Raw genomic sequence first — 117,233 nt, forward strand, 5'->3', positions numbered from 1 at the left:
GGAGGAGGCCAGGGTTAGGACATATGAAGAGAGGAGGGAGGGAGGAGGCCAGGGTTAGGACATATGAAGAGAGGAGGGAGGGAGGAGGCCAGGGTTAGGACATGAAGAGAGGAGAGAGGGAGGAGGCCAGGGTTAGGACATATGAAGAGAGGAGGGGGGAGGAGGCCAGGGTTAGGACATATGAAGAGAGAAGGGAGGGGAGAGGGAGGGAGGGAGGGAGGAGGCCAGGATTAGGACATATGAAGAGAGGAGGGAGGGAGGAGGCCAGGGTTAGGACATATGAATAGAGGAGGGAGGGAGGGAGGGGGGGGGCAGGGTTAGGACATATGAAGAGAGGAGGGAGGGAGGGGGGGGGGCAGGGTTAGGACATATGAAGAGAGGAGGGAGGGAGGGAGGGGGGGCCAGGGTTAGGACATATGAAGAGAGGAGGGAGGGAGGAGGCCAGGGTTAGGACATATGAAGAAAGGAGGGAGGGAGGAGGCCAGAGTTAGGACATATGAAGAGAGGAGGGAGGGAGGAGGCCAGGGTTAGGACATGAAGAGAGGAGGGAGGGAGGAGGCCAGGGTTAGGACATATGAAGAGAGGAGGGAGGGGAGAGGGAGGGAGGGAGGAGGCCAGAGTTAGGACATATGAAGAGAGGAGGGAGGGAGGAGGCCAGGGTTAGGACATATGAAGAGAGGAGGGAGGGAGGGAGGGAGGGAGGGAGGGAGGGAGGGAGGGAGGGAGGGAGGGAGGGAGGGAGGCCAGGGTTAGGACATATGAAGAGAGGAGGGAGGGAGGAGGCCAGGGTTAGGACATATGAAGAGAGGAGGGAGGGAGGAGGCCAGGGTTAGGACATATGAAGAGAGGAGGGAGGGAGGGAGGAGGCCAGGGTTAGGACATATGAAGAGAGGAGGGAGGGGGGAGGCCAGGGTTAGGACATATGAAGAGAGGAGGGAGGGGGGAGGCCAGGGTTAGGACATATGAAGAGAGGAGGGAGGGGGAGGGGGGGGCCAAGGTTAGGACATATGAAGAGATGGAGGAGGGAGGAGGCCAGGGTTAGGACATATGAAGGGTTGGAGGAGGGAGGAGGCCAGGGTTAGGACATATGAAGGGTTGGAGGAGGGAGGAGACCAGGGTTAGGACATATGAAGGGTTGGAGGAGGGAGGAGGCCAGGGTTAGGACATATGAAGGGTTGGAGGAGGGAGAGAGGAGGGAGGCCAGAGTTAGGACATATGAAGGGTTGGAGGAGGGAGGAGGCCAGGGTTAGGACATATGAGGAGATGGGGGGGGGGGGACGGAGGAGGCCAGGGTTAGGACATATGAAGAGATGGAGGAGGGAGGGAGGGAGGAGGCCAGGGTTAGGACATATGAAGGGTTGGAGGAGGGAGGCCAGGGTTAGGACATATGAAGAGATGGAGGAGGGAGGGAGGGAGGAGGCCAGGGTTAGGACATATGAAGAGATGGAGGAGGGAGGGAGGGAGGAGGCCAGGGTTAGGACATATGAAGAGAGGAGGGAGGGAAGAGCCCAGGGCTAGGACATATGAGGAGATGGAGGGGGGGGGGGGACGGAGGAGGCCAGGGTTAGGACATATGAAGAGATGGAGGATCCCAGGGTTAGGACATATGAAGAGAGGAGGGAGGGAGGAGGCCAGGGCTAGGACATATGAGGAGATGGAGGGGGGGGGACGGAGGAGGCCAGGGTTAGGACATATGAAGAGATGGAGGAGGGAGGGAGGGAGGAGGCCAGGGTTAGGACATATGAAGAGAGGAGGGAGGGAGGAGGCCAGGGTTAGGACATATGAAGAGATGGAGGAGGGAGGAGGCCAGGGTTAGGACATATGAAGGGTTGGAGGAGGGAGGCCAGGGTTAGGACATATGAAGAGAGAAAGATGGAGGGAGGAGGGAGGCCAGACACAAAGATAGAGGGAGAGTATGACAGGCTAGAGATGAGGGTAAAAGGAGTGAAAGAGAGGAGAGAAATAGATGGGGGGTGTAACTGTAATCCCGGAGCTATAATCCCATTCAATCTAATCCAGTTCAGCGGACTCTCTCTCACACACACACACACACACACACACACAGCCTTAGTGACATTGGATAACTGACATTGCCCTCCCCAATATGGCTGTTGTGGGAGGTGCCGATTCTCTCAGCCACCATTCAAACTGGAAAACTTCATTCCTCAGACGAGACACAGAGACTACTGAAGAGAGAATGGGAGAGAAGAGGGAGAGGAAAGAGAGAATGAAAATAGCCTTAAACCAGTAGTTTTGTGAGACAGTTATCATGTGTGATTGATTGTGTGTAACTTTCATTTTGACTGAGTGTAACATAGGCACGCTTATGACATGTCTCTGATTTGCAGACAACAGACACCTACCTACCTGGTGGTCTATATGATATATGAATCTATATGATATGCCATCTAGTGGTGAACTGCTGAACTACACAATCTGTATGATATGCCATCTAGTGGTGAACTGCTGAATACACAATCTATATGATATGCCATCTAGTGGTTAGCTGCTGAACTACAGTTTATATGATATGCCATCTAGTGGTTAGCTGCTGAACTACAATCTATATGATATGCCATCTAGTGGTTAGCTGCTGAACTACAGTTTATATGATATGCCATCTAGTGGTTAGCTGCTGAACTACAGTTTATATGATATGCCATCTAGTGGTTAGCTGCTGAACTACAGTTTATATGATATGCCATCTAGTGGTGAACTGCTGAACTCTCAACCAAATAATCACACAAACAAAGACTGCAAACTAACAGACAGACATATAGATCTAATTATTTATTAAAATGTGAAACTTTATTTCTCAATCATAACAAATAATTTAGGGCACTTTGTACAAAGCTTGATAAAAGCATGTCAGATGGACAGACACACTTTGCTAACATGGGACCAGAACACTAGAAAACAATAACAAAATATACCAATAAAAACACCAGATTTAAGTTGCAACATTTGGGCCTCAGTCTGAAGCAGTAGTTTAAAACATGATGATAAAATACATGTTTCTGACAGACCTCTGAAGACCAAGGTCGTGTTGGTTTCTGAAATATAAAACTATACAACATTACCTTCAAGACAACCGCATAGACACAGATCATGTAGAACAGACAGCACATAGAAACAGATCATGTAGAACAGACAGTGCCGATCTACTCATGATATTATAGAACTACGTCTTGTGGAGTGTTTTTCAGATCTATTGATTAGAGTTTCTATCATGTAGAACAGCTCAGATGATCTATTCATGGTATTTCTATCAGAAAGTTCAGTTCTCTCTCTTAGGAGAGTGTCAATCATCTTTTCTCCACTCACAGGGAGAGGCTGGTTACTATAGCAACGCTGTAACATGACACCCACATCAGCCTGCCGTTACATCAAACACTTAAATTAACACACACACACCAAACACACACAGCTAGCTACAGAGGTCAGGGGTCGAAGAAAAATGAGGAAGCATATTGAGAAAGAAATCCACTGACTATGTGAGCTATCTGAAGATGAATGTCCTGACTATGACTGGTCCACCTAGCTATCTGAAGATGAATGTCCTGACTATGACTGGTCCACCTAGCTATCTGAAGATGAATGTACTGACTATGACTGGTCCACCTAGCTATCTGAAGATGAATGTACTGACTATGACTGGTCCACCTAGCTATCTGAAGATGAATGTCCTGACTATGACTGGTCCACCTAGCTATCTGAAGGTGAATGTACTGACTGTAAGTCTCTCTGGATAAGAACATCTACTAAATGACTAACATGTACATTTCAAAGGCAGCATGGTGAGGTTTCATCAAACTGACCTCTCTGCAGCTGATTGGCCTGATCCGATCATGATTCAAGTCGCTCAACTGGTTGCTATGAAACTCAGTGGTTTGTGTTACTACGGCAATGAGAAGACCCATCTGCTATGTGACTGACTGACTGACTGACTGACACACACACACACACACACGCACACGCACGCACACACACACACGCACACACGCCACCAGTGTCTATGGGTCTATGAAGGATGCCATAATGTATCTAGTCACCTGGGTGGTGTGTTCAGGGGTTAGAGGTCAGGGTTTAGGGGTCAACAAAGGAAACCATGATGTATCTAGTCCCGCTGGTTGTAGGCAGGCCCTCGTGGTAGTGAGTCAGTCTGCCTGGGTGCATGAAAGACCATCCTTTACGAGGTGCTTCCACATTACAGTCATAACGAAGGAACCGGCACCCTCCACCCTGAAACACAAGTTACATACACAGTTTGTGTGTGTGTGTGTGAGAGAGAGAGAGAGAGAGAGAGAGAGAGACAGAGAGAGGAGAGACAGAGACAGAGAGACAGAGAGAGAGAGACAGAGAGAGAGAGACAGAGAGAGAGAGAGACAGAGAGAGAGAGAGACAGAGAGAGAGAGAGACAGAGAGAGAGACAGAGAGAGAGAGAGACAGAGAGAGAGACAGAGACAGAGACAGAGACAGAGAGAGAGAGAGAGAGAGAGAGACAGAGAGAGAGAGAGAGAGACAGAGAGAGAGACAGAGAGAGAGACAGAGAGAGAGACAGAGAGAGAGAGACAGAGAGACAGAGACAGAGAGAGAGAGAGAGAGAGAGAGAGAGGAGACAGAGAGAGCACCCTCCACCATGAAACACGTTACAGTTTGTGTGTGTATGAGAGAGAGAGAGAGAGAGAGAGAGAGAGAGAGAGAGAGAGAGAGAGACAGAGAGGAGAGACAGAGACAGAGAGAGACACAGAGAGAGAGAGAGAGAGAGAGAGAGAGAGAGAGATAGATAGAGAGACAGACACAAAGAGAGACAGACACAGAGAGAGACAGACACAGAGAGAGACAGACACAGAGAGAGAGAGAGAGACAGAGAGACAGACACAGAGAGACAGACACAGAGAGACAGAGAGAGAGAGAGAGAGAGATAGATAGAGAGACAGACACAGAGAGAGACAGACACAGAGAGAGAGAGAGAGAGAGAGAGACAGACACAGAGAGACAGACACAGAGAGACAGACACAGAGAGACAGAGAGAGAGAGACAGAGAGAGAGAGAGAGAGACAGAGAGAGAGAGTGTAACAGAGAGACAGAGAGAGACAGACACAGAGAGACAGAGAGAGAGAGAGAGAGAGAGAGAGAGAGAGACAGAGAGAGAGAGAGAGAGACAGAGAGAGAGAGTGTAACAGAGAGACAGAGAGAGACAGACACAGAGAGAGAGTGTAACAGAGAGACAGAGAGAGAGACAGACACAGAGAGTGTAACAGAGAGACAGAGAGAGAGACAGACACAGAGAGACAGACACAGAGAGACAGAGAGAGAGAGTGTAACAGAGAGACAGAGAGAGACAGACACAGAGAGAGAGTGTAACAGAGAGACAGAGAGAGAGACAGACACAGAGAGTGTAACAGAGAGACAGAGAGAGAGACAGACACAGAGAGAGAGAGAGACAGAGAGACAGAGAGAGAGAGAGAGAGACAGAGAGAGAGAGAGAGAGAGAGACAGAGAGAGAGAGAGACAGAGAGAGAGACAGAGAGAGACAGACACAGAGAGACAGACACAGAGAGACAGACACAGAGAGACAGACACAGAGAGTGTAACAGAGCTGGGCTGACTATAGTTCTAACTACGCTTTGTGAAAAGTAACTATTTTTTTCCCAGGGAACAGTTACTTTAGAGGATGAGATAACTACGACTATTACTACTACTGAATACAGATCCCAGAAAATAACTACTTTAAAACTATTGGATTGGCTGTCTGCTACTAATGACAGGGCTGTATCTACATGGATTGGCTGTCTGCTACTAATGACAGGGCTGTATCTACATGGATTGGCTGTCTGCTACTAATGAGAGGGCTGTATCTACATGGATTGGCTGTCTGCTACTAATGACAGGGCTGTATCTACATGGATTGGCTGTCTACTACTAATGACAGGGCTGTATCTACATGGATTGGCTGTCTACTACTAATGACAGGGCTGTATCTACATGGATTGGCTGTCTGCTACTAATGACAGGGCTGTATCTACATGGATTGGCTGTCTGCTACTAATGACAGGGCTGTATCTACATGGATTGGCTGTCTGCTACTAATGACAGGGCTGTATCTACATGGATTGGCTGTCTGCTACTAATGACAGGGCTGTATCTACATGGATTGGCTGTCTGCTACTAATGACAGGGCTGTATCTACATGGATTGGCTGTCTACTACTAATGACAGGGCTGTATCTACATGGATTGGCTGTCTGCTACTAATGACAGGGCTGTATCTACATGGATTGGCTGTCTACTACTAATGAGAGGGCTGTATCTACATGGATTGGCTGTCTACTACTAATGACAGGGCTGTATCTACATGGATTGGCTGTCTGCTACTAATGACAGGGCTGTATCTACATGGATTGGCTGTCTACTACTAATGACAGGGCTGTATCTACATGGATTGGCTGTCTACTACTAATGAGAGGGCTGTATCTACATGGATTGGCTGTCTACTACTAATGAGAGGGCTGTATCTACATGGATTGGCTGTCTGCTACTAATGAGAGGGCTGTATCTACATGGATTGGCTGTCTACTACTAATGAGAGGGCTGTATCTACATGGATTGGCTGTCTGCTACTAATGAGAGGGCTGTATCTACATGGATTGGCTGTCTACTACTAATGAGAGGGCTGTATCTACATGGATTGGCTGTCTGCTACTAATGAGAAGGCTGTATCTACATGGATTGGCTGTCTACTACTAATGACAGGGCTGTATCTACATGGATTGGCTGTCTACTACTAATGAGAGGGCTGTATCTACATGGATTGGCTGTCTACTACTAATGACAGGGCTGTATCTACATGGATTGGCTGTCTACTACTAATGAGAGGGCTGTATCTACATGGATTGGCTGTCTGCTACTAATGAGAGGGCTGTATCTACATGGATTGGCTGTCTGCTACTAATGACAGGGCTGTATCTACATGGATTGGCTGTCTGCTACTAATGACAGGGCTGTATCTACATGGATTGGCTGTCTACTACTAATGACAGGGCTGTATCTACATGGATTGGCTGTCTACTACTAATGAGAAGGCTGTATCTACATGGATTGGCTGTCTACTACTAATGACAGGGCTGTATCTACATGGATTGGCTGTCTGCTACTAATGACAGGGCTGTATCTACATGGATTGGCTGTCTGCTACTAATGACAGGGCTGTATCTACATGGATTGGCTGTCTACTACTAATGACAGGGCTGTATCTACATGGATTGGCTGTCTACTACTAATGAGAGGGCTGTATCTACATGGATTGGCTGTCTGCTACTAATGAGAGGGCTGTATCTACATGGATTGGCTGTCTGCTACTAATGACAGGGCTGTATCTACATGGATTGGCTGTCTGCTACTAATGACAGGGCTGTATCTACATGGATTGGCTGTCTGCTACTAATGACAGGGCTGTATCTACATGGATTGGCTGTCTGCTACTAATGACAGGGCTGTATCTACATGGATTGGCTGTCTGCTACTAATGACAGGGCTGTATCTACATGGATTGGCTGTCTGCTACTAATGAAAGGGCTGTATCTACATGGATTGGCTGTCTGCTACTAATGACAGGGCTGTATCTACATGGATTGGCTGTCTGCTACTAATGACAGGGCTGTATCTACATGGATTGGCTGTCTGCTACTAATGACAGGGCTGTATCTACATGGATTGGCTGTCTGCTACTAATGACAGGGCTGTATCTACATGGATTGGCTGTCTGCTACTAATGAGAGGGCTGTATCTACATGGATTGGCTGTCTGCTACTAATGACAGGGCTGTATCTACATGGATTGGCTGTCTGCTACTAATGACAGGGCTGTATCTACATGTTGGATTGGCTGTCTGCTACTAATGACAGGGCTGTATCTACATGTTGGATTGGCTGTCTGCTACTAATGACAGGGCTGTATCTACATGTTGGATTGGCTGTCTGCTACTAATGACAGGGCTGTATCTACATGTATTGGCTGTCTACTACTAATGACAGGGCTGTATCTACATGTATTGGCAGTCTGCTACTAATGGCAGGGCTGTATCTACATGTATTGGCAGTCTGCTACTAATGACAGGGCTGTATCTACATGTTGGATTGGCTGTCTGCTACTAATGACAGGGCTGTATCTAGACCTGCATGTTAAAGATAGAATGAATAACAAACACAATGTCCTATACTATTCCAATCTATCTGATAGAAATGTATTGTGTAGATCAAATATGACTTTCTAAACCTTCTGTAAATGTCCATTCTCCTGAATGTCTGTTGCCCCAAGTGTCAAGTCAAACCAATTAACCAATGATATTTGGTACAGAGAAGTATAAATACATTGTACGACTCTTTAAAACGTGCCATTCATTTTATGATACCGGAAAATACTGCAGAGTAATTCAAAGCCATTTGCACACAGCAAGTTGGATGCTTAGTAAAAACAACTTTGTCCATCTGAGGGTAAGTGTTCAAACACACACTAGACCATCTTTAAAGGGATAGATCACTCAGAATGCAAACTAACAGGATGTTCCACGTACCCTGGCTGTTATTCTTTCAAGAAGGCAGTTTTGGGATACTTTGTTTCATTAGATACTTAATAGCCATGTGTTGCTACTGTTCCCGAGTAATACACTTTAACATTAACTTCATTGGGATAGGGGGCAGCATTTTCACTTTTGGATGAAAAGCATGCCCAAAGTAAACTGCCTGCTACTCAGTCCCAGATGCTAATATATGCATATTATAAGTAGTATTGGATAGAAAACACTGAAGTTTCTAAAACTGTTTGAATTATGTCTGTGAGTATAACAGGACTCATATGGCAGGCAAAAACCTGAGAAAGAATCCAACCAGGAAGTGGGAAATCTGATGTTGGTCGTTTTTCAACTCAGCCCCAATTGAAGCCCCAATTGAAGATATAGCGGGATATTGGTCATCTTGCACTTCCCAAGGCTTCCACTAGATATCAACAGTCTTTAGAAAGTTGTTTCAGGTTTCTACTGTGAAGGAGGGACTGAATGAGAGAGGAATTTATTCATTTATTGGGATTCCTGGGAGTGCATTCTGATGAAGATCATCAAAGGTAAGTGAATATTTATAATGCTATTTCTGACTAATGTTGACTCCACAACATGGCGGATATTTCTTTGGCTGGTTTGGGCTCTGCGCGCCGTACTCAGATTATTGCATGGTGTGCTTTTTCCGTAAAGTTTATTTGAAATCTGACACAGCGGTTGCATTAAGGAGAAGTTTATCTAAAGTTCCATGTATAATAGTTGTATCTATTATCAATGTTTATTATGAGTATTTCTGGGAATTGATGTGGCTCTCTGCAAAATCACTGCATGTTTTAGAACTACTGAACATAACATGCCAATGTAAAATGAGATTTTTGGATATAAATATCGAACTTTATCGAACAAAACATACATGTATTGTGTAACATGAAGTCCTATGAGTGTCACCTGATGAAGATCATCAAAGGTTAGTGATTCATTTTATCTCTATTTGTGCTTTTTGTGACTCCTCTCTTTGGCTGGAAAAATGGGTGTGTTTTTCTGTGACTTGGTGGTGACCTAACAATCTTTTTGGAGCTTTCGCTGTAAACGCTTTTTTAAATCAGACACTGTGGCTGGATTAACGAGAATGTTATTTAAAATGGTGCTTAATACTTGTATGTTTGACAAATTTGATTTATGAGATTCCTGTTTGAATTTGACACCCTGCAATTTCACTGGCTGTTGGCGAGGGGTTCCGCTAGCAGAACTAGCGGAACCCCGTTCCCAGACAGGTTAACCTGTTCCTGAGTAATCCACTTTAACCTGTTCCTGAGTAATCCACTTTAACATTAACCTGTTCCTGAGTAATCCACTTTAACATTAACCTGTTCCCGAGTAATCCACTTTAACATTAACCTGTTCCCGAGTAATCCACTTTAACATTAACCTGTTCCTGAGTAATCCACTTTAACCTTAACCTGTTCCTGAGTAATCCACTTTAACATTAACCTGTTCCTGAGTAATCCACTTTAACATTAACCTGTTCCTGAGTAATCCACTTTAACATTAACCTGTTCCTGAGTAATCCACTTTAACATTAACCTGTTCCTGAGTAATCCACTTTAACATTAACCTGTTCCTGAGTAATCCACTTTAACATTAACCTGTTCCTGAGTAATCCACTTTAACATTAACCTGTTCCTGAGTAATCCACTTTAACATTAACCTGTTCCCGAGTAATCCACTTTAACATTAACCTGTTCCTGAGTAATCCACTTTAACCTTAACCTGTTCCTGAGTAATCCACTTTAACATTAACCTGTTCCTGAGTAATCCACTTTAACATTAACCTGTTCCTGAGTAATCCACTTTAACATTAACCTGTTCCTGAGTAATCCACTTTAACATTAACCTGTTCCTGAGTAATCCACTTTAACATGAACCTGTTCCTGAGTAATCCACTTTAACATGAACCTGTTCCTGAGTAATATACTTTTATTAGTATGCTGTTACATAATACTTTGGTAATTGCATCTTAATTGCATAGCAATGAGCTGAGAGTTGTGTAACTAGTGTACAAGAGGAATAGTGACTTCCTCATTCCACTAATGTAATAACTACATTATTATGCCATGAAGACATTTCAAAGTCCTATGTATCAACTATGTTGCTATGGTAATAGTGAAGTGACGAGACATGTAAAGGAAAGAGTTGTCATGTAAAGCTGTTCTTAATGGGTTGTTTACTCAGTGTATATTTAGACTAATTCAACTGTTTTAGTTTTTTCATCAAATATTTGGCAGCCATCAAATAAATATATATTTGTTTTGAAATAACTTGCATACCTTCAAAACACTTTCAAATATGATTCGTTTCTCTGAGACCTGTATTCGATATCAATAGAAACGAGTTGCCTTTAAGTGTAAACTCTATTAGATTACTTGAGTATTTGAAAATGTGGTATTTACAAATAAACACCAAACTACAACAATTCCCAGTCCAGGCCTGGTGTGTACCTGGTAATCCATTCCCTTGCTGTTGAGTGCTACGTTGATGGTGAAGGTGGAGGAGTCGTGATGCGGACGGAGAGACGGCTGTTCATCTGGACGATACCGGACTACAAAATTCATCACCGCCTGGGCCTGTGGGGGGGGGGGGGGGGGGGGGGGGGTGTTATTCATACAAGAACCTGTACATACATGACAGTCTCGAAGGAAGCTGGTTAAATGTATTTGTGATATTTCAAAATGTTGGTAACCTGTTCGCCCTTGTCATGAACATTCTGGTGAAGTCAGCTGCGGTGGAATGCAGAGGCCCGCTGACCCAGTCTGGTGTGCGACAACCTCCTATCAGAGCCTTCATGGACAACCTGACTGTGACAACATCCGTCCCAGGGAGTAGGTGGACTCAGAAGGGGTTGGAGAAGCTTGCAACCTGGGCACGGATGAGCTTCAAGCCAGCGAAGTCTAAAGCTGAAGATGGGGAAGACTGTGGACAAGTTCCGCTTCGCCATTTGAGACACACAGATCCCATCCGTCGCAGAGAAACAGCTGAAGAGTCTGTTTGACAGCAGCCGAGGGATACAGCATTCATCAAGACAATCAACCAAGAGCTGGTGGTGTGGTCGGCTGCAGTGGACAAGGCAAGTTCAAGGTCTGGATGACACCAACACTCCCACTGATTCTCTGGATCCTTGTCTACGAGGCCCTGATCTCTACAGTCCAGAGACAACAGCTACCTCAGAAAATGGCTGGGAAAACCTCAAAGCAGCATCGCCCTGTTCTGTCAGAAGAACAAACTGAAGATACCCATCAGCTGCCTGAATGATGAATTCATGGTAAGCCGTAAAAAAAGAAAGTCTCCTAGGCCGGGATAGAGGGGAGGACAGGAAGCACGTGGAGCAGGCTGAGTCACGGTTACGGCACAGCGTGTTGGTGGGCATTACAACGCCACGCTACGACAAGGTCCAAGGGAAAGACCGACGGAAGCTGGTACAGGAGGAAGTGCCAGCAGCAGTCGAGGAGGAGCAAGCCGGCAGGATGGTCGGAATGAGGCAACAAGGAGCCTGGATAAGATGGGAGCAAGCGGTGGAGCGTAAGGTCATATGGACCGAGCTTTGGAAAGCCTCAGCGCATACATGTTCTACCAAGCCCATCTAACCTGTTCTGCTGGGGCAAGGTCGATTCACCATCATGCCCTCTGTGCCTGAAGAGAGGAACCCTTGAGCACAGCCCCAGGTGAGAGTCGCTACCGCTGGTGCCACGACCAGGTGACTAAAGCCATTGTGGAAACAGCAAATCAAAGCGGGCAATCGTCAGAGCCAGGGGACAGGGGCCAGGGGACAGGGGACAGGGGCCAGGGGACAGGGGCCAGGGGACAGGGGCCAGGGGACAGGGGATAGCCAATACCACCTACCAGAACCTCCACAAGTCTTCTCACAACAGCTGAAGACTGGGAGCTGAAAGTCAACCTGGGAAAGTAGCACATTGAGGAGGCCACCGAAAGGAAGAGGGCGAAGTACGAGGAGCCACAGGAGATCAAGGTACGAGTCATTACTGACGATATGTCTCAGGGCATCGCATGACTTCCTTTTTTAAAGGAAAAACAAGTCCTCTTTACTGTTATGTGATTTGTGGATTCAGATAAAGTATTTAACATGTCTGTGATTGCGTACCTTGGGGAAGTAGCCTGGGTAGAGTTTCTCAGTAACAGGGCTGATGTATTCTTTTAGGAACTTGAGCCACTCCTTCTCAAAGCCAATCTGGTTCATATGAATATCTACAGTAGGGACGTTCTCATAGCCCCCTGCGAGACGCTCATCCTGGAAAACACACAGAAGAAAACAGTTGACCAAAGAGACATAGTAGTCACAGATGCTCTCTCTCCCTCTCATAGGTCCTCCTCCTCCGTACCGTATGTCTTCCTCCACTCCATTCTCCAAAGTCTTCCATGGTTTCCACCAGATCATCACACATCCTGTCTGTAAAGGATGGGAACCAGTACACATCAGGACACGGCTGCTCCACGATGGTCTGGTTGTCTTCAAAGATCTTAGAGTAGTTTTCATGGATATACTTCTCCTTCCAGTCCTAAAACACATATATAACATATATTACCATGGTTATACTTCTCCTTCCAGTCCTATAACATATATTACCATGGTGTGTGTGATGTGTGTGTGTGTGTGTGTGTGTGTGGGATGTTGTGTGTGTGTGATGTGTGATGTTGTGTGTGTGTGTGTGTGTGTGATGGTGTGTGTGTGTGTGTGTGTGTGTGTGTGTGTGTGTGTGTGTGTGTGATGGTGTGTGTGTGTGTGTGTGTGATGGTGTGTGTGTGTGTGTGTGTGATGTGTGTGTGTGTGTGTGTGGGATGTTGTGTGTGTGTGTGTGTGTGTGTGTGTGATGGTGTGATGTTGTGTGTGTGTGTGTGTGTGTGTGATGTTGTGTGTGTGTGTGTGTGTGATGTTGTGTGTGTGTGTGTGTGTGTGTGTGTGTGTGATGTTGTGTGGGTGTGTGTGTGTGATGTTGTGTGGGTGTGTGTGTGATGTTGTGTGTGTGTGTGATGTTGTGTGTGTGATGTTGTGTGTGTGTGTGGGATGTTGTGTGTGTGTGTGTGTGTGTGTGTGTGTGTGTGTGTGTGTGTGTGTGTGTGTGGGATGTTGTGTGTGTGGGTGTGTGTGTGTTCTCACCAGAGGGTTGTCAAAGATCTGCCACATGTCCGGGTGAAGTCTGCTGGTGTTGTAGTTGGAGGAGGAGACCAGACGACCAAACTCATCACGATTAGACACAAACATAAACACTCCCTGTAAGACAACATAGGAAATATAGACTTTCATATATACAGTGTATATATATATATATATATATATATATATATAAAAGACTCTCAGCTCCTAGAGACCCAGTGAGACTCTCAGCTCCTAGAGACCCAGTGAGACTCTCAGCTCATAGAGACCCAGTGAGACTCTCAGCTCTTAGAGACCCAGTGAGAATCTCAGCTCTTAGAGACCCAGTGAGACTCTCAGCTCTTAGAGACCCAGTGAGACTCTCAGCTCTTAGAGACCCAGTGAGACTCTCAGCTCCTAGAGACCCAGTGAGACTCCCAGCTCTTAGAGACCCAGTGAGACTCCCAGCTCTTAGAGACCCAGTGAGACTCCCAGCTCTTAGAGACCCAGTGAGACTCCCAGCTCTTAGAGACCCAGTGAGACTCTCAGCTCCTAGAGACCCAGTGAGACTCTCAGCTCCTAGAGACCCAGTGAGAATCTCAGCTCTTAGAGACCCAGTGAGAATCTCAGCTCTTAGAGACCCAGTGAGACTCTCAGCTCTTAGAGACCCAGTGAGACTCTCAGCTCTTAGAGACCCAGTGAGACTCTCAGCTCTTAGAGACCCAGTGAGAATCTCAGCTCTTAGAGACCCAGTGAGAATCTCAGCTCTTAGAGACCCAGTGAGACTCTCAGCTCTTAGAGACCCAGTGAGACTCCCAGCTCTTAGAGACCCAGTGAGACTCTCAGCTCCTAGAGACCCAGTGAGACTCTCAGCTCTTAGAGACCCAGTGAGACTCTCAGCTCTTAGAGACCCAGTGAGACTCTCAGCTCTTAGAGACCCAGTGAGACTCTCAGCTCTTAGAGACCCAGTGAGACTCTCAGCTCTTAGAGACCCAGTGAGACTCTCAGCTCTTAGAGACCCAGTGAGACTCTCAGCTCTTAGAGACCCAGTGAGACTCTCAGCTCTTAGAGACCCAGTGAGACTCTCAGCTCTTAGAGACCCAGTGAGAATCTCAGCTCCTAGAGACCCAGTGAGACTCTCAGCTCTTAGAGACCCAGTGAGACTCTCAGCTCTTAGAGACCCAGTGAGACTCTCAGCTCATAGAGACCCAGTGAGACTCTCAGCTCTTAGAGACCCAGTGAGACTCTCAGCTCTTAGAGACCCAGTGAGACTCCCAGCTCTTAGAGACCCAGTGAGACTCCCAGCTCTTAGAGACCCAGTGAGACTCTCAGCTCCTAGAGACCCAGTGAGACTCTCAGCTCCTAGAGACCCAGTGAGACTCCCAGCTCTTAGAGACCCAGTGAGACTCCCAGCTCTTAGAGACCCAGTGAGACTCTCAGCTCCTAGAGACCCAGTGAGACTCTCAGCTCTTAGAGACCCAGTGAGACTCTCAGCTCTTAGAGACCCAGTGAGACTCCCAGCTCTTAGAGACCCAGTGAGACTCTCAGCTCCTAGAGACCCAGTGAGACTCTCAGCTCCTAGAGACCCAGTGAGACTCTCAGCTCCTAGAGACCCAGTGAGACTCTCAGCTCCTAGAGACCCAGTGAGACTCTCAGCTCCTAGAGACCCAGTGAGACTCTCAGCTCTTAGAGACCCAGTGAGAATCTCAGCTCCTAGAGACCCAGTGAGACTCTCAGCTCCTAGAGACCCAGTGAGACTCTCAGCTCCTAGAGACCCAGTGAGACTCTCATCTCTTAGAGACCCAGTGAGACTCTCAGCTCTTAGAGACCCAGTGAGACTCTCAGCTCTTAGAGACCCAGTGAGACTCTCAGCTCCTAGAGACCCAGTGAGACTCAAGAGTAGAAGTGTAGCTGCTGCCTATTCATTTTTATTCATTGGGAAAAATGTCAAAATACATAATTCCACAGGCCTGATCAACTTTATGCGAAGGAGATGTGTCACACTGCATGAGGCAAATGGTGGTCACACCAGATACTGACTGGTTCTCTGATCCAAACCCCTAAGATACCCCTTTAAGGTATCTGTGACCAACAGATTAATATCTGTATTCCCAGTCATGTGAAATCCATAGATTAGGGACTTTATTTCACTGATTTCCGTATATGAACTGTAACTCATTAAAACCTTTGACATGAATGCGTTTATATTGTTGTTCAGTATGTACAGTACCAGTCAAAAGTTTGGACACACCTACTCATTCCAGGGTTTTTCTTTATTTATACTATTTTCTACATTGTAGAATAATAGTGAAGACATCAAAACGATGAAATAACACATATGGAATCATGTAGTAACCAAACAAAAGTGTTAAACAAATCAACATATATTTTATATTTAAGATTTTTCAAAAGTAGCCACACCTTTCCCTTGATGACAGCTTTGCACACTCTTGGCATTCTCTCAACCAGCTTCATGAGTTAGTCACCTGGAATGCATTTAATTTACCCATCTACCAGTATGTGACATTCTTTGCGAGACATTATATATTATATATATTTTTACCTTTATTTAACTAGGCAAGTCAGTTAAGAACCAATTCTATTTTCAATGACGGCCTAGGAACAGTGGGTTAGATTTTTACCTTGTCAGCTTGGGAATTCGATCTTGCAACCTTTCTGTTACTAAGTGTGCAAAGCTGTCATCAAGGCAAAGGGTGGCTACTTTGAAGAATCTAAAATCTACAATGATTTGTTCAACACTTTTTTGGTTACTACATGATTCCATATGTGTTATTTCAAAGCTTTAATGTTTTCACTTTTTTTTTAACAATGTTGAAAACAGTTAAAATAAAGAAATAACAGAACATGAGTGCCCAAACTTTTGACTGGTGCTGTATATATAAACAAATGGTATCTCCCAGCAGACACCATATCAGGGTCCATATCATAATATAGCATATATAACATTACATATATAATATATACCTGGTCTCGTACGGCCCTGCAGACACCATATCAGGGTCCATATCATAATATAGCATATATAACATTACATATATAATATATACCTGGTCTCGTACGGCCCTGCAGACACCATATCAGGGTCCATATCATAATATAGCATATATAACATTACATATATAATATATACCTGGTCTCGTACGGCCCTGCAGACACCATATCAGGGTCCATATCATAATATAGCATATATAACATTACATATATAATATATACCTGGTCTCGTACGGCCCTGCAGACACCATATCAGGGTCCATATCATAATATAGCATATATAACATTACATATATAATATATACCTGGTCTCGTACGGCCCTGCAGAACACCATATCCGGGTCCATCCCCTCCTGACTGTACAGACTGACCTGAGACAGTCTACCTCTCAAGACTGACCCCTTTATCATGTAGACCTGAGTTATATAGGGAACGTTCCATAGACCACTACAGAGATAGAGAACATATAGAATATATAGGGTTATATAGAGAACATACATAATATATAGGGTTATACAGAGAACATATAGAATATATAGGGTTATATAGATAACATATAGAATATATAGGGTTATATAGAGAACATACATAATATATAGGGTTATACAGAGAACATATAGAATATATAGGGTTATATAGATAACATATAGAATATATAGGGTTATATAGAGAACATACATAATATATAGGGTTATACAGAGAACATATAGAATATATAGGGTTATATAGAGAACATACATAATATATAGGGTTATATAGAGAACATACATAATATATAGGGTTATACAGAGAACATATAGAATATATAGGGTTATATAGAGAACATATAGAATATATAGGGTTATACAGAGAACATATAGAATATATAGGGTTATATAGAGAACATACATAATATATAGGGTTATACAGAGAACATATAGAATATATAGGGTTATATAGAGAACATACATAATATATAGGGTTATACAGAGAACATATAGAATATATAGGGTTATATAGATAACATATAGAATATATAGGGTTATATAGAGAACATATAGAATATATAGGGTTACATAGAGAACACACATAATATATAGGGTTATACAGAGAACATATAGAATATATAGGGTTATATAGAGAACACACATAATATATAGGGTTATACAGAGAACATATAGAATATATAGGGTTATATAGATAACGTATAGAATATATAGGGTTATACAGAGAACATATAGAACATAAAGGGGTTATACAGAGAACATATATAATATATAGGGTTATATTGGGTTAACATAATATATAGGGTTATATAGAAAACATATATAATATATAGGGTTAGATAGAGAACATATAGAATATATAGGGTTAACATATATAATATATAGGGTTAACATACATAATATATGGGGTTATATAGAGAACATATATAATATATAGGGTTATATAGAGAACACACATAATATATAGGGTTATACAGAGAACATATAGAATATATAGGGTTATATAGATAACGTATAGAATATATAGGGTTATACAGAGAACATATAGAATATAAAGGGGTCATACAGAGAACATATATAATATATAGGGTTATATAGGGTTAACATAATATATAGGGTTATATAGAGAACATATATAATATACAGGGTTATACAGAGAACATATAGAATATATAGGGGTTATACAGAGAACATATATAATATATAGGGTTATATAGAGAACATATGGGTTATATAGAGAACATATAGAATATATAGGGTTATATAGATAACATATATAATATATAGGGTTAACATATAGAATATATGGGGTTATATAGAGAACATATATAATATATAGGGTTATATGGGGTTAACATATAAAATATATAGGGTTATATAGATAACATATATAATATATAGGGTTAACATAATATATTGGGTTATATAGCGTTAACATATATAATATATAGGGTTATATAGATAACATATATATAATATATAGGGTTAACATATATAATATATAGGGTTATATAGATAACATATAGAATATATAGGGTTATATAGAGAACATATATAATATATAGGGTTATATAGAGAACATATAGAATATATAGGGTTATATAGAGAACATATAGAATATATAGGGTTATATAGAGAACATATATAATATATAGGGTTATATAGAGAACACACATAATATATAGGGTTATATAGAGAACATATATAATATATAGGGTTATATAGAGAACATACATAATATATAGGGTTATATAGATAACATATATAATATATAGGGTTATATAGAGAACATATATAATATATAGGGTTATATAGAGAACATATATAACATCCTAGTAATCCTAGCACAAATTCCCTGTTTTAGGTCAGTTAGGATCACCACTTTATTTTAAGAATGTGAAATGTCAGAATAATAGTAGAGAGAATGATTTCTTTCAGCTTGTATTTCTTTCGTCACATTCCCAGTGGGTCAGAAGTTTACAAACACTCAATTAGTATTTGGTAGCATTGCCTTTAAATTGTTTAACTTGGGTCAAACGTTTCGGGTAGCCTTCCACAAGCTGCCCACAATTAGTTGGGCGAATTTTGGTCCATTCCTCCTGAGAGAGCTGATGTAACTGAGTCAGGTTTGTAGGCCTCCTTGCTCACACACGCTTTTTCAGTTCTGCCCACACATTTTCTATAGAATTGAGGTGGCCACTCCAATACCTTGACTGTTGTCCTTAAGCAATTTTGCCACAACTTTGGAAGTATGCTTGGGGTCATTGTTCATTTGGAAGACCCTTTTGCGACCAAGCTTTAACTTCCTGACTGATGTCTTGAGATATTGCTTCAATATATCCACACAATTTCCCTTCCTCATGAAGCCATCTATTTTGTGAAGTGCACCAGTCCCTCCTGCAGCAAAGCACCCCCACAACATGATGCTGTCACCCCCGTGCTTCACGGTTGGGATGGTGCTCTTCGGCTTGCAAGCACCCCCCTTATCCTCCAAACATAACGATGGTCATTATGGCCAAACAGTTCTATTTTTGTTTCATCAGACCAAAAGACATTTCTCCAAAAAGTACCATCTTTGTCCCCATGTGCAGTTGCAAACCGTAGTCTGGATTTTTTATGGCGGTTTTGGAGCAGTGGCTTCTTCCTTGCTGAGCGGCCTTTCAGGTTATGTCGATATAGGACTCGTTTTACTGTGGATATAGATACTTTTGTTCCTGTTTCCTCCAGCATCTTCACAAGGTCCTTTGCTGTTGTCCTGGGATTGATTTGCACTTTTCGCACCAAAGTATGATCATCTCTAGGAGACAGAACGCGTCTCCTTCCTGAGCTGTATGACGGCTGCATGGTCCCATGGTGTTTATACTTGCGTAAAATTGTTTGTACAGATGAACGTGGTACCTTCAGGCTTTTGGAAATTGCTCCCAAGGATGAACCAGACTTGTGGAGGTCTACAATTTTCTTCTGAGGTCTTAGCTGATTTCTTTTGATTTTCCCATGATGTCAAGCAAAGAGGCACTGAGTTTGAAGGTCGGCCTTGAAATACATCCACAGGTACACCTCTGATAGGCTAATTGACATAATTTGAGTCAATCAGAAGCTTCTAAAACCATGACATCGTTTTCTGGAATTTTCCAAGTTGTTTAAAGGCACAGTCAACTTAGTGTATGTAAACTTCTGACTCACAGGAATTGTGATAAAGTGAATTATAAGTGAAATAATCTGTCTGTAAACAATTGTTGGAAAAATTACTTAGGACATCTACTGTGTGCATGACACAACAGACTTGCCAAAACTGCTGTTAGTTAACAAGACATTTGTGGAGTGGTTGAAAAAACGAGTTTTAATGGCTCCAACCTAAGTGTATGTAAAGTTCCTACTTTAACTATATATAGGGTTATATAGTGTGTGTGTGCGTGTGTTTGTGTACTCACGCTCTCTTGCCCTGTACAATATCGATGTAGTCTTCAGATCGAGAGTAGAACCCCTCAGGACTCAGAGCTCCCCAGAAATTAGACCACAGTTTGCCATGTCTGGACAACATGGGGGCTATCACTGACCTGGAGACAGACAGAACATGTTTAGGGTGTAGTGTGTTAGACCACACTATCCCTGACCTGTGGATAAGGAGAGGGCTAGGATATTGGGTTCAGTATTTTAGATTTAATCAGGTAATTGTTTATATTACCTTTCTTTAACTAGGAAAGTCAGTTAAGAACAAATTCGTTTTTAATGACGAAGGCCTAAGAACAGTGGGTTAACTGCCTGACGGCAAAAACTACAGACCTGTATCCCATCTTCCTATAAAACTACAGACCTGTATCCCTTCTTCCTATAAAACTACAGACCTGTATCCCTTCTTCCTATAAAACTACAGACCTGTATTCCTTCTTCCTATAAAACTACAGACCTGTATCCCTTCTTCCTATAAAACTACAGACCTGTATCCCTTCTTCCTATAAAACTACAGACCTGTATCCCTTCTCCCTATAAAACTACAGACCTGTATCCCTTCTTCCTATAAAACTACAGACCTGTATCCCTTCTTCCTATAAAACTACAGACCTGTATCCCTTCTTCCTATAAAACTACAGACCTGTATCCCATCTTCCTATAAAACTACAGACCTGTATCCCTTCTTCCTATAAAACTACAGACCTGTATCCCTTCTTCCTATAAAACTACAGACCTGTATCCCTTCTTCCTATAAAACTACAGACCTGTATCCCTTCTCTCTATAAAACTACAGACCTGTATCCCTTCTTCCTATAAAACTACAGACCTGTATCCCATCTTCCTATAAAACTACAGACCTGTATCCCTTCTTCCTATAAAACTACAGACCTGTATCCCTTCTTCCTATAAAACTACAGACCTGTATCCCTTCTTCCTATAAAACTACAGACCTGTATCCCATCTTCCTATAAAACTACAGACCTGTATCCCTTCTTCCTATAAAACTACAGACCTGTATCCCTTCTTCCTATAAAACTACAGACCTGTATCCCTTCTTCCTATAAAACTACAGACCTGTATCCCCTCGTCCTATAAAACTACAGACCCAGTATCCCTTCGCTCTATAAAACTACAGACCCAGTATCCCTTCGCTCTATAAAACTACAGACCTGTATCCCTTCTCCCTATAAAACTACAGACCTGTATCCCTTCTTCCTATAAAACTACAGACCCAGTATCCCCTCTTCCTATAAAACTACAGACCCAGTATCCCTTCGCTCTATAAAACTACAGACCTGTATCCCTTCTCCCTATAAAACTACAGACCTGTATCCCTTCTCCCTATAAAACTACAGACCTGTATCCCTTCTTCCTATAAAACTACAGACCTGTATCCCTTCTCCCTATAAAACTACAGACCTGTATCCCATCTTCCTATAAAACTACAGACCCTGTATCCCATCTTCCTATAAAACTACAGACCTGTATCCCTTCTTCCTATAAAACTATAGACCTGTATCCCATCTCCCTATAAAACTACAGACCTGTATCCCTTCTTCCTATAAAACTACAGACCTGTATCCCTTCTTCCTATAAAACTACAGACCTGTATCCCATCTTCCTATAAAACTACAGACCTGTATCCCATCTTCCTATAAAACTATAGACCTGTATCCCTTCTTCCTATAAAACTACAGACCGTGTACCTTCTTCCTATAAAACTACAGACCGTGTACCTTCTTCCTATAAAACCATGGTGCTTAGGCTACATACAGTAGTGAGGCTATCTACAGTAGCTAGGAAATATACAGTAGAGAGGCTTTATACAGCAGAGAGGCTATATACAGTAGTGAGGCTATATACAGTAGCGAGGCTATATACAGTAGCGAGGCTATCTACAGTAGCGAGGCTATATACAGTAGCTAGGAAATATACAGTAGAGAGGCTTTATACAGCAGAGAGGCTATATACAGTAGTGAGGCTATATACAGTAGAGAGTATATCTACAGTAGAGAGGCTATATACAGTAGCTAGGCTATATACAGTAGAGAGAGAGGCTTTATACAGCAGAGAGGCTATATACAGTAGCGAGGCTATATACAGTAGAGAGTATATCTACAGTAGAGAGGCTATATACAGTAGCTAGGCTATATACAGTAGAGAGCCTATATACAGTAGCGAGGCTATATACAGTAGAGAGGCTATATACAGTAGAGAGGCTATATACAGTAGCGAGGCTATATACAGTAGCGAGGCTATATACAGTAGAGAGGCTATATACAGGCACCGGTTAGTCAGGCTGATTGAGGTAGCATGTACATGTAGATATGGTTAAAGTGACTATGCATATATGATGAACAGAGAGTAGCAGTAGCGGATGGCGGGTTGGTGGGTGGCGGGACACAATGCAGATCGTCGGGTAGCCATTTGGTTACCTATTCAGGAATCTTATTTCTTGGGGGTAAAAACTGTTGAGAAGCCTTTCTGTCCTAGACTTGGCACTCCGGTACCGTTTGCCATGCGGTAGTAGAGAGAACAGTCTATGACTGAGGTGGCTGGGGTCTTTGACAATACTATGACTGTGATATGTGGTTGTCCCACCTAGCTATCTGAAGGTGAATGTCCTGACTATGACTGGTCCACCTAGCTATCTGAAGGTGAATGTACTGACTATGACTGGTCCACCTAGCTATCTGAAGATGAATGTACTGACTATGACTGGTCCACCTAGCTATCTGAAGATGAATGTACTGACTATGACTGGTCCACCTAGCTATCTGAAGATGAATGTACTGACTATGACTGGTCCACCTAGCTATTTGAAGATGAATGTACTGACTATGACTGGTCCACATAGCTATCTGAAGATGAATGTCCTGACTATGACTGGTCCACCTAGCTATCTGAAGATGAATGTACTGACTATGACTGGTCCACCTAGCTATCTGAAGATGAATGTACTGACTATGACTGGTCCACCTAGCTATCTGAAGATGAATGTCCTGACTATGACTGGTCCACCTAGCTATCTGGAGATGAATGTACTGACTATGACCGCACCAACAGATCCACAGATAGTGCAATCTCTATTCACTCCACACTGCCCTTTCCCACCTGGACAAAAGGAACACCTATGTGAGAATGCTATTCATTGACTACAGCTCAGCATTCAACACCATATTGCCCTCAAAGCTCATAACTAAGCTAAGGACCCTGGGACTAAACACCTCCCTCCTCAACTGGATCCTGGACTTCCTGAAATGCCGCCCACAGGTGGTAAGGTTAGGTAACAACACATCTGCTACGCTGATCCTCAACACAGGGGCCCTCAGGGGTGCGTGCTCAGTCCCCTCCTGTACTCCCTGTTCACCCATGACTGCACGGCCAAGCACGACTCCAACACCATCATTAAGTTTGCCGATGACACAACAGTGGTAGGCCTGATCACCGATAAGACAGCCTATAGGGAGGAGGTCAGAGATCTGGTCATGTGGCGCCAGGACAACAAACTCTCCCTCAACGTGACGAAGACAAAGGAGATGATTATGGACTACAGCAAAAGGAGGACCGAGCACACCCCCATTCTCATCAACGGGGCTGCCAGTGGAGCAGGTTGAAAGCTTCAAGTTCCTTGGTGTCCACATCACCAACAAACTATCATGGTCCAAAAACACTAAGACAGTTGAGAAGAGGGCACAACAACGCCTGTTCTCCCTCAGGAGAGAAAATATTTGGCATGGGTCCTCAGATCCTCAAAAGGTTCTACAGCTGCACCATCAATAGCATTGCATCACTGCCTGGTACGGAAACTGCTCGGCCTCCGACCGCAAGGCACTACAGAGGATACTGCAAACAGCCCAGTACATCAGTGGGGCCTAGCTTCATGCCATCCAGGACCTCTATATAAGGAAAAATCAGATAAAGGGACTACAAATTGCCAAAGACTCCGGCCACACCAGTCATAGACTGTTCTCTCTGCTTCTTAACAGCTTCTACCCCCAAGCCATAAGACTCTTGAACAGCTAATCAAAGTCACTTTAACTCTACCTACATGTACATATTACCTCAACTAACCGGTGCCAATGCACATTGTCTCTGAACCGTAACACCCTGTATATAGCCTCCACATTGACTCTGTACCAGTACCCCCTGTATATAGCCTCCACATTGACTCTGTACCGTAATACCCTGTATATAGCCTCCACAATGACTCTGTACCGTAACACCCTGTATATAGCCTCCACATTGACTCCGTACCGTAATACCCTGTATATAGCCTCCACATTGACTCTGTACCGGTACCCCCTGTATATAGCAACACCCTGTATATAGCCTGCACATTGACTCTGTACCGTAATACCCTGTATATAGCCTCCACATTGACTCTGTACCGTAACACCCTGTATATAGCCTCCACATTGACTCTGTACCGGTACCCCCTGTATATAGCAACACCCTGTATATAGCCTCCACATTGACTCTGTACCGTAATACCCTGTATATAGCCTCCACATTGACTCTGTACCGTAACACCCTGTATATAGCCTCCACATTGACTCTGTACCGTAATACCCTGTATATAGCCTCCACATTGACTCTGTACCGTAACACCCTGTATATAGCCTCCACATTGACTCTGTACCATAACACCCTGTATATAGCCTCCACATTGACTCTGTACCGGTACCCACTGTATATAGCCTCCACAATGACTCTGTACCATAACACCCTGTATATAGCCTCCACATTGACTCTGTACCATAACACCCTGTATATAGCCTCCACATTGACTCTGTACCGGTACCCACTGTATATAGCCTCCACAATGACTCTGTACCATAACACCCTGTATATAGCCTCCACATTGACTCTGTACCGGTACCCCCTGTATATAGCCTCCACAATGACTCTGTACCATAACACCCTGTATATAGCCTCCACATTGACTCTGTACCGTAATACCCTGTATATAGCCTCCACATTGACTCTGTACCGTAACACCCTGTATATAGCCTCCACATTGACTCTGTACCGTAATACCCTGTATATAGCCTCCACATTGACTCTGTACCGTAACACCCTGTATATAGCCTCCACATTGACTCTGTACCGGTACCCCCTGTATATAGCCTCCACATTGATTCTGTACCGTAATACCCTGTATATAGCCTCCACATTGACTCTGTACCGGTACCCCCTGTATATAGCCTCCACATTGACTCTGTACCGTAACACCCTGTATATAGCCTCCACATTGACTCTGTACCAGTATCCCCTGTATATAGCCTCCACATTGACTCTGTACCGTAACACCCTGTATATAGCCTCCACATTGACTCTGTATCGTAACACCCTGTATATAGCCTCCACATTGACTCTGTACCGTAATATCCTGTATATAGCCTCCACATTGACTCTGTACCGTAACACCCTGTATATAGCCTCCACATTGACTCTGTACCGGTACCCCCTGTATATAGCCTCCACAATGACTCTGTACCGTAACACCCTGTATATAGCCTCCACATTGACTCTGTACCGGTACCCCCTGTATATAGCAACACCCTGTATATAGCCTCCACATTGACTCTGTACCGTAATACCCTGTATATAGCCTCCACATTGACTCTGTACCGTAACACCCTGTATATAGCCTCCACATTGACTCTGTACCGTAACACCCTGTATATAGCCTCCACATTGACTCTGTACCGTAATACCCTGTATATAGCCTCCACATTGACTCTGTACCGTAACACCCTGTATATAGCCTCCACATTGACTCTGTACCGGTACCCCCTGTATATAGCAACACCCTGTATATAGCCTGCACATTGACTCTGTACCGTAATACCCTGTATATAGCCTCCACATTGACTCTGTACCGTAACACCCTGTATATAGCCTCCACATTGACTCTGTACCGGTACCCCCTGTATATAGCAACACCCTGTATATAGCCTCCACATTGACTCTGTACCGTAATACCCTGTATATAGCCTCCACATTGACTCTGTACCGTAACACCCTGTATATAGCCTTCACATTGACTCTGTACCGTAATACCCTGTATATAGCCTCCACATTGACTCTGTACCGTAACACCCTGTATATAGCCTCCACATTGACTCTGTACCGGTACCCACTGTATATAGCAACACCCTGTATATAGCCTCCACATTGACTCTGTACCGTAATACCCTGTATATAGCCTCCACATTGACTCTGTACCGTAACACCCTGTATATAGCCTCCACATTGACTCTGTACCGTAATACCCTGTATATAGCCTCCACATTGACTCTGTACCGTAACACCCTGTATATAGCCTCCACATTGACTCTGTACCGGTACCCCCTGTATATAGCCTCCACATTGACTCTGTACCGTAATACCCTGTATATAGCCTCCACATTGACTCTGTACCGGTACCCCCTGTATATAGCAACACCCTGTATATAGCCTCCACATTGACTCTGTACCGTAATACCCTGTATATAGCCTCCACATTGACTCTGTACCGTAACACCCTGTATATAGCCTTCACATTGACTCTGTACCGTAATACCCTGTATATAGCCTCCACATTGACTCTGTACCGTAACACCCTGTATATAGCCTCCACATTGACTCTGTACCGGTACCCACTGTATATAGCAACACCCTGTATATAGCCTCCACATTGACTCTGTACCGTAATACCCTGTATATAGCCTCCACATTGACTCTGTACCGTAACACCCTGTATATAGCCTCCACATTGACTCTGTACCGTAATACCCTGTATATAGCCTCCACATTGACTCTGTACCGTAACACCCTGTATATAGCCTCCACATTGACTCTGTACCGGTACCCCCTGTATATAGCCTCCACATTGACTCTGTACCGTAATACCCTGTATATAGCCTCCACATTGACTCTGTACCGGTACCCCCTGTATATAGCCTCCACATTGACTCTGTACCGTAACACCCTGTATATAGCCTCCACATTGACTCTGTACCAGTATCCCCTGTATATAGCCTCCACATTGACTCTGTACCGTAACACCCTGTATATAGCCTCCACATTGACTCTGTACCAGTATCCCCTGTATATAGCCTCCACATTGACTCTGTACCGTAATACCCTGTATATAGCCTCCACATTGACTCTGTACCGTAACACCCTGTATATAGCCTCCACATTGACTCTGTACCGGTACCCCCTGTATATAGCCTCCACAATGACTCTGTACCGTAACACCCTGTATATAGCCTCCACATTGACTCTGTACCGGTACCCCCTGTATATAGCAACACCCTGTATATAGCCTCCACATTGACTCTGTACCGTAATACCCTGTATATAGCCTCCACATTGACTCTGTACCGTAACACCCTGTATATAGCCTCCACATTGACTCTGTACCGTAACACCCTGTATATAGCCTCCACATTGACTCTGTACCGTAATACCCTGTATATAGCCTCCACATTGACTCTGTACCATAACACCCTGTATATAGCCTCCACATTGACTCTGTACCGTAATACCCTGTATATAGCCTCCACATTTGACTCTGTACCGGTACCCCCTGTATATAGCCTCCACATTGACTCTGTACCGTAACACCCTGTATATAGCCTCCACATTGACTCTGTACAGGTACCCCCTGTATATAGCCTCCACATTGACTCTGTACCAGTACCCCCTGTATATAGCCTCCACACTGACTCTGTACCAGTACACCCTGTATATAGCCTCTACATTGACTCTGTACCGGTACCCCCTGTATATAGCCTCCACATTGACTCTGTACCGTAACCCCTGCTATTGTTATTTTACTGCTGCTGTTTAATTATTTGTTACTTTTATTTTCTACTTATCTATTTTTTACCTAACACTTATTTTTTTCTTAACTTCTTAATTGTTGGTTAAGGGCTGTTGTATTCGGCAGACGTGACAAATAAAATGAGATTTAATTTGATTTGAAAGACATCCTTCCTAACTCAGTTGCCGGAGAGGACAGAAACCGCTCAGGGATTTCACCATGAGACCAATGGTAACTTTAAAACAGTTACAGAGTTTAATGGCTGTCGTAGGAGAAAACTGAGGATGGATCCAGAACATTGTAGTTACTCCACAATACTAACCTAAATGACAGAGTGAAAAGAAGGAAGCCTGTACAGAATACAAATACTCCAAAACACGCATCCTGTAACAAGGCACTAAAGTAATACTGCAACAAAACATGTAGCAAAGCAATTCACTTTGTGTCCTGAATACAAAGTGTTATGTTTGGAGAAGATACAACACATCACTGAGTACCACTCTTCATATTTTTAAGCATAGTAGTGGCTGCATCAAGCTTGTCATCGTTAAGCTTGTCATCGTTAAGGACTGGGGAGCTTTTCAGGATGAAAGACACTGGGAGATGAATTCACCTTTCAGCAGGACAATAGCCTAAAACACAAGGCCAAATAAACACTGGAGTTGCTTACCAAGATGACAGTGAACGTTCCTGAATAGCCAAATTACAGTTTTGACTTAAATCTACTTTAAAATCTATGGCAATACCTGAAAAAGGATGTCTTGCAATGATCAACAACCAATTTGACAGAGCTTAAAGAATTTTGAAAAAAATAATGGGCAAATGTTGTACAATCCAGGTGTGGCAAGCTCTTAGAGACCCAGGTGCTGCGAAAGGTGCCTGTACAATGTACTGACTCAGGGGTGTGCATTCTTATGTAAATTAGATATTTCGGTGTTTAATTTTCACAACATTTCTGAAAACATGTTTCCACTTGGTCATTATGGGGTATTGTATATAAATGAGTGAGAAATCTATTTAATATCTATTAAAATCTATTTGAATTCAGGCTGGAACAACATGTGGAATAAGTCAAGGGGTAAGAATTAATTCTGCTGGGTGTTGGGCGTAGTCTGTAGTGCGTAGGGTGTAGTGTGTGGGCGTAGTGCGTAGTCTGTAGGGTTTAGGGTGTAGTGTGTGAGCATAGTGCGTAGTCTGTAGGGTTTAGGGTGTAGTGTGTGGCCGTAGTGCATAGTCTGTAGGGTTTAGGGTGTAGTGTGTGGCCGTAGTGCGTAGTCTGTAGGGTTTAGGGTGTAGTGTGTGGGCGTAGTCTGTAGGGTTTAGGGTGTAGTGTGTGGCCGTAGTGCGTAGTCTGTAGGGTTTAGGGTGTAGTGTGTGGGCGTAGTGCGTAGTGCGTAGTCTGTAGGGTTTAGGGTGTAGTGTGTGGGCGTAGTGCGTAGTCTGTAGGGTTTAGGGTGTAGTGTGTGGCCGTAGTGCGTAGTCTGTAGGGTTTAGGGTGTAGTGTGTGGGCGTAGTGCGTAGTCTGTAGGGTTTAGGGTGTAGTGTGTGGGCGTAGTGCGTAGTCTGTACGGTTTAGGGTGTAGTGTGTGGGCGTAGTGCGTAGGGTGTAGTGTGTGGGCGTAGTGCGTAGTCTGTAGGGTTTAGGGTGTAGTGTGTGGCCGTAGTGCGTAGTCTGTAGGGTTTAGGGTGTAGTGTGTGGGCGTAGTGCGTAGTCTGTAGGGCTTAGGGTGTAGTGTGTGGCCGTAGTGCGTAGTCTGTAGGGTTTAGGGTGTAGTGTGTGGGCGTAGTGCGTAGTCTGTAGGGTTTAGGGTGTGGAATAAGTCAAGGGGTATGAATACTTTAGGAAGGCAAGATGACAACATCAAGGTTAGTATGTAGGGTGTAGTGTGTAGTCTGTACGGTTTAATCTGTAGGGTGTAGTCTGTAGGGTGTAGTTTGTAGGGTGTAGTCTGTACGGTGTAGTCTGTAGGGTGTATTCTGTAGGGTGTAGTCTGTAGGGTGTAGTCTGTACGGTGTAGTCTGTACGGTGTAGGGTGTAGTCTGTACGGTGTAATCTGTAGGGTGTAGTCTGTAGGGTGTAGTCTGTACGGTGTAGTCTGTAGGGTGTAGGGTGTAGTCTGTACGGTGTAGGTTGTAGTGTGTGGTGTGTAGTCTGTAGGGTGTATTCTGTACGGTGTAGGGTGTACGGTGTAATCTGTAGGGTGTAGGGTGTCATCTGTAGGGTGTAGTCTGTAGGGTGTAGTGTGTAGTCTGTAGGGTGAAGGATTCTTACTTGTTCTCTTCTATAAGGATACGGAGAACATCAGGGTTGACGATGACAACATCAGCATCGATACTGAAGTAGTAATCACACTGACTGTCCTTCTTACACGCCTCCCTACACACACACACACACACAACACAGACACAACACACACACACAAGACACAACACAGACACAACACAGACACAACACACACACACACACACACACACAACACAGACACAACACAGACACAACACAGACACAACACAGACACAACACAGACACAACACAGACACAACACAGACACAACACACACACACACACACACACAGACAACACAGACACAACACAGACACAACACAGACACAACACAGACACAACACAGACACAACACAGACACAACACAGACACAACACAGACACAACACACAACACAGACAGAACACAGACAGAACACAGACACCACAGACACAACACAGACACAACACACAACACAGACACAACACAGACACAACACACAACACAGACACAACACAGACACAACACACAACACAGACACAACACAGACACAACACACAACACAGACACAACACAGACAACACAGACACAACACAGAAACAACACAGACACAACACAGACACAACACAGACACAACACACACACACAACACACAACACAGACAACACAGACACAACACAGACACAACACAGACACAACACAGACACAACACAGACACAACACAGGTTACATGAATGGTTATGCAGGTTTCTAAGCAGCTCATTGTAACAATAACAGTGTTAGGGTTCCCCCCTCATGTTCTAAGCAGCTCATTGTTACAATAACAGTGTTAGGGTTCCCTCATGTTCTAAGCAGCTCATTCTAACAATAACAGTGTTCAGGGTTCCCCCCTCATGTTCTAAGGAATAGTTCTAGGTGTAATCCTCACACAGCCATGGTTCTAGCCTGGTCCTGTTGTAGGTTCTCCTCCGGTCCGACCAGCCTGGCGTCAGGGAACAGAACACGATGCCTCTCCCAGAAGCGCTGAATGTTCTGCTCATGATACACCACCTAACACGCACAGCATCACACAGCATTAAACACAATCTCATAGCATTAAACACAATCTCACAGCATTAAACACAATCTCACAGCATTAAACACAATCTCACAGCATTAAACACAATCTCACAGCATTAAACACAATCTCACAGCATTAAACACAATCTCACAGCATTAAACACAATCTCACACCATTACACACCATTACACACAATCTCACAGCATTAAACACAATCTCACAGCATTAAACAATCTCACAGCATTAAACACAATCTCACAGCATTAAACAATCTCACAGCATTAAACACAATCTCACAGCATTAAACAATCTCACACAATCTCACAGCATTAAACAATCTCACACAATCTCACACCATTACACACAATCTCACAGCATTAAACACAATCTCACACCATTACACACAATCTCACACAATCTCACAGCATTAAACACAATCTCACACCATTACACACAATCTCACAGCATTAAACACAATCTCACACCATTACACACAATCTCACAGCATCACACAGCATTAAACACAATCTCACAGCATCACACAGCATTAAACACAATCTCACACAATCTCACAGCATTAAACACAATCTCACACCATTACACACAATCTCACAGCATCACACACAATCTCACAGCATCACACAGCATCAAACACAATCTCACACAATCTCACAGCATTAAACACAATCTCACACCATTAAACACAATCTCACACCATTACACACAATCTCACACAATCTCACACCATTACACACAATCTCACAGCATCACACAGCATTAAACACAATCTCACACAATCTCACAGCATTAAACACAATCTCACACCATCTCACACCATCTCCCACGGTTAAAACCTTTAAAAGTGGGGGGGGGGTGCTAAACTGACAGGTGTAATTGAAGAAGGTCACAGATCATTTAGCAATGTGATGTTGAATTGTAAGACCCCTTTAGGTATCGACAAACTATTTCACTTCATGATTTGATAACATATTGAATTTGGTCACTTTTGAATGCTGGTGGTGCTTTCACTCTAGTGGTAGCATGAGACGGAGTCTACAACCCACACAAGTGGCTCAGGTAGTGCAGCTCATCCAGGATGGTACATCAATGCGAGCTGTGGCAAGAAGGTTTGCTGTGTCTGTCAGCGTAGTGTCCAGAGCATGGAGGCGCTACCAGGATACAGGCCAGTACATCAGGAGACATGGAGGAGGCAGTAGGAGGGCAACAACCCAGCAGCAGGACCGCTACATCCACCTTTGTGCAAGGAGGAGCAGGAGGAGCACTGCCAGAGCCCTGGAAAATGACCTCCAGCAGGCCACAAATGTACATGTGTCTGCTCAAACGGTCAGAAACAGACTCCATGAGGGTGGTATGAGGGACCGACATCCACAGGTGGGGTTTGTGCTTACAGCCCAACACCGTGCAGGACGTTTGGCATTTGCCAGAGAACACCAAGATTGGCAAATTCGCTACTGGCGCCCTGTGCTCTTCACAGATGAAAGCAGGATCACACTGAGCACATGTGACAGACGTGACAGAGTCTGGAGACACCGTGGAGAACGTTCTGCTGCCTGCAACATCCGCCAGCATGACCGGTTTGGCGGTGGGTCAGTCATGGTGTGGGGTGGCATTTATTTGGGGGGCCGCACAGGCCTCCATGTGCTCGCCAGAGGTTGCCTGACTGCCATTAGATACCGAGATGAGATCCTCAGACCCCTTGTGAGACCATATGCTGGTGCGGTTGGCCCTGTGTTCCTGCTAATGCAAGACAATGCTAGACCTCATATGGCTGGAGTGTGTCAGCAGTTCCTGCAAGGGGAAGGCATTGCTGCTATGGTCTGGCCCGCCCGTTCCCCAGACCTGAATCCAATTGAGCACATCTGGGACATCATGTCTCTCTCCATCCACCAATCCCACGTTGCACCACAGACTATCCAGGAGTTGGCGGATGCTTTAGTCCAGGTCTGGGAGGAGATCCCTCAGGAGACCATCCGCCTCCTCATCAGGAGCATGCCCAGGTGTTGTAGGGAGGTCATACAGGCACGTGGAGGCCCCACACACTACTGAGCCTCATTTTGACTTGTTTTAAGGACATTACATCAAAGTTGGATCAGCCTGTAGTGTGGTTTTCCACTTTAATTTTGAGTGTGACTCCAAATCCAGACCTCCATGGGTTCCATTGATCATTTTTGTGTGATTTTGTTGTCAGCACATTCAACTATGTAAAGAAAAAAGTATTTAATAAGAATATTTCATTCATTCAGATCTAGGATGTGTTATTTTAGTGTTCCCTTAATTTTTTTGAGCAGTGTATATCTCCATACTACCATTCATTTGTATGGGTTACCTTCAGACGAGTCCTGTGAAACTTGTAGGATGGTGTGATGTGTGTGTACCTACGTTGTTGTGTATAAACAGTCTGATGCGGCTGGTTGGGTAGTTGAGGGTGGTCAGTCTCTCTAGAAACTCTTCCAGGAAGGGAGTCGGCTGAACGATGAACACAGACACATACACCAGGGGCATGTCTTCATCCTACACAGAGACAGAGAGACATGAACACAGAGAAACACCAGGGGCATGTCTTCATCCTACACAGAGACAGAGAGACATGAACACAGAGAAACACCAGGGGCATGTCTTCATCCTACACAGAGACAGAGAGACATGAACACAGAGACACATACACCAGGGGCATGTCTTCATCCTACACAGAGACAGAGAGACATGAACACAGAGACAGACACACACCAGGGGCATGTCTTCATCCTACACAGAGACAGAGAGACATGAACACAGAGAAACACCAGGGGCATGTCTTCATCCTACACAGAGACAGAGAGACATGAACACAGAGACACACCAGGGGCATGTCTTCATCCTACACAGAGACAGAGAGACATGAACACAGACACACAACAGGGGCATGTCTTCAGCTTACACAGAGACAGAGACACAGAGACACACACCAGGGGCATGTCTTCATCCTACACAAAGACAGAGACACACCAGGGGCATGTCTTCATCCTACACAGAGACAGAGATACACACCAGGGGCATGTCTTCATCCTACACAGAGACAGAGACACACACCAGGGGCATGTCTTCATCCTACACAGAGACAGAGACACACACCAGGGGCATGTCTTCATCCTACACAGAGACAGAGACACACACCAGGGGCATGTCTTCATCCTTCACAGAGACAGAGACACACACCAGGGGCATGTCTTCATCCTACACAGAGACAGAGACACACCAGGGGCATGTCTTCATCCTACACAGAGACAGAGACACACACCAGGGGCATGTCTTCATCTTTCACAGAGACACAGACACACCAGGGACATGTCTTCATCCTTCACAGAGACACAGACACACCAGGGACATGTCTTCATCCTTCACAGAGACACATACACACAGGTACATACAGGCGTGTCGTTGAGGTATATCAGGTCGTCGTCACAGATCCCACAGCCGGTCTCGTGAGTCCAGGCAGTCGGGACATAGTTACCCAGGTAGTTCAACTGGAGCTGGGGGGGGTGGGGGGGGGGGGGGTTGGATAATAAATGGAAATGAGCACAAAGTGTCAAAATAATAGTAATATAACCCCTCCTCTCAGTCTCTGACCCTAATATAACCCCTCCTCTCAGTCTGTCTCTGACCCTAATATAACCCCTCCTCTCAGTCTCTGACCCTAATATAACCCATTCCTCTCAGTCTCTGACCATAATATAACCCCTCCTCTCTGTCTGTCTCTGACCCTAATATAACCCTCTTTTACACAGGTAATGACCCTACATACTACATATATAGTCCACTATCCAACCCTACATATATAGTCCACTACCCAACCCTACATATATAGTCCACTATCCAACCCTACACATATAGTCCACTATCCAACCCTACATATATATAGTCCACTATCCAACCCTACACATATAGTCCACTATCCAACCCTACATATATAGTCCACTACCCAACCCTACATATATAGTCCACTACCCAACCCTACATATATAGTCCACTACCCAACCCTACATATATAGTCCACTATCCAACCCTACATATATAGTCCACTATCCAACCCTACATATATATAGTCCACTATCCAACCCTACATATATAGTCCACTATCCAACCCTACATATATAGTCCACTATCCAACCCTACATATATATAGTCCACTATCCAACCCTACATATATAGTCCACTATCCAACCCTACATATATAGTCCACTATCCAACCCTACATATATAGTCCACTATCCAACCCTACATATATAGTCCACTATCCAACCCTACATATATAGTCCACTATCCAACCCTACATATATAGTCCACTATCCAACCCTACATATATAGTCCACTATCCAACCCTACATATATAGTCCACTATCCAACCCTACATATATAGTCCACTATCCAACCCTACATATATAGTCCACTACCCAACCCTACATATATAGTCCACTATCCAACCCTACACATATAGTCCACTATCCAACCCTACATATATAGTCCACTACCCAACCCTACATATATAGTCCACTATCCAACCCTACATATATAGTCCACTACCCAACCCTACATATATAGTCCACTACCCAACCCTACATATATAGTCCACTACCCAACCCTACATATATAGTCCACTATCCAACCCTACATATATAGTCCACTACCCAACCCTACATATATAGTCCACTATCCAACCCTACATATATATAGTCCACTATCCAACCCTACATATATAGTCCACTACCCAACCCTACATATATAGTCCACTACCCAACCCTACATATATAGTCCACTATCCAACCCTACATATATAGTCCACTATCCAACCCTACATATATATAGTCCACTATCCAACCCTACATATATAGTCCACTACCCAACCCTACATATATAGTCCACTACCCAACCCTACATATATAGTCCACTACCCAACCCTACATATATAGTCCACTATCCAACCCTACATATATAGTCCACTATCCAACCCTACATATATAGTCCACTATCCAACCCTACATATATAGTCCACTATCCAACCCTACATATATAGTCCACTACCCAACCCTACATATAGTCCACTATCCAACCCTACATATATAGTCCACTATCCAACCCTACATATATAGTCCACTATCCAACCCTACATATATAGTCCACTACCCAACCCTACATATAGTCCACTATCCAACCCTACATATATAGTCCACTATCCAACCCTACATATATAGTCCACTATCCAACCCTACATATATAGTCCACTATCCAACCCTACATATATATAGTCCACTATCCAACCCTACATATATAGTCCACTATCCAACCCTACATATATAGTCCACTATCCAACCCTACATATATAGTCCACTATCCAACCCTACATATATAGTCCACTATCCAACCCTACATATATAGTCCACTATCCAACCCTACATATATAGTCCACTATCCAACCCTACATATATAGTCCACTACCCAACCCTACATATATAGTCCACTACCCAACCCTACATATATAGTCCACTACCCAACCCTACATATATAGTCCACTATCCAACCCTACATATATAGTCCACTATCCAACCCTACATATATATAGTCCACTATCCAACCCTACATATATAGTCCACTATCCAACCCTGCATATATAGTCCACTATCCAACCCTACATATATATAGTCCACTATCCAACCCTACATATATAGTCCACTATCCAACCCTACATATATAGTCCACTATCCAACCCTACATATATAGTCCACTATCCAACCCTACATATATAGTCCACTATCCAACCCTACATATATAGTCCACTATCCAACCCTACATATATAGTCCACTATCCAACCCTACATATATAGTCCACTATCCAACCCTACATATATAGTCCACTATCCAACCCTACATATATAGTCCACTATCCAACCCTACATATATAGTCCACTATCCAACCCTACATATATAGTCCACTACCCAACCCTACATATATAGTCCACTATCCAACCCTACACATATAGTCCACTATCCAACCCTACATATATAGTCCACTACCCAACCCTACATATATAGTCCACTATCCAACCCTACATATATAGTCCACTACCCAACCCTACATATATAGTCCACTACCCAACCCTACATATATAGTCCACTACCCAACCCTACATATATAGTCCACTATCCAACCCTACATATATAGTCCACTATCCAACCCTACATATATAGTCCACTATCCAACCCTACATATATAGTCCACTATCCAACCCTACATATATAGTCCACTACCCAACCCTACATATAGTCCACTATCCAACCCTACATATATAGTCCACTATCCAACCCTACATATATAGTCCACTATCCAACCCTACATATATAGTCCACTACCCAACCCTACATATAGTCCACTATCCAACCCTACATATATAGTCCACTATCCAACCCTACATATATAGTCCACTATCCAACCCTACATATATAGTCCACTATCCAACCCTACATATATAGTCCACTATCCAACCCTACATATATAGTCCACTATCCAACCCTACATATATAGTCCACTATCCAACCCTACATATATAGTCCACTACCCAACCCTACATATATAGTCCACTATCCAACCCTACATATATAGTCCACTATCCAACCCTACATATATAGTTCACTATCCAACCCTACATATAAAGTTCACTACCCAACCCTACATATATAGTCCACTATCCAACCCTACATATAAAGTTCACTACCCAACCCTACATATATAGTCCACTATCCAACCCTACATATATAGTCCACTACCCAACCCTACATATATAGTCCACTATCCAACCCTACATATATAGTCCACTATCCAACCCTACATATATAGTCCACTATCCAACCCTACATATATAGTCCACTATCCAACCCTACATATATAGTCCACTATCCAACCCTACATATATAGTCCACTACCCAACCCTACATATATAGTCCACTATCCAACCCTACATATATAGTTCACTATCCAACCCTACATATAAAGTTCACTACCCAACCCTACATATATAGTCCACTATCCAACCCTACATATAAAGTTCACTACCCAACCCTACATATATAGTCCACTATCCAACCCTACATATATAGTCCACTACCCAACCCTACATATATAGTCCACTATCCAACCCTCCATATACAGTGGGGCAAAAAAGTATTTAGTCAGCCCCCAATTGTGCAAGTTCTCCCACTTAAAAAGATGAGAGAGGCCTATAATTTTCATCATAGGTACACTTCAACTATGACAGACAAAAATGAGAAAAAAAATCCAGAAAATCACATTCTAGGATTTTAATGAATTTATTTGCAAATTATGGTGGAAAATAAGTATTTGGTCACCTACAAACAAGCAAGATGTCTGGCTCTCACAGACCTGTAACTTCTTCTTTAAGAGGCTCCTCTGTCCTCCACTCGTTACCTGTATTAATGGCACCTGTTTGAACTTGTTATCAGTATAAAAGACACCTGTCCACAACCTCAAACAGTCACACTCCAAACTACACTATGGCCAAGACCAAAGAGCTGTCAAAGGACACCAGAAACAAAATTGTAGACCTGCACCAGGCTGGGAAGACTGAATCTGCAATAGGTAAGCAGCTTGGTTTGAATAAATCAACTGTGGGAGCAATTATTAGGAAATGGAAGACATACAAGACCACTGATAGTCTCCCTCGATCTGGGGCTCCACGCAAGATCTCACCCCGTGGGGTCAAAATGATCACAAGAACGGTGAGCAAAAATCCCAGAACCACACAGGGGGACCTAGTGAATGACTTGCAGAGAGCTGGGACCAAAGTAACAAAGCCTACCATCAGTAACACACTATGCTGCCAGGGACTCAAATCCTGCAGTGCCAGACGTGTCCCCCTGCTTAAGCCAGTACATGTCCAGGCCCGTCTGAAGTTTGCTAAAGAGCATTTGGATGATCCAGAAGAAGATTGGGAGAATGTCATATGGTCAGATGAAACCAAAATATAACTTTTTGGTAAAAACTCAACTCATGTGTTTGGAGGACAAAGAATGTTGCATCCAAAGAACACCATACCTACTGTGAAGCATGGGGGTGGAAACGTCAAGCTTTGGGGCTGTTTTTCTGCAAAGGGACCAGGACGACTGATCCGTGTAAAGGAAAGAATGAATGGGGCCATGTATCGTGAGATTTTGAGTAAAACCTTCCTTCCATCAGCAAGGGCATTGAAGATGAAACATGGCTGGGTCTTTCTGCATGACAATGATCCCAAACACACCGCCCGGGCAACGAAGGAGTGGCTTCGTAAGAAGCATTTCATGGTCCTGGAGTGGCCTAGCCAGTCTCCAGATCTCAACCCCATAGAAAATCTTTGGAGGGAGTTGAAAGTCCTTGTTGCCCAGCAACAGCACCAAAACATCACTGCTCTAGAGGAGATCTGCATGGAGGAATGGGCCAAAATACCAGCAACAGTGTGTGAAAACCTTGTGAAGACTTACAGAAAACATTTGACCTCTGTCATTGCCAACAAAGGGTATATAACAAAGTATTGAGATAAACGTTTGTTATTGACCAAATACTTATTTTCCACCATAATTTGGAAATAAATTCATTAAAAATCCTGTGATTTTCTGGATGTTTTTTCTCACTTTCTCTGTCATAGTTGAAGTGTACCTATGATGAAAATTACAGGCCTCTCATATTTTTAAGTGGGAGAACTTACACAATTGGTGGCTGACTAAATACTTTTTGCCCCACTGTATATAGTACACTACCCAGATTGACCCAAAGTTCTGATGCTGTGCCGGGATTGGTTACCTTGGTGGGTCCGTTGCCATGGATAATAACAGGAAGTGTGTCATAGGCCACGTTCCTCGCACGGACACGAGCCTTCTCAAACTTCAGCACCACCTCCTCTGTGTGTGTGTATGTTTAGGTGTGTGTGTGTGTGTGTGTGTGTGTGTGTGTGTGTGTGTGTGTGTGTGTGTGTGTGTATGTGTGTGTAGGGAGAAAATAACATGTAGGTTAGTTAAACACACTTCAGACAACACAGAGAAGATGGAGGCAGAATTGGGGTTCTAAGCAGTGGGAGTACTAGATGTGTGTGTATGTATCTCACCGATGGCTCCGTTGAGGTTCTGGAAGATTCTAGAGCGATGGTCCAGAGTCATGTTGTACTTGGTCTGAAAGATAACATTACCACGTTACCACAACAACATTACAAGTTTACTACAACGTTGTTGTATGAGAACTTGTTCCCAACTAGCCTACCTGGTTAAATAAATAAATAAAAACGTTAGTCTACTATACGCCACCAAAGCAAAGGTTACAGGTCAGGAGTTAAATGTCAGGGGTTAGAGGCCAGGGGTCAGAAGGTTACTGTATCTCTCATGGACAGATCTATGTAAACACAAGTGGTAGCGTAGAATCTGTCTGGAAGGTGGAGCTCCTCATTCCAGTCCCACTATTTGTCCTAGCAGGGTGGAGCTCCTCACTCCAGTCCCACTATTTGTCCTAGCAGGGTGGAGCTCCTCATTCCGGTCCCACTATTTGTCCTAGCAGGGTGGAGCTCCTCATTCCAGTCCCACTATTTGTCCTAGCAGGGTGGAGCTCCTCACTCCAGTCCCACTATTTGTCCTAGCAGGGTGGAGCTCCTCATTCCGGTCCCACTATTTGTCCTAGCAGGGTGGAGCTCCTCATTCCGGTCCCACTATTTGTCCTAGCAGGGTGGAGCTCCTCATTCCGGTCCCACTATTTGTCCTAGCAGGGTGGAGCTCCTCATTCCGGTCCCACTATTTGTCCTAGCAGGGTGGAGCTCCTCATTCCGGTCCCACTATTTGTCCTAGCAGGGTGGAGCTCCTCATTCCGGTCCCACTATTTGTCCTAGCAGGGTGGAGCTCCTCATTCCGGTCCCACTATTTGTCCTAGCAGGGTGGAGCTCCTCATTCCGGTCCCACTATTTGTCCTAGCAGGGTGGAGCTCCTCATTCCGGTCCCACTATTTGTCCTAGCAGGGTGGAGCTCCTCATTCCGGTCCCACTATTTGTCCTAACAGGGTGGAGCTCCTCATTCCGGTCCCACTATTAGTTTTAGCATCTTCTCTTAACACATATTCACCCAATTGCATGAGACTTTAGTTCTCACGGAGCTCCCGAGTGGCGCAGCGGTCTGAGGCACTGCATCTCACGCGATCTGAGGCACTGCATCTCACGCGATCTGAGGCACTGCATCTCACACGATCTGAGGCACTGCATCTCACACGATCTGAGGCACTGCATCTCACGCGATCTGAGGCACTGCATCTCACGCGATCTGAGGCACTGCATCTCACGCGATCTGAGGCACTGCATCTCACGCGATCTGAGGCACTGCATCTCAATGCTATAGGAGTCACTACAGACTCTGGTTCGATCCAGGGCTGTATCACAACAGGCTGTGATCGGGAGTCCCATAGGGCAGCACACAATTGGCCCAGTGTCGTCCGGGTTTGGGGAGGGTAGGCCGTCATTGTAAATAAGAACTTGTCCTTAACTGACTAGTTAAAGAAAGGTTCAATAAAAAAAATACAAATTGAGATTAAACATTACTAACCAGTTGTACTTTGTCCAGATAAACACTACATGACCAAAAGTATGTGGACACCTGCTCCTCAAACAGCTCATTCTAAAATCATGGGCATTTAAAAAAAGATATATTATTACACCTTTATTTAACCAGGTAGGCCAGTTGAGAACAAGTTCTCATTTACAACTGCGAACTGGCCAAGATAAAGCAAAGCAGTGCAACACAAACAACAACAGAGGTACACATGGAATAAACAAATATACAGTCGATAACACAATAGAAAGGTCTATATACAGTGTGTGCAAATGGTGTGAGGAGTTGAGGCAATAAATAGGCCATAGTAGCGAAGTAATGACAATTTAGCAGATTAACACTGGAGTGATAGATGAGCAGATGATGGTGTGTAAGTAGAGATACTGGTGTGCAAAAGAGCAGAAGTTGGGTCAGAAGTTTACATACACTAAGTTGACTGTGCCTTTAAACAGCTTGGAAAATTCCCAAAAATGATGTCATGGCTTTTGAACCTTCTGATAGGCTAATTGACATAATTTGAGTCAATTGGAGTTGTACCTGTGGATGTATTTCAAGGCCTACCGTCAAACTCAGTGCCTTTTTGCTTGCCCTCATGAGAAAATCAAAAGAAATCAGCTAAGACCTCAGAAAAGAATTGTAGACCTCCACAAGTCTGGTTCATCCTTGGGAGCAATTTCCAAATGACTGAAGGTACCACGTTCATCTGTACAAACAAGAGTACGCAAGTATAAACACCATGGGACCACGCAGCCGTCATACTGCTCAGGAAGGAGACGCGTTCTGTCTTCTAAAGATGAATGTACTTTGGTGCGAAAAGTGCAAATCAATCACAGGACAACAGCAAAGGACCTTGTGAAGATGCTGGAGGAAACAGGAACAAAAGTATCTATATCAATAAACGAGTCCTATATCGACATAACCTGAAAGGCCGCTCAGCAAGGAAGAAGCCACTGCTCCAAAACCGCCATAAAAAAGCCGGACTACAGTTTGCAACTGCACATGGGGACAAAGATGGTACTTTTTGGAGAAATGTCCTCTGGTTTGATGAAACAAAAATGGAACAGTTTGGCCTTAATGACCATCGTTATGAAAGGAGGAAAAAGGGGGAAGCTTGCAAGACGAAGAACACCATCCCAACCGTGAAGCACAGGGGTGGCAGCATCATGTTGTGGTGGTGCTTTGCTGCAGGAGGGACTGGTGCACTTCACAAAATAGATGGCATCATGAGGAAGGAAAATTATGTGGATATGTTGAAGCAACATCTCAAGACATCAGTCAGGAAGTTAAAGGGGCGGCAGGGTAGCCTAGTGGTTAGAGCGTTGGACTAGTTACCGAAAGGTTGCAAGTTCAAACCCCCAAGCTGACAAGGTACAAATCTGTCGTTCTGCCCCTGAACAGGCAGTTAACCCACTGTTCCTAGACCAGTTAACCCACTGTTCCTAGACCAGTTAACCCACTGTTCCTAGGCCGTCATTGAAAATAAGAATCTGTTCTTAACTGACTTGCCTAGTTAAATAAAGAAGGTAAAAAAGATTTAAAAAAGCTTGGTTGTAAAAGGGTTTTCCAAATGGAGAATGACCCCAAGCATATTCCAAAGTTGTGGCAAAATGGCTTAAGGACAACAAAGTCAAGGTATTGGAGTGGCCATCACAAAGCCCTGACCTCAATCCTATAGAAAATGTGTGGGCAGAACTGAAAAAGCGTGTGTGAGCAAGGAGGCCTACAAACCTGACTCAGTTACACCAGCTCTCTCAGGAGGAATGGACCAAAATTCACCCAACTTATTGTGGGAAGGCTACCTGGAAGGCTACCTGAAACTTTTGACCCAAGTTAAACAATTTAAAAGGCAATGCTACCAAATACTAATTGAGTTGAGAAACTTCTGACCCACTGGGAATGTGATGAAAGAAATAAAAGCTGAAATAAATAATTCTCTCTACTATTATTCTGACATTTCACATTCTTAAAATAAAGTAAAATTTTTACTAGGATTAAATGTCAAGAATAGTTAAATAGTGAGTTTAAATGTATTTGGCTAGGGTGTATGTAAACTTCATACTTCAACTGTATATCTTATTGTAAAAGGTTAGAGGTCATACTAACCCGTTGTACTTTGTCCAGGTAGATCTTAGTGTAGAAGAGTTGGTCATCATCGTTGTCTTTATGTTTCCACTGTTGAACAATCTCACTGAGCTCTGGAGCATACCCTATAAACCCTTCACACAAAGACAGACACACTCCAAGGTTAACACACTACAGCATACCCTAAAACTGATACACCTGACTGATAAACCTAATGACGTGTCTGACTGGCTAATGTCTTACTGATAAACCTAATGATGTGTCTGATAAACCTAATGGTAACTGGTCCGGCAACAAATTTTCCTAAAGGAAACCATGGGTAGTGGTGTGTAGTGGTGTGATAGTATGTAGTAGTGTAAATTGGGGCCGCATTAGTTGGCGCGTTGGACTAGTAACTGAAAGGTTGCTAGATGGAATCACCCGAGCTGACAAGGTAAAAATCTGTCATTCTGCCCCTGAACAAGGAACCCACTGTTCCGAGGCCAGTTAACCCACTGTTCCGAGGCCAGTTAACCCACTGTTCCGAGGCCAGTTAACCCACTGTTCCGAGGCCAGTTAACCCACTGTTCCGAGGCCAGTTAACCCACTGTTCCGAGGCCAGTTAACCCACTGTTCCGAGGCCAGTTAACCCACTGTTCCGAGGCCAGTTAACCCACTGTTCCGAGGCCAGTTAACCTACTGTTCCGAGACCAGTTAACCCACTGTTCCGAGGCCAGTTAACCCACTGTTCCGAGGCCAGTTAACCCACTGTTCCGAGGCCAGTTAACCCACTGTTCCGAGGCCAGTTAACCCACTGTTCCGAGGCCAGTTAACCCACTGTTCCGAGGCCAGTTAACCCACTGTTCCGAGGCCAGTTAACCCACTGTTCCGAGACCAGTTAACCCACTGTTCCGAGGCCAGTTAACCCACTGTTCCGAGGCCAGTTAACCCACTGTTCCGAGGCCAGTTAACCCACTGTTCCTAGGCCAGTTAACCCACTGTTCCTAGGCCAGTTAACCCACTGTTCCGAGGCCAGTTAACCCACTGTTCCGAGGCCGTCATTGAAAATAAGAATTTGTTCCTTTTTTTACCCCCTTTTTTCTCCCTCAATTTCGCGGTATCAAATTGGTAGTTAGTCTTGTCTCATTGCAGCAAGTCCCGTACGGACTCAGGAGAGGCCAAGGTGAGAGCCATGCGTCCCACGAAACACAACCCAACCGCACTCCTTCTTGACACAACGCACATTCAACCCGGAAGCCAGCCGCACCAATGTGACGACTCTAGGCCAATTGTGCGTCGCCCCATTGACCTCACAGCTAGCACTGTGCCACCCGGGAGGCCCAGAATTTGTTGTTAAATTATTGTAAAATAAATAAAATATATATTTTTTTAAAGGGTGTGTATAGTAGTATAATTGTGTCTGTGTGTGTGTGTTTTACCTCCAGAGTTGAGGTATCTCTTCCCGGTGTGTAGTAGTGTAATTGTGTGCGTGTGTGTGTGTGTGTCTGTGTGTGTGTGTTTTACCTCCAGAGTTGAGGTATCTCTTCCCGGTGTGTAGTAGTGTAATTGTGTGCGTGTGTGTGTGTGTATGTGTGTTTTACCTCCAGAGTTGAGGTATCTCTTCCCGGTGTGGACAGGGGGGTATTTGGGGGCTAGTTTCTGGTCAGGCCAACAGAAGCCCTCGGCAGAGAACACCAGCCGATGACCCAGTCTGGAAAACTTCCACAGCAACTCTTCTGGACCACTGGCTAGGATTACATCATAACTACAGAGGAAGAGGAGGGAGCCTTCATCATCACCATCGTCATTCCAGGGCCCACCAGCCCACGTCATATTAGATCAAGCAGAGAGGGTGGGGCAACACGCAAACACAAACAGCTGATCAAACAGCCCCCCCTCCCCACAAAAACACAGAGAGAGAGAGAGAGAGATAGCAGAGGTCTCAGGAGTGTGTGTGTTGGTAGAACAAAGAATTGTTTCAATAGGGAGCGAGTGGAAGTAGGGAAGGCCAGAGGACAGGAAGAGGGGGAAGGACAGGAAGAGGAGGGAAGACCAGGAAGAGGAGGGAAGGACAGAGGACCGGAAGAGGAGGGAAGGCAAGGAAGAGAGGGAAGGCCAGGAAGAGAAGGAAGGCCAGGAAGAGGGGGGAGGACAGGAAGAGGGGGAAGAACAGGAAAGACAGAGGACAGGAAGAGGAGGGAAGGACAGGAACAGAGGGAAGGACAGGAACAGAGGGAAGGACAGGAACATAAGGAAGGACAGGAACAGAAGGAAGGACAGGAACAGAGGGAAGGCCAGGAAGAGAGGGAAGGCCAGGAAGAGAGGGAAGGCCAGGAAGAGGGGGGAGGACTGGAAGAGGGGGGAGGACTGGAAGAGGGGGAAGAACAGGAAAGACAGAGGACAGGAAGAGGAGGGAAGGACAGGAAGAGAGGGAAGGACAGGAAGAGAGGGAAGCCCAGGAAGAGAGGGAAGGCCAGGAAGAGAGGGAAGGCCAGGAAGAGGGGGAAGGCCAGGAAGCGGGGGAAGGCCAGGAACAGAGGGAAGGACAGGAACAGAGGGAAGGACAGGAACAGAGGGAAGGACATGAACAGAGGGAAGGACAGGAACAGAAGGAAGGCCAGGAAGAGAGGGAAGGCCAGGAAGAGAGGGAAGGCCAGGAAGAGAGGGAAGGACAGAGGACCGGAAGAGGAGGGAAGGACAGAGGACCGGAAGAGGAGGGAATGACAGAGGACAGGAAGAGAGGGAAGGACAGGAAGAGGGGGAAGGACAGAGGACCGGAAGAGGAGGGAAGGACAGGAAAAGAGGGAAGGACAGGAAGAGGGGGAAGGACAGAGGACCGGAAGAGGAGGGAAGGACAGGAAGAGAGGGAAGGACAGGAAGAGGGGAAAGGACAGGAAGAGGGGGAAGGACAGGAAGAGGGGGAAGGACAGGAAGAGGGGGAATGACAGAGGACAGGAAGAGGGGGAAAGACAGAGGACAGGAGTGCAGACGCCAGACGTGCTAGTGTAGACAACACAAGCTAGTGTAGACGTGCTAGTGTAGACAACACAAGCTAGTGTAGACGTGCTAGAGTAGACAACACAAGCTAATGTAGACAACACAAGCTAGTGTAGACGTGCTAGTGTAGACAACACAAGCTAGTGTAGACAACACAGTGTAGACAACACAAGCTAGTGTAGACGTGCTAGTGTAGACAACACAAGCTAGTGTAGACGTGCTAATGTAGACGTGCTAGTGTAGACAACACAAGCTAGTTTAGACGTGCTAGTGTAGACAACACAAGCTAGTGTAGACAACACAAGCTAGTGTAGACAACACAAGCTAGTGTAGACGTGCTAGTGTAGACAACACAAGCTAGTGTAGACGTGCTAGTGTAGACAACACAAGCTAGTGTAGACGTGCTAGTGTAGACAACACAAGCTAGTGTAGACGTGCTAGTGTAGACGTGCTAGTGTAGACAACACAAGCTAGTGTAGACAACACAGTGTAGACAACACAAGCTAGTGTAGACAACACAAGCTAGTGTAGACAACACAAGCTAGTGTAGACAACACAAGCTAGTGTAGACGTGCTAGTGTAGACAACACAAGCTATTGTAGACAACACAAGCTAGTGTAGACAACACAAGCTAGTGTAGACGTGCTAGTGTAGACAACACAAGCTCGTGTAGACGTGCTAGTGTAGACAACACAAGCTAGTGTAGACGTGCTAGTGTAGACAACACAAGCTAGTGTAGACAACACAAGCTAGTGTAGACAACACAAGCTAGTGTAGACAACACAAGCTAGTGTAGACGTGCTAGTGTAGACGTGCTAGTGTAGACAACACAAGCTAGTGTAGACAACACAAGCTAGTGGAGACGTGCTAGTGTAGACAACACAAGCTAGTGTAGACAACAGTGTAGACAACACAAGCTAGTGTAGACGTGCTAGTGTAGACAACACAAGCTAGTGGAGACGTGCTAGTGGAGACGACACAAGCCAGTGTAGACAACACAGGCTAGTGGAGACGTGCTAGTGTAGACAACACAAGCTAGTGTAGACAACAGTGTAGACAACACAAGCTAGTGTAGACGTGCTAGTGTAGACAACACAAGCTAGTGTAGACAACAGTGTAGACAACACAAGCTAGTGTAGACGTGCTAGTGTAGACAACACAGGCTAGTGGAGACGTGCTAGTGTAGACAACACGAGCTAGTGTAGACAACAGTGTAGACAACACAAGCTAGTGTAGACGTGCTAGTGTAGACAACACAAGCTAGTGTAGACGTGCTAGTGTAGACAACACAAGCTAGTGTAGACGTGCTAGTGTAGACAACACAAGCTAGTGTAGACGTCTACACTAGCACGTCTACACTAGCACGTCTACACTAGCACGTCTACACTAGCTTGTGTTGTCTACACTAGCACGTCTAAACTAGCTTGTGTTGTCTACACTAGCTTGTGTTGTCTACACTAGCACGTCTACACTAGCTTGTGTTGTCTACACTAGCACGTCTACACTAGCTTGTGTTGTCTACACTAGCACGTCTACACTAGCTTGTGTTGTCTACACTAGCTTGTGTTGTCTACACTAGCACGTCTACACTAGCACAACACAAGCTAGTGGAGACGACACAAGCCAGTGGAGACGTGCTAGTGGAGACGTGCTAGTGGAGACGTGCTAGTGGAGACGTGCTAGTGGAGACGTGCTAGTGGAGACAACACAAGCTAGTTTAGACAACACAAGCTAGTTTAGACAACACAAGCTAGTTTAGACGTGCTAGTGTAGACAACACAAGCTAGTGTAGACGTGCTAGTGTAGACAACACAAGCTAGTGTAGACGTGCTAGTGTAGACGTGCTAGTGTAGACAACACAAGCTAGTGGAGACAACACAAGCTAGTGGAGACGACACAAGCTAGTTTAGACGTGCTAGTGTAGACAACGCAAGCTAGTGTAGACATGCTAGTGTAGACAACACAAGCTAGTGTAGACGTGCTAGTGGAGACGTGCTAGTGTAGACAACATGTGTTGCAGTAGACCCACCTGTCCACAAACATAATGACCATGTCCTTCTTGGCAGAGTGTTTGAGGAGTTCTGTCTTCAGCCAGCGAACTTTCTGACCTCCTCCTACAGTACGAGCAACATCTCCTCCCTTCCACTGTTCACCTAGACCCAGCACCTACACACACACACCCCGTATCACACACACACATATTTTCCAGTGAATGTGTGTGTGTGTGTGTGTTTGTGTGTGTGTGTGTGGGTGGGTGAGTGGGAGTGTGTGTGTGTGGGGGAGTGTGTGTGTGTGTGTGTGTAGGTGTGCAGAGAGACAGTGTGTCTGTGTGTGTAGGTGTGTGTGTAGGTGTGGGAGTGTGTGTAGGTGTGGGAGGCTGTGTAGGTGTGGGAGTGTGTGTAGGTGTGGGAGGCTGTGTAGGTGTGGGAGTGTGTGTGGGAGTGTGTGGGAGTGTGTCTAGGTGTGGGAGTGTGTCTAGGTGTGGGAGTGTGTCTAGGGGCGGCAGGGTAGCCTAGTGGTTAGAGTGTTGGACTAGTAACCGGAAGGTTGCAAGTTCAAACCCCCCGAGCTGACAAGGTACAAATCTGTCGTTCTGCCACTGTTAACCCACTGTTCCTAGACCAGTTAACCCACTGTTCCTAGACCAGTTAACCCACTGTTCCTAGACCAGTTAACTCACTGTAGGTGTGTGTAGGTGTGTGTGATGGTGTGTGTAGGTGTGTGTGATGGTGTGTGTGATGGTGTGTGTGGAGGTGTGTGTAGGTGTGTAGGTGTGTAGGTGTACCTTATACCTTAACAGTATAGTTGAACTCTTTGCTGGTTCTCATAAAGCGGGTGAAGCCATCAGTGTCCTCTGTAGCTACTGTTATTACCAACAGATTCTCTATAGGAGAGGGAGGGAGAGAGGGAGGGGGAGAGGGAGGGGGAGGGGGAGAGGGAGGGGGAGGGGGAGAGGGAGAGGGAGGGGGAGAGGGAGGGAGAGGGGGAGAGGGAGGGAAAAGCAACACAATTAGACCCAACCTAATCATGAGAAAACAGTAAGATAATTACTTGAAACATTCGAAAGAATTGAACAAAAAACAGAAAACTAGAATGCTATTTGGCCCTAAACAGAGAGTACACAGTGGCAGAATAACTGACCACTGTGACTGACCCAAACTTAAGAAAAGCTTTGACTATGTACAGACTCAGTGAGCATAGCCTTGCTATTGAGAAAGGCAGACATGGCTCTCAAGAGAAGACAGGTTATGTGCTCACTGCCCACAAAATGAGGTGGAAACTGAGCTGCACTTCCTAACCTCCTGTCCAATGTATGACCATATTAGAGACACATATTTCCCTCAGATTACACAGATCCACAAAGAATTAGAAAACAAACCCGATCTTGATAAACTCCCATATCTACTGGATTAAATTCCAGTGTTCCATCACAGCAGCAATATTTGTGACCTGTTGCCACAAGAAAAGGGCAACCAGTGAAGAACAAACACCATTGTAAATACAACCCATATTTATGTTTATTTATTTTCCCTTTTGTACTTTAACTATTAGTACATCGTTACAACACTGTATACAGACATAATATGACATTTGTCTTTATTCTTTTGGAACTTCTGTGCGAGTAATGTTTACTGTTAATTTTTAAACCAGGTGAGTGCAGAGGACTAGACAAAACTAACCCCCCCGATGACTAGACGAAACTAAACCCCCATTGACTAGACGACACTAACCCCCCCAGACGACTAGGCTAACCCCCCCCCCTCCCCAGAAGACTAGGCTAACCCTCCCCAGACGACTAGGCTAACCCCCCCCAGACAACTAGGCTAACCCCCTCAGACGACTAGGCTAACTCCCCCCACCCAGACGACTAGGCTAACCCCCCCTCAGACGACTAGGCTAACCCCCCCTCAGACGACTAGGCTAACCCCCCCTCAGACGACTTGGCTAACCCCCCTCAGACGACTTGGCTAACCCCCCTCAGACGACTTGGCTAACCCCCCTCAGACGACTAGGCTAACCCCCCTCAGACGACTAGGCTAACTCCCCCCACCCAGACGACTAGGCTAACCCCCCTCAGACGACTAGGCTAACTCCCCCCACCCAGACGACTAGGCTAACCACCCTCAGACGACTAGGCTAAACCCCCCCCCCCACCCAGACGACTAGGCTAACCCCCCCTCAGACGACTAGGCTAACCCCCCCCACCCAGACGACTAGGCTAACCCCCCCTCAGACGACTAGGCTAACCCCCCTCAGACGACTTGGCTAACCCCCCTCAGACGACTTGGCTAACCCCCCTCAGACGACTAGGCTAACCCCCCTCAGACGACTAGGCTAACTCCCCCCACCCAGACGACTAGGCTAACCCCCCTCAGACGACTAGACTAACTCCCCCCACCCAGACGACTAGGCTAACCACCCTCAGACGACAAGGCTAACCCCCCCCCCCCCCCCCCCCCACCCAGACGACTAGGCTAACCCCCCCTCAGACGACTAGGCTAACCCCCCTCAGACGACTAGGCTAACCCCCCTCAGACGACTAGGCTAACCCCCCTCAGACGACTAGGCTATCACCCCTCAGACGACTAGGCTAACTCCCCCCACCCAGACGACTAGGCTAACCCCCCCCCCCCCTCAGAAGACTTGGCTAACCCCCCTCAGACGACTAGGCTAACCCCCCTCAGACGACTAGGCTAACTCCCCCCACCCAGACGACTAGGCTAACCCCCCTCAGACGACTAGGCTAACCCCCCCCCCCCCTCAGACGACTAGGCTAACTCCCCCCACCCAGACGACTAGGCTAACCCCCCCCCCCCCTCAGACGACTTGGCTAACCCCCCTCAGACGACTAGGCTAACCCCCCCCCCAGACGACTAGGCTAACCCCCCTCAGACGACTAGGCTAACCCCCCCCCCTCAGACGACTAGGCTAACTCCCCCCACCCAGACGACTAGGCTAACCCCCCCCCCTCAGACGACTTGGCTAACCCCCCCCTCAGACGACTAGGCTAACCCCCCTCAGACGACTAGGCTAACCCCCCCCCCCCTCAGACGACTAGGCTAACCCCCCCACCCCACCCAGACGACTAGGCTAACCCCCCCCAGACGACTAGGCTAACCCCCCTCAGACGACTAGGCTAACTCCCCCCACCCAGACGACAAGGCTAACCCCCCCTCAGACGACTAGGCTAACCCCCCTCAAACGACTAGGCTAACCCCCATCAGACGACTAGGCTAACCCCCCTCAGACGACTAGGCTAACTCCCCCCACCCAGACGACTAGGCTAACCCCCCTCAGACGACTAGACTAACTCCCCCCACCCAGACGACTAGGCTAACCACCCTCAGACGACTAGGCTAACCCCCCCCCCCCCCCCACCCAGACGACTAGGCTAACCCCCCCTCAGACGACTAGGCTAACCCCCCTCAGACGACTAGGCTAACTCCCCCCACCCAGACGACTAGGCTAACCCCCCCCAGACGACTAGGCTAACCCCCCCAGACGACTAGGCTAACCCCCCTCAGACGACTAGGCTAACTCCCCCCCTCAGACGACTAGGCTAACTCCCCCCCTCAGACGACTAGGCTAACCCCCCCCTCAGACGACTAGGCTAACCCCCCTCAGACGACTTGGCTAACCCCCCTCAGACGACTTGGCTAACCCCCCTCAGACGACTTGGCTAACCCCCCTCAGACGACTAGGCTAACCCCCCTCAGACGACTAGGCTAACTCCCCCCACCCAGACGACTAGGCTAACCCCCCTCAGACGACTAGGCTAACCCCCCTCAGACGACTAGGCTAACTCCCCCCACCCAGACGACTAGGCTAACCCCCCCCCCCCCCTCAGAAGACTTGGCTAACCCCCCTCAGACAACTAGGCTAACCCCCCTCAGACGACTAGGCTAACTCCCCCCACCCAGACGACTAGGCTAACCCCCCTCAGACGACTAGGCTAACCCCCCCCACCCAGACGACTAGGCTAACCCCCCTCAGACGACTAGGCTAACCCCCCCCCAGACGACTAGGCTAACCCCCCTCAGACGACTAGGCTAACCCCCCCCCCCCTCAGACGACTAGGCTAACTCCCCCCACCCAGACGACTAGGCTAACCCCCCCCCCCCTCAGACGACTTGGCTAACCCCCCTCAGACGACTAGGCTAACCCCCCCCCCCAGACGACTAGGCTAACCCCCCTCAGACGACTAGGCTAAACCCCCCCCCTCAGACGACTAGGCTAACTCCCCCCACCCAGACGACTAGGCTAACCCCCCCCCTCAGACGACTTGGCTAACCCCCCCCTCAGACGACTAGGCTAACCCCCCTCAGACGACTAGGCTAACCCCCCCCCCCCCTCAGATGACTAGGCTAACCCCCCCACCCCACCCAGACGACTAGGCTAACCCCCCCCAGACGACTAGGCTAACCCCCCTCAGACGACTAGGCTAACTCCCCCCACCCAGACGACTAGGCTAACCCCCCCTCAGACGACTAGGCTAACCCCCCTCAGACGACTAGGCTAACCCCCATCAGACGACTAGGCTAACCCCCCTCAGACGACTATGCTAACCCCCCCCCCCCCCCCCCCTCAGACGACTAGGCTAACTCCCCCCACCCAGACGACTAGGCTAACACCTCTCAGACGACTAGGCTAACCCCCTCAGACGACTAGGCTAACTCCCCCACCCAGACGACTAGGCTAACACCCCCCAGACGACTAGGCTAACCACCCTCAGACAACTAGGCTAACCCCCCTCAGACGACTAGGCTAACCCCCCCCCCCCCCCCACCCAGACGACTAGGCTAACCCCCCTCAGACGACTAGGCTAACCCCCCTCAGACGACTAGGCTAACCCTCCTCAGACGACTAGGCTAACCCCCCTCAGACGACTAGGCTAACCCCCCTCAGACGACTAGGCTAACCCCCCTCAGACGACTAGGCTAACCCCCCTCAGACGACTAGGCTAACCCCCCTCAGACAACTAGGCTAACCCCCCTCAGACAACTAGGCTAACCCCCCTCAGACGACTAGGCTAACTCCCCCCACCCAGACGACTAGAATAACCCCCCCTCAGAAGACTTGGCTAACCCCCCTCAGACGACTAGGCTAACCCCCCTCAGACGACTAGGCTAACTCCCCCCACCCAGACGACTAGGCTAACCACCCTCAGACGACTAGGCTAAACCCCCCCCCCACCCAGACGACTAGGCTAACCCCCCCTCAGACGACTAGGCTAACCCCCCCTCAGACGACTAGGCTAACCCCCCCTCAGACGACTAGGCTAACCCCCCCTCAGACGACTAGGCTAACCCCCCCTCAGACGACTAGGCTAACCCCCCCTCAGACGACTAGGCTAACCCCCCCTCAGACGACTAGGCTAACCCCCCCTCAGACGACTAGGCTAACCCCCCCTCAGACGACTAGGCTAACCCCCCCTCAGACGACTAGGCTAACCCCCCTCAGACGACTAGGCTAACCCCCCTCAGACGACTAGGCTAACCCCCCTCAGACGACTAGGCTAACCCCCCTCAGACGACTAGGCTAACTCCCCCCACCCAGACGACTAGGCTAACCCCCCTCAGACGACTAGGCTAACCCCCCTCAGACGACTAGGCTAACTCCCCCCACCCAGACGACTAGGCTAACTCCCCCCACCCAGACGACTAGGCTAACCCCCCCCCCACCCAGACGACTAGGCTAACCCCCCTCAGACGACTAGGCTAACCCCCCCCCCCCCCCCCCCAGACGACTAGGCTAACCCCCCTCAGACGACTAGGCTAACCCCCCCCCTCAGACGACTAGGCTAACCCCCCCACCCCACCGACTAGGCTAACCCCCCTCAGGCGACTAGGCTAACCCCCCTCAGGCAACTAGGCTAACCCCCCCTCAGGCGACTAGGCTAACCCCCCCTCAGGCGACTAGGCTAACCCCCCCTCAGGCGACTAGGCTAACCCCCCTCAGACGACTAGGCTAACCCCCCCTCAGACGACTAGGCTAACCCCCCCTCAGACGACTAGGCTAACCCCCCCCTCAGACGACTAGGCTAACCCCCCCCTCAGACGACTAGGCTAACCCTCCCCCTCAGACGACTAGGCTAACCCCCCCACCCCACCCAGACGACTAGGCTAACCCCCCTCAGGCGACTAGGCTAAACCCCCCCTCAGGCGAACTAGGCTAACCCCCCCTCAGGCGACTAGGCTAACCCCCCCTCAGGCGACTAGGCTAACCCCCCCTCAGGCGACTAGGCTAACCCCCCTCAGGCGACTAGGCTAACCCCCCTCAGGCGACTAGGCTAACCCCCCTCAGGCGACCCCCCTAGGCGACTAACCCCCCTCAGGCGACTAGGCTAACCCCCCCGGCTCCACAGAAGATCCAGCTGTTGACTAAGGCTGACTGACTCTTTCCATCCAGAGCCATAATACTCTTTCTAGGACTGGGAATCTGGGAATGGATTTCCCCTGCATTTCCTCAGGGAGGAAAAGAGGGGGAGAGGGGGAGGAAAGGGGTGAGAGAGGGGGGGTGAAGGGGAGAGAGGAGGAGGAAAGGGGATAAGAAGGGGGAGAGGAGAGAGGAGGAAAGGGGTGAGAGAGAGGGGGGGTGAAGGGGAGAGAGGAGGAGGAAAGGGGATAAGAAGGGGGAGAGGAGAGAGGAGGAAAGGGGTGAGAGAGGGGGGGGGGTGAAGGGGAGAGAGGAGGAGGAAAGGGGATAAGAAGGGGGAGAGGAGAGAGGAGGAGGAAAGGGGATAAGAAGGGGGAGAGGAGGAAAGGGGATAAGAAGGGGGAGAGGAGAGAGGAGGAGGAGGAGGAAAGGGGATAAGAAGGGGGAGAGGAGAGAGGAGGAGGAGGAAAGGGGATAAGAAGGGGGAGAGGAGAGAGGAGGAGGAAAGGGGATAAGAAGGGGGAGAGGAGGAGGAAAGGGGATAAGAAGGGGGAGAGGAGGAGGAAAGGGGATAAGAAGGGGGAGAGGAGAGAGGGCAGGAAGGTGGGAATCACAAACGCTCCCTTGTCTCTCCAGCCGGCTGGTCAGAGGATATTCCACACGTAGCCTGTATGCTGCTGTATGTGCTAAGAGACATGGAGTAGTGTGTGTGTGTGTGTGTGGGGGGGGGGGGGGGGGGGGGGGGGGGGGGGTGTTAGGGGGTGCAGAAGGTTCTTTAACACCTCTCTCTCCACATCAGCTGAGTTGTCTCCTAGTGATGATTGACTCTCAGTAACATGCGAAGTAACACAGTTACATCAAACAGACCCAGTTTCAAACTGGAACACTTTGTACTAATGTTAGCTGGTTACATGTAAATATTATGGTATCATCAGGACAGTTTACAAAGAGTAGTTTATGTTAACAACACAGCACCAATACTATAATACAGCACATAGCTACTAGCTTCTAATTTCAAGAGCTCCTAGCTCCTAGCTTCTAATTTCAAGAGCTCCTAGCTTCTAATTTCAAGAGCACCTAGCTTCTAATTTCAAGAGCTCCTAGCTTCTAATTTCAAGAGCTCCTAGCTTCTAATTGCAAGAGCTCCTAGCTCCTAGCTTCTAATTTCAAGAGCTCCTAGCTTCTAATTTCAAGAGCTCCTAGCTTCTAATTTCAAGAGCTTCTAGCTCCTAGCTACTAGCTTCTAATTTCAAGAGCTTCTAGCTCCTAGCTTCTGCTCTAGCTTCTAGCTCCTAGCTACTAATTTCAAGAGCTTCTAGCTCCTAGCTTCTGCTCCTAGCTTCTAGCTCCTAGCACCCATCTACACTACTGTTCAAGTTTGGGGTCACTTAGAAATGTCCTTGTTTTTTAAAGAAAAACACATTTTTGTGGTCCATTAAAATAACATAAAATTGATCAGAAATACAGTGTAGACATTGTTAATGTTGTAAATGACTGTTGCTGCTGGAAATGGCTGATTTTTAATGGAATATCTACATAGGCTTACATAGGCCCATTATCAGCAAACATCACTCCTGTGTTCCAATGGAACATTGTGTTAACTAATCCAAGTTTATAATTTTAAAAGGCTAATTGATCATTAGAAAACACTTTTGCAATTATGTTAGCACAGCTGAAAACTGTTGTCCTGATTAAAGAAGCAATAAAACTGGCCTCCTTTAGACTAGTTGAGTATCTGGAGCATCAGCATTTGTGGGTTCGATTACAGGCTCAAAATGGCCAGAAACAAAGACCTTTCTTCCGAAATGCATCAGTCTATTCTTGTTCTGAGAAATGAAGGCTATGCCATGCGAGAAATTGCCAAGACAGTCAAGATCTTGTACAACGATGTATACTACTCCCTTCACAGAACAACGCAAACTGTCTCTAACCAGAATAGAAAGAGGAGTGGGAGGCCCCGATGCACAACTGAGCAAGTGGATAAGTACATTAGAGTGTCTAGTTTGAGAAACAGACGCCTCACAAGTCCTCAACTGGCAGCTTCATTAAATAGTACCCGCAACGTCAACAGTGAAGAGGTGAGTCCAGGATGGTCCAGTGTCTGTGTTCTTTTGCTCATCTTAATCGTTTATTTTTATTGGCCAGTCTGAGATATGGCGTTTTCTTGGCAACTCTGCCTAGAAGGGCAGCATCCCGGAGTCACAAGGACATTTCTAAGTGACCCCAAACTTTTGAACGGTAGTGTATCTCTATCCTCGGCCCAGTAAAACAGCTGCATCTTTGGTTGTGTCAACACATCCAGCTGCCGAAGGCCTCCTTGGACCAAACATCACACATCAAATCTTATTAGTCACATGCGCTGAATACAACAGAATACGACCTTACCATGAAATGCTTACTGACAAGCCCACAACCAACAATGCAGTTCAAGAAATAGAGTGAAGAAAATATTTACGAAATAAACTAAAGTTAAAAACAAACAAAAGTGACACAATAAAATAACAATAATGAGGCTGTATACAGGGGATACCGGTACTTCTGTAACTAGAGGCAGAGCCTCCTCCCAGAGCAAAACGTATTGTCATGAAACAGCAGGGAGCAGGTCTCGAACCTTCGACCTTCTAGCCCGAAGTCCGGTGCGCTATCGACTATGCCGAGTCGTTACAATATTATATTTTACTAACATCAGTGCCACTCAATTTAGGACATTACTTTAGGTTACATTTAGACCCGTCTGGTATGATATATTACGTCCAATAAGACAGTAGGTTACATTTTGAACCGTCTGGTATGATATATTACGTCCAATAAGACAGTAGGTTACATTTAGACCCGTCTGGTATGATATATTACGTCCAATAAGACAGTAGGTTACATTTTGACCCGTTTAGTATGATATATTACGTCCAATAAGACAGTAGGTTACATTTTGACCCGTTTAGTATGATATATTACGTCCAATAAGACAGTAGGTTACATTTAGACCCGTTTAGTATGATATATTACGTCCAATAAGACAGTAGGTTACATTTAGACCCGTTTAGTATGATATATTACATCCAATAAGACAGTAGGTTACATTTTGACCCGTCGGGTATGATATATTACGTCCAATAAGACAGTAGGTTACATTTAGACCCGTTTAGTATGATATATTACGTCCAATAAGACAGTAGGTTACATTTAGACCCGTCGAGTATGATATATTACGTCCAATAAGACAGTAGGTTACATTTTGACCCGTCGGGTATGATATATTATGTCCAATAAGACAGTAGGTTACATTTTGACCCGTCTGGTATGATATATTACGTCCAATAAGACAGTAGGTTACATTTTGACCCGTTTAGTATGATATATTACATCCAATAAGACAGTAGGTTACATTTTGACCCGTCGGGTATGATATATTACGTCCAATAAGACAGTAGGTTACATTTTGACCCGTCGGGTATGATATATTACGTCCAATAAGACAGTAGGTTACATTTTGACCCGTTTAGTATGATATAATACGTCCAATAAGACAGTAGGTTACATTTTGACCCGTTTAGTATGATATATTACGTCCAATAAGACAGTAGGTTACATTTAGACCCGTTTAGTATGATATATTACGTCCAATAAGACAGTAGGTTACATTTAGACCCGTCTGGTATGATATATTACGTCCAATAAGACAGTAGGTTACATTTTGACCCGTCTGGTATGATATATTACGTCCAATAAGACAGTAGGTTACATTTAGACCCGTCTGGTATGATATATTACGTCCAATAAGACAGTAGGTTACATTTAGACCCGTCTGGTATGATATATTACGTCCAATAAGACAGTAGGTTACATTTAGACCCGTCTGGTATGATATATTACATCCAATAAGACAGTAGGTTACATTTAGACCCGTCTGGTATGATATATTACGTCCAATAAGACAGTAGGTTACATTTAGACCCGTCTGGTATGATATATTACGTCCAATAAGACAGTAGGTTACATTTTGACCCGTCTGGTATGATATATTACGTCCAATAAGACAGTAGGTTACATTTAGACCCGTCGGGTATGATATATTACGTCCAATAAGACAGTAGGTTACTGCAAACCCGAAAGGAGGGTGGTTGGTGTGGAGAATAACTCTAACGTCTAGCAACCCCAAAGGTAGCGTGTTTTCATCTCATCTACTTTTAGCTACTTAGCATGTTAGCTAACCCTTCCTCTAACCTTAACTGTTTAACCTAACCCTTAACCCTTAACCTAGGGCCTAGCCACCTAGCTAACATTAGCCACAACACATTGAAATCAATCATATATTATACGTATTGCAAATTAGTTTCATATTGTACCAATTGCAATTCCTAGCATACTATAAATGGCGACCCCTATTCCTACCACCACGACGTTACCCTGAAGTTGCCCCGCTATCTGCCGCTACTACATAGCTGGCCCTCCTAACCCCGGTCCCTGCCTACCCGGCGGGCCCTGCTAACCCCGGTCCCTGCCTACCCGGTTGGCCCTCCTAACCCCGGTCCCTGCCTACCCGGCTGGCCCTCCTAACCCCGGTCCCTGCCTACCCGGCTGGCCCTCCAAACCCGGTACCTGCCTACCCGGCTGGCCCTCCTAACCCCGGTCCCTGCCTACCCGGCTGGCCCTCCTAACCACGGTCCCTGCCTACGCGGCTGGCCCTCCTAACCCCGGTCCCTGCCTACGCGGCTGGCCCTCCTAACCCCGGTCCCTGCCTACCCGGCTGGCCCTCCAAACCCGGTCCCTGCCTACGCGGCTGGCCCTCCTAACCCCGGTCCCTGTCTACCCGGCTGGCCCTCCTAACCCCGGTCCCTGTCTACCCGGCTGGCCCTCCTAACCCCGGTCCCTGTCTACCCGGCTGGCCCTCCTAACCCCGGTCCCTGTCTACCCGGCTGGCCCTCCTAACTCCGGTCCCTGCCTACCCGGCTGGTTAGAGTTATACATGCAGGGTCTGATACATGGTCCCGCTACTTGCTGACCCGATTCCCCACCGTCACTATCAGATAAAGTCAATATTACTGGATCGATACATTTAGCTAACGGAGTTCCAGCTAGCGGTGTGAGTGGGCTGTGTTGGACGGAAACGGGTTTACCTGGAGGGATGACCCGCTGCTCCGCTCCGAGGCTGCTCTGCATCAAACCGAGTAGGAGCACACAGACCACGGCGATCCAACTCGACTCCATGGCCTTGGTGGTGAGACTTTCCGGGTGTAATTTGGCTACTGTAGACTACAGTATATAATATGTCTCCCTCTCTCGCTCTCTTTCAGTAACGAAGATGATTCGCCCTGCGCAGTAGGAATATTCTGTCAACATACCGTTACCCCGCCCCTTTCAACCGGGTTCGAGCAATGAGAAGCAGCAGAGGAGTGATCGATGGGATGACACCCAATCAGAGCACCAGACGGACCGAGTGTGGACCAATGGGAGCAGGACAGATGGAAGTTAGAAGCGGGGATTTTCCTGCCTTGCGGCCACAGAAAGTTCTTGAAAAGAAGTGAAATGTGAATCTCTCTGCCACGTCGTTGGAATTCCTGGCCCAGACAGAAGAGGGGGAGGAGAGGATGGGAGAGACTCTCTCTCGACACCCCCCAGTAACGATGTTAGTTTATAGCTCATGTTTAGTTAGTTAGTAGATGGTATATAGTATTTAGTTAGGAGCTCTATGTAGAAGCTTTAATGTGTCGTATTATAATCTACTGTAACATACTCTACTCGGTTCCATTGATAGGAACGAATTCAATCACATTTATTAACAATTGATACAGACAAATTAATCATCTTAAAAGGGCAATTCCACCACTTTTCAACCTCATTTTCATTATCCCCAGCACAATGCCAGTGTCTGTCGGTAATCATCAATATGAGGTTTAAAAGTGGCAGAATATGTAAGATAATCTTTACAGAACAGTTATTATTTCACGTTATAAATAATAATGATACTATTATTCATATTATTAGGTATAGTTAATGGTGTGTTCTAGATGAGTAGCATTAAGGGTTCTTCAACAACAGGAGACCTGACTGATCTCAGGGAGAGAGACATCTCCCTAAAGCTGGTCTCTCACACGTGTCCTAATGTTGGTTTTACTGTTAGCTATCTTAAGATAAATGCACTAACCGTAAGTCTCTCTGGATAAGAGTGTCTGCTAAATGACTAACATGTAAATGTAAAAAGTCTATTTTTTGGTGGAAACCCGCTGCCCAGAACCTTTGGAGTAACCCAACTCAAAGTATGTCAGTGTTCAGTACCGATGTCAGTGGTCAGTACTGATGTCAGTGTTCAGTACTGATGTCAGTGTTCAGTACTGATGTCAGTGTTCAGTACTGATGTCAGTGTTCAGTACTGATGTCAGTGGTCAGTACTTAATTAAGTGACATTTCCATCTCTTTAAGGTCTAAATACTGAACTGTTTTGTGTTTTAAGAACTAAATTGCTTTATATATTCTGAACAACATAAAAATGTAAGGTCCCTTTTACTTAAATGATAAAATTATTAACTTTTATTATAATTTTTTGTCAAGTGTAAGTAGTTCTTATTAGTGATTTCCATTCGTGCCTTAATGTTTAACATTGTTTCATGTGTTTTTACTATTTGTCATTTGAACCACATTATCAGGCTAATTTGAGTCCCTCTATTCTCACCTACACTGTTTGATATTTTATTAGGATTATTAGCTCCATTAGCTGTTGCAAAAGCAGCAGCTACTCTTCCTGGGGTCCACACAAAACATGACATAACACAGAACATTAATAGACACTGGGATTCTCTGCCTCTAACCCTGTTACAGAGGCTGAGCCACTGGCTTACTGGTGCTCTTCCTTGCCGTCCCTAGGAGGGGTGCGTCACTTGAGTGGGTTGAGTCACTGACGTGATCTTCCCCCCCTTGGGTTGTGCCGTGGCAGAGATCTTTGTGGGCTATAATCGGCCTTGTAAGTTGGTGGTTGAAGATATCCCTCTAGTGGTGTGGGGGCTGTGCTTTGGTAAAGTAGGTGGGGTTATATCCTGCCTGTTTGGCCCTGTCCGGGGGTATCGTCAGACGGGGCCACAGTGTACCCCGATCCCTCCTGTCTCTGCCTCCAGTATTTATGCTGCAGTAGTTTATGTGTCGGTGGCTAGGGTCAGTCTGTTATATCTGGAGTACTTCTCCTGTCTTATCCAGTGTCCTGTGTGAATTTAAGTATGCTCTCTCTAATTCTCTCTTTCTCTATTTCTTTCTCTCTCTCGGAGGACCTGAGCCCTAGGACCATGCCTCAGGACAATCTGGCCTGATGACTCCTTGCTGTCCCCAGTCCACCTGGTTGTGCTGCTGCTCCAGTTTCAACTGTTCTGCCTGCAGCTATGGAACCCTGACCTGTTCACCGGACGTGCTACCTGTCCCAGACCTGCTGTTTTCAACTATCTAGAGACAGCAGGAGCGGTAGAGATACTTTGAATGATCGGCTATGAAAAGCCAACTGACATTTACTCCTGAGGTGCTGACCTGTTGCACCCTATACAACCACTGTGATTATTATTATTTGACCCTGCTGGTCATCTAAGAACATTTGAACATCTTGGCCATGTTATGTTATAATCTCCACCCGGCACAGCTAGAAGAGGACTGGCCACCCCTCATAGCCTGGTTCCTCTCTAGGTTTCTTCCTAGGTTTTGGCCTTTCTAGGGAGTTTTTCCTAGCCACTGTGCTTCTACACCTGCATTGCTTGCTGTTTGGGGGTTTTAGGCTGGGTTTCTGTACATAACTTTGAAATATCAGCTGATGTAAGAAGGGCTTTATAAATACATTTGAAGAACAGAACTACATTGTTGTTTTAAAGGCACACCGTAGCCTACATTAAATATTGAAGATGGGGCCAGAGAGGATGGCTGCAGTTTTGTTGGTTCTTAACCAACCGTGCTATTGTGTTTGTTTTTTCACGTTGTTTGTAACTTATTGTGTACATAATGTTGCTGCTACCATCTCTTATGACCGAAAAGAGCTTCTGGACAATCAGAACAGCGATTACTCACCTTGAAATGGACGAATAATTTTTCTTTAATGAGTCGGGCGAGAGGGATTTACTCCAGACACCCGACAAGGACCTCATCCCAATAATTCGCAGGAGAAAGAGACAGAGATACCGCGGAAGGAGATTGGGGTGCCTGATAAGTAGCTGGCAACGAGTGGCTAATCTGCCTTTGCCATCGGTACTATTGGCCAACATACAATCACTGGATAATAAAGTGGACAAACTACAAGCACGTATATCCTACCAACGGGACATTAAAAACTGTAATATCTTATGTTTCACCGAGTCTCCTGGGTGTTCAACCACGGGGCAGGGGTTATTCCAGTACCTCGTTGATTGGGAGGGTTACGGCTTGGAGGAGAGGTGCTGGGTTCCCGCTAGAGACATCCTGGTTCCAGCCCTCATCGCCGACACCCCGGGCAACCAGGTAGTGTCCCTAGAGGGGGAGGGGTACTGTCACACCCTGATCAGTTTCACCTGTCCTCGTTATTGTCTCCACCCCCTCCAGGTGTCGCTTGTTTTCCCCAGTCTATTTATCCCTGTGTTTCCTGTCTCTCTGTACCAGTGTACTTATCCCTGTGTTTCCTGTCTCTCTGTCCCAGTGTATTTAGCCCTGTGTTTCCTGTCTCTCTGTACCAGTGTATTTATCCCTGTGTTTCCTGTCTCTCTGGGCCAGTGTATTTATCCCTGTGTTTCCTGTCTCTCTGTACCAGTGTATTTATCCCTGTGTTTCCTGTCTCTCTGTACCAGTGTATTTATCCCTGTGTTTCCTGTCTCTCTGTACCAGTGTATTTATCCCTGTGTTTCCTGTCTCTCTGTACTAGTGTATTTATCCCTGTGTTTCCTGTCTCTCTGTACCAGTGTATTTATCCCTGTGTTTCCTGTCTCTCAGTGCCAGTGTATGTATCCCTGTTTTTCCTGTCTCTCTGTACCAGTGTATTTATCCCTGTGTTTCCTGTCTCTCTGTACCAGTGTATTTATCCGTGTTTCCTGTCTCTCTGTGCCAGTGTATTTATCCCTGTGTTTCCTGTCTCTCTGTACCAGTGTATTTATCCCTGTGTTTCCTGTCGCTCTGTACCAGTGTATTTATCCCTGTGTTTCCTGTCTCTCTGTACCAGTGTATTTATCCCTGTGTTTCCTGTCTCTCTGTACCAGTGTATTTATCCCTGTGTTTCCTGTCTCTCTGTACCAGTGTATTTATCCCTGTGTTTCCTGTCTCTCTGTACCAGTGTATTTATCCCTGTGTTTCATGTCTCTCTGTCCCAGTGTATTTATCCCTGTGTTTCCTGTCTCTCTGTGCCAGTGTATTAATCCCTGTGTTTCCTGTCTCTCTGTACCAGTGTATTTATCCCTGTGTTTCCTGTCTCTCTGTACCAGTGTATTTAGCCCTGTGTTTCCTGTCTCTCTGTGCCAGTTCATCTTGTATGTCAGTCAAGTCAACCAACGTGTTTTTCCCCATTCTCCTTTTGATAGTCTTCCTGGTATTGACTCCTGCCTGACTCTGGACTACTTTCCCGCCTGCCTGATCAGCCTGCCTGCCCTGACCTTGAATCTGCCTGCTTTTCGGTACCTATTGGACTCTGGTTTTGACCTTTTGCCTGTACACGACCATTCTCTTGCCTAACCCCCTTTTTGGATGAATAAACATGGTAAGACTCCAACCATCTGCCTCCTGTGTCTGCATCTGGGTCTCACCTTGTGCCTTGATACAAACACTGTTTTTTCCAACCGTTTGCTAAGAGCTGGCAGCAAGCTGATAGCAAGCTGATAGGTCTGCTGTTAGATCCAGTAAAGGCCACTTTACCACTATCGGGTAGCGGAATGACTTTGGCTTCCCTCCAGGCCTGAGGACAAAAACTTTCCTCTAGGCTCAGATTAAAGATATGACAGATAGGAATAGAATAGTGGAGGCTGTTATAGCAGCAAAGGGGGACCATCTCCATGTTAATACCCATGATTTTTGAATGAGATGAGCAGGTGTCCACATACTTTCGGTCATGTAGTGTAGTACTGTTCATTAACCCTACTAGATAACAGTGGTGGAAAAATAACAATTGTCATACTTGAGTTAAAGTAAAGATAGCTTAATAGAAAATGACTAAAGTCAAAGTCACCCAGTTAAAACTTACTTGAGTAAAAGTCTAAAAGTATTTGCTTTGAAATATACGTAAGTATCAAAAGCAAATGTAATTGCAAAAATATACTTAAGTATCACAGTGTCCCCTGTGAATCATTTGGTAGAGCATGGCACTTTGGGTTCAGTTGGTAGAGCATGGCACTTTGGGTTCAGTTGGGAGAGCATGGCACTTTGGGTTCAGTTGGGAGAGCATGGCACTTTGGGTTCAGTTGGGAGAGCATGGCACTTTGGGTTCAGTTGGGAGAGCATGGCACTTTGGGTTCAGTTGGGAGAGCATGGCACTTTGGGTTCAGTTGGGAGAGCATGGCACTTTGGGTTCAGTTGGGAGAGCATGGCACTTTGGGTTCAGTTGGGAGAGCATGGCACTTTGGGTTCAGTTGGGAGAGCATGGCACTTTGGGTTCAGTTGGGAGAGCATGGCACTTTGGGTTCAGTTGGGAGAGCATGGCACTTTGGGTTCAGTTGGGAGAGCATGGCACTTTGGGTTCAGTTGGGAGAGCATGGCACTTTGGGTTCAGTTGGGAGAGCATGGCACTTTGGGTTCAGTTGGGAGAGCATGGCACTTTGGGTTCAGTTGGGAGAGCATGGCACTTTGGGTTCAGTTGGTAGAGCATGGCACTTTGGGTTCAGTTGGTAGAGCATTGAACTTTGGGTTCAGTTGGTAGAGCATGGCACTTGTTAATAACCCTACTGTTTATTAACCCTGTTAATAACTCTACTGTTTATTAACCCTGTTAATAACCCTACTATTTATTAACCCTGTTAATAACCCTACTACATAGTACTGTTAATAACCCTACTGTTTATTAACCCTGTTAGTAACTCTACTACATAGTACTGTTTATTAACCCTGTTATTAACCCTACTGTTTATTAACCCTGTTAATAACCCTACTACATAGTACTGTTTATTAACCCTGTTATTAACCCTGTTAATAACCCTAATGTTTATTAACCCTGTTAATAACCCTACTACATAGTACTGTATATTAAACCTGTTAATAACCCTACTGTTTATTAAACCTGTTAAGAACCCTGTTTATTTAACCCTGTTAGGAACCCTACTGTTCATTAACCCTGTTAGTAACCCTGCTGTTTATTGACACTGTTAGTAACCCTACTGTTTATTAACCCTGTTAATAACCCTACTGTTTATTAACCCTGTTAATAACCCTACTGTTTATTAACCCTGTTAATAACCCTACTGTTTATTAACCCTGTTAACAACCCTACTGTTTATTAACCCTGTTAATAACCCTACTGTTTATTAACCCTGTTAATAACCCTACTGTTTATTAACCCTGTTAATAACCCTACTGTTTATTAACCCTGTTAATAACCCTACTGTTTATTAACCCTGTTAATAACCCTACTGTTTATTAACCCTGTTAGTAACCCTACTGTTTATTAACCTTGTTAATAAACCTGTGTATTAACCCTGTTAATAACCCTACATCATAGTACTGTTTATTAACCCTGTTAATAACCCTACTACATAGTACTGTTTATTGTCCCTGTTAATAACAGTACTGTTTATTAACCCTGTTAATAACAGTACTGTTTATTAACCCTGTTAATAACCCTACTGTTTATTAACCCTGTTAATAACCCTACTGTTTATTAACCCTGTTAATAACCCTACTGTTTATTAACCCTGTTAATAACCCTACTGATTATTAACCATGTTAATAAACCTAATACATAGTACTGTTAATGAACCCTGTTAGTAACCCTACTGTGTATTAACCCTGTTAATAACCCGACTGCTCATTAACCCTGTTAATAACCCTAACCTTACTGTTTATTAACCCTGTTAATAACCCTACTACATAGTACTGTTTATTAACCCTGTTAATAACCCTACTACATAGTACTGTTTATTAACCCTGTTAATAACCCTACTACATAGTACTGTTTATTAACCCTGTTAATAACCCTACTACATAGTACTGTTTATTAACCCTGTTAATAACCCTACTACATAGTACTGTTTATTAACCCTGTTAATAACCCTACTACATAGTACTGTTTATTAACTCTGTTAATAACCCTACTAAATAGTACTGTTTATTAACCCTGTTAGTAACCCTACTACATAGTACTGTTTATTAACCCTGTTAATAACCCTACTGTTTATTAACCCTGTTAGTAACCCTACTGTTTATGAACCCTGTTAGTAACCCTACTGTTTATGAACCCTGTTAAAAACCCTACTGTCTATTAACCATGTTAATAAACCTAATACATAGTACTGTTCATTAACCCTGTTAGTAACCCTACTGTTTATGAACCCTGTTAAAAACCCTACTGTCTATTAACCATGTTAATAAACCTAATACATAGTACTGTTCATTAACCCTGTTAGTAACCCTACTGTTCATTAACCCTGTTAGTAACCCTACTGTTCATTAACCCTGTTAGTAACCCTACTGTTCATTAACCCTGTTAACAACCCTACTGTTCATTAACCCTGTTAACAACCCTACTGTTCATTAACCCTGTTAACAACCCTACTGTTCATTAACCCTGTTAACAACCCTACTGTTCATTAACCCTGTTAACAACCCAACTGTTCATTAACCCTGTTAACAACCCAACTGTTCATTAACCCTGTTAACAACCCTACTGTTCATTAACCCTGTTAACAACCCTACTGTTCATTAACCCTGTTAACAACCCTACTGTTCATTAACCCTGTTAACAACCCTACTGTTTATTAACCCTGTTAGTAACCCTACTGTTTATTAACCCTGTTAATAACCCTACTGTTTATTAACCCTGTTAATAACCCTACTGTTTATTAACCCTGTTAATAACCCTACTGTTTATTAACCCTGTTAATAACCCTACTGTTTATTAACCCTGTTAATAACCCTACTGTTCATTAACCCTGTTAGTAACCCTACTGTTTATTAACCCTGTTAGTAACCCTAATACATAGTACTTACTTTATTAAGCCTTCACCTGTAAAACACGGTTTCAAACAACATAAAATAGCTGGCTTTACAATGCACAGTCAGGTGTGTGTGTGAGAGTGTGTGTGTGTGTCAGAGAGAGAAAGGGTGTGTGTGTGTGTGTGTGTCAGAGAGAGAAAGGGCGTGTGTGAGTGTGTGTGTGTCAGAGAGAGAAAGGAAGTGTGTTTTAGTCTTTTAGTATTGTCGTTCCTCCTTCCTCTTTTCTCCTTCCATGGAAAGTCTCGTGAACAAAAGCCATCTTCACTCACCAATAGAAAAAGTCAGGGAAAAATTCTGTCACCAATAGAAAATCAGCAAGAAAGGCTTCGAATTGGCTTTTCTTTAACCAATCATCTCCCACTCTGCACGTTTCTTGATTCGGAGCCACACCTTACAATCGTGTGATTTGCTAAGATCAAATAATGCCAAACATTTAGTTGACTCCCACATACAGTAGATTAGACTTGAATATGACGCATGATGAAGAGGTCAGTCTCTCAGAGGGAAGGCTCTACTCAGGACCACCTCCAATCTGTCTCCTCCCAGTAGACACAACTCCAGAACACACACAAGCCTCTGATTGGCCAGCTGGGAGGCCGTTGCGATCAGATCCGCTAGGATAGGACGAAAGAGGATAGTAATCATTATTATGGTGTGTGTTATCAGGTGGAGGTCTGTGTTACCAGGTGGAGGTGTGTGTTATCAGGTGGAGGTGGAGGTGTGTGTTACCAGGTGGAGGTGTGTGTTATCCGGTGGAGGTGTGTGTGTTACCAGGTGGAGGTGTGTGTTACCAGGTGGAGGTGTGTGTTACCAGGTGGAGGTGTGTGTTCCCAGGTGGAGGTGTGTGTTACCAGGTGGAGGTGTGTGTTACCAGGTGGAGGTGTGTGTTACCTGGTGGAGGTGTGTGTTACCTGGTGGAGGTGTGTGTTACCAGGTGGAGGGGTGTGTTATCAGGTGGAGGTGTTTGTTACCAGGTGGAGGAGGAGCTGTGTGTGACCAGGTGGAGGTGTGTGTTACCAGGTGGAGGTGTGTGTTACCAGGTGGAGGTGTGTGTTACCAGGTGGAGGTGTGTGTTACCAGGTGGAGGTGTGTGTTATCTGGTGGAGGGGTGTGTTACCAGGTGGAGGGGTGTGTTACCAGGTGGAGGGGTGTGTTATCAGGTGGAGGTGTTTGTTACCAGGTGGAGGAGGAGCTGTGTGTTACCAGGTGGAGGTGTGTGTTACCAGGTGGAGGTGTGTGTTACCAGGTGGAGGTGTGTGTTACCAGGTGGAGGTGTGTGTTATCTGGTGGAGGTGTGTGTTATCAGGTGGAGGTGGAGGTGTTTGTTACCAGGTGGAGGTGTTTGTTACCAGGTGGAGGAGGAGGTGTGTGTTACTAGGTGGAGGTGTGTGTTACTAGGTGGAGGTGTGTGTTACTAGGTGGAGGTGTGTGTTACTAGGTGGAGGTGTGTGTTACTAGGTGGAGGTGTGTGTTACTAGGTGGAGGTGTGTGTTACCAGGTGGAGGTGTGTGTTACCAGGTGGAGGTGTGTGTTACCAGGTGGAGGTGTGTGTTAACAGGTGGAGGTGTGTGTTAACAAGTGGAGGTGTGTGTTAACACGTGGAGGTGGAGGTGTGTCTGTTACCTGGTGCAGGTGGAGGTGTGTGTTATCAGGTGCAGGTGGAGGTTTGTGTGTTACCTGGTGCAGGTGGAGGTGTGTGTTACCAGGTGGAGGTGTGTGTTATCAGGTGGAGGTGTGTGTTATCAGGTGGAGGTGTGTGTTACCAGGTGGAGGTGTGTGTTACCAGGTGGAGGTGTGTGTTACCAGGTGGAGGTGTGTGTTACCAGGTGGAGGTGTGTGTTACCAGGTGGAGGTGCGTGTTACCAGGTGGAGGTGTGTGTTACCAGGTGGAGGTGCGTGTTACCAGGTGGAGGTGCGTGTTACCAGGTGGAGGTGCGTGTTACCAGGTGGAGGTGTGTGTTATCAGGTGCAGGTGTGTGTTATCAAGTGCAGCTGTGTGTGTTACCTGGTGCAGGTGGAGGGGTGTGTGGTGAAAAGCCTCCGTGTGTCAGGATGGTGAACCAGTGGTCGGAGTGGGAGGGGCCATGTGGAGAGGAGGGGCCTGTAGGGGCGCTGGTGGCAGAGCTACCAGGTAGGAACACTGCATCGACCACCACCCCGTCAGATAAAGCTAGAGAGATGGAGGGATGGAGAGACAGAGAGATGGAGGGATGGAGAGACAGAGAGATGGAGGGATGGAGAGACAGAGAGATGGAGGGATGGAGAGACAGAGAGAGATGGAGGGATGGAGAGACAGAGAGAGATGGAGGGATGGAGAGACAGAGACAGATGGAGGGATGGAGAGACAGAGACAGATGGAGGGATGGAGAGACAGAGACAGAGATGGAGGGATGGAGAGACAGAGACAGGGATGGAGAGACAGAGACAGATGGAGGGATGGAGAGAGAGAGAGACGGAGAGACAGAGACAGAGAGACAGATGGAGAGGCAGAGAGACAGAGACAGAGAGACAGAGACGCAGAGACAGAGACGCAGAGACAGAGACGCAGAGACAGAGACAGGGATGGAGGGATGGAGAGACAAAGACAGGGATGGAGGGATGGAGAGACAGAGACAGGGATGGAGGGATGGAGAGACAGAGACAGAGATGGAGGGATGGAGAGACAGAGGGAGGGAAGTTAGGAAGGTGTGAGGGATGAATCATTTAACCAGGGAAAGAAACCTATTTTGCAAGGGAGCAATTTAAATGTAAATGAATCAAAACCATGTACATGTGTGTACCTCTGAGTGTGAGTGTGTAGTGTCCAGTCTGGGTGTAGCTCACTGTAGGGCTGTAGTTCTCGAGACTTCTACAACACCGAAGGTTCTGGAACTCTCCTGTCTGCATCTCCACGGCAACCGCCTGTTCCTCCCTGGACGCCGGGCAGTACTGTAGGGGCACCGTCTCCATGGCAACGCGAGCCAGGCCCAGCCGACACCCACCCAACAACGAGACAGGAGAGGAGGGGGCCGTGAGGAAGGCCTGATCATCATCATCCTCATCTTCATCATAGTTGGTCTCCAGGAACTCCATGGAAGCTTCCCACAGACTGCCCTCTGACAGAGAGATGTCACAACTACACTGTTACTACAGACTGCCCTCTGACAGAGAGATGTTACAGACTGCCCTCTGACAGAGAGATGTTACAACTACACTGTTACTACAGACTGCCCTCTGATACAGCCACCACTCATTTAGTGGTTAATAGTGTCTACTCCATCACTCATTTAGTGGTTAATAGAGGCTACTCCATCACTCATTTAGTGGTTAATAGAGACTACTCCATCACTCATTTAGTGGTTAATAGAGACTACTCCATCACTCATTTAGTGGTTAATAGTGGCTACTCCATCACTCGAGGTGCTAAGTGGTTTTTAGTGGGCATATATCTCTCCACGTGCCTCTTGTCACTTCTCCGCACCTTCCTGCTGCGTCAGAGGTGAAATGGACTGCTGTACCTAATTATTCTATATCGACATTATCGAAAAATGAATCTAAACATTTTTATTTGGTTATTGAGGGAAGTAATTACCTCGATAATTATTGATATGGATTTATCGTCCAGCCCATTTATCGACTGCCCTTTGAGACATGTTACAACTACAACTTTACTACAACACTACTACAACCTTACTACAACCTTACTACAGACATGTTACAACTGCAACTTTACTACAACCTTACTACAACCTTACTACAGACATGTTACAACTACAACTTTACTACAACCTTACTACAGACTGCCCTTTGAGACATGTTACAACTACAACATTACTACAACCTTACTACAGACATGTTACAACTACAACTTTACTACAACACTACTACAACCTTACTACAGACTGCCCTTTGAGACATGTTACAACTACAACATTACTACAACACTACTACAACCTTACTACAGACATGTTACAACTACAACTTTACTACAACACTACTACAACCTTACTACAACACTACTACAACCGTACTACAGACTGCCCTTTGAGACATGTTACAACTACAACATTACTACAACACTACTACAACCTTACTACAGACATGTTACAACTACAACTTTACTACAACACTACTACAACACTACTACAACCTTACTACAACACTACTACAAGACTACTACAACCTTACTACAGACTGCCCTTTGAGACATGTTACTACTACAACCTTACTACAGACATGTTACAACTACAACTTTACTACAACACTACTACAACCTTACTACAACACTACTACAAGACTACTACAACCTTACTACAGACTGCCCTTTGAGACATGTTACAACTACAATTTTACTACAACACTACTACAACCTTACTACATCATTACTACCGGGTTCTGTTCCTCTAAAATCAGTCTGACCTGTGTACTACTACATTACTAATCAGTCTGACCTGTATACTACTACATTACTAATCAGTCTGACATGTGTACTACTGCATTACTAATCAGTCTGACCTGTGTACTACTGCATTACTAATCAGTCTGACCTGTGTACTACTGCATTACTAATCAGTCTGACCTGTGTACTACTGCATTACTAATCAGTCTGACATGTGCACTACTACATTACTAATCAGTCTGACCTGCATACTACTGCATTACTAATCAGTCTGACATGTGTACTACTACATTACTAATCAGTCTGACATCTGTACTACTGCATTACTAATCAGTCTGACATCTGTACTACTACATTACTAATCAGTCTGACCTGTGTACTACTGCATTACTAATCAGTCTGACCTGTGTACTACTGCATTACTAATCAGTCTGACCTGTGTACTACTGCATTACTAATCAGTCTGACCTGCATACTACTGCATTACTAATCAGTCTGACATGTGTACTACTGCATTACTAATCAGTCTGACCTGTGTACTACTACATTACTAATCAGTCTGACCTGCATACTACTGCATTACTAATCAGTCTGACCTGTGTACTACTGCATTACTAATCAGTCTGACATGTGCACTACTGCATTACTAATCAGTCTGACCTGTGTACTACTACATTACTAATCAGTCTGACCTGTGTACTACTACATTACTAATCAGTCTGACCTGTTCCTGTGTCGGTCTCCTCCTCTGGATGGGTCCCTAGAGTCAGTCTGCAGAGAACAGGTGAGAGACACACACACACACACACAATAAATACACAGTGCATTAGAAAAGTATTCATATCCCTTGACTTATTCCACATTTTGTTCTGTTACAGCCTTATTCTAAAACCGATTAAAATGTTTTCCCTCATCAATCTACATAAAATACCCCTAAATAACAAAATAAACACAGAAATACCTTATTTACATAAGTATTCAGATCCTTTGCTATGAGACTCAATGTTTCTGCAACTTGATTGGAGTCCACCTGTGGTAAATTCAATTGATTGGACATGATTTGAAAAGGCACACACCTGTCCATATAAGGTCCCACAGTTGACAGTGCATGTCAGAGCAAAAACCAAGACATGAGGTCGAAGGAATTGTCTGTAGAGGTCCGAGACAGGATTGTGTTGAGGCACAGATCTGGAGACGGGTACCAAACAATGTCTGCAGCATTGAAGGTCCCCAAGAACACAGTGGCCTCCATCATTCTTAAATGGAAGAAGTTTGGAAACACCAAGACTCTTCCTAGAGCTGACCGCCCGGCCAAACTGAGCAACCGGGGGAGAAGAGAAGGGGCTTGGTCTGAGCGAGAACCCTTGCTCCAGAGTTCCTCTGTGGAGATAGGAGAATGTTCCAGAAGGACAAACCATCCAGAATGCCAAGTGTCACATCTGGAGGAAACCTGGCACCATCCCTACGGTGAAGCATGGTGGTGGCAGCATTATGCTGTGGGTATGTTTTTAAGCAGCAGGAACTGGGAGACTAGTCAGGATCGATGGAAAGATGAACAGAGAAAAGTACAGGGAGATCCTTGATGAAAACCTGCTCCAGTGCGCTCAGGATCTCAGACTGGGGCGAAGGTTCACCTTCCAAAAGGACAACGAACCTAAGCACATTGTAATCCCTGCCAGAGGTGCTTCAACAAAGGGTTACGCTCAGGATCTCAGACTGGGGCGAAGGTTCACCTTCCAAAAGGACAACGAACCTAAGCACATTGTAATCCCTGCCAGAGGTGCTTCAACAAAGGGTTACGCTCAGGATCTCAGACTGGGGCGAAGGTTCACCTTCCAAAAGGACAACGAACCTAAGCACATTGTAATCGCTGCCAGAGGTGCTTCAACAAAGCACGCGTCGCGTGATGTATTTTTGTCTCTACCTTCTTGCCCTTTGTGCTGGTGTCTGTGCATAATAATGTTTGTGCCATACTGTGTTGCTACAGTGTTGTTGTCATGTGTTGCTGCCTTGCTATGTTGTTGTCTTATATGTAGTGTTGTGATGTGTGTTTTGTCCTGTATTTATATCTATATTCTTAATGCCTCCCTCCCCGTAGGAGGTCTTTTTCCTTTTGGTAGGCTGTCATTGTAAATAAGAATTTGTTCTTAAGGAGAAGTATATCTCTAATTCCATGTATAACACTTGTATTTTCATCAACATTTATGATGAGTATTTCTGTAAATTGATGTGGCTCTCTGCAAAATCACTGCATGTTTTAGAACTACTGAACGTAACGCACCAATGTAAAATTAGATTTTGATATAAATATGCACTTTATCGAACAAAACATACATGTATTGTGTAACATGAAGTCCTATGAGTGTCATCTGATGAAGATCATCAAAGGTTAGTGATTCATTTTATCTCCATTTCTGCTTTTTGTAACTCCTCTCTTTGGCTGGAAAAATGGCTGTTTTTCTATGACTTGGTGGTGACCTAACAATCGTTTGTGGTGCTTTCGCTGTAAAGGGTTTTGAAATCAGACATTGCGGCTGGATTAATGAGAATTATCTTTAAAATGGTGTAAAATTCTTGTATGCTTGAGGAATTTTAATTATGAGATTTTGTTTTGAATTTGGCATCCTGCACGTTCACTGGCTGTTGGCGGGGTGGGACGCTACCGTCCCACAAATCCAAGAGAGGTTAACTAACTTAGTGAAATAAAATAAAAACGTAAATGTGATGTTTCAGTTTATTTTTAATACATATGCAAAAAAATCTAAAAACCTGTTTTTGCGTTTTGGGGTATTGTGTGTAGATTGATGAGGAACAAAAACAATTTAATCCATTTTAGAATAAGGCTGTAAAGTATCAAAATGTAGAAAAAGTCAAGTGGTCTGAATACTTTCTGAATGCCCTGAACACCAGTCTCAACGTCAACAGTGAAGAGGAGACTACAGGATGCTGCCCTTCTAGGCAGAGTTCCTCTGTCCAGTCTCAACGTCAACAGTGAAGAGGCGACTCCGGGATGCTGGCCTTCTAGGCAGAGTTCCTCTGTCCAGTCTCAACGTCAACAGTGAAGAGGCGACTCCGGGATGCTGCCCTTCTAGGCAGAGTTCCTCTGTCCAGTCTCAACGTCAACAGTGAAGAGGTGACTCCAGGATGCTGCCCTTCTAGGCAGAGTTCCTCTGTCCAGTCTCAACGTCAACAGTGAAGAGGTGACTCCGGGATGCTGGCCCTTCTAGGCAGAGTTCCTCTGTCCAGTCTCAACGTCAACAGTGAAGAGGTGACTCCGGGATGCTGGCCCTTCTAGGCAGAGTTCCTCTGTCCAGTCTCAACGTCAACAGTGAAGAGGTGACTCCGGGATGCTGGCAGAATTCCTCTGTCCAGTGTCTGTGTTCTTTTTCCCATCTTAATCTTCATTTTTATTGGCCTGCGAAATGGCTTTTTCTTTGCAAATTAATTACTGAAAAATCATACAATGTGATTTTCTGGATTTTTGTTTTATATTCCGTCTCTCACAGTTGAAGTGTACCTATGATAAAAATTACAGACCTCTACATGCTTTGTAAGTAGGAAAACCTGCAAAATCAGCAGTGTATCAAATACTTGTTCTCCCCACTGTATATGCACACACTATATATACACAGACTATATATTTACACACCTCTTCCTGGGGGGTCCAGCACTGCTGAAAAGTTTTCTCTTTGGGGATTTACCGTTGCTGAGTCCTAACCTACAACACACAATAATATATACATAATAACACCTAACCCATAACACACAATAATATATACACAATAACAACCAACCCCATTACTCTATACAGCAGTGTGATAATATGTACATAATAACAACCAACCCCATTACTCTATACAGCAGTGTAATAATATATACATAATAACAACCAACCCCATTACTCTATACAGCAGTGTGATAATATATACATAATAACAACCAACCCCATTACTCTATACAGCAGTGTGATAATATGTACATAATAACAACCAACCCCATTACTCTATACACCAGCGTAATAATATATACATAATAACAACCAACCCCATAACTCTATACAGCAGTGTGATAATATGTACATAATAACAACCAACCCCATTACTCTATACAGCAGTGTGATAATATGTACATAATAACAACCAACCCCATTACTCTATACAGCAGTGTGATGATATATACATAATAACAACCAACCCCATTACTCTATACAGCAGTGTGATGATATATACATAATAACAACCAACCCCATTACTCTATACAGCAGTGTGCGTCTTACCCTGCTCTCAGCATCAGAAGCCTGGGACTCAATTTGATCGACGAGCCTGGAGAGGAGGGAGGGAGACGAGGGGAGGAGGGAGACATACGAGGAGAGGAGGGAGAGATACGAGGAGAGGAGGGAGAGATACGAGGAGAGGAGGGAGAGATACGAGGGGAGGAGGGAGAGATACGAGGGGAGGAGGGAGAGATACGAGGAGAGGAGGGAGAGATACGAGGAGAGGAGGGAGAGATACGAGGGGAGGAGGGAGAGATACGAGCGGAGGAGGGAGAGATACGAGCGGAGGAGGGAGAGATACGAGCGGAGGAGGGAGAGATACGAGCGGAGGAGGGAGAGATACGAGGAGAGGAGGGAGAGATACGAGGAGAGGAGGGAGAGATACGAGGGGAGGAGGGAGAGATACGAGGAGAGGAGGGAGAGATACGAGGAGAGGAGGGAGAGATACGAGGGGAGGAGGGAGACATACGAGGAGAGGAGGGAGAGATACAAGGGGAGGAGGGAGAGATTCGAGGAGAGGAGGGAGAGATACGCGGGGAGGAGGGAGAGATACGCGGGGAGGAGGGAGAGATACGCGGGGAGGAGGGAGAGATACGCGGGGAGGAGGGAGAGATACGAGGAGAGGAGGGATATATACGAGGAGAGAAAGCAGCAGGTCTGTCTGTCCACACTAGACACTGGTCTTCCTAAAGGAGACAGAATGATAGTCTGTATGTTCTAACTAAATAAGAGCAATAATGGCTTCTTTTTGTAGGCACCAACTCCACCATGGTTAGACAAAGCCTATGGGGAAATGTAGTTTTTTTTTTGTTATTTAGGGGGATAAACACTGAAAATAAGGTCCGTAGAAAACACAGGCTTAGGAGATAATTTACGTTTTGTTTTAGGAGATAATCTTAAATCAGTTAACGTCACTTGTTGTGAATTTTGAAGCATTTATGTAAAAAAAAAGACAATAGAGGCTTTATATTTCATAAAGGTCATGTTAACCCCTAACCCTAACCCCAACCTTAACCCCTAACCCTTAACCCTAATCCCTAACCCCCCTAACCTTAACCCTAATCCCTAACCCCCCTAACCCTAACCCCAACCTTAACCCTAATCCCTAACCCCTAACCCTCCTAACCCCAACCCCTAACCCTAACCCCAACCTTAACCCCTAACCCTTAACCCTAATCCCTAACCCCCCTAACCCTAACCCCAACCCCAACCTTAACCCCTAAACCTTAACCCTAATCCCTAACCCCCCTAACCCCAACCTTAACCCCTAACCCTTAACCCTAATCCCTAACCCCTAACCCTCCTAACCCTAACCCCTAACCCTTAACCCTAATCCCTAACCCCCCTAACCCTAACCCCAACCTTAACCCCTAACCCTTAACCCTAATCCCTAACCCCCCTAACCCTAATCCCTAACCCTCCTAACCCTAACCCTAACCCCAACCTTAACCCCTAACCCTTAACCCTAACCCCCCTAACCCCAACCTTAACCCCTAACCCTTAACCCTAATCCCTAACCCCTAACCCTCCTAACCCCAACCCCTAACCCCAACCTTAACCCCTAACCCTTAACCCTAATCCCTAACCCCCCTAACCCTAACCCCTAACCCCTAACCCTAACCCCCCTAACCCTAATCCCTAACCCCCCTAACCCCTAACCCCTAACCCCAACCCTAACCCTAATCCCAACCCTAACCCTAATCCTAACCCTAATCCCAACCCTAACCCTAATCCCAACCCCAACCCCTAACCCTAACCCCTAACCCCCCTAACCCCAACCTTAACCCCTAACCCCAACCCCTAACCCTAATCCCTAACCCCCCAAACCCTCCTAACCCCAACCCCTAACCCCCCTAACCCCTAACCCTAATCCCAACCCTAACCCCAACCCCTAACCTCCCCTAACCCCTAGCCCCAACCCTAGCCCTAATCCTAACCCCTCCTAACCCCTCCTAACCCTAACCCCTCCTAACCCCTCCTAACCCTAACCCCTAACCCTTACCCCTCCCCATACTGTAGGAATGGGTGAACCAACCACCTGAATAACAAAGACCATTTAGCAGACCTTTTTATCCAAAGCAACTTAATCATGAATGCGTACATTTTACGGGTGGTCCTGGGAAGTGTGTTAGTTACCTTTCCTCTATGGCAGTGAGTAACCATGGTGATGGTTGCCTGGATACAGAAGCTACGTCTCTCTCTGTACTGAAGTCGCTCCACCTCCCACTTTAGCTCCGCCCCTCTCAGCAGGCCTAGTTCCCCTACACACACAGTAAGAAACAGAAGACCTGAACACAAATATAAACGTGTGTAAAGCTGACATCAAGGTAAAGGGTGGCAACTTTGAAGAATCTCAAATATATGTTGATTTGTTTAACACTTTTTTGGTTACTACATGATTCCCATATGTGTTATTTCATTGTTTTGATGTCTTCACTATTATTCTACAATGTAGAAGATAGTAAAAATAAAGAAAAACCCTGGAATGAGTAGGTGTCCAAACGTTTGACTGGTGCTGTATCTATGAGCTGGAAATCAAGAGTAAGCTAATTAAGACATCAAAGTTTATTTGTCACGTGAGCCGAATACAACAGGTCAGACCTTACAGTGAAAACAACAACAGTGAAAAGACAATTGAAAAAAAGAGTTGCAAGGCTCCATTCTGACAGTTATTCAGGCTGATTGAGGTAGCATGTACATGTAGATATGCCTAAAGTTACAGTTATTCAGGCCGATTTAGGTAGCATGTACATGTAGATATGCCTAAAGTGACTATGCATATATGATGAACAGAGAGTAGCAGTAGCATAAAGGAGGGGGGAGGTACACAATGCAAATAGTCCGGGTAACCATTGGTTACCTGTTCAGGAGTCTTTTAGCTTGGGGGTATCTACCATCGAGAGCATCACTGCCTGGTATGACAACTGCTCGGCCTCCAACCGCAAAGCACAACAGAGGGTAGTGCGTACGGCCCAGTACATCACTGGGGCCAAGCTTCCTGCCATCCAGGACCTCTACACCAGGTGGTGTCAGAGGAAAGCCAATAAAATGTCAAAGACCTCAAACCACTCCAGTCATAGACTGTTCTCTCTACTACCGCATGGCAAGTGGTACCGGAGTGCCAAGTCTAGGACAAAAAGGCTTCTCAACAGTTTTTACCCGCAAGAAATAAGACTCCTGAACAGGTAAACAAATGGCTACCCGGACTATTTGCAACGTGTGCCCCCCCACACCCCCTCTTTTACGCTGCTTATTATCTATGCATAGTCCCTTTAACTCTACCTACATGTACATATTACCTCAATTACCTTGACTAACCGGTGCCCCCGCACACTGACTCTGTACTGGTACCCCCTGTATATAGCCTCCACATTGACTGTGTACCAGTACCCCCTGTATATAGACTCCACATTGACTCTGTACCGGTACCCCCTGTATATAGCCTCCACATTGACTCTGTACCAGTACCCCCTGTATATAGCCTCCAAATTGACTATGTACCGGCACCCCCTGTATATATCCTCCCCATTGACTCTGTACCGGTACCCCCTGTATATAGTCTCCACATTGGCTCTGTACCGGTACCCCCTGTATATAGCCTCCACATTGACTCTGTACCAGTACCCCCTGTATATAGCCTCCACATTGACTCTGTACCGGTACCCCCTGTATATAGCCTCCACATAGACTCTGTACCGGTACCCACTGTATATAGCCTCCACATTGACTCTGTACCGTAATAACCTGTATATTGCCTCCACATTGACTCTGTACCAGTACCCCCTGTATATAGCCTCCACATTGACTCTGTACCGGTACCCCCTGTATATAGTCTCCACATTGACTCTGTACCGGTACCCCCTGTATATAGCCTCCACATTGACTCTGTACCGGTACCCCCTGTATATAGCCTCCACATTGACTCTGTACCGGTACCCCCTGTATATAGTCTCCACATTGACTCTGTACCGGTACCCCCTGTATATAGCCTCCACATTGACTCTGTACCGTAATAACCTGTATATTGCCTCCACATTGACTCTGTACCAGTACCCCCTGTATATAGCCTCAGGACATTGCAATGTATTGCCCTGGCCACATCTGCAGTCCTCATGCCTCCTTGCAGCATGCCTAAGACACGTTCACGCAGATGAACATGGATCCTGGGCATCTTTCTTTTGGTGTTTATCAGAGTCAGTAGTAAGGCCTCTTTTGTGAGTGCCTATCGTCTGTAAGTTGTTAGTGTCTTAATGACCGTTCCACAGGTGCATGTTCATTCATTGTTTATGGTTCATTGAACAATCATGGGAAACGGTGTTTAAACCCTTTACAATGAAGATCTGTGAAGTTATTTGGATTTTTACTAATTATCTTTGAAAGACAGAGTCCTGAAAAAGGGCCTTTTTTGCTGAATTTACAGTCAACTAACCTGGATAAAGTAGAAACTCAGTCATACCTTTTCTGTTCTTCATGTAGGCTTCCAGGGAGACGGGAGGGGGCGGGTAGATGAAGTATCCACCAACCACAGCCCTGCTCAGCACCTGTCTGTCATCCACGCTCCGCAGCCATCGGACAAACTGACGCACTGGGTGGAGCTTCCTGTAGGGCATCACTGAGTGGTGGCCAGAACCTAGAGGTTAACCAATCAGCATCAAGAACTGGGAATGTGTGTTACCAGTACAGTAGACCTGTGTGTGTGCGCATGTGTTTATGTGTGTGTAGGTAGTGTGTGAGTATTTGTATTTATTATGGATCCCCATTAGTTCCTGCCAAGGCAGCAGCTACTCTTCCTGGGGTTTATTATGGATCCCCATTAGTTCCTGTCAAGGCAGCAGCTACTGTTCCTGGGGTTTATTATGGATCCCCATTAGTTCCTGTCAAGGCAGCAGCTACTGTTCCTGGGCTTTATTATGGATCCCCATTAGTTCCTGTCAAGGCAGCAGCTACTGTTCCTGGGGTTTATTATGGATCCCCATTAGTACCTGCCAAGGCAGCAGCTACTCTTCCTGGGGTTTATTATGGATCCCCATTAGTTCCTGCCAAGGCAGCACCTACTCTTCCTGAGGTGTATAATGGATCCCCATTAGTTCCTGCCAAGGCAGCAGCTACTCTTCCTGGGGTTTATTATGGATCCCCATTAGTACCTGCCAAGGCAGCAGCTACTCTTCCTGGGTTTATTATGGATCCCCATTAGTACCTGCCAAGGCAGCAGCTACTCTTCCTGGGGTTTATTATGGATCCCCATTAGTTCCTGCCAAGGCAGCAGCTACTCTTCCTGGGGTTTATTATGGATCCCCATTAGTTCCTGCCAAGGCAGCAGCTACTCTTCCTGGGGTTTATTATGGATCCCCATTAGTTCCTGTCAAGGCAGCAGCTACTGTTCCTGGGGTTTATTATGGATCCCCATTAGTTCCTGTCAAGGCAGCAGCTACTGTTCCTGGGGTTTATTATGGATCCCCATTAGTTCCTGTCAAGGCAGCAGCTACTGTTCCTGGGGTTTATTATGGATCCCCATTAGTACCTGCCAAGGCAGCAGCTACTCTTCCTGGGGTTTATTATGGATCCCCATTAGTTCCTGCCAAGGCAGCACCTACTCTTCCTGAGGTGTATAATGGATCCCCATTAGTTCCTGCCAAGGCAGCAGCTACTCTTCCTGGGGTTTATTATGGATCCCCATTAGTACCTGCCAAGGCAGCAGCTACTCTTCCTGGGTTTATTATGGATCCCCATTAGTACCTGCCAAGGCAGCAGCTACTCTTCCTGGGGTTTATTATGGATCCCCATTAGTTCCTGCCAAGGCAGCAGCTACTCTTCCTGGGGTTTATTATGGATCCCCATTAGTTCCTGCCAAGGCAGCAGCTACTCTTCCTGGGGTTTATTATGGATCCCCATTAGTTCCTGTCAAGGCAGCAGCTACTGTTCCTGGGGTTTATTATGGATCCCCATTAGTTCCTGCCAAGGCAGCAGCTACTCTTCCTGGGGTTTATTATGGATCCCCATTAGTTCCTGTCAAGGCAGCAGCTACCCTTCCTGGGGTTTATTATGGATCCCCATTAGTTCCTGCCAAGGCAGCAGCTACTCTTCCTGGGGTTTATTATGGATCCCCATTAGTTCCTGCCAAGGCAGCAGCTACTCTTCCTGGGGTCCAGCAACATGAAGGCAGTTATACAATTTTAAAAACATTACAATACATTCACAGCACATTAAGTATGTGCCCTCAGGCCCCTACTCCACTATCATGTATATCATGTACATGTGTGTCATGGCTCTATGTAGTACTGTGCGCCTCCCATAGTCTGTTCTGGACTTGGGGACTGTGAAGAGACCTCTGGTGGCATGTCTTGTGGGGTGTGCATGGGTGTCTTGTGGGGTGTGCATGGGTGTCTTGTGGGGTGTGCATGGGTGTCTTGTGGGGTGTGCATGGGTGTCTTGTGGGGTGTGCATGGGTGTCTTGTGGGGTGTGCATGGGTGTCTTGTGGGGTGTGCATGGGTGTCTGAGCTGTGTGCTCGTAGTTTGTAGGTAGCGTGTGTGTGTGTGTGTGTTACCTGTGCAGTAGATCTGTGTGTAGGTAGTGTTGGTGAGGTAACAGCAGGATGAATCTCCGACCATCTGGAGTCTGGTACACACCACTACGGATACTACAGAGACACAGAGAAACACAGAGAAAGATAAATAATCAGTTATAGAACCCATTGCCCTTTATGGTTGTGATGTCTGGGGTCCGCTTACCAACCAAGCATTCACCAAATGGGACAAACACCAAATTGAGACTGGATTTTTTTTGCAGAATTCTGCATGCAATGTAAAACACCAAATAATGCAGAGCAGAATTTTTCCGATACTAATGATCAAAATCCAGAAAAGAGCCGTTAAATTCTACAACCATCTAAAAGGAAGTGATTCCCAAACCTTCCATAACAAAGCCATCACCTACAGAGAGATGAACCTGGAGGAGAGCCCCCTAAGCAAGCTGGTCCTAGGGCTCTGTTCACAAACACAACAGACCCCACAGAGCCCCAGGACAGCAACACAATTAGAACCAACCAAATCATGAGAAAACAAAAATAATATTCTTTCCAATGTGTCAAGTAATTAACAAAAAAAACTGAGCAAACTAGAATGCTATTTGGCCCTAAACAGAGTGTACAGTTTTGAGAATGACACAAATATTAATTTCCACAAAGTTTGCTGCCGAGCCACTTAGTTATCACTTTTACATTATGACAAGGTGCTCCATCATGCTGGAAAAGACATTGTTCGTCACCAAACTGTTCCTGGGTGGTTGGGAGAAGTTGCTCTCGGAGGATGTGTTGGTACCATTCTTTATTCATGGCTGTGTTCTTAGGCAAATTGTGAGTGAGCCCACTCCCTTGGCTGAGAAGCAACCCCACACATGAATGGTCTTAGGATGCTTTACTGTTGGCATGACACAGGACTGTTGGTAGCTCTCACCTTGTCTTCTCCGGACAAGCTTTTTTCCAAATGCCCCAAACAATCGGAAAGGGAATTCATCAGAGAAAATGACTTTACCCCAGTCCTCAGCAGTCCAATCTCTGTACCTTTTGCAGAATATCAGTCTCTCCCTGATGTTTTTCCTGGAGAGAAGTGGCTTCTTTGCTGCTCTTCTTGACACCAGGCCATCCTCCAAAAGACTTTGCCTCACTGTGCGTGCAGATGCACTCACACCTGCCTGCTGCCATTCCTGAGCAAGCTCTGTACTGGTGGTGCCCCGATCCCGCAGCTTAAATCAACTTTAGGAGACGATCCTGGCGCTTGCTGGACTTTCTTGGGCGCCCTGAAAGCTTCTTCACAGCAATTGAACCGCTCTCCTTGAAGTTCTTGATGATCTGATAAATGGTTGATTTAGGTGCAATCTTACTGGCAGCAATATCATTGCCTGTGAAGCCCTTTTTGTGCAAAGCAATGATGACAGCACATGTTTCCTTGCAGGTAACCATGGTTGACAGAGGAAGAACAATGATTCCAAGCACCACTCTCCTTTTGAAGCTTTCAGTCTGTTATTGGAACTCAATCAGCATGACAGAGTGATCTCCAGCCTTGTCCTTGTCAACACTCACACCAGTGTTAACGAGAGAATCACTGACATGATGTCAGCTGGTCCTTTTGTGGCAGGGCTGAAATGCAGTGGAAATGTTTTTGGGGGATTCAGTTCATTTGCATTGCAAAGAGGGACTTTGCAATTAATTGCAATTCATCTGATCACTCTTCATAACATTCAGGAGTATATGCAAATTGCAATCATACAAATTGAGGCAGCAGACTTTGTGAAAATTAATGTGTCATTCTCAAAACTTTCGAACACAACTGTACTGTACACAGTGGCAGAATGACTGACCCAAATGTAAGGACATCTTTGACTATGTACAGATTCAGTGAGCATAGCCTTGCTCTCAAGAGAAGACAGGCTATGTGCACACTGCCTACAAAATGAGGTGGAAACTGAGCTGCACTTCCTAACCTCCTGCTCCATGTATGACCATATTAGATAGACATATTTCCCTCAGATTCCACAGATACACAAAGAATTTGAAAACAAACCCACTTTTTATAAACTCTCATATCTACTGGGTGAAATTCCAGTGTTCCATCACAGCAGCAAGATATGTGACCTGTTGCCACGAGAAAAGGGCAACCAGTGAAGAACAAACTGTCACGACTTCCGCCTTTCATTTTCCATTTGTTTTGTCTTGTTTTCCCACACACCTGGTTCACATTCCCTCATCAGACTAAATGTATATTACCCTCTGTTTCCCCATGTCTGTGTGGATTCTTTGTGTAAGGTGTTACACTACTGGTTTGTTTATAACCTAGGTTTGTTTGTTTTGTTTAATCCAGTTCTTGTTACCGTGGTTGTGCTTTGTGCTGCCTCGCCTGTGCCTTTGGGCCAGGGTGGATATTAAAGTTCTCCTGTTATCACCCATCTCTGCTCTCCTGCGCCTGACTTCCCGGCAACCAGTCACGTTACACAAACACCATCGTAAATACAACCCATATTTATGTTTATTTATTTTCCCTTTTATACTTGAACCATTTGTACATCATTACAACACTGTATACAGACATAATATATAAGATTTGTAATGTCTTTATTCTTTTTGGAACTTCTGTGAGTGTAATGCTCATTTTTATTGTTTATTTCACTTTTGTATATTATCTATTTCACTTGCTTTGGCAATGTTTAACATATGTTTCCCAAGGCAATAAAGCCCCTTAAGTTGAATTGAGAGAGCGATAGAGGGAGAGAGTTGAGGGGAGGCATGAGTAGAGTATAGGAGGAGTCCGTGTGTGTGTGTGTGTGTGTGTGTGTGTGCGCGCACGCGCGTATTATCTTACGTGGGAGTATCTTGTTGTGTGTCTCTGGTTGAGACGTTGAGAAGAGCTTTATCATGATTGGTTGATCAGAAGTCCCGTCGTCCAATCGGAGCCACCGATACTCCAACAGCTCTTTACCCTGTCCATCTGCATGAGGAAGATATCATCATCGTCACAACCATCATCATCAGTCACCATCAGTGTGTCCTCTCTACAGTGTGCTCTCTCTCATAGAGGGGGAGTGTCATGACTCTCCTGTGATGATCTGAAGGATCAGGTTACAGTGTGTCCTCTCTACAGTGTGCTCTCTCTCATAGAGGGGGAGTGTCATGACTCTCCTGTGATGATCTGAAGGATCAGGTTACAGTGTGTCCTCTCTACAGTGTGCTCTCTCTCATAGAGGGGGAGTGTCATGACTCTCCTGTGACGATCTGAAGGATCAGGTTACAGTGGGTCCTTTCTACAGTGTGCTCTCTCTCAGAGGGGGGGGGGGACTGTTTTATGGCGGTTGTAAAATACCCCTATGCTCTGTATTCGAGGTTGGAATGTAAACTGTGGAACACAGAGAGACACTTGGGCAATCAGAAGTTTGGATAATTAAACAATATTTATATTTTTGAGAGTGTGGGAATGGTCTGTGGATATTTAAAGAACAATCCTGTCAAAGTTGTTTCAATTGGTGACCTCATGAAAGACAGGAGACCCACATGACTGTATCTCTGCTTGTGTTTTCAATGATCAGACTCACATCTAGATGTTGGATAAAATGAATGAATGAATATGAAACTATTTGTGAAAAAATGTAATGTAATGTTAGCCTTCTAAATGAGAATTGTTCTTCATATAAAAAAGTGAACTAGTCAGTGGCCACGCCCCCGTGAGGCCAGACATTACATCATGGAACCGCCCCTTCTTCCACAGAGTATAAAACTCACTTCTGACAAAATGTACATTAAGTCAGAGAACGCCGGGACGGATGGCTACAATTCTATAGGCCACTGGACCACGCAAACCACGGTGTAAGCTAAGGTGGCAAATGGTTGCATTTCTAAGACCAGAAAATATGAAGTGGTTGGCACTACAACTCTACCAAAGGACAAGACCATACAGCGTGGAGCATTGGCTACACGGCTGGAAATGGTTCAACTATCGATTCACTACAGAAGTAAGAAATCCTAGGACGTCAAGCTAACCGTGTGTAGCTGGAAATGTACGAAGCCTAGGACAAGAATACAGGCAACCGCCGAAACATCAATCATATGCGACAACATTGGGTACGCCTGACGTATCCATTATGAACACAACCAGAGACTTTTCTGTCTACTCTCTCCAACAGATGGACCGGCCGACCACAGAGGGAGACAACAAGACATACACTCGGAAATATGTAAATTGCCATTTATTTTCAAATGAGCGGTTGTTCATTTTCAAAGTACTAGCGATTTCTATGAGTGTAGTAATCAGCTATGAGTCTCCCGGTCTTGAGCAGTCCCCACCCCTTTCCTTTGTCTACCATGTTACAGACTATAGTAGACTACTGTAGTTATTCTCTATGAGTGTAGTTATCAGCTATGTGTTTCCCGCTCTTGAGCGGTCCCCGCCCCTTTCCTTTGTCTACCAAGCCGTCATATCAGTTTGGTCCGCTAGTGTAATGCTCCGGGTGTCGTGGGTGTGGAGTCAAATGCAGGAGACAGAGAGTTCAATGCTGCGCATCTTTTAATCGCACCAATGCACCACAGGGTGCTCACAAAAACGTTACGTTCCCAAAACACAGGGAAATCAAAATGTACAATGGGAAACAATCCCGACCGGACACTAAACACGTGCCTATACCACAGAGCCGAAGGTTTACATAGAAATAATCCCGCACAACAACCAGGCGGGCCGGCTGTCTAATAAAGACAAACTAATTAAACATTCACAGGTGCTACCACTCAACATACAAGGAGGGGAAGGAAAAACAATCAGTGGCAGCTAATAGGCCGGTGACGACGACCGCCGAGCGCCACCTGCCCGGGAAAGGGAAACACCCTCGGTCGGACTCGTGACAGTACCCCCCCCCTGACGCGTGGCTCCCGCAGCGCGCCGACACCGGCCTCGAGGTCGCCCCGGAGGACGAGGCGCAGGGCGATCCGGATGGAGGCGATGGAAATCCCTCAACATGGAGGGATCCAAGATGTCCCCCACCGGTACCCAGCACCTCTCCTCCGGACCGTACCCCTCCCAGTCCACGAGGTACTGCAGGCCCCTCACCCGGCGTCTTGAGTCCAGAATGGCCCGGATCGTGTACGCCGGGGACCCCTCGATGTCCAGCGGGGGGGGGGACCTCCGGTACCTCACTGTCCTGCAGGGGACCAGCTACCACCGGCCTGAGGAGAGACACATGAAACGAGGGGTTAATACGATAATAGGAAGGGAGTTGTAATCGATAACACACCTCGTTTATCCTCCTCAGGACTTTAAAGGGCCCTACACACTGCGGACCCAGCTTCCGGCAGGGCAAGCGGAGAGGTAGGTTTCGGGTCGAGAGCCAGACCCTGTCCCCCGGTACAAACACGGGGGCCTCACTGCGGTGGCGGTCAGCACTCCTCTTCTGCCGTCCACTCGCTTGTCGTAGAGATTCCTGGACGGCCCTCCAGGTCTCCTTGGAGCGCTGTACCCATTCCTCCACCGCAGGAGCCTCGGTCTGGCTCGGATGCCATGGTGCCAGGACCGGCTGGTACACCAACACACACTGAAAAGGGGACACGTTAGTAGAGGAGTGGCGTAGTGAGTTCTGAGCCATTTCAGCCCAGGGAATGTATCGTGCCCACTCCCCTGGCCGATCCTGGCAATACGACCGCAGAAACCTACCCACCTCCTGGTTCACTCTCTCCACCTGCCCATTACTCTCGGGGTGATAACCGGAGGTCAGGCTGACAGAGACCCCCAAACGTTCCATGAACGCTCTCCATACCCGGGACGTGAATTGGGGGCCCCGATCAGAAACGATGTCCTCCGGCACCCCGTAGTGCCGGAAGACATGGGTGAATAACGCCTCCGCAGTCTGTAGGGCTGTAGGGATACCGGGCAACGGGAGGAGACGGCAGGACTTAGAGAACCGATCCACAATTACCAGAACCGTGGTGTTCCCCTGAGACGGCGGGAGATCGGTTAGGAAATCTATGGACAGATGTGACCATGGCCGCTGTGGAACAGGGAGGGGTTGTAGCCTCCCTCTAGGAAGGTGCCTAGGAGCCTTACTCTGAGCGCACCCTGAACAGGAGGAGACATAACCCTTAACGTCCTTAGCCAACGTAGGCCACCAATACCTCCCCTGAAGGCTCCCCACTGTCCTCGTCACCCCAGGGTGACCCGAGGAGGGTAGGACGTGAGCCCACCGAATCAGTTTGTCCCGAACACCAAGCGGCACGTACCTTCGCCCTGCTGGACACTGAGGAGGCGCGGGTTCAGCCCGTAACGCCCGCTCGATGTCCGAGTCCACCTCCCATACCACTGGGGCTACCAGCTTCGAGGCGGGAAGGATGGGAGTAGGTTCGGTGGACCCATCCTCCGTGTCATAAAGGCGGGACAGTGCGTCAGCCTTCACGTTCTGGGAGCCCGGTCTATAAGACAAAGTAAATCGGAACCGGGTGAAGAACATGGCCCACCTTGCCTGACGTGGGTTAAGTCTCCTAGCTGCCCGAATATACTCCAGATTCTGGTGGTCGGTCCAGATGAGAAAGGGGTGTTTAGCCCCCTCAAGCCAGTGTCTCCACACCTTCAGAGCTCTAACCACCGCTAGCAACTCCCGGTCCCCCACATCATAGTTACGCTCCGCTGGGCTGAGCTTCCTTGAGAAGAAAGCGCAGGGTCGGAGTTTTGGTGGCGTACCCGAGCGCTGTGATAGCACGGCACCCACCCCAGCCTCGGACGCGTCCACCTCCACTATGAATGCTAGAGAGGGGTCCGGATGCGCCAACACGGGCGCATCAGTAAACAGCACCTTCAACTTGTTGAATGCTCCGTCCGCCTCTGCTGACCACTGCAAACGCACCGGGCCCCCCTTCAGCAGTGAGGTGATGGGAGCCGCTACCTGGCCAAAACCCCGGATAAACCTCCGGTAGTAGTTGGCAAAACCCAGAAAACGCTGCACCTCCTTTACCGTGGTCGGAGTCGGCCAATTACGCACGGCCCTAATGCGGTCACCCTCCATCACTACCCCCGAGGTGGAAATGCGATATCCCAGAAAAGAGACGGCTCGTTTAGAGAACACGCATTTCTCAGCCTTGACGTATAGGTCATGCTCCAGCAGTCTACCAAGCACCTTGCGCACCAGAGACACATGCGCGGTGTGAGTGGCCGAGTAGATCAGAATGTCATCGATATAAGCCACCACTCCCTGCCCGCACAGGTCCCTGAGAATCTCGTCTACAAAGGATTGGAAAACGGCTGGAGCATTCTTTAACCCATACGGCATGACGAGGTACTCATAGTGGCCTGATGTAGTACTAAATGCGGTTTTCCACTCGTCTCCCTTCCGAATACGCACCAAACTATACGCGCTCCTGAGATCCAGTTTTGTGAAGAACTGCGCTCCGTGGAACGATTCCACCGCCGTAGCGATGAGAGGTAGAGGGTAACTATACCCCACTGTGATGGCGTTTAGACCTCTATAATCGATACACGGACGCAAGCCTCCCTCCTTTTTCCTCACAAAAAAGAAACTTGAGGAGACGGGTGAAATGGAGGACCGAATGTACCCCTGTCCCAGCGCCTCCGTGACATATGTCTCCATTGCCAACGTCTCCTCCTGGGACAGCGGGTACACGTGACTCTTGGGAAGCGCAGCGTCTACCTGGAGATCTATCGTACAATCCCTTCCCGGTCGATAAGGGGGTAATTTAGTCGCTTTCACTTTACTGAAAGCGATTGCCAAATCGGCATACTCGGGGGGAATGCACACCGTGGAACCCTGTTCTGGACTCTTCACCGACGTGGCACCGATGGAAACTCCCAAACACCTTCCAGAACACTCCTCTGACCACCCCTGGAGAACCCCCTGTTTCCACGAAATTTGAGGATTGTGCCGGGCCAGCCAGGGAGTCCCCAGCACCACTGGAAACGCAGGCGAGTCAATAATAAAGAAACTGATACGCTCCCTATGATTCCCCTGCGTCACCATGTCCAGTGGGACCGTGGTCTCCCTGACCATCCCTGACCCTAATGGCCGGCTATCTAGGGAGTGCACGGGGAAAGGAGAATCTATCGGCACCAGCGGAACCCCTAATTTAAGGGCGAGTCCGCGATCCATAAAGTTCCCAGCTGCGCCTGAATCGACGAGCGCCCTATGCTGGGAAGAGGGAAAAAAGCGAAGGAAAAAAGTTAAGACAAACATGTGGCCAACAGGGGGTTCTGGGTGAGTTTGATGCTGACTCACCTGGGGTGACCGAGAAGCGTTCCGCCTGCCATCTCTACTCCCAGACGGACCCCCCCAGCACCGATCAGACGTGTGTCCTCTCCGACCACAGTTGGTGCAGGGAAGGCCTCCTCCTCCGGTACCCCTCGGCGCAGCCCCTCCCAACTCCATCGGAATGGGAGCGGAGGGGCTGGGTGGTGGAACGCACAGGACCCTCTCTGAACGCCCGCGGGCAGCCAGCAGATTATCCAGTCGAATGGACATGTCAATCAGCTGATCCAGTGACAGAGTGGTGTCCCGACACGCTAACTCCCGGCGGACATCCTCTCGGAGACTACACCTGTAGTGGTCCATGAGGGCCCTGTCGTTCCACCCAGATCCGGCTGCCAAGGTCCGGAACTCCAGCGCGTAATCCTGGGCGCTCCTCCTCTCCTGCCTGAGGTGAAATAGTCGTTCTCCCGCCGCTCGGCCGTCTAGAGGGTGATCAAACACGGCGCGGAAGCGACGGGAAAACTCTGGGTAGTGCTCCCGCGCTGAGTCTGGACCATTCCAGACCGCGTTCGTCCATTCCAGGGCACGACCCGTGAGGCAGGAGATGAGGACACTCACCCTCTCTTCTCCTGAGGGAGTGGGTCTGATGGTGGCCAGGTATAGCTCCAGCTGGAGCAGAAACCCCTGGCAACCCGCCGCCGCTCCATCATAAGCCCTCGGTAGCGTCAGACGGAGGGTGCTGGAGTCGGGAGATAGGGAGTCCGGAACCGTGGGTGCCGAAGGTGGAGAGAGGAGCCCACTCCTCTCCCATCTGTCCATTCTCTCCATCACTTGATCCATCGCGGATCCGATCCGATGAAGGACGGTGGTGTGGTGGAGAACCCGTTCCTCCATCGATGGGAGAGGGTTGGCTGCTGCTCCTGCTGACTCCATCAATTTGATAGGTGCGGGATTCTGTAATGCTCCGGGTGTCGTGGGTGTGGAGTCAAATGCAGGAGACAGAGAGTTCAATGCTGCGCGTCTTTTAATCGCACCAATGCACCACAGGGTGCTCACAAAAACGTTACGTTCCCAAAACACAGGGAAATCAAAATGTACAATGGGAAACAATCCCGACCGGACACTAAACACGTGCCTATACCACAGAGCCGAAGGTTTACATAGAAATAATCCCGCACAACAACCAGGCGGGCCGGCTGTCTAATAAAGACAAACTAATTAAACATTCACAGGTGCTACCACTCAACATACAAGGAGGGGAAGGAAAAACAATCAGTGGCAGCTAATAGGCCGGTGACGACGACCGCCGAGCGCCACCTGCCCGGGAAAGGGAAACACCCTCGGTCGGACTCGTGACAGCTAGGGACTTTTTCTTTGTATCATGTAGTAACCAATGTATGACCTATTGTGTGTTTATGTAATTATGTGATTAAGTTAGTTAGTAAATAAATAATTAAGCCCATTTGTATATGGTGCAGATATCCAAGGGTTTGCGATGTTCAGTAATGAGAACTGATGCGGTAATAATACATTAATAAGTGACTGTAATCGATAAGATATGAAAGCATCTGAAGAGTTATATTGGGGAAATTGACACTCTATAAATAACATGTTCCCGTGGTGCCCCAACTTCCTAGTTAAATTTACATTAGTTGAATTGTGTAATTAAAATAAACATAGAGAATTGATTTGATAGCATTGTCTTCACATTTAATTAAAGTCAACGACACGACACCAGTGACTTACCATTAGGCAGAATAGGTAGATATCATCACCAGTGACTTACCATTAGGCAGAATAGGTAGATATCATTACCGGTGACTTACCATTAGGCAGAAGAGGCAGATATCATCACCTATGGCTTCTGAGCCGATTGTGTTTTTTTGTTTGTTTATAACTTGTTTTTTTACATAATGTTGCTGCTACCGTCTCTTATGACCGAAAATAACTTCTAGACATCAGGACTGTGATTACTCACCACAGACTAGCAGAATCCTTTTTCTTCTTTCACGACTCTGATGAGCCAAAGGATATAAGGCTCCCTCGGGAACAGGCCCCGACCCCAGTGATCTGCATGAAGAGGAGGCAGAGAACGAGAGGCCGGAGGGCGGGCTGCCTTCTGAGGAGTCGGAGGCGATCGAATAAACCCCCACTCCCCTCAATTCTGCTCGCAAACATGCAATCTTTGGACAATAAAATGGACGAGTTAATGGGAAGATTAAACTACCAACAGGACATTAAAAACTGTAATAACGTATGCTTCACGGAGTCGTGGCTGAACGACAACAATATCAACATACAGCTGGCTGGTTATACGCTGTATCAGCAGGATAGAACAGCAGCGTCTGGTAAGACGGGGGGGTCGGACTATGCATTTTTGTAAACAACAACTGGTGCACGATATCTAAGGAAGTCTCAAGGTTTTGCTCGCCTGAGGTAGAGTATCTCATGATAAGCTGCAGACCACATTACCTACCGAGAGAGATCTCATCTATACTCTTTGTAGCTGTTTACATACCACCAGAGTCAGAGGCTGGCACTAAGACAGCATTGAATGAGCTGTATTCCGCCATAAGCAAACAAGAAAACGCTCACCCAGAGGCGGCGCTCCGAGTAGCCGGGGACTTTAATGCAGTGAAACTTAAATCAGTTTTACCTCATTTCTATCATCATGTTAAATGTGGAACCAGAGGGAAAAGAACTCTGGACCAGATGCTGAGCTACATGACTGTTTTGCTAGCACAGACTGGAATATGTTCCGGGATTAATCCAATGGCATTGAGGAGTATACCACATCTGTCACTGGCTTCATCAATAAGTGCATTGAAGATGTCGTCCCCACAGTGACTGTACGTGCATACCCCATCCAGAAACCATGGATTACAGGCAGCATCCGCACTGAGATAAAGACTAGAGCTGCCATTTTCAAGGAGTGGAACTCTAACCCGGAAGCTTATAAGAAATCACTCTATGCCCTCCGACGAACCATCAAACAAGCAAGGCGTCAATACAGGACTAAGATCGAGTTGTATTACACCGGCTCTGATGCCGGTCGGATGTGGCAGGGCCTGCAAACAATTACGACAAAGGGAAGCACAGCCGAGAGCTGCCCAGTGACACGAGCCTACCGGACGAGCTAAACTACTTCTCGCTCACTTAGAGGTAAATAACACTGAAACATGCATGAGAGCACCAGCTGTACCGGAAGACTGTGTGATCACACTCTATGCAGCCAATGTGGGTAAGACCTTCAGGCAGGTCAACATTCACAAGGCCGCAGGACCAGATGGATTACCAGGACGTGTACTGCAAGCATGCACTGACCAACTAGCAAGTGTCTCCACTGACATTTTCAACCTCTCCCTGTCCGAGTCTCTAATACCAACATGTTTCAAGCAGACCACCATAGTCCCTGTGCCCAAGAACACTAAGGTAACCTGGCTAAATGACTACTGACCCGTAGCACTCACTTCTGTAGCCATGAAGTACGTTGAAAGGCTGGTAATGGCTCACATCAACACCATTATCCCAGAAACCCTAGACCCACTTCAATTTAAATACCGCACCAACAGATCCACAGATGATGCAATCTCTATTGCACTCCACACTGCCCTTTCCCACCTGGACAAAAGGAACACCTATGTGATAATGCTATTCATTGACTACAGCTCAGCGTTCAACACCATAGTGCCCTCAAAGATCATCAATAAGCTAAGGATCCTGGGACTAAACACCTCCCTCTGCAACTGGATCCTGGACTTCCTGACGGGCTGCCCAATGTGGTAAGGGCAGATAACAACACATCTGCCATGCTGATCCTCAACACGGGGGCCCCTCAGGGGTGCGTGCTCAATCCCGTCCTGTACTCCCTGTTCACCCACAACTGCGTGGCCAGGCACGACTACAACACCATCATTAAGTTTGCTGATGACACAACAGTGGTATGCCTGAGCACCAACAACAATGAGACAGCCTATAGGGAGGAGGTCAGACACCTGGCCAGGTGTTGCCAGAATAACAACCTCTCCCTCAACATCCTCAGATCCTCAGAAGATTTTACAGCTGCACCATCGAAAGCACTGGTTGCATCACGGCCTGGTATGGCAACTGCTCAGCCTCCGACCGCAAGACACTACAGAGGGTAGTGCGTACAGCCCAGTACATCACCGGGCTCAAACTTCTTGCCATCCAGGACCTCTATACCAGGCGGTGTCAGGGGAAGGCCCTAAAAATGGTCAGAGACTCCAGTCATCAAGTCATAGACTGTTCTCCCTGCTACCACAAGGCAAGCAGGACTGGAGTGCCAAGTCTAGGTCCAAGAGGCTTCTAAACAGCTTCTGCCCCCAAGCCATAAGACTCCCAAACATCTAGTCAAATGGCTACCCAGACTATTCACTTTGCCCCCCTCCCCTCTCCACACCACTGCCACTCTCTGTTGTCATCTAGTCACTTCAATTAACTCTACCTACCTGAACTAACCGGTGCCACCGCATATTGACTCTGTACCGGCACGCCCCTGTATATAGCCTCCACATTGACTCTGTACCAGTACCCCCTGTATATAGCCTCCACATTGACTCTGTACCGGTACCCCCTGTATATAGCCTCCACATTGACTCTGTACCGGTACCCCCTGTATATAGCCTCCACATTGACTCTGTACCAGTACCCCCCTGTATATAGCCTCCACATTGACTCTTTACCAGTACCCCCTGTATATAGCCTCCACATTGACTCTGTACCGGTACCCCCTGTATATAGCCTCCACATTGACTCTGTACCGGTACCCCCTGTATATAGCCTCCACATTGACTCTGTACCGGTACCCCCTGTATATAGCCTCCACATTGACTCTGTACCATAACACCCTGTATATAGCCTCCACATTGACTCTATACCGGTACCCCCCTGTATATAGCCTCCACATTGACTCTGTACTGGTACCCCCCTGTATATAGCCTCCACATTGACTCTGTACCAGTACCCCCTGTATATAGCCTCCACATTGACTCTGTACCGGTACCCCCTGTATATAGCCTCCACATTGACTCTGTACCGGTACCCCCTGTATATAGCCTCCACATTGACTCTGTACCAGTACCCCCCTGTATATAGCCTCCACATTGACTCTTTACCAGTACCCCCTGTATATAGCCTCCACATTGACTCTGTACCGGTACCCCCTGTATATAGCCTCCACATTGACTCTGTACCGGTACCCCCTGTATATAGCCTCCACATTGACTCTGTACCGGTACCCCCTGTATATAGCCTCCACATTGACTCTGTACCATAACACCCTGTATATAGCCTCCACATTGACTCTATACCGGTACCCCCCTGTATATAGCCTCCACATTGACTCTGTACTGGTACCCCCCTGTATATAGCCTCCACATTGACTCTGTACTGGTACCCCCCTGTATATAGCCTCCACATTGGCTCTGTACCGGTACCCCCTGTATATATCCTCCACATTGACTCTGTACCAGTACCCCCTGTATATAGCCTCCACATTGACTCTGTACCGGTACCCCCTGTATATAGCCTCCACATTGACTCTGTACCGGTACCCCCTGTATATAGCCTCCACATTGACTCTGTACCGGTACCCCCTGTATATAGCCTCCACATTGACTCTGTAAGCTCTGAGATGAAGTGCCTTAGACCGCTACGCCACACGGGAACCCTTGAAGACTGGAGGCTGTAATCGCTGCCAGAGGTGCTTCAACAAAGAGTTACGCTCAGGACCTCAGACTGGGGCGAAGGTTCACCTTCCAAAAGGACAACGAACCTAAGCACATTGTAATCGCTGCCAGAGGTGCTTCAACAAAGGGTTACGCTCAGGACCTCAGACTGGGGCGAAGGTTCACCTTCCAAAAGGACAACGAACCTAAGCACATTGTAATCCCTGCCAGAGGTGCTTCAACAAAGGGTTACGCTCAGGACCTCAGACTGGGGCGAAGGTTCACCTTCCAAAAGGACAACGAACCTAAGCACATTGTAATCCCTGCCAGAGGTGCTTCAACAAAGGGTTACGCTCAGGACCTCAGACTGGGGCGAAGGTTCACCTTCCAAAAGGACAACGAACCTAAGCACATTGTAATCCCTGCCAGAGGTGCTTCAACAAAGGGTTACGCTCAGGATCTCAGACTGGGGCGAAGGTTCACCTTCCAAAAGGACAACAAACCTAAGCACATTGTAATCCCTGCCAGAGGTGCTTCAACAAAGCACGCGTCGCGTGATGTATTGTTGTCTCTACCTTCTTGCCCTTTGTGCTGGTGTCTGTGCATAATAATGTTTGTGCCATACTGTGTTGCTACAGTGTTGTTGTCATGTGTTGCTGCCTTGCTATGTTGTTGTCTTATATGTAGTGTTGTGATGTGTGTTTTGTCCTGTATTTATATCTATATTTTTAATGCCCCCCTCCCCGTAGGAGGTCTTTCTCCTTTTTCATTGTAAATAAGAATTTGTTCTTAACTGACTTGCCTCGTTAAATAAAAGGTTAAATAAATACATATGACTTGTTAACTCCTGAACTTATTTAGGCTAAACAAAGGGGTTGGAATGCTTATTGACTCAAGACATTTCAGCTTTTCCTTTTTTAAGGATACAAGTTTCTAAAAATAGAATTCCACTTTGACATTATGGTGTTTTGTGTGTAGAGGCCAGTGACAAAATCTAAATGTACTCCATTTTAATTCAGTCTAACACAACAAAAACGTGGAAAAAGTCAAGAATACTGGATGAATCCTTTCTGAAGGCCCTGTATGTGTAGCCATCGTATCATAAAGAGCACGTGCTCGGATGCTTTCTCCGGTGAGATAGTTTCAGACACTTGCGAATTGAAGGAAATTTTGCACAGTTGGGATGCTGGATGAGCAAAGGTCATCTACTTTTGAAGTGACATGACTGATCGTGTTCATGGCATATTCAAAGGTAACACATCTTTACAGTTAAATGACATGTATTTTCTATAAAACCCATTAAATTTTTACAGTTAAATGACATGTCTCTTCTATAAAACCCATTACATTTTTTTTTTGGGGGTGGGGGGGGAGTCCGACTGGCCTCTGCCTGGGGCCTCCGAATCACTATGTCCGCCCCTGACCATCATCAACATCGTCACCATAGTAACCCACCCTTGCTCCTGATTCTTTCAGGCCGGCCAGAGAACACCACCAGGCCGATGACATCACAGATGTTGCCGTGGGGACAGCTGGGGAGATCCTTCCTGTTAGAGACAGGAAGTCAGGGTTAACATGGATATTAGAAGACAGGGTTTCCATGGTGATTAAATCCACATCTCTAACACAGTTGTGTGTGTGTGTGTGTGTGTGCGTGACGTCCTACCCATTGCAGAAGGAGTAGGAGGGACGTAGCAAACGGACGTCAGCAGACAGAGAGAATTCTGGGACGATAGAGATCTCAGCTGACGGGTTCCTGGAGTTTAGACTGATCTCTGATGGAGGGAGATAGAGTGTTCTGACTTCTTTCAGTAGATCTGGAGTGTGTGTGTGTTTGTGTGTGTGGGGGGGGGGGGGGGGGGGGGGGGGGTGTGTGTGTGTAAATACACTGTGTGTACAAATCATCAGGGTCACAACTTTCACTGGGGATGGGGGATCATAATCCCTCCATATTCTGAAATTGCATTTTTATCATTGCACTATGATACCAAAAACAGCATCAGTGTGCTTTCTGGACCAAGTAGGCTGTTTGGAGGTTTCAGTCGGCTGGATTTAAGACTGCGCGGACACCACAGAGCGGGCTGACAGGCTGTGTGAAGGCAAAGCTCCTGGACCAGCACGGGAGAGACGAACAGAGGCAACTGCTGACGGTGTTTAAGTGTTGCGCTCCGAATTGTAAAAGTAGGCGGAGCAGAAACTGGCTAACTGTTGTTTAACTTAACAGAAGAAGAAAAACTAGACAACTAGCGTTTATTCCCAGTGCTGAGCTAGTAGTGTAACTGACATGTAAACGTTAGCTCATGTTCCATAACCGAGGTGAATTAATTAGCTAGCGATTAGCTGCCACAGCCAGATCAGCCTTATCGATCAGATAGCGAGATGAGGTGGCTATTACTACTATCTAACAGCTGTTTGTATGGAAATATTTTGCAGCCTTTTATCCCGTTTCAACAGAAGTGAATGAACTTAGCTAGCTTTCGCCAGTTGATGTACCGTTGGAGAGAAAGCTGAACAAAAGTAGTTAGAGAGAGTTGTGGTATTGACTGGTGGGGGTCGGGGAGAAAGTTGAGGTATTGACTGGACTGGTGGGGGTCGGGGAGAGAGTTGTGGTATTGACTAGACTGGTGGGGGTCGGGGAGAGAGTTGAGGTATTGACTGGACTGGTGGGGGTCGGGGAGAGAGTTGTGGTATTGACTAGACTGGTGGGGGTCGGGGAGAGAGTTGAGGAATTGACTGGACTGGTGGGGGTCTGGCTGGGCGGTCTGGCTGGGGGGGGCTTGCTGGGTGGTCTGGCTGGGGGGGGGCTGGCTGGGGGGGGCTGCCTGGGCGGTCTGGCTGGGGGGGCTGGCTTGGGGCTGGCTGGGAGGTCTGGCTGGGGGGGGCTGGCTGGGGGGGGTCTGGCTGGGGGGGGGGGGTCTGGCTGGGGGGGGCTGGCTGGGGCGGGTCTGGCTGGGGGGGGGGGTCTGGCTGAAATGTGATATAGAGGATGTCTTAATAAACACAAGTCTTTGTTGTTAGACTATTTGTTAAAGGTGTCATCATGCCCGGTAGTCCTGACTCTTAAGAGAGTTGTTAGACTATTGGTTAAAGGTTAATATTGATTATTGAATTACCTTTGATCTAGTTCAGTCTTATCAATCTCTTAAACATATGTAACAATGATCTCTTATCTTGATGATGACTGGGGGCATTTCTGTTGACTTTATGTTGTTGTAAAGAGAGACTGCTGGAAGGGCCAAAGGTCATAGTGGATAGTGTTGAAATGAAGAGATTAGCTTCAGATGACCCCAAAAAACAAAGTTGGGCCACTACAAAACATTAACAGCTGCTCTTTCCGTGACAGACTGGCCAGGTGAATCCAGAATATATGATCCCTTATTGATGTCACTTGTTAAATCCACTTCAAATTGTGTAGATGAAGAGGAGGAGACGGGTTAAAGAAGGATTTTTAAGCCTTGAGAAAATTGAGACATGGATTGTGTACATGTGCCATTCAGAGGGTGAATGAGCAAGACAAAATATTTAAGTGCCTTTGAAACGGGGTAGGATAGTAGGTGCTCCGGTTTGTGTCAAGAACTGCAATGCTTCTGGGTTTTTCACGCACAACCGTTTCCTGTGTGTATCAACAACGGTCCACCACCCAAAGGACATCCAGCCAACTTGACAACTGTGGGAAGTATTGGAGTCAACATGGGCCAGCATCTCTGTGGAACACTTTTAAAACTGTGTAGAGTCCATGACCCGACAAATTGAGGCTGTTCTGAGGGGAGGGGGGGTGCAACTCTATATTAGGAAGGTGTTCCTAATGTTTTGTACACTCAGTGTATGCGTTACAGTGTGTGTGTTACTGTGTGTTACCTATATGCGGTGGTCTCTAGTGTTACCTCTATGTCGGTGGTCTCTAGTGTTACCTCTATGTTGGTGGTCTCTAGTGTTACCTCTATGTCGGTGGTCTCTAGTGTTACCTCTATGTCGGTGGTCTCTAGTGTTACCTCTATGTGGTGGTCTCTAGTGTTACCTCTATGTCGGTGGTCTCTAGTGTTACCTCTATGTTGGTGGTCTCTAGTGTTACCTCTATGTCGGTGGTCTCTAGTGTTACCTCTATGTCGGTGGTCTCTAGTGTTACCTCTATGTCGGTGGTCTCTAGTGTTACCTCTATGTCGGTGGTCTCTAGTGTTACCTCTATGTTGGTGGTCTCTAGTGTTACCTCTATGTCGGTGGTCTCTAGTGTTACCTCTATGTCGGTGATCTCTAGTGTTACCTCTATGTCGGTGGTCTCTAGTGTTACCTCTATGTCGGTGGTCTCTAGTGTTACCTCTATGTCGGTGGTCTCTAGTGTTACCTCTATGTCGGTGGTCTCTAGTGTTACCTCTATGTTGGTGGTCTCTAGTGTTACCTCTATGTCGGTGGTCTCTAGTGTTACCTCTATGTCGGTGGTCTCTAGTGTTACCTCTATGTCGGTGGTCTCTAGTGTTACCTCTATGTTGGTGGTCTCTAGTGTTACCTCTATGTCGGTGGTCTCTAGTGTTACCTCTATGTTGGTGGTCTCTAGTGTTACCTCTATGTCGGTGGTCTCTAGTGTTACCTCTATGTCGGTGGTCTCTAGTGTTACCTCTATGTCGGTGGTCTCTAGTGTTACCTCTATGTCGGTGGTCTCTAGTGTTACCTCTATGTCGGTGGTCTCTAGTGTTACCTCTATGTCGGTGATCTCTAGTGTTACCTATATGTCGGTGGTCTCTAGTGTTACCTCTATGTCGGTGGTCTCTAGTGTTACCTCTATGTCGGTGATCTCTAGTGTTACCTATATGTCGGTGGTCTCTAGTGTTACCTATATGTCGGTGGTCTCTAGTGTTACCTCTATGTCGGTGGTCTCTAGTGTTACCTATATGTCGGTGGTCTCTAGTGTTACCTATATGTTGGTGGTCTCTAGTGTTACCTATATGTTGGTGGTCTCTAGTGTTACCTATATGTTGGTGGTCTCTAGTGTTACCTATATGTTGGTGGTCTCTAGTGTTACCTATATGTTGGTGGTCTCTAGTGTTACCTATATGTTGGTGGTCTCTAGTGTTACCTATATGTCGGTGGTCTCTAGTGTTACCTCTATGTCGGTGGTCTCTAGTGTTACCTCTATGTCGGTGATCTCTAGTGTTACCTATATGTCGGTGGTCTCTAGTGTTACCTATATGTCGGTGGTCTCTAGTGTTACCTCTATGTCGGTGGTCTCTAGTGTTACCTATATGTCGGTGGTCTCTAGTGTTACCTATATGTTGGTGGTCTCTAGTGTTACCTATATGTTGGTGGTCTCTAGTGTTACCTATATGTTGGTGGTCTCTAGTGTTACCTATATGTTGGTGGTCTCTAGTGTTACCTATATGTTGGTGGTCTCTAGTGTTACCTATATGTTGGTGGTCTCTAGTGTTACCTATATGTTGGTGGTCTCTCTTGTCGTAGCTCTCCTTGACTCTGAAGCCTCTCGTTCTCAATACCTGACCTGGTCTCAGTCTGCCATACCACGACACACACACACTGTTCCACAACACACACACACACACACACCCCGACACATCACACACCTCCAACACCGCCTAGGAAAGAGAGGAAGAGAAGAGGGGAGAAAAGCAGACAGAGAGAATATGAGGTCAGTACCAGTCAAACAACCTACCGGGTTACTAGTCCAACGCTCTAACCACTAGACTACCTGCACTATTAAATATACAGTACCAGTCAAAAGTTTACACACCTACTCATTCAAGGGTTTTTCTTTATTTTTACTATTTTCTACATTGTAGAATAATAGTGAAGATATCAAAACTATGAAATAACACATTATGTAGTAACCAAAAAGTGTTAAACAACTCAAAACATACTTTATATTTGAGATTCTTCAAAGTAGTCACCCTTTGCCATGATGACAGCTTTGCACACACTTGGCATTCTCTCAACCAGTTTCACCTGGAATGCTTTTCCAACAGACTTGAAAGAGTTCCCACATATGCTGAGCACATGTTGGCTGCTTTTCCTTCCCTCTGTGGTCTGACTCCCAAACCATCTCAATTGGGTTGAGGTCAAATCAAATCAAATGTTATTGGTCACATACACATGGTTACCAGATGTTAATGCGAGTGTAGCGAAATGCTTGTGCTTCTAGTTCTGACCGTGCAGTAATATCTAACAAGTAATCTAACAATTTCACAACAACTACCTTATGCACACAAGTGTAAAGGAATGAATAAGAATATGTACATATAAATATATGGATGAGCGATAGCCAAACGACATAGGCAAGATGCAGTAGATGGTATAGAATACAGTATATACGTATGAGATGAGTAATGTAGGATATGTAAACATTATATAAAGTGACTAGTGATGCATTTATTATTATTTAAGTCCATTTATTTAAGGTTGGGTGATCGTTGAGGCCAGATCATCTGATGCAGCAATCCATCACTCTCCTTCTTGGTCATAAATCCCTTACACAGCCTGGAGGTGTGTTGGGTCATTGTCCTGTTGAAAAACTAATGATAGTCCCACTAAGTGCAAACCAGATGGGATGGTGTATCGCTGCAGAATGATGTGGTAGTCATGCTGGTTAAGTGTGCCTTGAATTCTCAATAAATCACAGACAATGTCACCAGCAAAGCATCCCCACACCATCACACCTCCTCCACCATGCTTCACGGTGGGAACCACACATGCGGAGATCATCCGTTCACCTACTTTGAGTCTCACAAAGACACAGCGGTTGGAACCAAAAATCTCAAGTTTGGACTCATCAGACCAAAGGACAGATTTCCACCGGTCTAATGTCCATTGCTTGTGTTTCTTGGCCCAAGCAAGTCTCATCTTGGTGTCCTTTAGTAGTGGTTTCTTTGCAGCAAAGCCATGAAGGCCTGATTCATGCAGTCTCCTCTGAACAGTTGATGTTGAGATGTGTCTGTTACTTGAACTCTGTGAAGCATTTGGCCTGCAATCAGAGCTGCAGTTAACTGTAATGAACTTATCCTCTGCAGCAGAGGTAACTCTTGGTCTTCCTTTCCTGTGGCGGTCCTCATGAGAGCCAGTTAACTCTAATGAACTTATCCTCTGCAGTAGAGGTAACTCTGGGTCTTCCTTTCCTGTGGCGGTCCTCATGAGAGCCAGTTTACTCTAATGAACTTATCCTCTGCAGCAGAGGTAACTCTGGGTCTTCCTTTCCTGTGGCGGTCCTCATGAGAGCCAGTTTCATCATAGCACTTTTTGTGACTGCACTTGACATTTTCTGGATTAACTGACCTTCATGTCTTAAAGTAATGATGGACTGTCGTTTCTCTTTGCTTATTTGAGCTGTTCTTGCCATAATATTTACTTGGTGTTTTACCAAATAAGGCTATTTTCTGAATACCACCTTGTCACAGCACAACTGATTGGCTCAAAAGTATGAAGAAGGAAAGAAATTCCACAAATTAACTTTCAAGAAGGCACACCTGTTTATTGAAATGCATTCCAGGTGACTTACCTTATGAAGCTGGTTGAGAGAATGCCAAGAGTGTGCAAAGCTGGCATCAAGGCAAAGGGTGGCTACTTTGAAACATCTCAAATATAAAATTAATTTTGATTTGTTTCACACTTTGTTTGGTTACTACACGATTCCATATGTGTTATTTCATAGTTTTGTGGTCTTCACTATTATTCTACAATGTAGTAAGAAAAGAAAAACCTTGAATGAGTAGGTGTGTCCAAACTTTTGACTGGTAGTGTATATGTATGTATGTACTAACCTTATAAGGACATTCACAATTGCTGTCGGATTTCCCATAATACATCACTCTGGACTTGTTAAGAACTCGCACCACCAGCAGACCCCTGGCCACACCCCTCCTCGCTGTGGCACCGCCCTTACGGGACAGGAAGTCCTCCTGCAGTTCAGCTAGCGTCACTGTAGCCCGAACACCTGGAGAGAGACAACACACACTTGGAGAGACAACACACACCTGGAGAGAGACAACACACACACACACACCTGGAGAGAGACAACACACACACACACCTGGAGAGAGACAACACACACACACACCTGGAGAGAGACAACACACACACACACACCTGGAGACAGACAACACACACACCTGGAGAGAGACAACACACACACACACACACTTGGAAAGAGACAACACACACACACACTTGGAGAGAGACAACACACACACACACCTGGAGAGAAACAACACACACACACACACACCTGGAGAGAAACAACACACACACACACACACCTGGAGAGAAACAACACACACACACACACGTGGAGAGAAACAACACACACACACACACCTGGAGAGAAACAACACACACACACACACACACACACCTGGAGAGAAACAACATACACACACACACACCTGGAGAGAAACAACACACACACACGTGGAGAGAAACAACACACACACACACACCTGGAGAGAAACAACACACACACACACACACACACACCTGGAGAGAGACCACACACACACACCTGGAGAGAGACCACACACACACACCTGGAGAGAGACCACACACACACACCTGGAGAGAGACCACACACACACACCTGGAGAGAGACAACACACACACCTGGAGAGAGACAACACACACACCTGGAGAGAGACAACACACACACCTGGAGAGAGACAACACACACACCTGGAGAGAGACAACACACACACCTGGAGAGAGACAACACACACACATGGAGAGAGACAACACACACACCTGGAGAGAGACAACACACACACCTGGAGAGAGACAACACACACACCTGGAGAGAGACAACACACACACCTGGAGAGAGACAACACACACACCTGGAGAGAGACAACACACACACCTGGAGAGAGACAACACACACACCTGGAGAGAGACAACACACACACCTGGAGAGAGACAACACACACACCTGGAGAGAGACAACACACACACCTGGAGAGAGACAACACACACACATGGAGAGAGACAACACACACACCTGGAGAGAGACAACACACACACCTGGAGAGAGACAACACACACACCTGGAGAGAGACAACACACACCTGGAGAGAGACAACACACACCTGGAGAGAGATAACACACACCTGGAGAGAGATAACACACACACACACACCTGGAGAGAGAACACACTCCTGCTCTGTACTAAAACTACTACGCACCCTCTTCGTCTTGGTCCGAGTCCTCTGAGTCGTCTGAGTTGGGGGTCTCCCTCCAGGCTGGTCCACTGTAGTCCTGGTTGTTCCAGAGGGGCAGATAGCAGCTTCTCCTGGCCCTGAGGGGCAGCAAGCTGGGGGCCTGGGCCCTCTCTAGGTGGACTGGGTCTGGGATTAGGGCTGGGTCTGCTGGATGGGATCCTGGGTCTCTCTCTGGGTCTGGTTGGGCTCCGTACCATGGCAGTCTCTCCACCTCCACCCCGGGAGTCAGCCCCTCCATCCCCCCTTCGTCCCCAGCCACCTCCACACTCACCAGCCTGTAAGTCCTCCCTCCTCCCCCCTCCTCCTCTACAGACTCCCCGGGTGAAAAGGTAACATGTCGTAGCTGAGAGCCACACCGGAACACATTCCTCTCCACCAGACGGTTGAGGCTGGGGTCAAGGGTCACACGCAGCCTGAAGACGGAGAGACAGGGTGAGGAGGAACGCAGTACACAATGCCGGAGAAGGAGATTTTAATAAGCTAGCTAGCTGGGCTAACTACAATAAAAACTGCAGCTAGCTAGCTGGGCTAACTACAATAAAAACTGCAGCTAGCTAGCTGGGCTAACTACAATAAAAACTGCAGCTAGCTAGCTGGGCTAACTACAATAAAAACTGCAGCTAGCTAGCAGCCTGGAAGCAGATGTGTTGATGTTCCTCCAAATCTATTTGTTGTTTTATCAAACCATCCTGCCAATATTAAACTAGGGGTCAGCATTTTCACTTTTGGATGAAAAGCGTGCCCAGAGTACACTGCCTGCTACTCAGTCCCAGATGCTAATATATGCATATTATTAGTATATTTGGATAGAAAACACTATGAAGTTTCTAAAACTGTTTGAATGATGTCTGTGAGTATAACAGAACTCATATGGCAGGCGAAAACCTGAGAAAAATCCAACCAGGAAGTGGGAAATCTGACGTTTGTAGTTTTTCAACTTATTGCCATTCCAATATACAATGTCTGTGAGATCGTTTTGCACTTCCTAAGGCTTCCACTAGATGTCAACATTCTTTAGAACCTTGCTTTTCTATAGACAAAGGAATTCTCCGGTTGGAACATTGTTGAAGATTTATGATAAAAACATCCTACAGATTGATTCTATACTTCGTTTGACATGTTTCTATGACCTGTAATATGACTTTTTTGACTTTTCGTCCGGACTTTCGGATGGACTTGCATGCGCGTTTGGATTTGTTTACAAAACGCCCTAACAATAAATTATGAACTTTATCGAACAAATAATTGGGATTCCTGGGAGTGCATTCTGATGAAGATCATCAAAGGTAAGTGAATATTTATAATGCTATTTCTAACTAATGTTGACTCCACAACATGGCGGATATCTTTTTGGCTGGTTGGGCTCTGAGAGCCGTACTCAGATTATTGCATGGTATGCATTTTTTTTAAATCAGACACAGTAGTTGCATTAAGGAGAAGTTTATCTAAAGTTCCATGTATAATAGTTGTATCTTTTATCAATGTTTGTTATGAGTATTTCTGTAAACTGATGTCGCTCTCTGCAAAATCACTGCATGTTTTAAAACTACTGAACATAACACGCCAATGCTAGCGGAACCCTGTTCCCAGACAGGTTAAGAAACAAAGACTGGAACAAAGGCTAGCAAGCTACATGTTGAAAATTAATCTCTATGGAATTAACATCTCCATCCACAAAATACACACACCAAACCCTGTCCAGGCCTTTGTAGGACTTCTGTAACCTAGTCAGGTCAGACAGTAACCTAGTCCAGTCAGATAGACAGTAACCTGGTCCAGTCAGACAGACAGTAACCTAGTCCAGTCAGACAGTAACCTAGTCCAGACAGACAGTAACCTAGTCCAGTCAGACAGACAGTAACCTAGTCCAGTCAGACAGACATTAACCTAGTACAGTTAGACAGACAGTAACCTAGTCCAGTCAGACAGACAGTAACCTAGTCCAGTCAGACAGACAGTAACCTAGTCCAGTCAGACAGACAGTAACCTGGTCCAGTCAGGTCAGACAGTAACCTAGTCCAGTCAGGTCAGACAGTAACCTAGTCCAGTCAGGTCATACAGTAACCTAGTCCAGTCAGACAGACAGAAACCTGGTCCAGTCAGACAGACAGTAACCTAGTCCAGTCAGACAGACAGAAACCTGGTCCAGTCAGACAGACAGTAACCTAGTCCAGTCAGACAGACAGACAGTAACCTAGTCCAGTCAGATAGACAGACAGTAACCTAGTCCAGTCAGACAGACAGTAACCTAGTCCAGTCAGACAGACAGACAGTAACTTAGTCCAGTCAGACAGACAGTAAACGAGTCCAGTCAGATAGACAGACAGTAACCTAGTCCAGTCAGACAGACAGTAACCTAGTCCAGTCTGGCAGACAGTAACCTAGTCCAGTCTGGCAGACAGTAACCTAGTCCAGTCAGACAGACAGTACCCTAGTCCAGTCAGGTCAGACAGTAACCTAGTCCAGTCAGACAGACAGAAACCTGGTCCAGTCAGACAGACAGTAACCTAGTCCAGTCAGACAGACAGTAACCTAGTCCAGTCTGGCAGACAGTAACCTAGTCCAGTCTGGCAGACAGTAACCTAGTCCAGTCAGACAGACAGTAACCTAGTCCAGTCAGGTCAGACAGTAACCTAGTCCAGTCAGGTCAGACAGTAACCTAGTCCAGTCAGACAGACAGTAACCTAGTCCAGTCAGACAGACAGTAACCTAGTCCAGTCAGACAGACAGTAACCTAGTCCAGTCAGACAGACAGTAACCTAGTCCAGAGAGACAGACAGTAACCTAGTCCAGTCAGACAGACAGTAACCCAGTCCAGTCAGATAGACAGTAACCAGTCACTGGGCTACTGTACCCACCATACAGTCACTGGGCTACTGTACCCACCATACAGTCACTGGGCTACTGTACCCACCATACAGTCACTGGGCTACTGTACCCAACACCATACAGTCACTGGGCTACTGTACCCACCACCATACAGTCACTGGGCTACTGTACCCACCATACAGTCACTGGGCTACTGTACCCTACCCACCATACAGTCACTGGGCTACTGTACCCACCATACAGTCACTGGGCTACTGTACCCAACACCATACAGTCACTGGGCCACTGTACCCACCACCATACAGTCACTGGGCTACTGTACCCACCATACAGTCACTGGGCTACTGTACCCACCACCATACAGTCACTGGGCTACTGTACCCACCACCATACAGTCACTGGGCTACTGTACCCACCACCATACAGTCACTGGGCTACTGTACCCACCATACAATCACTGGGCTACTGTACCCACCACCATACAGTCACTGGGCTACTGTACCCACCACCATACAGTCAATGGGCTACTGTACCCACCATACAGTCACTGGGCTACTGCACCCACCATACTGTCACTGGGCTACTGTACCCACCATACAGTCACTGGGCTACTGCACCCACCATACTGTCACTGGGCTACTGTACCCACCATACAGTCACTGGGCTACTGTACCCACCACCGTCCAGTCACTGTGCTACTGTACCCACCACCATACAGTCACTGGGCTACTGTACCCACCATACAGTCACTGGGCTACTGCACCCACCATACTGTCACTGGGCTACTGTACCCACCATACAGTCACTGGGCTACTGTACCCACCACCGTACAGTCACTGTGCTACTGTACCCACCACCATACAGTCACTGGGCTACTGTACCCACCACCATACAGTCACTGGGCTACTGTACCCACCACCATACAGTCACTGGGCTACTGTACCCACCACCATACAGTCACTGGGCTACTGTACCCACCACCATACAGTCACTGGGCTACTGTACCCACCACCATACAGTCACTGGGCTACTGTACCCACCACCATACAGTCACTGGGCTACTGTACCCACCACCATACAGTCACTGGGCTACTGTACCCACCACCATACAGTCACTGGGCTACTGTACCCACCACCATACAGTCACTAGGCTACTGTACCCACCACCATACAGTCACTGGGCTACTGTACCCACCACCATACAGTCACTGGGCTACTGTACCCACCACCATACAGTCACTGGGCTACTGTACCCACCATACAGTCACTGGGCTACTGTACCCACCATACAGTCACTGGGCTACTGTACCCACCACCATACAGTCACTGGGCTACTGTACCCACCACCATACAGTCACTGGGCTACTGTACCCACCACCATACAGTCACTGGGCTACTGTACCCACCACCATACAGTCACTGGGCTACTGTACCCACCACCATACAGTCACTGGGCTACTGTACCCACCACCATACAGTCACTGGGCTACTGTACCCACCACCATACAGTCACTGGGCTACTGTACCCACCACCATACAGTCACTGGGGTACTGTACCCACCATACAGTCACTGGGCTACTGTACCCACCACCATACAGTCACTGGGCTACTGTACCCACCACCATACAGTCACTGGGCTACTGTACCCACCATACAGTCACTGGGCTACTGTACCCACCACCATACAGTCACTGGGCTACTGTACCCACCACCATACAGTCACTGGGCTACTGTACCCACCATACAGTCACTGGGCTACTGTACCCACCACCATACAGTCACTGGGCTACTGTACCCACCACCATACAGTCACTGTGCTACTGTACCCACCATACAGTCACTGGGCTACTGTACCCACCACCATACAGTCACTGGGCTACTGTACCCACCACCATACAGTCACTGGGCTACTGTACCCACCACCATACAGTCACTGTGCTACTGTACCCACCACCATACAGTCACTGTGCTACTGTACCCACCACCATACAGTCACTGTGCTACTGTACCCACCACCATACAGTCACTGTGCTACTGTACCCACCACCATACAGTCACTGGGCTACTGTACCCACCATACAGTCACTGGGCTACTGTACCCACCACCATACAGTCACTGGGCTACTGTACCCACCACCATACAGTCACTGGGCTACTGTACCCACCACCATACAGTCACTGTGCTACTGTACCCACCACCATACAGTCACTGTGCTACTGTACCCACCACCATACAGTCACTGTGCTACTGTACCCACCACCATACAGTCACTGTGCTACTGTACCCACCACCATACAGTCACTGGGCTACTGTACCCACCACCATACAGTCACTGGGCTACTGTACCCACCACCATACAGTCACTGTGCTACTGTACCCACCACCATACAGTCACTGTGCTACTGTACCCACCACCATACAGTCACTGGGCTACTGTACCCACCATACAGTCACTGGGCTACTGTACCCACCACCATACAGTCACTGGGCTACTGTACCCACCACCATACAGTCACTGGGCTACTGTACCCACCACCATACAGTCACTGTGCTACTGTACCCACCACCATACAGTCACTGTGCTACTGTACCCACCACCATACAGTCACTGTGCTACTGTACCCACCACCATACAGTCACTGTGCTACTGTACCCACCACCATACAGTCACTGGGCTACTGTACCCACCATACAGTCACTGGGCTACTGTACCCACCACCATACAGTCACTGGGCTACTGTACCCACCACCATACAGTCACTGGGCTACTGTACCCACCACCATACAGTCACTGGGCTACTGTACCCACCATACAATCACTGGGCTACTGTACCCACCACCATACAGTCACTGGGCTACTGTACCCACCACCATACAGTCAATGGGCTACTGTACCCACCATACAGTCACTGGGCTACTGCACCCACCATACTGTCACTGGGCTACTGTACCCACCATACAGTCACTGGGCTACTGCACCCACCATACTGTCACTGGGCTACTGTACCCACCATACAGTCACTGGGCTACTGTACCCACCACCGTCCAGTCACTGTGCTACTGTACCCACCACCATACAGTCACTGGGCTACTGTACCCACCATACAGTCACTGGGCTACTGCACCCACCATACTGTCACTGGGCTACTGTACCCACCATACAGTCACTGGGCTACTGTACCCACCACCGTACAGTCACTGTGCTACTGTACCCACCACCATACAGTCACTGGGCTACTGTACCCACCACCATACAGTCACTGGGCTACTGTACCCACCACCATACAGTCACTGGGCTACTGTACCCACCACCATACAGTCACTGGGCTACTGTACCCACCACCATACAGTCACTGGGCTACTGTACCCACCACCATACAGTCACTGGGCTACTGTACCCACCACCATACAGTCACTGGGCTACTGTACCCACCACCATACAGTCACTGGGCTACTGTACCCACCACCATACAGTCACTGGGCTACTGTACCCACCACCATACAGTCACTAGGCTACTGTACCCACCACCATACAGTCACTGGGCTACTGTACCCACCACCATACAGTCACTGGGCTACTGTACCCACCACCATACAGTCACTGGGCTACTGTACCCACCATACAGTCACTGGGCTACTGTACCCACCATACAGTCACTGGGCTACTGTACCCACCACCATACAGTCACTGGGCTACTGTACCCACCACCATACAGTCACTGGGCTACTGTACCCACCACCATACAGTCACTGGGCTACTGTACCCACCACCATACAGTCACTGGGCTACTGTACCCACCACCATACAGTCACTGGGCTACTGTACCCACCACCATACAGTCACTGGGCTACTGTACCCACCACCATACAGTCACTGGGCTACTGTACCCACCACCATACAGTCACTGGGGTACTGTACCCACCATACAGTCACTGGGCTACTGTACCCACCACCATACAGTCACTGGGCTACTGTACCCACCACCATACAGTCACTGGGCTACTGTACCCACCATACAGTCACTGGGCTACTGTACCCACCACCATACAGTCACTGGGCTACTGTACCCACCACCATACAGTCACTGGGCTACTGTACCCACCATACAGTCACTGGGCTACTGTACCCACCACCATACAGTCACTGGGCTACTGTACCCACCACCATACAGTCACTGTGCTACTGTACCCACCATACAGTCACTGGGCTACTGTACCCACCACCATACAGTCACTGGGCTACTGTACCCACCACCATACAGTCACTGGGCTACTGTACCCACCACCATACAGTCACTGTGCTACTGTACCCACCACCATACAGTCACTGTGCTACTGTACCCACCACCATACAGTCACTGTGCTACTGTACCCACCACCATACAGTCACTGTGCTACTGTACCCACCACCATACAGTCACTGGGCTACTGTACCCACCATACAGTCACTGGGCTACTGTACCCACCACCATACAGTCACTGGGCTACTGTACCCACCACCATACAGTCACTGGGCTACTGTACCCACCACCATACAGTCACTGTGCTACTGTACCCACCACCATACAGTCACTGTGCTACTGTACCCACCACCATACAGTCACTGTGCTACTGTACCCACCACCATACAGTCACTGTGCTACTGTACCCACCACCATACAGTCACTGGGCTACTGTACCCACCACCATACAGTCACTGGGCTACTGTACCCACCACCATACAGTCACTGTGCTACTGTACCCACCACCATACAGTCACTGTGCTACTGTACCCACCACCATACAGTCACTGGGCTACTGTACCCACCATACAGTCACTGGGCTACTGTACCCACCACCATACAGTCACTGGGCTACTGTACCCACCACCATACAGTCACTGGGCTACTGTACCCACCACCATACAGTCACTGTGCTACTGTACCCACCACCATACAGTCACTGTGCTACTGTACCCACCACCATACAGTCACTGTGCTACTGTACCCACCACCATACAGTCACTGTGCTACTGTACCCACCACCATACAGTCACTGGGCTACTGTACCCACCACCATACAGTCACTGTGCTACTGTACCCACCACCAAGTCATTGTGATACTGTTGCCTATTCGACTCTACACACCATCAATGTAAAAAAATAAAAAATAAACACCATTTCAAAAAAAATCTATATAAGATCGAATCGAGCCAGTCGGTCACATATTTGCAATTTAACTTGCCTGAATTTAACTTGCATAAACACAATCAAACTGTTTTAATCAGACTAGCCTACTTCAAAACATCTCCTGTAGGCTACCCGCGTACATTCATCCAAAGTATCATTTCAGCGCCCACACTGTGCAGCAGTCATTAGATGAATGGAAAGAGACTTACAATACAACATGTTTATTACATGTGGGAACCGTCCTTACCAGCTCTACAATACTAGCTATCTACACCATACAATAACGTTGGGCTACTGTAGCAGTCTACCTTTCCGTTGTTCACCCTTCTACCCTCAACACTACCCAGACCCACCCACCTGCAGTCCCCATCTGTCAGAGTAGCGTCGTAGAGGCTGTCTGAGGAGCTGATGTTCTGCGGGAAATACAGACTGAAACCTGGGTCTCTCCCGTAACGCTGCACCGACAACACCCATAACCGCTCCCGACAGAGTACCGGGGTGGTGTTGGGTTGGGACGAGCTGGTGGCTGGGCGGGAGAAGGTTCTCTGTAACGGACAGCTCACCGACGCCATGTTTAACGCAAACAACAATACCGCAGTGCAGTGTGGGAACTTCGACTGACAGACAAGATGGCGGGTGTTTTCCTCTGCTTTCAGAGTCAAGTCTGGCTGACTGGATGGGTGTCTGGAAGTGGGCGTGTCAACAGAAGTGGGAGGCTCAACTGCGATAGGCGTTCCATCAGCGCTTTGTAATTGGTTAGACGGTTTTTATTGGTCCGTTCCCGACCGTCTGAAACAAAACTGGGAGAGCTGAAAGCCAGTCTATTCTTGATGGAAAATCCTACTGTGCCATTTGAACTTTAAAAAAACACACAACAAAAACACCTCACTTATTGCTTAAATATGAAAATACAAGTAATTTTGACGTCAGTGATTAGTCTACCAGTTTTTCATTTATTACAACTAATTATTCATTATTAGGCCATTAACTCATTATGTCTTATGTTCAGCTATCACCTGATAAAACTGTGTTATGTGAATAAGGCTATTTTTAATTACTCTTGTGTAATTGGGCAGCAAACAGCCTACCGGTTCTTCATTTACTAATAAATCTACAGCACCAGTCAAAAGTTTGTATACACCTACACATTCAACAGTTTTTCTTGATTTGTACTATTTTCTACATTGTAGAATAATAGTGAAGACATCAAAACTATGAAACAACGCATATTGAATCATGTAGTAACCAAAAAAGTGTTAAACAAATATATTTTAAATTTGAGATTCTTCAAAGTAGGCACCCTTTGCCTTGATGACAGCTTTGCACACTCTTGGCATTCTCTCGACCAGCTTCATGAGGTAGTCACCTGGAATGCATTTCAATTGACAGGTGAGCCTTGTTTAAAGTTCATTTGTGAAATTTCTTTCCTTCTTAATGCGTTTGAGCCAATCAGTTGTGCTGTGACAAGGTAGGGGTGGTATACAGAAGATAGCCCTATTTGGTAAAAGACCAAGTCCATATTATGGCAAGAACAGCTCAAATAAGCAAAGAGAAATGACAGTCCATCATAAATTTAAGACCTGACATTTCAAGAACTAAAAGTTTGTTCAGGTGAAGTCGCAAAAACAATCAAGCGCTGTGATGAAACTGACTCTCATGAGGACCGCCACAGGAAAGGAGGACCCAGAGTTACCTCTGCTGCAGAGGATAAGTTCATTAGAGTTAACTGGCTCTCATGAGGACCGCCACAGGAAAGGAAGTCCCAGAGTTACCTCTGCTGCAGAGGATAAGTTCATTAGAGTAAACTGCAGCTCTGATTGCAGCCCAAGTAAATTCTCCACAGAGTTCAAGTAACAGATACATCTCAACATCAACTGTTCAGAGGAGACTGCGTGAATCATGCCTTCATGTTCGAATTGCTGCAGAGAAACCACTACCAAAAGACACCAATAAGAAGAAGAGACTTGCTTGGGCCAAGAACCATGAGCAATGGACATT

The 117,233-nt window shown here is 46.5% G+C and overlaps 2 protein-coding genes across 3 annotated transcripts; both read right to left on the reverse strand.

The window, feature by feature from the left end:
• Window positions 1-2,775: 2,775 nt before the first annotated feature.
• LOC139415746 (procollagen-lysine, 2-oxoglutarate 5-dioxygenase 3) lies at window positions 2,776-61,195 on the reverse strand. Of its 2 annotated transcripts, XR_011635010.1 has the most exons (19): window positions 60,962-61,165; window positions 50,261-50,352; window positions 49,498-49,634; window positions 46,073-46,236; window positions 44,514-44,626; window positions 40,934-40,997; window positions 40,633-40,730; window positions 35,216-35,317; window positions 34,188-34,319; window positions 31,656-31,777; window positions 30,738-30,842; window positions 20,628-20,753; window positions 17,017-17,158; window positions 13,724-13,837; window positions 12,948-13,124; window positions 12,710-12,856; window positions 11,052-11,177; window positions 3,580-4,242; window positions 2,776-3,537 (listed from the first exon to the last, which is right to left on the reverse strand). XR_011635010.1 is itself a non-coding variant. In XM_071163821.1 (18 exons), the coding sequence occupies exons 1-18, from the start codon at window positions 61,050-61,052 to the stop codon at window positions 4,087-4,089; spliced, it is 2,208 nt and encodes a 735-aa protein (XP_071019922.1). In that variant the 5' UTR covers window positions 61,053-61,195; the 3' UTR covers window positions 2,776-4,086. The 2 variants fall into 2 exon arrangements, 1 of the variants encoding a protein (XP_071019922.1); XM_071163821.1 differs by having other exon boundaries at window positions 2,776-4,242; window positions 60,962-61,195.
• Window positions 61,196-69,150: 7,955 nt separating this feature from the next.
• On the reverse strand, window positions 69,151-115,820 carry LOC139416997 (RPA-related protein RADX). Its single transcript, XM_071166229.1, has 17 exons — window positions 115,593-115,820; window positions 107,201-107,649; window positions 105,791-105,963; window positions 103,453-103,615; window positions 99,697-99,805; window positions 99,486-99,577; window positions 86,976-87,101; window positions 84,167-84,259; window positions 82,077-82,250; window positions 79,757-79,881; window positions 78,151-78,306; window positions 77,624-78,084; window positions 76,997-77,065; window positions 74,072-74,118; window positions 71,750-72,064; window positions 70,975-71,139; window positions 69,151-69,583 (listed from the first exon to the last, which is right to left on the reverse strand). The coding sequence occupies exons 1-17, from the start codon at window positions 115,805-115,807 to the stop codon at window positions 69,459-69,461; spliced, it is 3,057 nt and encodes a 1,018-aa protein (XP_071022330.1). The 5' UTR covers window positions 115,808-115,820; the 3' UTR covers window positions 69,151-69,458.
• Window positions 115,821-117,233: the final 1,413 nt, after the last annotated feature.

This window comes from Oncorhynchus clarkii, chromosome 9 (assembly GCF_045791955.1).
Source record: "Oncorhynchus clarkii lewisi isolate Uvic-CL-2024 chromosome 9, UVic_Ocla_1.0, whole genome shotgun sequence".
Lineage (NCBI taxonomy): Eukaryota > Metazoa > Chordata > Actinopteri > Salmoniformes > Salmonidae > Oncorhynchus > Oncorhynchus clarkii.

Coding starts and splice junctions, on each gene's coding strand:
- LOC139416997 (XM_071166229.1), bottom strand. CDS start 115,807: ATGGCGTCGGTGAGCTGTCCGTTACAGAGAACCTTCTCCCGCCCAGCC. Junction 84,260..86,975: donor ACACAACAAGATACTCCCAC/GTAAGATAATAC, acceptor GTGTCTCTGTAG/TATCCGTAGTGGTGTGTACC. Junction 72,065..74,071: donor GGAGACCGACACAGGAACAG/GTCAGACTGATT, acceptor TCTCTCTGTCAG/AGGGCAGTCTGTGGGAAGCT.
- LOC139415746 (XM_071163821.1), bottom strand. CDS start 61,052: ATGGAGTCGAGTTGGATCGCCGTGGTCTGTGTGCTCCTACTCGGTTTG. Junction 17,159..20,627: donor ATTGTACAGGGCAAGAGAGC/GTGAGTACACAA, acceptor CTATCTCTGTAG/TGGTCTATGGAACGTTCCCT. Junction 13,838..17,016: donor GCAGGGCCGTACGAGACCAG/GTATATATTATA, acceptor GTTGTCTTACAG/GGAGTGTTTATGTTTGTGTC.